At 44.1% G+C, this 127,495-nt stretch overlaps 4 protein-coding genes and 1 pseudogene across 10 annotated transcripts; 4 read left to right on the plus strand and 1 right to left on the minus strand.

The window, feature by feature from the left end:
• The first annotated feature begins 4,516 nt into the window (after nt 1-4,516).
• On the plus strand, nt 4,517-55,593 carry sfmbt1 (Scm like with four mbt domains 1). Of its 6 annotated transcripts, XM_089009810.1 has the most exons (24): nt 4,517-4,623; nt 7,276-7,492; nt 8,548-8,720; nt 8,782-8,863; nt 15,051-15,112; nt 15,195-15,289; nt 15,411-15,654; nt 15,719-15,807; nt 18,616-18,868; nt 21,046-21,143; nt 24,805-24,906; nt 25,009-25,168; nt 25,594-25,676; nt 27,855-27,981; nt 28,146-28,259; nt 34,114-34,156; nt 35,233-35,297; nt 35,384-35,523; nt 41,090-41,199; nt 41,299-41,474; nt 43,414-43,595; nt 47,909-48,136; nt 49,588-49,716; nt 49,784-55,593. In XM_089009810.1, exons 5-24 carry the CDS (start codon nt 15,088-15,090, stop codon nt 49,922-49,924), a joined length of 2,604 nt encoding a protein of 867 aa, XP_088865936.1. In that variant the 5' UTR covers nt 4,517-4,623; nt 7,276-7,492; nt 8,548-8,720; nt 8,782-8,863; nt 15,051-15,087; the 3' UTR covers nt 49,925-55,593. The 6 variants fall into 6 exon arrangements, with proteins under 6 accessions (XP_088865936.1, XP_088865932.1, XP_088865933.1 ...); XM_089009806.1 differs by lacking the exons at nt 8,548-8,720; nt 8,782-8,863; XM_089009807.1 differs by lacking the exons at nt 8,548-8,720; nt 8,782-8,863 and having other exon boundaries at nt 43,417-43,595.
• A 1,356-nt stretch (nt 55,594-56,949) lies between these two features.
• On the plus strand, nt 56,950-65,797 carry stimate (STIM activating enhance). Its single transcript, XM_089010471.1, has 8 exons — nt 56,950-57,745; nt 57,825-57,873; nt 59,486-59,581; nt 59,650-59,771; nt 59,864-59,976; nt 60,637-60,714; nt 60,790-60,933; nt 64,137-65,797. Exons 1-8 carry the CDS (start codon nt 57,577-57,579, stop codon nt 64,239-64,241), a joined length of 876 nt encoding a protein of 291 aa, XP_088866597.1. The 5' UTR covers nt 56,950-57,576; the 3' UTR covers nt 64,242-65,797.
• A 1,385-nt stretch (nt 65,798-67,182) lies between these two features.
• Nucleotides 67,183-74,811, plus strand: mustn1b (musculoskeletal, embryonic nuclear protein 1b). The gene is made up of 3 exons (XM_089010472.1): nt 67,183-67,336; nt 67,421-67,544; nt 73,417-74,811. Exons 1-3 carry the CDS (start codon nt 67,328-67,330, stop codon nt 73,530-73,532), a joined length of 249 nt encoding a protein of 82 aa, XP_088866598.1. The 5' UTR covers nt 67,183-67,327; the 3' UTR covers nt 73,533-74,811.
• A 2,016-nt stretch (nt 74,812-76,827) lies between these two features.
• itih3a.1 (inter-alpha-trypsin inhibitor heavy chain 3a, tandem duplicate 1) lies at nt 76,828-105,555 on the plus strand. 2 transcript variants are annotated; one of them, XM_089009630.1, is made up of 22 exons: nt 76,828-76,979; nt 77,071-77,100; nt 81,514-81,537; nt 85,640-85,794; nt 87,619-87,723; nt 87,797-87,959; nt 88,039-88,149; nt 90,093-90,221; nt 90,319-90,435; nt 91,758-91,926; nt 91,998-92,123; nt 92,219-92,400; nt 98,017-98,202; nt 98,322-98,461; nt 98,607-98,767; nt 100,920-100,946; nt 101,094-101,150; nt 101,225-101,338; nt 101,439-101,640; nt 102,306-102,478; nt 102,592-102,703; nt 105,379-105,555. In XM_089009630.1, exons 1-22 carry the CDS (start codon nt 76,863-76,865, stop codon nt 105,515-105,517), a joined length of 2,739 nt encoding a protein of 912 aa, XP_088865756.1. In that variant the 5' UTR covers nt 76,828-76,862; the 3' UTR covers nt 105,518-105,555. The 2 variants fall into 2 exon arrangements, with proteins under 2 accessions (XP_088865756.1, XP_088865757.1); XM_089009631.1 differs by lacking the exons at nt 76,828-76,979; nt 77,071-77,100; nt 81,514-81,537 and adding an exon at nt 82,787-82,930.
• Nucleotides 96,067-97,151, minus strand: LOC148890859 (uncharacterized; annotated as a pseudogene).
• Nucleotides 105,556-127,495: the final 21,940 nt, after the last annotated feature.

Here is a 127,495-nt window from a genome sequence, read left to right on the forward strand (position 1 = left end):
ACCCTCTACCCCTAATGGATTCAGCCTTCACGCTTCTTCAATCGGCGACCATTTTTACCAAATTGGATTTATGAAGTGCATATCATCTGGTTCGCATCAGAGAGGGGGATGAGTGGAAAACCACATTCAAAACGCCCTAGGGGCATTTTGAATATCTGGTGATGCCGTTCGGACTCAGCAACGCTCCCGCCATATTCCAAAACCTCATTAACGATGTGCTCAGGGACTTTATCAACATTTTTGTGTTTGTATACTTAGATGACATCCTCAATTTTTCCAAATATCCAGAAGAACACCGGCAGCACGTCCGACGGGTCCTGGCGCGGCTCCTGCAAAACCGGCTCTACGTGAAGGCAGAGAAGTGCGAGTTCCACGTCCGCTCTCTGTCTTTTCTGGGGTTCGTCGTGGAGCAGGGGCAGCTCCGGGCCGATCCCGCCAACCCCGAAGACGTGCAAACAACTCCAACGATTGTTGGGGTTTACCAATTTCTACCGCCGCTTTATCTGCAGTTATAGTCAGAAGGCACTTCCCTTACGAACCTCACTTGCACCAAGCTCCCATTCAGGTGGACACCCGACGCAGAGGGGACGTTTAACCGCCTCCGTCAAGCCTTCTCCAACGCTCCGGTCTTACGTCACCCTGACTTGGACCTCGTGTTCGCGGTCGAGGTTGACGTATCTGAGTCCGAAGTGGGGGCGGTCCTATCCCAGTGCTCCTCGATCGACCAGAAGCTCCACCCATGCGCCTTCTTCTCCCACCGGCTCAGCCCCGCAGAAGCCAACTCTGACGTGGGGAACCGGGAACTATTGGCGGTCATCCTGGCGCTGCATGAATGGAGACACTGGCTTGAGGGGGCCAAACATCCCTTCACCGTATTCACAGACCACAAGAAACTGGCCGCCATTCGGTCCGCCAAGAGACTCAACTCGCGGCAGTCCCGATGGGCGCTGTTCCTCACGCGATTCAACTTTACTCTCACCTACTGCCCAGGGTCGCAAAACACCAAGCCTGACGCCCTATCGCGTATCCACGAGCCGGCAGAGAAGGAGGAGGTTATCGCCAACATCCTGCCGGCGCAACACATCCTGGGCGCCCTGCGGTGGGAGGTTGAGAGGAAAGTCCAGGAGGCCCTGGGGTGTAACCCTATCCCCAAGGGCTGCACGGTGGATCGCCTGTTCGTCCCCCCTGCGCTACGCACCGAGGTGCTACTCTGGGGACACACCTCCAGGGTCACCTGTCACCCGCGGGTTACCAGGACGATCCAGCTCATCGCCCAACGGTTCTGGTGGCCGGAGTACAGGAGGGACGTCACGGCATTCGTGAAGGGGTGCCCAGCCTGCGCTCGTGGGAAGGCCTCCCACCAACCCCCGGCGGGACTTCTCCAGCCACTACCGGTTCCCTCCCGACCCTGGTCCCATATCTCCGTCGACTTCGTTACAGGTCTCCCCCCGTCCCGTGGCAAGACGGTCGTTCTCACCGTTGTGGACCGCTTCTCCAAGTCGGCCCACTTCATCCCGTTAACCAGGTTGCCGTCCGCCATCGAGACGGCTCAACTCCTGGTTAACCACGTCGTCCGTCTCCACGGGATTTCGGCAGATATCGTGTCGGACCGGGGACCGCAGTCTCCAAGGTATAGAAACGTTTCTGTCGGTACCTACGGGCGTCGGCGAGCCTGTCGTCTGGCTACCATCCCCAGACCAACGGCCAGACGGAGAGAAAGAACCAGGACCTGGAGGCGGCTCTCTGGTGTGTGTGCCTTCACAGTCCCGCGTCATGGGCCCTCCACTTGCCCTGGGTGGAGTACGCCCACAACACCCTGGTCTCCACAGCCACAGGTCGGTCCCCCTTCATGTCCGCCTGTGGTTATCAGCCGCCTCAATGACATTGTTATATAAGTGTTCCCCACCCAGGAGGGCCAGGTGGAGTTCCCGTCCATCGAACCACCTGAGACGGGCTTATCCAGTGTGGAAGGAGACCAGGGCCGCCTTGTCGCGCATGGCCTCCCGGAACCAACTGGTCGCGGATCGTCGTCGCCGCCCGGCACCCAATTACCAGGTCGGGCAGGAGGTGCGGCTGTCCACAAGGGACCTCCGGTTGGCTGGACTTCGGCCAAACTGGGCCCACGTTTCACTGGTCCCTTCCCCATCGAGGCCATCCTCAGCCCGGTCTCGGTGAAGCTCTGCCTGCCACCTACGATGAGGATCCACCCGGTCTTCCACGTCTCCCTCCTCAAGCCAGTGGAGACCAGCACCCTAGCTCCTACACCCCCCCCCACCCCGGATGTTGAACGATGGTCCAGTCTACAACCTGCGGGAGATACTGGACTCTAGGCGCATGGGCAGGGGAGTGCAGTACCTGGTCGATTGGGAGGGCTATGGGCCAGAGGAACGTCAGTGGGTTCCCAGTTTCTAAATCCTCGACCCATCTCTCACTCGGGCATTCCATTTGGCTCACCCCTCCAAACCGGGTGGGCCGCCAAGAGGCATCCGTTGAGAGGGGGGCACTGTCACATCCTCGTTGAAGCCAGGAGCGTGCCCCTCCCCTCCTGTCTCTTCCTCCTCTGCTCCTGGAGCAGGCCCCTCCCTTCCTGGCTCTCCGGACTCACGCACCTGTTCCCCATTTCCTTAATTGTGCCTTCTGGCTATAAAAGCCACCCTTATCGTTCTGTTGTTGTCGGTGTATTCCAGGAAGTTCCCCGTCACCCATCCGCACGCAGGTCTGTTTTGTCATTGCTCTCTACCTTGCCTGATTTTCTGTTTTTTTTTTTGCCACGTGTCTCAGTAAACACTCTTTTTGGAATCACTGTCTCCACCGTGTATTTTGGATCCGACCTTAATAACCTTCCGTCGTCCCTCGAGTCCTGTCGCCACTCCTTGAGCGGACGTGACAATTTTGTGTCTTCTTGGGCTGAACACGACCCTGTGGTGTTTTTTTTCGGCCCTATCATCGTATAATTATCAGCAAAAAGCTCCAAGTAGGCGACGTGTGCATTCAATGAGAGGGGGTGTGGAAAGTAGCGCCGGCTGGAGCGCTGTTCGGTCGTGTGCTTCCGCCAAAGATCACTCCGCCAGATGGTGTGTATTATGAAAATAGTGCTTATTATAAGGTTTAATTTTCATAAATTTGACGTTCCTAAGATGAAAAGTTCGTAAGATAAGGTGTTCGTAAGTTGAGGTCTCACTGTAAAATACAAACGTCTTATTTTGTTGTATTTATCCGCCGGTCCGCGAAAGTATTGTCTGACATTAAACCGGTCCGTGGCGCAAAAAAAGGTAGGAGACCACTATTCTATATGACTTCATCAAAGTGCAACCAAAATTTCTCACATCCTACTTGTGGGCATACCCACTAACAAAATTTAACATCAGACCTTCAATTTTTAGCTTCAGACTCATGATTCTATCTGATACTCTTTTTACTACTAAGACATTCCTCACAAACTCATCTTTTAAGATAACCCCAACTCAATTTCTCTTTAGGGCTTCACCATGATAGAACAACTTGAACCCTGACCTTGAGCTTCGAGCCTTGCTCCTTTTCCACCTGGTCTCCTGGACAGGTATTTTCTACCTTCCTTCTCTGCATCATGTTAACCAGCTCTCTACCTTATAATAATACATTTTATTTCAAGCGCCTTTCAAAACACCCAAGGACACTTTACAATAAAAACAATAAAACAAAGCACATAACAATAAAACCATAAGTAAAATGATACATAATAAAATAGCAGATAGAACTATATTTTTTGAAAGCATTTTTAAACAAGGGGGTTTTAAGGTGAGCCTTGAAAATAGGGAGGGAGTCAATATTGCGGATGTTGGGTGGAAGAGAATTCCAGAGTTTGGGAGCAGAGCGGCTGAAAGCTCTGCATCCCATCGTGGTGAGACGGGCAGAGGGCACATAGAGGTGAAGGGAGGACGAGGATCTGAGGGACCGAGAGGCAACAGAGATTTGAAGCAGGTCAGAAAGATAGGGAGGGGCAAGGTTATGGATGGCTTTGAATGTAAACAAAAGTATTTTGAATTCGATACGATGTTTAACAGGTAGCCAGTAGAATTGCTGGAGGACAGGGGTGATGTGGTGAAAGGAGGGGGTTCTAGTGATGATCCGGGCTGAAGAATTTTGGACGAGTTGGAGTTTATGGAGAAATTTCTGGTTGATACCGAAGAGAAGTGCGTTGCAATAATCGATGCGGGAGGTGACGAGACTGTGGATAAGGATAGCAGTGGTCTGAGGGGTGAGCGAGGGACGGAGACGGTTACTATTACGGAGGTGGAAATAAGCAGACCGAGTTATGTTATTTATATGGGACTGAAAAGATCGTGAGCTATCGAGGATGACACCCAGGCTCTTGACCTGAGGGGAGGGGGACACGGTTGAACTGTCAATGGTGAGAGAGAAACTGTTAGTTTTGTGGAAGGTGGATTTATCTGTCATATTTCCTACATTCAAAGTTCCTTCTCTTGGTTCAATCTATACTCTCGGCGTTCCATTTCTGTCTTTTCCTACAGGGACACCTCGCTCCTGTCTTTCTTCGACCAACAGTAGTCCATTTTCCACCAGCACCCTGAAAGTCAACAATGCCAATGGCGCTCGTTGTTAACCCAGGCCTCGATCGATCCGGTATGGGATTCAGAGGTTTGATTCCCATCTCTATTTTGGCTAGAATTTTACGGCGGATGCCCTTCCTGACACAACCCTCTGTATTTATCCAGGCTTGGGACCGGCACAATAAGACACTGGCTTGTGTCCCCTTGTGGCTACATTTTGAAGGCAAAAGAACAAAAACAACTAAATAACAAATACAGTGACACCTCGGTTTACAAACCCCTTGGCTTACGAACTTTTCGGTTTACGAACGTTAAATTTATGAAAATTTTACCTTGGCAACTTTTTTTCGGGATACACACGGAGCTGCCTCAATGAGCGATGTGTCGTTCGCGAACGGGCCTGTTCTTCTAACAACATAATGGCAGCCGACTGTTTTTGCCCAGTCTTCGGTTAAAGCCATGTGATTGGTCAAGAACGCAGCACGCAGCAGTGAGAAGGGGGTGGGGTTTACAGATAGAGAGTGAAGCCGTTCTCAAAAAAGAAAATGGCTGCCAACTTTTTTTCTCCTCTATTCCCCACCCCCAGTCTTCGGTTAAAGCCATGTGATTGGTCAAGAATGCAGCAGTGAGGGGACATGGTTTAAACATTAAAGACACAGGCAGACGACAGTGAGAGTTTTTTAACTTTGATAGTTCAAAGGCAGAGTGTAGACGTTAAGGTTAAAATATCCCATCAATCAGGCTCCATAAATATTATCCATAGATATATTTTGTGTAGTTTTAAGGCTTAGAAAAATAGAAAGTAGAAAAGTATGTTTTATGTGGACATGGGAAGGGATTATTCTCATTTTAATGGTTTCCTTTGGGAAATTAGGTTTTGGGATACACACTTTTCACCTTATACAATATGTCTGGGAACCAATTAAGTTCGTAAGCCAAGGTATCACTGTAATACAGAGGTCTCAAACTCACGGCCCGTGGGCCAACTGCGGCCCCCGAGAGAATATATTGCGGACCACCTTGATATGAAAGATTCATGTTAGTGCAGCCCGCATGATTGATATGAATGAAACTTGTGTGTGGAGCTGAACAAACCACGGTGGGGTAAAAAGGCTCTGAAGGGTGTAACATCGGTCAGGCTGTCCAGTGCTTCGCTCACTCATTCATTAATTCCTCCAGTCAGCTGGGCGGAGGAGAAGCCGTGAAGCCGCCGACTCCATTCAGCTCCTATAGTCCTCCACTGCTCTCAGCTCAGAAATGAAGAAGGCACTGTGATTTATGATCCGGCCTGTGTCCTGTCAGTAGCCATGTCCATCCTGGCCGATCGCGCTAATAGAGCTGCTGTGTGTTTGTTGTTATCGGCACATCGCGAGTAAAACTGAAACTTAACAGTAAGTGCGTTTACCCGGCACTTGAGAAATTCGGATAACTGTCATTATCCGATACGATTAGAGAAAAAGAACTGTGTTAGCATCCGGATCTTTCTGCCATGTACATGCCTTTTTAATAATCCGATTTTTAATAACATCATAGATTGAAAGTGCGCATGCGCCACAGCCCCGCGAACTGAACGTTTAAGTTTAACTCGAGACTCTCACCGAGTGGAATCACATATTACAGAGCCCCAAAGATTTCCCCCAGACAATTTCTGGAAAAGTGGGGAGTGCAATACAACTCGGCATGCTGAGGAGTACGAAAAACACCAGGGAGATGAGAGAGCCAACCAGGTTGCCAATCTTAAAACACGTCCACTGAGGCAACAAGGTTACTCCAAGAAATCCACCAAAGAGAATTTAGCAGCAGTCGAAGCTAGCTACGTCGTCAGATGATTGCTAAAGCGGGAAAGCCATTCACAGAAGGTGAATTTGTCAAAAAGTGCATATTACAGGTGCAGAAATTGTCTGTCCAGAAAAGAAAGGCCAGTTTAACAACATCAGCCTTTCTGGCAACACCGTGGCAGAGCACATTTCTGATTTATCAAATGACATTTATGATCAACTGTGTGAGAAAGCAAAATGTTTCAGTGTATATTCAGTGGCTCTTGATGACATCACAGACACTGCCCAGCTCGCAATATATGTCCGTGGTGTTGATGACAATTTTGAAGTGATGGAGGAGTTGCTCACAGTAATTGCAATGCACGGTCAGACCACCGCTAAGGACATATTTCAACAACTGTGTGATGCTATTGAAAATACCGGTTTGTCACGGAAGAACTTTGTTGGAATAACAACCGATGGTGCCCCATCAATGACAGGGAGGATGAATGGACTGGTATCACTTGTTCAAAAAAACTGGGAGAGGAGGGTGTGGAGGAGGCCATAGTACTGCACTGCATTATTCATCAGCAGGCCCTTTGCAGCAGATGCCTGAAGTTTGACAATGTGTGTCTGTCATTGAAATGCATCAACCAAATCAGATCCAGGGGCTTAAAGCACAGAAGGTTCCGTGTTTTTTAGATGAAATGGAGTCAGAATATGGGGATGTGCTCTACTTCACTGAGGTACGTTGGCTCAGCTGGGGAAACATATTGAAGAGATTTTTAATTTTTTGAGTTGAGAGAAGAAATAAAAGAATTCATGAAGGTGGTTTTTCCTGTGCCAAGTAATCCCGAATGGCTCATTGACTTAGCTTTTCTTATTGATTGATCTTGTTCATTTTTTATGTTAAAAATAAAGATTTTGAGAACATTGGAATCTTTTATCTGTGCTTTTCTTGTGGAAAGACACAAAGAGCCCTTCGCCGGATTCCGAGGGCAATTCAGCAACGAGTTTGACCGCGTTGCCTTGAGGAGCTCTGCTGCGACTTTGTGGTTGGACGCTGTAACCGCACTGCTCAACCTGAAGTCAGTGACGGGCGAGCAGACATTCCTGTGTTGACCCGTCCTCCATCCTCGGGAACCGTCCTCTGGCTTGCAGGTGGAAATGAAAAGATATGACCACGTGAGTGAACGGCCAAACTCGAGTTCATCCATCCGTGTCTGCGCGCGTACATCTTTCTTGATTTCTTGATTGGAAATGAAAGTGACCACCACGAACAAACGACAGGTGACCACCCCCACCCATCCTGAAAAAAAAACTATACAGTATCCACTCGGTGACTTGCTTTGCGTTAAAATGGCAGTTGACATCACCGCCCCTCGTAGTGTTTTTTTTTTTCGCAAAAATTATAGCAGTGAATTGGGAAATCTTTTGTGTGAGATGGCATCGTTTTTTTTTTCTTCGTTAAGCTTGAGTTTATGACTATGTTGCTATTCCATCTCAGGGCGCGATAAAAACGATCATCTTGTTTGTCATGGGCATCATTGGAGGTTTTTCCTTGGGGGCGGGGGGTTGCAGTGCCGCCGTCCTTGCGTGGTCCAAGTGTGCAACAAACCCGTTTCGGCGGTAAACATCAATAAATTAAATGAATCATTTTTCGTGTATTTCGCGGACAAAATGAATTTCGTCACGCATAACTTGTAACGTTGCATTGGCGGTGGCCGTGCACATTTCCAGCAGTTTTTCCTTCCCGCACGACTGTTCTCCCCCCATCCCTCCTACCCCGACCCGAGTCGCGATCTTTGTGCAGCACAAGTGCAACATTTTCCATTTAAACGAGCTACTTTAGGATTCATTCCCACGCGATTGTCACGTGCAGCTTTCTTAAGCGCGACATTCGGCTGTTTCGTCAGTGTCGGAAATAGAAACTCGTGACGAGAAACACAAACGGAATGATTCGGGGCCACGTTACGAACCGAAGCGAAAATCTTTGAAACAAGCTCGTCTTGTTTCCGAAAGTAGGTCGATTGTATGGCTATTTTTTTTACACCAAAATCATTCCGCTGGGGAATAAAGACAATCGTGGTTGACGTGAGGACTTGTCTCGGCTCGAGAAATAACACAAAGCCTCCCTCGGTCGCGGCTTTATTTAGTTTTGTTTTTTCGATTTTATTGTTGCGCGTGCCCCAGATGTTGCCGGGGATTGCGGTTGTGCGATCATTTTATTGTGTGTGAAGATGGAAGGCGGCGAGATGGAGCCGGGCTCACGGGCGTGATCGTAGTGCGCATGCTCACCGGCCGCTCGTGCCATATTGGAATGAGGTCGCGCAGCAGAAGTACGTCAAGAGAGCGGGAAGTCACGCTATGGATCCTGGAAGTATCCCCGAGAGCAAAGCCGCGGTTTGACTAAGTACTTGCTTTGGTTTTATTTTGACAGTCACAAACCGGATGCATATTCATAACTCGCGTAGGTATCACATAACTGCAAGCGAGCTGGTAGCCTGCGAGAGGATCGGAGGACCTAAAAGAGCGACTTGGAAAAACTACTTAACGGTAAGCGACCAATTCGGCGACCGAATATTCACGTGGCACGCACGGTTTGTTGCGTTTTGCCGGCGATGTTTAGCGCCGTGATGCGGCAGTCGTCTTTTTTCCTGCCTCTCAAAAAGACGAGTCCGGCCGGCTCGGTCGTTGAAAGCGCCTCCTGATTACTTGCTCGTCGGCCAGCGGGAGCCCGTGACGTGTGGGAAGTCGACTCGCTACTTCCCCGCGTCCGCGGAGTGTGCACGTGGAAACGCTCGCGGTTCAGTGCACTCGTCTCCTCATCACCCCGGGGCGAGGTCGTAGCCCCCCGCCCCCCGTGAGCGACCACGCGTCGTTCACGCACCGGTGGGAAAGTTACGGCAGCGCAAATTGGGAACCGTGCTCTCCGCAGGCAACGAAAAGGGCATTTGATTCGGTTCTCACACGTCACGTCGGCGCTTGTAAAGTTGCGGATGGTGTTCGGGTTGCGTTGTTGACTCGACTGCGTGGAATCCGCCTTGCGGCCTCCAACCTCCGCACGGCGCCACCTGACTGAAGGGCAAAGTGGGGAAAATGCAGTCAACTGAAACTTTTCGCGATGCGTTCAAGTACGAGTGTAACGGGCTTTTTTTTGCCAACGGACTGTTTGATTATATTCCTATCGACACTCGGGAGCGTGTGCCGCTCGTGTACGTCTATTTTTTCCCTCAAATGTATGCAAACGCAACTCATCGCCACTATTGTTGTATCTTTGGTCAATACTGTACATTAGTGATGGCTCACTAAAAAGATCCGGCTCTTATGGCTTCCAAATGGCTCCTCAGTTTGTTTGTTTTTTGTTGCTTAAATTAACTAACTACCGAAAATCATGTAAACTTATGTGAAAAACGAATTACGCTTGTAAAAAATATTTTTATTTATATGGCTTGATTTATATGTGCACAGAGAGCATCCACTAACTTTTACTTTACCTGTGGTTACTGTGGTCTGATGATCAGCTGTCACTCATTTGCTTTTCATATTAATAATGCTATCATACCAACTAGTAAAAAATATATAATAATTGAATAGTAACAGCATAATGTGAGAACATTTGTCCACCTGTCTACCCTAACATCCCCTCCCCCTTCACCTCACTGCTGCGTGTGTCTGTAATTCTCCCCTCCCTCCTCTACCACGGATATCTACGAAAGTGCGGCTTTAACCGAAGACTGGGGCAAAAAAAGTTGGCTACCATTTCCGGCTCCTTGTTAGGAAGCGGCTCTCTTCGTTCACTTCAGAGTTGCAGCTCTCAGAACCGGCTCGTTCGCGAACAACACATCACTACAATACAGTGATACCTCGGTTTACGAACCCTTTGGCTTACGAACTTTTCAATTTACGAACGTTAAATTTATGAAAAATTTCCCTTGGCATACAAACTTTTTTGTGATACACACGGATCTGCCTCAATGAGTGATGTCGTTCGCGAACGAGCCCTTTCTTCTAACAACAAAATGGCAGCTGGCTTGTTTTGGTCCTCTATTCCCCGCCCCCAGTCTTCGGTTAAAGCCACGTGATTGGTCAAGAACGCAGCAATGAGGGGAGGTGGTTTAAACATTAAAGAGACAGGCAGACAACAGTGAGAGAGTTTCAACTTTGATAGTTCAAAGGCTGGGTGTAGACTTCAAGGTTAAAATATCCCATCAATCAGGCTCCACGAACAACCCGCACAAGCCATCTACACTTGATGCAAAAAGCTATTAACCCAGCTAAACAGAACACAATTGATGAGGAACTAGGTAAAATTATCCCAAAGAAAGCACCTACAAGGGATCATTCCTCAAGATGGTGAAAGAAGAAGTGTTTAATCAGTGTTTGAAATAGCGTCTGCCCGGTGGCCCGGGGCGTACAACTTTTACGTCGGGCGTACAACTTTCAAAACATCCCGGCCCGGATGGCCGACAACTTTGTCAAGAAAAAAAGCGATATTTTTTTCTAATCAAACCTTTGTTTTATTCAATAAACCAGAAGCCACAAACAAAATGCTACAAGCCGCGTGAACTCCAGTTTCCCAGCTTCTTTCAAAACTCTGAAGTACACTATTCAGTCTGGGTGTAGTCCGAACGAGGCTTCTGATTGGCTGACGGTGCCGAGTATGCAAATTGCCAAACGAACGTTCGATGGATGAGAGCATAATGCAAACATTTTTCTGTTTTGGAGATAATGGCAGTATCATGTGTGTGGACGTGTCTTTTCTTGCTTCCTGAGATCAGGCTCGGTCACCAGAATGGCTGTCTGTCAATTTAAATTCTGTTCCCTTGCTCCCCCCCAGCCTTACGTTGGAGAGTGTGACCCCAAAGACAATGACGTCCTCCGGTGTGTATGCATGTGCCGCTGGAGGGGCTGGAAAGATATAGGGCGGGGTCGAGGGCAAGAGCCGGCCCGGATCCCAGAACGAGGGTCACCGTGGTGGTGGGGGAGGGGGTGATGAGGGGCCCCTGGTTTTAATAGAGATGTCCCCGTGTGACAAAGACGAGGCTGACGGGCCGCCTGAATGGAGCTGCTCTGACACGCTGTCATCTAGTGTGTGTGTGTGTGTGTGTGTGTGTGTGTGTGTGTGTGTGTGTGTGTGTGTGTGTGTGTGTGTGTGTGTGTGTGTGTGTGCGCGCGCGTGCTTGTGTGTGTGTGTGTGTGTGTGTGTGTGTGTGTGTGTGTGTGTGTGTGTGTGTGTGTGTGTGTGTGTGTGTGTGCGCGCGCGTGCGTGCATGTGTCAGGGATGAGAATTTTCCACCGATCGGCGGATTACCCACTTTTTCAGACCAAATGACCAGATAAAACTAAATATGTATTCTCGCTTTTTCGCTGTTCATTTCCTGTTTCGGCTTGTGTTGGCAGAAAGCGCAATTTTAATTGGATGATCTTGACTTAGGTGCCGTTGATGTCGAAACAGCTAGACACCCCCTTTTGAATAAGCAAATGAGTAAAAAAAATTGATTCACCTTTGTGGAGAAAAAAAGGTTATCTATCTATCTATCTATCTATCTATCTATCTATCTATCTATCTATCTATCTATCTATCTATCTATCTATCTATCTATCTATCTATCTATCTATCTAGCTAGCTACCTACCTACCTACCTACCTACCTACCTCTATCTATCTATCTATCTATCTATCTATCTATCTATCTATCTATCTATCTATCTATCTATCTATCTATCTATCTATCCACCCACCCACTGATCTATCTATCTATCTATCTATCTATCTATCTATCTATCTATCTATCTATCTATCTATCTATCTATCTATCTATCTATCTATCTATCTATCTATCTATCTATCTATCTATCTATCTATCTATCTACAGTGAGACCTCAACTTACACCTTATCTTACGAACTTTTCGTCTTACGAACGTCAAATTTCAGAACATTTTTCTAATACACACCCACCACGGCTGGTGGAGTAATCTTAGGCGGAAGAACACCAATGCACACGACCGTCGGATCTGGCCGAGTGATCTTCGGCAGAAGCACACGACCGAACAGCGCTCCAGCCGGCGCTACTTTCCACACCGCCTCTCATTGGATGCACACGTCGATCGCCTACTTGGAGCTTTTTGCTGATAATTTCACTACGATGGGACCAAAAAAAAACCCGCCACAGGCTCGTGTTCAGCCCAAGAAGACACAAAATAAAATCACTGTCGCTGAGACGAAGGAGATAATTGAAAAACACAAACGAGGTGTGCGTTTGTGTGATTTAGTGGCCGAGCACGGCTATGCTAAGTGAATCATTCCTACCATTCTCCAGAACAGAGAAGCCATCAAAGGTGCGTCTGTTGCAAAAGGTGTTTCCGTGCTCTCAAAGCAACGGTCTCGGGCAATCGAAGAAGTTGAAAAACTTTGTTAATTTGGATTAACGAAAAGCAGCTATCCGGCGACAGCGTGAGTAAAGCTATTTTAAGCGAGAAACCACGGCTAATTCACGCCGATATCGCCATGCGCCAACCTGGAAGTTCGGCGCTTATTGAGGATTTTAAAGCCAGCAACGGATGGTTCGAGAACATCTGAGGGCGAGGAGGAGATGGCTGCAGCATCAAGTGAGCTCATGCAATGTTGCCAAAGTGGAATGATGTGCAGGCTTTTACTGAACAGTTCCATCCAGAAAAGACTGGCTATGACAATCATCAACATGATGAACGATAATGTGATGCCTCAACCTCGTAAGACCTTACAAGTCAGAAAGCAACAGGTGTCAATTAAGAGGTTTTTAATCAGCAAAAATAATGAGGAGTCTCCAAAGAAAAAAGAAGAGAAGTCACACCAGGGGTTATGTTACCAACAGTCCTTCTGTAACTCTCCTTCCATAAGCCATCAACGACCATCAAAAAGGTAAATAAAACTTTATTTTACAGCACAGTTTATTTCTTTAATTACAGTCCTCATGTAATGTGCCTCTCTTTCCAAACAGCAATTCCCTTTGACCTTCGACCTCCAACACCATTCCATCAAGCCATCAATGACCATCACAAATGTAAATAAAGTGACTTTATGATACAATGCAGTGTATTTCTTTCATTACAATACGATAGTTGGGCGGCCTGGTAGCCGAGTGGTTAACACACCGGCTTCACAGTGCAGAGGTCGCCGGTTCGCGTCCCGGTCCGGGCCTCCCTGTGTAGAGTTTGTGTGGGAGTGACTGTTGTATGTCTTTGTGTGCCCTGCGATTGACTGGCAACCAATTCAGGGTGTCCCCCGCCTCACGCCCGAAGACAGCTGATATAGGCTCCAGCAACCCCCGCGACCCTAATGAGGAATAAGCGGTACGGAAAATGATATGAGATTAGATTATTTGTTATTATTTATTTTATTTTTTTTTGCTTCGGGGTTAGGTGAATGCTGGCGCGTGTGGCTGCTGCTGCTCACAGGCAGAAAAAATATCATGTGACTGTAAAGTGTCCTTGAGAGTTTTGAAAGGCACTTATAAATGAAATTTATTATTATTACAGTGGGGCCTTGCCTTACACACTTAATTGGTTCCCAGACAGAGTATGTAAGGCGAAAAGTGTGTATTCCAAAAATTAATTTACCATCGGAAACCATTAAAATGAGAATAATCCGTTCCCATGTCTCCATAAAATATAATTTTCAACTAAATAAGCCTTAAAACTACAAACAATATACCTTTTCTGTGTATAATAAATGTGCTATTGTATTGTAATGAAATAAATACAATGCACTGTACAATAAAGTTGTTTTATTTACCTTTGTGATGGTCGTTGATGGCTTGATGGAATGAGGTTCAGACTTCTCTTCCTGTGTCATGAAAGTCCGGTTAGGCATCTTTTTCCAAAGAAGGCCGGTCTCCTCTGCATAAAATACTTGCTGAGGTACGTAGCATTCTTCTTTCACCATTTCAAGGAATTATCCCTTGTAGGCTTCGGCAGCTTTACAGAACTGGCTGTCTCACCATGATGAGGAATGATGCGTTGCTCGCTTTAAAATCATCAATAAACGGCGAACTTCCAGGTTGCCGCATGACGATATCAGGGTGAATTTGCTGTGCAACACATGCACCATTAATAGCTTCCCTGTTGGAAAGATAGTAGAAATGGTGGACTTAGCATATCCGTACTGGGCCGCTAAATCAGACAAACGCACACCTCATTCGTGTTTTTCAATGATCTCCTTCTTCTCCTCGACTGTAATTTTCTTTTGTGTCTTCTTCGGCTGAACACGAGTGGTGGCGTCTTTTTCAGTCCCATAACAGCAAAAGTATCATTAAAAAATCCTTGGAGACGATTGACGTGTGCACTCAAGAGAAAGGGGGTGTGGAAAGGTAGGCCGGCGCTGTTCGGTCGTGTGCTTTTCCGGGTGTTCTTCCGCCAAAGATTACTCCGCCAGCCGTGGTGGGGCGGCGCTCCGTGTGTATCCCGAAAGGTAGGGCTTAATCCAAGGTTTAATTTTCATGAATTTAACGTTCGTAAACTGAAAATTTTGTAAGGCAAGGTGGTCGTAAACCGAGGCCCCCCATCAGTGTCTGAAACTCATGACAAAAAGTTACCGGACACCAGGGCAGACAACTCTGAAAAGTTGCCTTCCCTGCCATAAAGTTGCCTGCCCCATTTTTCACAACTCTAAACAAAATAAGACGACTAATCACAAAAAAACATAGTTGCAAATATTTAAGGATTCAATCATTTGACGGCCGGCGATTCTATTCTTTTCCAGGGAGCCTCGTCTCGGCGCACGAGGACATCACACCAGCATGAACCGGGAGTCACCCGAGTCCGGTAAGATTTGGAGGTTTTCTCTGGTAAAAAAACAGCAGAATAAAAAAAAAGCAAGATAATCATTGAGCACGTTTGAGTCCAGATGGAGACTGCGGGCGGGATGCGTCCGACTTCAGCTGGGATGACTATTTGGAGGAGACTGGCGCCACGTCTGTGCCTCATCACGCCTTTAAACACGTGAGCTCTCACTTGCTTCCTCTCAAACTCATGATGAACCGCGCGAGTGGTGCGCTTGTGTTGCGCTTGTGTTGCGCTTGTGTTGCGGTGTTGCCTACGCTTGTCCCCGCCGTCGTCTCAGGTGGACCAGAGTCGGCAGACGGGCTTGACGCCGGGTATGAAGTTGGAAATGCGCGTGCGCCCGGAGGCCGACGGCGCTTACTGGGTGGCCGGCATCGTTGCCACGTGCGGCCAGCTGCTGTTGCTCCGCTACGAAGGCTACGGGGACAACCGCAGCGCCGACTTTTGGTGCGACACAGCGACGGCCAACCTGCACCCGCTGGGCTGGAGCCGGCGCCATGGAAAGACCATGAGAGCCCCTGACGGTGAGGCCCGCTTGCAACCGTTGTCCCTCTGTTACTTGACGCCTCTTTGCTTTTGACCCCGCAGGTGTGCGCGAGAGACGCCAAGACTGCAAGGCTTTACTTGACAAGGTTTTGGCCGAGGCGTGCGCCGCTCCCTCCCACCTGCTGGAATTGGTAATAATAATAATAATACATTTAATTTATAAGCGCCTTTCAAAACTCTCAAGGTCACTTTACAGTCACAGCCACACGCACCGGCATTCACTCTCCCCGAAAGTAACTCAAATAGATAGAAAGCTAGCTCACTAATAGATAGCTCATAGATAGCCAGCCTTAAAATAATAATAATAATAATACATTTCATTTATAAACGCCTTTCAAAACTCATAAAACATTACATTTTAAGTACATTTCAAAGTTCTCAAGGACACTTTACAGTCACGGACAAGCATAGGTACTATAATAAATAAAATACAATCACAAATAGAATGCAATAAATAAAATACAATTATAAATAGAAACAAGAGAGAGAGCTCCACAGAAAATGCAATTTTAAAGGTCACTTTACAGTCACAGGATAGGTTTTTTTTGTGTGAGCAGTGGTAGCCACACGCGCCAGCGTTCACTCAACCAGGAAGTAACTCGGCTAGAACGCTAGCTAATAGATAGCTAACAGATAGCTAGCTAGGCCTTCACTCAACCCGGAAGTAACTCAGATAGAAAGCGAGCTAGCTAATAAACAGCTAATTTTATAACTAAGTAACTCAGATAAAAAGCTAGCTAGCTAATAGATAGTTAACCATCTACAAATGGTCAATTGATTCTTGCTTGAGTCGAAAAACGGTGGTCATAGATAGCTAATAGATACTAATATAGAGCAAATAGATAGCTAGGTAGGTATCTGGATAGCTAGCTAATAGATAGTTAGCTAGATAGCTAGCCAGCCAGACCACTATTATGTATATAATAGGTATTAACATCTAGCAAATAGATAGGTAGGTAGGGAGGTAGCTTGATTGCTAGCTAATAGCTAGATAGCTAGCCAGCCAGCTAGACCACTAATAGATAGCTAATAGATACTAACATATCGCAAATAGATAGCTAGGTCGGTAGTTCAAAAAATGATGTGTAGGCTAAAACTCTGTAAAACTCGGAGGACAAAAGTCGTAGAAAAAATTCACGGATGAGACTTTTACTCATACTCTGGAGTTGTTCTATTAGCGCACTTCATGCTACGGTCCTTATAGTGCTTGACCAAAAGCGTCGTTCAGCGTTCACTCAACCCGGAAGTAACCCAAATAGTATAGTAAGACAAAGAGATAGGAAACTAGCTACCAAACCAATAGATAGCTAATAGCTAGCTAGCCCGCCAAATAGCGATTGAGTGGTATTGTACGGTATTGCTATTTGAGTTACTTCCGGGTTGAGTGAACGCTTGCGTGTGTGGCTGCCGCTGCTCACCCACAGAAAAACCTATCCTGTGACTGTAAAGTGACCTTGAGAGTTTTGAAAGGCGCTTAGAAATGAAATGTCCAATTATTATTTTTGTACGGTATTACATTATTACGGCATTACGGTCAAAGTCACCTCATTTTCAAGATTCCCACCGCTGCCATCATTTTGTCATTTTGTTATGCAAAAAATTTGCCTTTTATTAATTTAGCCTTTATTAGTGCCGCAGTGAAGAAATTGACCTTTCACAGCAGCAAATTAATGAAAGTACAGTGATATCTCGGTTTACGAACCCCAATGGCTGACGAACTTTTCGGTTTACGAACGATAAATTTATGAAAATTTTACCTTGGCATAGAAACGTCTGTGTAAGCTCTCAGTCGTACAGGAGTGGTCCATCGATGAGAAGGTTTCTTCAGCCGTCATCTGTACAAAAGTGAAGGTTTCGGACGTTTCGCCTCCTATCCAAGAGGCTTGGATAAAGACTTCCGGAATATTCAGCGCTATCCAAGCCAAGAGGCTTGGATAGGAGGCGAAACGTCCGAAACCTTCACTTTTGTACAGATGACGGCTGAAGAAACCTTCTCATCCTTGGCATAGAAACTATTTTTCGGGATACACACAGAGCTGCCACAATGAGTGATGTGTCGTTCGCGAACAAGCCTGTTCTCCTAACAAGAAAATGGCAGCCGCTTGTTTTGGTCCTCTATTCCCCCGCTCCCAGTCTTCGGTTAAAGCCATGTGATTGGTCAAGAATGCAGCAGTGAGGGGAGGTGGTTTAAACATTAAACATTAACGAGATAGACAGACGACAGTGAGAGACTTTCAACTTTCATAGTTCAAAGGCAGAGTGTAGACTGCAAGGTTAAAATATCCCATCATTCCGGCTCCACAAACAACCCGCACATGCCATCTGTACACTTGATGCAAAAAGCTATCAACCCAGCTAAACAGAACACAATTGATGAGGAATTAGATAAAATTATCGCAGAGAAATCACCTACAAGGGATCATTCCTCAAGATGGTGAAAGAAGGTTACGTTCCTCACAAAGTGTTTAATGCTGATGAAACGTAAATAAAAGGACTTTATTATATAGTACAGTTTATTTCTTTAATTATAATACCGTAGCACATTTATTATCCATAAAATAAGGTTTTTGTGTATTTTTTAGGCGTAGAAAATTAGAAAGTAGAAAATTATGTTTTATAGGGACCTGGGAACGGATTATTCTAATTTTAATAGTATCCTATGGGAAATTTTTGGGATACACACTTCGCCTTACACACTCTGTCTGGGGACCAATTAAGTTCGTAAGCCAAGGTATCTCTGTAATGGGAAAGGAAGAAGTAGAAAAACTAAATACAGTAGCTGCTGTGGAGGCAGCTACTCTCGCGGCGCCATCTTGAAGTCAAAACAACAAAATAACAGTGACACAACACAAAAGACACAGATAGTAAGAAGGTGAGGAAAGCGTGGCAAATGCTCTTGAGCTGGGTGGAGCCTCAGCTTTGATGCTCCGCCCCTCCAGCCTCAACGCGGTCGAGACCCATTGGAGCTACTGAGTGCTGGCCGCTACGTGGAGCTGCAGGACGCCGTCGACCCGGGTCTGGCCTGGGCCGCCGAGGTGAAGGAGAACGTCGGCGGGAGGCTGAAACTGCGGCTGGCCGGCACCGAAGGCCTCCCGGACATGCTCACCACCCTCTGGCTTTTCTACCTCCACCCGCGCCTCCACCCGCCCGGCTGGGCCCGAGAACACGGCCGCGCCCTCGGGCCTCCTTCTGGTCAGTTCTGGTCAATTGTTTTTTTTTTTTTTTTTAAGGACAACCGACGCCACAAGTTGTGTCCATAATTTGTAAAATCGCTTCAAATGACTTCTACTGAGCGTATTTACAAAGATTCCAACGCATATCACTATATTTTACGTTTGAAGACTCGCGCTGAATATTCCGGAAGTCTTGTTTTTGAATTGGTGACGGAGTCCAGACGGCTCGAATTGATACGGAAGGACTTCTTTAATTGATTGAAAACATTTATGCTTTCCTCTTCAGAACTATTTGAATCATATTCATAACTGGATGAATAACAAGAAAGCATCTTCTCCGAATCTGAACTCTCTGAAGCAATTGTTTTGATTCTGGAGCAAGGCAGTCTGTGAAGGAGTATCCTGGCGTGACATCGTCAACAAGGGGCGGGACTTTATGAATCTCGCCATTTCTGAGCTCATTTTATTGCAGTTTTAGCACACTTTAAGTCATTTTATTGGTGTTTTGCATTTGATTAAAAACATCAGCCTGCGTGTTTTGGGTATTTTAGATTCTATAAAACGTTTTTCTGATGTCAGTTCGGAAAAAAAAAATGGTGTCGGTTGTCCATTAAAGGGGGGTGGGACCATAGTAATGCTTACAAGAAGGGCGGTGGGCGGGTTGTTTGGGCTTTGCTGCTTTTCCAAAAACACAGAGACTTTTGGGGCAGAAAGTCAAGTGCTTTCTGTACATTGTGGCGACCGAGCATGCTCTTCTTAGGTACCAAATGTCGAATAACACAAAATGACATGTCAAACAACAAAGAAATGGACCAATTCAGATTACAAAAACTCGATCCCTAATAGCAGTGTCTGAAACTCATGACCAGGGCAGACAACTCTGAAAAGTTGCCTGCCCGGCCATAAAGTTGCCTGCCTCATTTTTCACAACTTGGAACACAATAAGACGACTAATCAAAAAAAAAACATTGTTGAAAAGTATTCAGGATTTTTTTAATTAAGGATGTACCTACCACAAATGCTCCCTTGCTTAATTTATCGTAAATATACCTTGCTGAAGCTTTTGCTCAAGTTGTCGTTTGTCCATATACTGTGCAATGTTTGCGTCATCTACTACAAGCCATGTGAACTCCTCTTCCCACGATGCTTTTAATAATAATAATAATAATAATAATAATAATAATATTATTATTATTATTATTATTATTATTATTATTATTATTATTAAATGTGTCCGAAAGAACGAGATCCCGGATGCAAGCGGCCGAAATGAGCTTTCTCCGTCGGGTGTCCGGGCTCTCCCTTAGAGATAAGGTGAGAAGCTCGGTCATCCGGGAGGGGCTCAAAGTCGAGCCGCTTCTCCTCCACATCGAGAGGAGCCAGATGAGGTGGCTCGGGCATCTGATTAGGATGCCCCCGGGACGTCTCCCTCGTGAGGTGTTCCGGGCATGCCCCACTGGCAGGAGACCCAGAACGAGCTGGAAGAAGTGGCTGGGGAGAGGGAAGTCTGGGCTTCCCTACTGAAGCTGCTGCCCCCGCGACCCGACCCCGGATAAGCGGCAGAAGATGGATGGATGGATGGAATAATAATAATAATACATTTAATTTCTTAGCACCTTTCAAAACTCTCAAGGACACTTTACAGTCACGAGATAATGTATGTTTACGTTTTGTAGCGTCATAAATTTTGTTAGCTTCCTTTGAATCTTTCTTCTGGGGCTGCGGTTCTGTGTGTCTACTTTGGAAAATGATTTGCAAATGCATGACCTTATAACGCTGGGGAAAGTCCGGAAGCACAAAGCAGGCTTCTGATTGGCTTCTGTGCCGAGTATGCAAATTACCAAACAAACCGAAATTCCGAAATTTCCAAACTAAAGGAAGATTTCGAAATCAGAATAATTAAATCCGATTTTGAAATCTTCGTTCAAACGTTTGCTGTATTGAAAAAAGCAAACGTTTGATTTGAAAAAAAAACCAAAACTTCCGTTTTTTTTTTTTTTTTTTTTTTTTTTTTCAAAAAAAAGTTGGCGGCCACCCAGACGGAAACGTTTTGTAAATTGTATGACCGACATAAAAGTTTCATGCCCCGGGCGTCCGGGCACACATTATTTCAGACACTGCTAATGCTACTGTTTGGAATGAACTAAACAGGAAGCGCTTTGCTCTCTGGAACCGAATTATGTGTGCCTATTTCAGACCTGTTGACCCTGCGAACAGAAGAAGAATGGGAGGAGGTGAGGCGCAGGATCGGCGCACTTCCTCCAGATGAAGCTCTGAGCTCAGAACTCAACAAGGTGCTGATGCCGTCAACCTCTCACTGCTTTTCTGAAAAGAGTTTGGAGAAAAGAATTTGCAAGTGATCCCTTCATATAAATCACATAGAAAGCTCCTATCGACCACTGGGTGCGCTCATAAAATAGACATGTCAGTCTACTATGGCACATCTTCATTTTTTTAGATTAATAATACTAATAATAATATTTAATTATTTTTATATTGATATATAAATATAATTTATATTATTTTATAGTATTTTATTTTATTTATAATTATTTTATATTTTATAATTATTATTATAACATTTAATTTCTAAGCACCTTTGAAAACTCTCAAGGTCACTTTACAGTCACAGGATCTGTTTTTCTGTGTGTGAGCAGCAGCGGCCACACGCGCCAGCCAGGAAGTAACTCAAACAGATAGAAAGCTAGCTAGCTAACAGCTATCTTATAGCTATGTAGCGAAATAGATAGCTATTAGACAGATAACCAGCCAGACAGCAAATAGGTAGCCAGCCATATAGCCGGCTAGATAGCCAGCCAGATAGCCAGATAGCTAGATAGCCAGCCAGCCCGCCAGATAGTTAATAGTCAGCAAATAGATAGCAAATAGCTAGTTCGATATGTAGCCAGCTAGCTAGGCAGTCAGAAAGCTAGATACCCAGCCAGCCTGCCAGATAGCTAATAGACAGCAAATAGCTAGCTAGATAGGTAGCCAGCTAGATAGCCAGCGAGATAGTCAGTCAGACACCGAGATAGCCAGCAATAACATCATATTTCTTGGGATTGGGGTGGTTTATTTTTCAGAATAAAAGAATACAGATGTAATTTTGATATTTACTCTGTGAAACTATGATTTTCTCCCCCTGTTCAGTTTGGCCTTTAAAATAAGGAAAATCCAGACGTGAAAAAAATATGACTTTGTTCTTGTGAGGCGGCAAACTTTTTGTCTCAAAGAAAATGCACTTTGGCCCTTGTGAGTGTCAAGCGACTGCTAGAGAGTCACAAAAATAGGACACTTAACTTGGCAATTAGAGCGCCGCACATGGTGCAGGAGGTAGTTTTTCTTAGTTTTTTCGTTTGGCTTGAGAACGCCGAGGGACTGTCCTTGGAAAAATCTCTTGAGTGAAAACAATACAGTGATACCTTGGCTTACGAACTTAATTGGTTCCCAGACAGAGTGTATAAACCAAAAAGTGTCCATCCCAAAATATAATTTCTCATAGGAAACCATTAAAATTAGAATAATCCGTTCCTAGGTCCCCATAAAACATAATTTTCGACTTTCTAATTTTCTAAGCCTTAAAACTACACAAAATATACTGTACCTTATTTTATGTATAATAAATGTGCTATGGTATTATAATTAAAGAAATAAACTGTACTGTATAATAAAGTGGTTTTATTTACCTTTGTGATGGTCGTTGATGGCTTGATGAGGAACGTAGCCTTCTTCTTTCACCATCTTGTGGAATGATCCCTTGTAAGTCCTTTCTGTGCGATAATTTTACCTTGTTCCTCATCAATTGTGTTCTGTTTAGCTGGGTTGATAGGGTTTTTTAGGGTTATTTGTGGAGCCTGGTTGATGGGAATTTTTGCCTTGCGGTCTACACTCTGCCTTTGAACTATCAAAGTTGAAACCAGTCCAAATTTCACTGTTTTCTATCCATTTTGTCACTCTCTCACAGTCGTCTGCCTGTCTCTTTAATGTTTAAACCACTGTTTTTCAACCTTTATCAAGCCAAGGCACATTTCTTCCGTTGAAATTATCTCGGGGCACACCCCCAGCTGAAAATGTGGGGAAAAAAGTATTAACTGTTAATGTATGCTTTTTTTCACATTTTTATTATATTATTAATAATTAACAATATACCAGCCACATCATACACAAAACACATAATGTGCAACACAATATGACATGTCATAACATATTGTTAACAATTAAATTTAAAAAAATATATATATAACATTATGTTATATTGGTAATACGTATAAGCTTTTTTTTAAAAGGTTGAAGAATGATGTTATATTATAACATAGCATTTAACTAAACACAAAGAAAAAAGTATTTTATAATCTTTCATATTTATATTTACTCAGTGTGAAACCTGGGCCTGTTTGGATGAACAGAGAGCTGATATCCAGTCAGACTTAAAAAGCTCACCTCACACAGATATGTTGTGGAAAATGGGAGCGATGTCAAAATAGCTTTGTTAGCCAGCATGGAGAACTCCTTGGCAGCTGCCAACCAAAAACTGTCCAAAGGTAGATCAGCAAAGGTTAGCTTGAGGCCACGATCTTGTCTCAGTTCAGTTAGTTCCTCCTGCTCCTGTCATGTTTATTCCAACAGTTGATGCTGAGCTGAATGGGTCCCTAACCCAGCCAAGGTGCTCCGTGGAGGCTGAAGAGAAATAAAATGTCATCTTCTCCTCAACAGTTTTCAGATGTTTCACTATTAACTCACACAGTGCAGTAGTATTGACATCTTGCCATTTATTGGTGAGTGGGAACATTTCAAGATTGCCCCTTTCCACATGCTGCTGCCAGAGGTGCACCTTTGAACGAAAACCATTTATTTTATCTGAACTTGTAAGCAGATTTTCATTTCGACCTTGCATTCGTGTGTTCAGTTCATTGAGATGATGAAAAATATCTGTCAGGTATGCCAGCCTTGCACACCACTCATCACTTGCAAGCAGCTTTGCGTAATCAGACCCCTCATTCGTCAGAAACACTTGTTCCTCTCGCAGCTCATACACACGGGCCAGCACCTTACCGCGTGACAACCATCGGACCTCTGTATGGAAAAGCGGATCCGGGTTTTGTCCAGGATCCACTTCTGAGTCAGCATTTTTCCTCTTCAAAAACCTCTCAATCACTTTCACTTGCCGCACTATCCATGCGTCACTAATTCGCTCGTCACTAATTCGCTCGTCTCAAAGCGAATTAGTGACACACAACTACCCGCTGTTGCCACCTGCTGGTAAGGAAGAGTACGACATGATTACTCTGCCAGGCGCTAGACTGCCCAGGCACACAAATCGGATAATTTCCCGCGGAACAACTGACAATATCTCGCGGCACAGTGGTGTGCCGCGGCACACTGGTTGAAAAACACTGGTTTAAACCACCTCCCCTCACTGCTGCGTTCTTGACCAATCACATGGCTTTAACCGAAGACTGGGGGTGGAGAATCAGAATCAGAATCATCTTTATTGCCAAGTATGTAGAACACACAAGGAATTTAGAGGACAAAAAAAAAAAAAAAAGTTGGCTGCCATTTTCTTTTTGGGAGAACGTGCTCACTCTCTGTCTGTCTGTAAACCCCCTCACTGCTGCATTCTTGACCAATCACGTGGCTTTAACCAAAGACTGGGGGTGGGGAATAGAGGACAAAAAGTCGGCTACCATTTTCTTGTTAGGTGAAGGGGCTCGTTCACGAACGACACATCACTCATTGAGGCAGGTCCGTGTGTATCCCGAAAAATAGTTTGTATGCCAAGGTAAAATGTTCATAAATTTAACGTTCGTAAACCGAAAAGTTTGTAAGCCAAGGGGTTCGTCAACCGAGGTATCACTGTACAATAGATATTGATTTATTTAGCAATTTAACAACAGCAGCTGCTTAACAACTGAAAATGTGACAAAAAAAAATGCGCTTGTGTGGTTTGGTTGTCAGGAGGAGGCTGGCATTGCTCATCATTGTTTCAAAGAAGGGATGAAATTGGAAGCCATTGACCCCGCCGCGCCCATCTCCATCAGGCCGGCCACCGTCGCCAAGGTAGCGGACTTGACTCCCGTCTCATATTTGTCGTTTAGCTCGATGTAGACTTTAGCCAGACCGCAAAAGCTTTTCAAAGTACATTATTTGGGCCCCCTCCAGGTGTTTGATGAGCACTACTTCCTGGTGGCGATTGACGACCTTTGCGAAGTGGAGGAGTCGGACACCTCGGGGCGCTCCTTCCTGTGCCACAGAGACAGTCCCGGCATCTTTCCCGCTCAATGGAGTCTGAAGAACGGACTCCCTCTCAGCCCGCCGCCAGGTTAGTTTCCTCCCGTTAACTCGTCCTACGGTTGTGTGTTTCTCCGTCCCTTCTGACAATCTGTTTGATTGTTTTTTTTTTTATAATCATAATAATAATACATTTCATTTTTAGGCGCCTTTCAAAACTCTCACGGTCACTTTATAGTCACTGGATAAGTTTTTCTGTGGTGGAGCAGCGGCAGCCACACGCACCAGCGTTCACTCAACCCGGAAGTAACTCTGATAGAATAGTAACACAAATAGATAGTAAGCTAGCTAGCAAACCAATAGATTTCTAATAGCTAGCCAGCTAGACAGCTAGCCAGTCAACCAGATAGCTATTGTACTATTGAGAATTGACTTATCACAATATTTCTTACTAATGTCTACATGAACAAAACTCAAAAGAAAAAGAAATATCACCTTCTTTTCTGCGGTGTGCAGGGTACAGGGGTCCGGACTTTGACTGGGCCGATTACCTCAAACGGTGTGACGCTGCAGCGGCTCCTCAGCATTGCTTCCCCATCGTAAGTGCAAATCCACTCGAGCATGTTCCAATCCTGAGCAAGGGCGGCGCCTGGTGCTAACCGCCACGGCCGAATGAGATGTTTGCAGAAACGAAACAACCTTCCTTACCTTCACGCGTTTCACAACGGTATCAAAATGGAGGCTGTGAGCGGTTCCTCTCCCGCAAGCGATTATGCAGCCGTTGAACGAGGTCTATGAATTTGTTGATTTTAGGGCAAATCCCTATACGAACACATTCATAACTATATATCTATTGTCATTCTAAATCTACACTTTTGTATACTTATTCAGGTTTGATTGTAAACTCACTTATAGTTTGTAGCTGATAGACACTTTAAAACAATATCACCAGAAGCTGATAGGCTTGTTTGAAATGATGTCACACATAGAGAAGTCTCTCTCTCTCTCCCACTTTTTTGAGAGAAGTTTCTCTCTCCCTCTCCCACTTTTTTTGTCCTCTATTCCCCGCCCCCTGTCTTTGGTGAAAGCCACACGTGATTGGTCAAGAAAGCAGCAGTGGTGGGGAGGGGGGGTTACATAAACACAGAGCCGCAAATTAAAGAAAGATAGACAGACAACAGACAGTGAGAAAATTGATAGAAAACTCAGTGAAATTTGGACTTATTTCAACGTTATTGATAGTTCAAAGGCAGACTGTAGACTGCAACGTTAAAATATCCCATCAATCAGGCTCCACAAATAACCCGCACAACCCATCTGTACACTTGATGCAAAAAGCTATAAAACCCAGCTAAACAAAACACAATTGATGAGGAACTAGGTAAAATTATCACAAAGAAAGCACGTCAACTTCACTCGGATATCATCAAGAGGCAACCTGGAAGTTTGTCATCCATTGATGATTTCAAGGCTAGCCACGGATGGTTCGAGAACTTTAAGCGGCGTACAGGGATTCATAGTGTCATTCGTCATGGTGAGGCAGCCAGTTGTGACGATAAAGCTGACAAAGCTTACAAGGAATCATTAGGAAAATTAGAAAATAGAAAATTGTGTTTTATGGGGACCTGGGAACGAATTATTCTCATTTTAATGGTTTCCTATGGAAAATTAATGTTTGGGATACACACTTTTTGCCTTACACACTGTCTGCGAACCAATTAAGTTCGTAAACCAAGGTATCACTTTATTATCATTGCGTGTGGTTGCTTCACAATCATGGATGCCATTCAGAAATATTACATCCCACTGACAATTTAATCAAATCTGCAATGTCATTCGTGGCAACCCGATGGTGTTTTGGCCAGCGCGCGAGTGACTTTTTAAGGACAACTGACGCCTCCGGACAAGTTGTGTCCATAATTTGTAAAATCACTTCAAATGACTTCTACGGAGCGTATTTTACAAAGATTCCACCGCATATACCTACATTTTACGTTTTAAGACTAGCGCTGAATATTCAGGAAGTCTTCTTTTTCCTGACGTCACGTCAGGAACGCCCCTGACCGAGAAAGCGACACACAATGCATTTTGGGTACTGTGTTTGGTCTGAAAACTTCGTGTTTATCCGTGTTGATGGCGAAATTAGAAGGAAAACTACATAAATAACATTATGGTGAATCGTTGTGTGTTGCACCAAGACTACTATTTGATTCTAGTTGTCACAAATTCCCAGCAGACAAATCAGCCAATTTCCAAAGGAGCTTGGGCGCCATCTCTGCATTTTGTGGGACGCTACATGGGAGTCCTGACAGCTCGAATTGATACGGGAGGACTTCTTTGATCGATTGCAAACATTTATGCTTTCCTCTTCAGAACTATTTGAATCATATTCATAACTGGATGAGTAAGAAGAAAGCATCTTCTCCGAATCTGAAGCCATTGTTTTGATTCTCGAGCAAGGCAAGACGTCTTGGCGTGACGTCACGAACAAGGGGGCGGGACCTTCTGAAACTAAAACTTTCTCAGATCATTTTGAAATATTTTTGGGAGACTTTAAGTCATTTTTATTGGTGTTTTTCATTTGACTCAAAATATCAGCCTGCGTTTTTTTGGGTATTTTAGATGCTATAAAACGTTTTTTCTGATGTCAGTTAGGAAACAAAAAAAATGTGTCGGTTGTCCTTTAAGGGTGGATCTCTGGTCACTTTTTGCCGTTGGTTTGCCCTTTGTGGATTTGCCTCAACAAGCTTTTGGATTTCTTTCACTATATATACCAGGAGACGTGCGAGCACGGCTTTAAGGAGTCCATGAAACTGGAGGCCGTCAACCCGCTGTCGCCGGAGAACATTCACGTCGCGACCATCACCAGGGTTAAAGGTCAATACATCTGGCTCAGCCTGGAAGGTGAGCGCGAGGATCCAAAGAAGGCTTTCCCAATCCCTTCCTGCACGAGTCTGCATGAACTGAAACGATCGATGAGCTTTGAAACGGAACAGAGGCTCAAAAGCGTTGATCACCTCGCCACTTGACAAATGACGTTTTCAACCCTTTTGGTGTCGTTTCTTCAGGTCTGAAGCATCCCATGCCCGAGCTGATGGTTCATGTGGACTCTCTGGACATCTTCCCCGTCAGCTGGTGTGAGACAAACGGCTATCCGCTCGTGCACCCCATCAAGCCATCAGGTGGGCATCCCCTCACCAGCCTACGTGCGGCTGCGCTTTTGATGGGATAAATGATGGATCTCTTTCTGGTTCTGGACTTTACAGAGTTTTATGATGAAACATCAGCAGGGACCAAACTGGTGAACAAAAAAAGATTACTTTATTCTTGTAGACAACAGAGAGACATGTCTGGTCAAAGTGGGAAAGCCAAAAGAGATAAAGCCGTCCCTTTCACCTGGTTTTATACATACAGCAGTGATGACATCTGATAGAACTATTTTATATGCACATCCTTCAAGGACAACCGACACCATTTTTTTTTGTTTCCTAACTGACATCAGAAAAACGTTTTATAGCATCTTTAAATACCCAAAACACGCAGGCTGATATTTTTTGGTCAAATGCAAAACCAATAAAAATGACTTAAAGTGTCCCAAAACTGCCATGTGAGCTTGAAAACTGGGCAGCTTCAGAAAGTCCCGCCACCTTGTTTGTGACGTCACAATGGGTCACACACTGCCTTGCTCCAGAATCGAAACAATGGCTTCAGAGAATTCAGATTTGGAGAAGATGCTTTCTTGTTACTCAACCAGTTATGAATATGATTTAAATAGTTCTGAAGAGGAAAGCATAAATGTTTGCAATCGATTGAAGAAGTCCTTCCGTATCACTTCCAGCCGTCTGGACTCCAATGTAGCGTCACAGAAAATGCACAAGATGGCGCACAAGCTCCGTTGGAAATGTGCTGATTTGTCGCTGGGAATTTGTGTAAACTTACACATTCTTCATGCGTGTGACACACAATTGGCTGCGACACGCAACGATTCACCATCGCGTTATTTATGTAGTTTTCCTTCTAATTTTGCGATCAACACGGTATTTTCAGACGAAAAAAAGTACCCAAAATGCATTGTGTGTTGCTTTCTCCGTCAGGGGCGTTCCCTCCATGACGTCACGTAGGGGATTGTCATCAACTCGAAAACAAGACTTCCTGAATATTCAGCGCAATTCTTAAAACGTAAAATATAGCTATATGCAGTGGAATCTTTGTAAAATGCGCTCAGTCGAAGTCATTTGAAGTGATTTTACAAATTATAGACACAACTTGTCCGGAAGTGTCGGTTGTCCTTTAAACAGCCAATTTTACTTATTTTCTACTCATTTATATTTGTCTAAGTTTAGTCTATGTTGTTACTACATACAGGTAATATCCGACTTACGACCGAGTTCCGTTACGACCAAACGGCCGTAAGTCGAAATCCATTCAAACTGGTGAATAGAGGGTAAATGACATGGGTATGTGTTGGGTTATTTTTTATCGTTCGCCCTTGGTTCATTGCTTCGACGGGTGTAGATGGAGATCGATGGTTAAATCATCAGGGAGCCAGGTCTTGAACAGAAAGTTGATTTAATTGGGAGAGCACGGGACATCGTGGTATCGGCGGCGGAGGGTGCAGGAGAGAGAGAGACGAACGGGCTGCAGGAGTATTTATGCGGCGCATAGTAATGACGCGACAGGATGTGACGTAATGAAAATGTGACATCGTGTAGGCAAGATATGACGTATGAGGAAGTTCAAGATGTAAACAAAGACTACAGAGCGATGTTTAGAGATGTTTGTATGGCGAATTACCCTAACAGTATGCATGGGTCTGGAGGTCATAGTCGTAAGTACGGGTGGTCGTAAGTCGAGTTGGTCGTAAGTTGAGCTGGTCATAAGTCGGATGTTACCTCTATATAAATGCATAGTTTACCTTATAACCTTACATAATTGTAGTGTGTACCGTTACTCAACCATTCTTATTTCAGTCTAATATCATATTTCTATCTCGTAGCTGATAGGCCCCTTTTGAAATGATGTCATTCCCACCCTCTGTATAAATAACATCTCGGGTGGGGGGAGAGCAGAAGTTTCTCCCTTAATGGCCTTCCTACTTCGACCTTACAATGTCTCTGCTGTCCAAGATTAAAATAATCTTTTTGTTCATCACTTTGATTCCTGCTGATTTTACTACCACTTACCTAACACCGTGAAAAGCCATGAACCAGAGAAAAAGATCCATCAACATCATTTCGAATGGGCCTATCAGCTACGAGAAGGGTGTAATATGATATCAGACTGAAAATAAAGTTTATTTTGTTTAATAACGGTACACCCTACAGATATGCAAAGTTAGCAAATAAACCACAGCGATACCTCGGTTTACGAACCCCTTGGCTTAGGAACTTTTCGGTTTACGAACATTAAATTTATGGAAATTTTACCTTGGCATCCAAACTATTTTTCGGTATACACACGGAGCTGCCACAATATGTGATGTGTCGTTCACGAACGAGCCCGTTGTCCTAACCAGAAAATGGCAGCCGGCTTCTTTTTGTCCTCTATTCCACGCCCCCAGTCGTCGGTTAAAGCCACGTGATTGGTCAAGATCGCAACAGTGATGGGGGGGGGGGGTTACAGACAAAGAGAGTGAAGCCATTCTCCAAAAAAGAAAATGGCAGCCGACATTATTTTTTTGTCCTGTATTCCCCGCCCCCAGTCTTTGGTTAAAGCCACGTGATTGGTCAAGAACGCAGCAGTGAGGGGAGGTGGTTTATGTCATGATCTGGTTGGCGCCAAACGGGGGGCGCTTTTTTCCATTCAGATGATTTTGATGTTTTACATTTTGTTCCTGCTGACTTTATTTTAATACAATTTGTCAAACAACCTCCTGCCTGCTTTTTGGGATCCGAACCCGCCATCACCACCTCGCAAACCGTGACTGAATGAACCGGCCTATCATCGGATCCCGCAGGTACATCGGACCCGTCTCATTTCCACCCTGTGCCTGGCAATGCTACGTCCACGTTAGCGCAAGCCTCGTCGAGTTTGAATTGCGTCACCCGACGAGCCGCAACGTCCACGTAAACGTCCGGCCGAGACCTCCTTCCAGGTGGCCGTCCAGGGTGACACTGGATGACTGGCATTGCACGCCCACGTCCAGCCACGCTGTCGTCGTGCATGACGAATTGAGTCTCATCCACGACGAGCCGTGCAACGTCCGCGTCAACGTCAGTCCGAGACCCCACTCACCGCTGGATCCCGGAGCGGCTCTGGACTGGTCTCGTTCCCCCGGAGCCGGGCAGTTCACGCCCACGTCGGCGTCCGGCCGAGACCTGGTCCCATACGGCCGTACGGGGTGCCATTCTTTGCCTGGCAGTTCGACGTCCACGCAGAGCCATGCGCCGTCGCGTGAACGTGCGAGAGGGATCGCACTCACGCCCACGACGATCCGTGCCGCGTCTTCGTCCACCCCAGGCCGAGTCCCGTTCCCATCAGGCCGCTGCCCGTCGTGTGCTGGAGAGGCAGCGGTTGCCCTCTCCACCGACCGTTCCCTGGCGAGTGGACCTTTTGGGAGACTGTTGGGACTTCTGGAAGCAGCCCCTTGAAGGGGGGGTACTATCATGATCTGGTTGGCGACCAACGGGGGGCGCTGTCGGCCCCGCCTACACCTGCACAGGTGCTGGTCGTCCCGATCAGATTGGCGACCAGCGGGTAGCGACGTCAGCCCTGCCTGCAGCCTCGCAGGTGCTGGTCGTTTAATCATTGACACTTAAAAGGACACCCGGCGTGACCATCCGGTGCCGGTTCATTGTTTCTTTGCTGCTTGGTTGCTGCATGCATTGTGTATGTGTTTGTTTAACCTTGGCGGACTTTTACTTTTGGTCTTCTTTTGCTACTTTGTATTTTTTCCATTCAGATGATTTTGATGTTTTACATTTTGTTCCTGCTGATCTTTATTTTAATACAATTTGTCAAACAACCTCCTGCTCCCTCCTGCCTGCTTTTTGGGATCCGAACCCGCCATCACCACCTCGCAAACCGTGACAGTTTAAACATGAAAGAGATGGGCAGACGACAGACTGAGAGTGACAAAATGAATAGAAAACAGTGAAATTTGGACTTGTTTCAATTTTGATAGTTCAAAGACAGAGTGTACACTGCAAGGTTAAAATTCCCATCAATCAGGCTCCACAAATAACCCGCACAAGCCACCTGTACACTTGATGAAAAAACCATCAACCTAGCTAAACAGAACACAATTGATGAGGAACTAGGTAAAATTATCGCAGAGAAAGCACCTACAAGGGATCATTCCTCAAGATGGTGAAAGAAGAAGGCTAGGTTCCTCATCAAGTGTTTAATGCTGAGGAAACCGGCCACTACTCAATCAAGCCATCAACGACCATCACAAAGGTAAATAAAATGACTTTATTATATAGTACAGTTTATTTCTTTAAAAATAATACAATTGCACATTTATTATACATAAAATGAGGTATATTTTGTGTAGTTTTAAGGCTTAGAAAGTACAAAATGATCAGTTATTTCAGACAATAATTGACAAAATAACAACAACAAAAACATTTTCGTTCACGTAATAAAATGGGAAGGAGAGTGCTTTAAAAAAAGAACTAACAAAAAAAATGTTTCATCTTTGTCAATTAATTTACAATGAAAGCTATACTTTGATTGTGTTTATTTTGATATTACTCTTTGGGTGTGCAGAGGTTGGAAGGTTAAACAGAAATGAGAGAATTGGGCTGTGACCCTCGTGAGGATAAGGAGATCAAATTAATTCATTGATAGTTATTTTATTACATGGTACTGGCTGTGATCTCTCTGTTGCTCTTATTGTTGCACTTACAAAATAATCCATGTACAAAAAACATAAATAAATACAATTAAAATTAACAAAAATGTCTGACAGTTTTGAAGAAGATGCTTGCAGATACTAAAATATTAAAAGTGTCTTTTGTTTCGACAGTGTCAGCGCTTTAGGGGTTTAACAATACAAACATTTGGAACCACCCTCCAAAGTGGAAAAAGTCAAATATGTACTGTCATTTCGTTCTCCTATCCATGGCCTAAAAGTCCACTCTGATCTTGCTCACAGCACGTACGCATTCACATAAATGTGTGTGTGTGTGTGTGTACAGTACAGTATATGCTGTATATGTATATACTGTATGTATATATGTATAGTGGGAACTCGGCTTACACACTTAATTGGTTCCCCAAGCATTACGGTTACAACACAGTCCTAACAGGGCTGGTTAAAAAAAAACATGTCTGTAAAGTCACAGAGACAGGTACGAAAAGCAGCAACACGTTAGCACTGGCTACAAGGTCTGTGTACAAAAACATACCAAGTCACTGAGACACAGAAGAAATACATTCACACTCACTAAGAGGGCTGGTTACAAAAACATAGCAAGTTGTTAAGAGCCGTCCTCATCCCCGATTACCATTTTGTGTTTGGGCTTTTACTGGGCGAGTTGCTTGTTCTGTAGCCACAAAGGGACATATGTCTTCTTGTGCCGGTCCCAAGCCCGGATAAATACAGAGGATTGTGTCAGGACGGGCATCCGACGTAAAAGCTTGGCCAAAACAAACATGCAGATCAAACCTCTCAAGATGGAGGACACTGATTTGCTGTGGCGACCCCTTGACGGGAAAAGAAGAAGAGAAAATGATGTTTTATGTGGACCTGGGAATGGATTATTCTCATTTTAATGGTTTCCTATGGGAAATTATTTTTTGGGATACACACTTTTCATCTTACACACTGTCTGGGAACCAATTAGGTTCCTAAGCCAAGGTATCACTGTACATACATCTATATATAGACTAAACTAACATCTACAAATGAGTTGAAATGAACATTTCGGATGTGTATGTAAAAACATTTTATCAGCTTCTACCTTCACTTGACGCAAATTCCCTTCATGACTGACCTTGAGGTACCTTTGACCTTGAACGCATACGTGTATATCGTGCAAGTGACGCCGTGGCGTTTGACGTCTTTTGACTCAAGATCTGCTTGTCTTTTAGTCGAAAACGAGAGAAAGATTGCTGTGGTGCAGCCAGAGAAACAGTGAGTATTTATTTATTATATCTTTTTTTTATTATATAGATTATCTATTTAGGGCGGCCCGGTAGTCGAGTGGTTAGCACACCGGCTTCACAGTGCAGAGGTCGCCGGTTCGCGTCCCGGTCCGGCCTCCCTGTGTGGAGTTTGCATGTTCTCCCCGGACCCGCGTGGGTTTTCTCCGGGTCCTCCGGTTTCCTCCCACACTCCAAAAACATGCATGGCAGGCAGATTGACCACTCCAAATTGTCCCTAGGTGTGAGTGTGAGAGTGACTGTTGTATGTCTTTGTGTGCCCTGCGATTGGCTGGCAACCAATTCAGGGTGTCCCCCGCCTTGTGCCCGAAGACTGCTGAGATAGGCTCCAGCAACCCCCGTGACCCTAATGAGGAATAAGCGGCACGGAAAATGAGATGAGATGAGAGATGAGATTATCTATTTATTATAGTACCTATGCTTGTCTGTGACTGTGAAGTGTCCTTGAGAGCTTTGAAAGGTGCTTCAAATGTAATGTATTATTATTATTATTATTATTATTATTATTATTATTATTATTATTATTATTATTATTATTATTATTATTATTATTATTATTATTATTATTATTATTATTATTATTATGACGGCCACACGTTAAAGTCAGCTTTATTGTTCAATATGCTAATATGCATGACATCGAGCACAGATGAAATTACTGTCCTCTCGGACCCAGCGTGCAAGGCACTTATAATGGCTTTAACAAACATGAAAACGCCAATTTGCCAGGAGAGGACCCGCTGCGTGTTCACGCGCCGCCATCTTGGGAAAAAACAAAAATAACAAAAAATATGACAACACAGAGAGTCATTCATTCTTCAGCGCTTGCTATACCCTCTTTGTGATATGAAGCAGTTCGAGATGAAAGAGGAGAGCATCAAAGCATCCTTTTCAGCAGTGGATCAGGGACGTCACAGTGGAATGTGCATGTCTACTACAAGCTAAATGTTGAAAGCAAACACGAAGCTGTAGCATCCATTGACGAAAAGAGATTGTCACACGGTGATATGTCCCGTTTGAAGCCATTTTTGCTTGACTTTCCGGCAGAGGCCCGCCAACGTCGTCGTCGCCCGACACGCTGAGGCCGCAAATGGCAAATCATCCGGAGGCTGGTCAGTGAATGCGCTTGGCGAGGGTCGCCCGCCTTCTTGGAGCCCCATTCACGCACGCATTGTGTCCATCCTTCTTCTCGTTACAGGCAAGGGAAACGGGAAATACTGCTGCCCCAAGATCTACTTTAACCATCGCTGTTTCTCCGGCCCGTACCTGAATAAGGGACGCATCGCCGAGCTGCCTCAGTTTATCGGGCCCGGAAACTGCATCCTTGTCATCAAAGAGGTCCTTCGTCCTTTTCACCCATACATTTTAACCCCAGTCGCCGACATATTTCACACTCTCATCTTTGCCATTTTTCGGACAACAGCCGATATGCAGCAGGAAGGAAAGCAGAGAAATTGTCTCAGATTGGCAGACTTCTGACTTTTTCAGACCAAATGGCCAGATAAAACTAAATATGTATTCTCGCTTTTTTGCTGTTCATTTCCTGTTTTGGCTTGTGTTGGCGGAAAGCGCAAATTTGATTGGATGATACTGACGCCGGTTGGCGGAAAGCGCCATTTTGATTGGCTGACTATTTTAAGGAGTGGTTTCTTCTGGTGAGAGCCTTCCTGATTTCTGAATGGCTTTCAGCTGCTGGCACACCTGCCTTCATTCCAGCTCTCTCCTCTGGGGGAAAAATGGTGCCACTCATCTTTGGACTACAGCTTCGACCATATCTGTAGTTTGCCAAGACACTCATCTTTGGAAAAGTGAAATGTTTTGAGGTCTCCACTTTGAGATGCACGACCAAGAAGGAGGCTTTTTTTCCCAGAGATGGCTCCTTTGGAGGAGACTGCCTCCCACTTTGGGCCGTCCAAGGCTTGAACTTGTTGAGAGAACCTTTTTGCCACCTTCCAAACCATTGCAACTGTTTTAACCAGTCTAATGATAGGACCCTGGTCTGTGGTCCATTTCAGGTACATCACTGCGCCATAAGCATGCTCACTTCCATCAGAGAATGTGACCGCAGAGGGTGGTTCAGTAATGAAGCATTTGGGAGTTAGAGCCCTAGTGAACATGATCGTACTGAGTTGCTGGGACTCCTCGAATAGATCGATTGCATCATCTCTGAGTCCATCTGAGAGTGCAAGGTAAACACCCCCTTTTGAATAAGTGGACGAATAACAAAAACTCAGGTTGATTCGCCTTTGGAGAGGATTTGATAGATTCTAATTTGCAATGAAACAATACCATCTATGAAACAGTCGGCTGTCAGTGGCACTACGGCATGCCCCATGCTAACGTTAGCATCGATATACTTATGTGGGAGACAGCAGAAAGCAAGCTCAAGAGCAGTGTGCAGGCCAGATAGCAGTAACTTTGTGCAAGTACCCGGCAAATTGACTTTTATTCCGATAGTTTGGCTGGATTTTTACCAATCATGAAAAACAGAAAGCCATTCATATTCATGCTGGGTATTATCACAAAGTTATTTTATATCATACATTATGACATTTTGTGTACACGCACATATACAGTAAAGCCTCGTTATATCGATAGTACTGCTTATTACGATACTATTTCTATGAACGCAAGGAGAAAATTTACATGCCGCAGGATCGGATATATCGATAGTCCGGTTATATCAATATTTTTTCCGACTCCCGAGAATATCGATATAACGAGACTTTACTGTAGCTTTATATACAGGTAACATCCGATTTACGACCGGGGCGAGTTATGGCCACCCATACTTACGACCACGTCCGCCAGCCCTTTTTTTTTTCTGCGGCTGCCACCGCTACAGCCAGCAACGCGACAGAGACAGAGATCCGTGCAGGATTTATTGAGCTAGAACACAAAGCACTGGTCCCAAAAAGAGGACCAGGGATGTAATCAAAAATAATGAATACCAAAAACGACGAGTGGGGGGAGCAATGGAACGAGCACCGAAGACAAAGTCCAGGGTAATACAAAGTACAATACGGGTTGACAGTGTCCCGTTTTCGTACCCGCCGTCCTGAAAAAAGAAGTGGTGGAAAGCGGGGAGGCGTGGCATATATATATATATACACACACTCAGTTGATAAGGCATCGGTTGGGCATACGGGAGACGGGGGTTCGAATCCCCGGATATGGTCCACACCTACTGGCTAAAGAAACTCACAGCTCTCCACGAGCGCCTAGCAGCACAAATGAACCAGTTGCTGATGGATGGGACTCATCCAGGATGGCTAACCGAAGGGCGAACAATCCTGATCATGAAGGATTCCTCAAAGGGTGCAGTTCCTTCCAACTATCGACCAATAACCTGTCTCTCCTCATGTCAGGCATCATTGTGGCTAAGATAAGTGGACACATGGATCAATACATGAGGAAAGCACAGAAAGGCATTGGTAGAGATACTAGAGGTGCCAAACATCAGCTGCTGGTTGACAGAACAGTCGCACTTGACTGCAGGTCACGACATACCAACCTGTGCACAGCCTGGATTGATTACAAGAAACCATATGACTCGATGCCACACACATGGATGACTGAATGCTTGGAGCAGCCAGATAATCGCCAAGACAGGCTATGGATACTGCCTCAGAAATGGAGCTATGATCAGTCACCTCCACTACATGGATGACATAAAGCTGTATGCTAAGAGCGAAAGGGACATAGACTCCCTGATCCACACAACCAGGATCTACAGCAGTGATATCCAGATGTCATTCGGGCTGGAGAAATGTAGTCGGATGGTGACTAAGAGGGTCAAGGTAGTCCACACTGAAGGGGTCTCACTCCCTGAAGGAACAATAGCAGACATTGAAAACAGCTACACGTACCTTGATATACCACAGGCCAATGGCAACCTCGAACTAGCAACAAGGAAAGCGGCTACGACCAAATACCTCCAGCGGGTGAGGCAAGTCCTCAGAAGCAAGCTCAATGGCAAGAACAAGCCCAGCTACAAGTACCTTGGTATACCACAGGCCAATGGTAACCTCGAACTAGCAACAAGGAAAGCGGCTACGACCAAATACCTGCAGCGGATGTGGCAAGTCCTCAGAAGCCACGGATGTTAAGACCCGAAAACTCCTCACCATGCATGGAGGGTTCCATCCCAAGTCCAGCACTCTGAGACTGTACACAAGCCGTAAGGAAGGAGGCCGGCGAGTAGTGAGTGTGAGAGCCACTGTCCAGGATTAAACATCCAAGCTCCATGAATACATCAAAGGGAAGGCTCCAACGGATTATGTACTCAGAGAATGTCTCAGACAATGGTGAACAGAGGATGAGGTGCTGGAAGATGGACAATCATGGGAGGAAAAGCCCCTACACGGGATGTACCACCGAACCATAACAGAAGTGGCTGATCTCAAGAAGTCCTATCAGTGGCTAGAGAGGGCTGGCCTAAAGGACAGCACAGAGGCACTCATCCTGGCTGCTCAAGAGCAGGCCCTGAACACCAGAGCCATAGAGGCAGGGATATACCACACCAGGCAGGTGTAGGTTGTGCAAAGAGGCACCTGAGACAATCAACACATAACTGCAGGGTGTAAGATGCTGGCAGGGAAAGCCTACATGGAGCGCCATAACCAGGTGGCTGGCATAGTCTACCGAAACATCTGTGCGGAGTATGGACTAGAAACCCCAAGGTCAAAATGGGAAACACCTCCAAAGGTAGTAGAGAATGACCAAGCAGAGATCCTGTGGGACTTCCAGATACCAACCAGATATCGTGGTCATAGATAAAGGGGAAAGGAAAGCCGTTGTCGTGGATGTCGCGGTCCCGAGTGATGGAAACATCAGAAAGAAGGAACATGAGAAAATCGAGAAATACCAAGGGCTCAGAGCTGGAGAGAGCCTGGAAGGTAAAGGTGACAGTCGTGCCTGTGGTGGTCGGAGCACTCGGGACAGTGACCCCCAAACTCGGCGAGTGGTTCCAACAGATCCTGGCAACAACATCGGATATCTCGGTCCAGAAAAGTGCAGTGCTGGGACCAGCACGGATCCTGCGCAGAACCCTCAAGCTTCCTGGCCTCTGGTAGAGGATCCGAGCTAAAATGGGGACAGACACCACCCATAAGGGGTGAAACGAGGATATATATATTTATATATATATATATATATATAGAGCGGCCCGGTAGTCGAGTGGTTAGCACACCGGCTTCACATTGCAGAGGTCGCCGGTTCGCATCCCGGTCCGGCCTCCCTGTGTGGAGTTTGCATGTTCTCCCCGGACCCGCGTGGGTTTTCTCCGGGTCCTCCAGTTTCCTCCCACACTCCAAAAACATGCATGGCAGGCAGATTGACCACTCCAAATTGTCCCTAGGTGTGAGTGTGAGAGTGACTGTTGTATGTCTTTGTGTGCCCTGCGATTGGCTGGCAACCAATTCAGGGTGTCCCCCGCCTCGTGCCCGAAGACAGCTGAGATAGGCTCCAGCAACCCCCGCGACCCTATTGAGGAATAAGCGGCACATATAAATATGATATATATATATATATATATATATATATATATATATATATATATATATATATATATATATATATATATATATATATATATATATAGTAAAGTCTCGTTATATCGATATCGTTTATATTGATAATACTGCTTATTACGACACTATTTTCATTTCCCGTGCACATTTCTAGTCTTTTTATGTATAATTAGTTCCGTTTAGTACGATTCGTGGTTACTACGGTGCTCTTTTTCATCTCCCGCCGGCCATTTTGCTATGTTTATATCGATACAAAAGATATTTAAGGTGAATCGATATTTGCTTAGGGGTTTCTACACAGAACCACTATTATCGAAATCTGTATCGGTCGCGCCATTGGTCGACTTGGTCAAGTGACTTGGCCACGTGAGTTTGTTACATGACCAGCTCCCGTGTAGCAGACGCCATATTCATTTTCAAGCGCCAGCTCGTGTGTAGCAGATGACATTTTCTACCGTCTTCAACAATGGCGACAACAATGGCATACATGTTTGCAATCGATTAAATAATTATATGTGCCAATATGAGGCAACATCTCTCACCCAAAAAAAAGACGCAAAAGGCCACCTCCGTTTCTTATATGGCGCTTGGATGCCCTCTAATGGCGGCTTTTGGACGCAACACGGTTCTCAGACCAAACATACTTCATCAACGTAAGTAATGTAAACGTTGCAGTTTTGGTTTGTCATGCATGTACTGTATTTAATTGTGCAGCATTCAGATATGCATGCAACAATCACTGTTTTTTTTTCGTGGTTTCGTGTGAATAGAACGTGTGGATTTTGCATTGGTGGCATTTTTGAAAGGAAATAGTCATTAAAAAAGTGTAAAGACGTTTTTATTTTATGCACAAATTTATTTTTCACTTCACTACTGTACAAAAAGCATGTTAGATACGCAATCCATGAACCCAATGATAAAATGACATGCCATATCAAAGCTCCCTCGTTTACGCCCCCCCCCCTTTAATACAGTTCGGCGCAGGACGGATATATCGACAGTACGGTTATATCGACAATTTTTCTAACTCCCGAGAATATCGATATAACGAGACTTTACTGTATGTATATACAGTAAAGTCTCGTTATATCGATATCGGATATATCGATAGTCCCGGTTATATCGATACTATTTCTATGCACGCACGGAGAAAATTACATGCAAACAGGGTCGGATATATCGATAGTCCCGGTTATATCGATATTTTTTCGGACTCCCTTGAATATCGATATAACGAGACTTTACTGTATATATATATATATATATATATATATATATATGCGTGTGCGCCCCCGCCATTTTTCTCATTTGTCATTCTCACCCCTGAGAAATCGATTGAGTCAAGCATTTTGTCGTCTTGACCTTGTGCGCAGGTTTTGACTCTTCTCATCAACTCGGCGTATAAGCCGAGCCGCGTTCTGAAGGAACTGCAGCTGGAGCAGGAGAGTCGCTGGCAAGGCAACGGGGAGACTCTCAAAGCCAAGTGAGAGTACACGCTGTGTCCCTCAGAAGGAAGTGGCGTGGGGATCTCTTTTACCCAAAGAATGGGTTCCAGACAACCCGCGCTTGTCCTCTCTTTCAGATATAAGGGAAAGAGCTACCGCGCCACGGTGGAAATTGTGCGCACGGCAGATCGCGTGGCTGAATTCTGCCGGAAGACCTGCATCAAGTTGGAGTGCTGCCCCAACCTCTTCGGACCTCGCATGGTTCTAGAGCACTGCTCGGAAAATTGCTCCGTCCTCACCAAGACCAAATACAGTAAGCGGATTGGCCATGTGGCCGTCGGCCGGGTCGCCATTTCCACCGTGGCGTTGAGCTCCCTGCGTGGAAAATTGCATTTAAAGGACAACCGACAAGTTGCGTCCATAATTTGTAAAATCACTTCAAATGATGTCTACTGACCGCATCTTACAATGATTCCACCACATATAGCTAAGTCTTGTTTTCGAGTTGATGACGAACCCCGAAGTGACGTAACGGAGGGAACGCCCCTGACCGAGAAAGCGACACACAATGCATTTCGGGTACTTTGTTTCATCTGAAAACAATGTGTTGATCGCGAAATTAAAAGGAAAACTACATACATAACGCGATGGTGAATCGTGTGGCAGCCAATTGCGGTTACCCGCATAAAGAAGGTGTAAGTTTACACAAATTCCCAGCGGACAAACCATGCAGCATTTCCAACTGAGCCAGAGCAGTATAGTGCCAGCTGAGGAGCTACCTAGAGTACTCGAATCCCCGCTTGGATAACCGCTATCATCCCCTCAGCTTGACAATGGGTCAAAAGTTGCTTCCAGCCCAAGAGAGCAATCGTCATTATAGTGGAGCAAACCTATCTGACAAATTTTCAGCTGCTGGAACGAGGAGCTAGCCCGAGTTAGCGATAGAGAACCACTGTCATTCATACGCAAGTTCGTAACTCTTCATCTTGAAAGTTTAAACAACGTTTAGCACACACACCAGTCAACAATCTGCATTGATGTTGACATCTTGTAGCTTATTATTTGTTATTCCTGTTCTTATATGCCACATATCACCCAATTGTTGCTATATTGCTTATTCACGGACCTTCATATGTCGTGTCCTTCACCAGTTTTGTCGCTTACGGCTCGCATTGACACGGAAGGACTTCTTTAATCGATCGCAAACACTTATGCTTTCCTCTTCAGAACTATTTGAATAATATTCATAACTGGATGAGTAACAACAAAGGATCTTTTTCCGAATCTAACTCTCTGAAGCCATTTTTTAAATTCTGGAGCAAGGCAGTTTTGAAAGAGTTTCTTGACATAACGTCACGAACTAGGGGCGGGACTTTCTGAATCTCTCCAGTTTTGAGCTCATTAGTGGCAGTTTTGGGCAACTTTAAGTCATTTTTATTGGTGTTTTGCGATTGACTAAAAATATCAGCCTGTGTGTTTTAGGTATTTTAGATGCTATAAAACGTTTTTCTGATGTCAGTTAGGAAACAAAAAAATGGTGTCGGTTGTCCTTTAACCCTAGAATGTGTGACGTGGTGACAGACATCGGCGTGCCGTACGAGAGTTTACCTCGGGGAGCATTCAAAAGCAAAATTTGTTTCTGGTCGGTTCAGCAAACGCGAAATAATAATAATGATACATTTCATTTATAAGTGCCTTTCAAAACTCTCAAGGTCACTTAACAGTCAGGATAAGCTTTTTTTTGTGAGTGAGCAGCGGCAGCCACACGCGCCAGCGTTCACTCAACCCGGAAGTAACTCAAATAGATAGAAAGCTAGCTATCTAGCTAATACATAGCTAATAGATCGCTAGCTAGCTGGAAATATAGCTAATTAAATGTATTATTATTATTATTAATATAAAGCCAACTAGCTAGCTAGCTAATAGATAGCTAATAGACAGCCAGCTAACTAGCTACATAGCTAATAGATAGCTGGCTGGAGAGATAGGTAATAGATAGCCAGATAGCTAGCCAGATAGCTAATAGCTAGCAAATTATGATATTAATAATAGTACATTTCATTTCTAAGTGCCTTTCAAAACTCTCAAAGTCACTTTACAGTCACAGGATAAGTTTTTCTGTGGGTGAGCAGCGGCAGCGACACGTGAAATCGGGCATTCTCAACTTCACCAGAGGTCCCCAACGCAAGCGGTTCGGTTTGTCTTGCACTTTCATCATTTCAATCAGCAACGGTGGTCCGCTGTCTCCCCAGCAGCGTATTACTACGGGAAGAAGAAGAGCAAGCGCGTGGGCCGCCCGCCCGGAGGCCACACCAACCTGGAGGCCGCTGCCAAAAGGAGAGGGAGGAGGAGGAAGAGAAGGAAACAGCTCTTTGTCCATAAAAAGAGACGCTCTTCCACGTCAGTCGACAACACCCCCGCCGGCTCCCCGCAGGTAATTTTTCTTAGCCCGGGCCCGCCCAAGAAAATCTCCATTTCCAGAGCGGCGAAAGTCAAGGTCAAAAGTCAAAGTCAGCTTTATTGTCAAATATGCTAATATGCATGACATACAGCACAGATGAAATTAATGTCCTCTCGGACCCAGCGTGCAAGGCACTTATAATGACTTTAACAAACATAATAAACACGAAAATGCCAATTTGCCGGGAGAGAGAGGGAGCCGCTGTGCGTTCACGCGCCGCCATCTTGGGGAGAAAAAAAAACAAATAGGTTATACAGGCTAAGTAAATATGGTGGAAGACACACATCATGACATTATTGAAGATGCACATCATTACATCGTTGAAGATGCAAATCATGACATTATTTAAGTCGCACATCATGACATTATTTTCATGGCATATCATTGAGAAAAGCAAAATACCATGGCAAACTAAACAAATTATAATTTGAAATAAAATAAATAATAAATAATAAATAATAAAATGTATTAAATAATCCTTCAGCATCTGTTGTGAATGCTTGTCAATTTGTGAGACTCAAAATGTAAATGAAGTGCTCAGGACAAACCGATGATTATTGATATTGGATTGGATTGGATGTACCTTTATTCGTGGAGAAATTTACATTTCACAGCAGCAAAGTTATGAAAGGAAGAGGAAAGGAAAGGAAAAAAAAGTAGAAAAACAAAATACAGGAGCTGCTGGAAAGGCAGCCACTCTCGCAGCGGCATCTTGAAGTCGAAAAAACAAAAGAAAACTAAATAATATGACAACACAAAGAGTCATTCCTTCTTCAGGACTTGCTGTACCCTCTTTGAGATGACATGAAGCCGTTCTAGATGAAAGAGGAGAGGATTAAAGCATCCTTTTCAGCAGTGGATCAAGGACGTCATGGTGGAATGTGCACGTCGAGTACAAGCTAAATGTTGAAACCAAACACGAAGCTGTAGCATCCATTGATGAAAACAGATTGTCTCACATCTCCTGCCCTACATTAATCCGCTTCAATTCCAAGCCGCGACAGTTCCACATACGCATCAGCGCTCTGGGTTGACACCAGTGACGTGCAGTCAGTGGAGGCAGGGGAGGCAGTGCCTCACCTGTCATCATGGAAAGCTCTCATGGAAATATCAAATGAGAAAATAAATGAAACAGTTGTATGTATTTAGTGATTTGTACTTTAAAGTTCTTGTCCATTTAACTTCACCGTTTTAGGGTTTTTTTTCAAAATCGCTGAATTTTCACATTTACCGTTCAAATACTAAGTTGAGGCGAGCGGTGAGGCAGCAGCCGGCTGAGCCTCACCATGGATTGCGCAATCACTATGCTTACTGTGCTGGCTTGCTCTGCAATGAGATCGCATTGCTGTCCTTCTGCATATCGCTATTAAAGCGTTCAAACACGTTTAGTATATGAACTAAATTTCTACAGTTTAGCTGGTGTATATAATGTAGAGTCATTGTACATTATAAACACTGTACTACAGTGTTTATTTTGTTTTATTTTTATCAAAACGCTGTGCGTAGGTGAGGCACACAGTTCTCCCGCCTCATGACAGGCAGGGGGCGCTTGTGATTCCAGAGATACTTCTTACTCCATGTCTGCAGAATAATACAATTAGAGACAGAAAGCTACAGTAAACAGTTAGCAAGTAAAGTGCAACCCTGCAGTCATTTTTTCGTGTTGCTTGGCCTCACTTTCAGAATGGAGGATTACATCTCTAAATTGAAAGAATTTTCTAAACTGGACTTTCAATCGAAGCAGGAGGTAATAATTAAAGGAAGACCAACACCGGAGCTAAAAGGTTTGCTTCAGACAACGGGACACAATACTCGCTCTTTTCAGACGGACTGGTACACACGAAAAGGCTGGCTGTGTGGATGTCCAGCAAGACACCAGAGCTAAAAGGTTTGCTTCAGACAACGGCACACAATACGCGCTCTTTTCAGGCGGACTGGTACACACGAAAAGGCTGGCTGTGCGGATGTCCAGCAAGAAACCGCCTTTTCTGCTTTTCCTGCCTTCTGTTCTCAACTTGTGACAATGTCTGGACTCAAATGGGATATTGCGACCTGAAAAATTTACAACGGAGCCTCATCAAAAATGAGCGGAGACTCAACATCAGCATCCACAATGCTAAGGTAAAGGAGAACCGGGAGATTTTAAAAGATCTCATCAATCCCACCTGCTTCCTTGCCAAACAACAGCTGGCATTTCGTGGAAATGATGAAAGTAAATGCTCTGCTCATCGTGGCAACTATGTTGAACTATTACATGCTTTCGCTCAGAAAGATGACCGGCTAGCGAGTCATTTTGGGACATCCACTGTATTTTGTGGCCTGTGAAACAGAATACAGAACGTTTTAATTGAAGCAGTTGGTGATGTCATTAGAAATGACATTAAAAAGGAGATCGGTGCAGCCCCATTTGTTGCTGTAGAAGTAGACGAGATTGTCATTCTCAGCACTGAAAACATACAGTCGGAACAGGACTGATCAAGGACGACTTTCTTCACTGGCAGTGATCTCCGTTGAGACGGAGAGACTTTTAAAACTGAAGAAAGATAAGGAAGGCTTCTACAAAGAATTTATCGATGCCTTTCTTCAGAAGGAGCGGCGCATGGACTAAAGGTAACTCGATAAAAACTTTTTTTTTTTTTTTTTTTTTTTCTATGCTACAGTTTGTATATATAAAGAATGCTGACATGAAATTTTAAACAAAATACGTTAACTGTTGCCCATCAAATGGTGAATAAACTACTCTGTAGAGTTCATATGTTTGTAAATCTGACTATGATGACGTCAGTGCCTCACCAGCCATGAACCTCACCGCACGTCACTGGTTGACACTCCTTTCTTCTTATCGTGGGCTCCTCAAGACATGCATCCATCCAGCCGCAGACTGTCCAACAGCACCGACCTCTCCGCTGAACAAACCGGGGCTGTTAAGATGTTGCCCATGACAGGCGCAAAAAAAAAGCACAATGGCCCCAGAGTTGTCCAGCCATGACAGTCAAATGGCACCGACATTCCTCCCATTCAAAAACAGTACTGGCATGTTCATGCTGCCGAACCGCTCAGCACAGTCTCCTCCTTGATGAATGTCATGGCCAAAAATGCTGAAAAACAATCCGTATCCGTTCCTCACGATACACAACAACACAAAGTGACAAAAGAAAACCCAAAAACAAGACAAGAACAACAAAGCGCAAATCATCAATTCCGCCGCTTCAAATCACAGTGAAAGCATCAAACAGTTGACTCCCCGCACGTGACCGGGTTCTTCTTCAGATCCTCTTGTGCCTTTTCAAATGTTGAAACAGCCTGGCTCCACTTTATAATAATAATAATATTAATAGTAAAAATACATGTCATTCATAAATGCCTTTCAAGACTCTCAGGGACACTTTACAGTCACAGGATATTTTTTCTGCGGGTGAGCAGCGGAAGCCACACGCGCCAGCGTTCACTCAACCCGGAAGTAATTCTGATAGAATAGTAACAAAAAATAAATAAAAAATCAAGACTGATGTTAACTCATTCGCCGTCATTCCCGAATTTTTCAATTTCCGATTTTATTCGGATTTTGTTCAGGTTTTGATAAAGTGCTGGGCAGACCTCTGGCTGTTTTTTCCCTTCCACGAGAGGGCAGCATTTGCCTTTTCGTTCATGTTAGCGCTTTGTGACAGTTTCAGCTGTTGTTAAAGCGCGATATAAACCAATATGTATGTATTGCATTGTATTTTGGACACACGCCCTCATTTCAAGCTAATCTAACTGCAGACACATATAATGAACTCTTTTTCTGATGAAGAAAGAGAGCCAAAGGTTTCTAGCGCTGTGTTCAATGCATAAATTATGACAGTCGCACTAGCTATCAAGCTACCTCCATAGCTATCTATTTTCTATATGTTAGGTATCTATTAGCTAGCTATTAGATAGCTTTTAGCTATTAGCTATCTATTAGCGGTCTAGCTGGCTGGCTAGCAACCTAGCTAACTATCTATATGCTATCTATTAGCTAGCTATCTAGCTTTCCATCTATTTGACTTACTCTGGGTTGAGTGAACGCTGGCGCGTGTGGCTGCCGCTGCTCACCCGCAGAAAAAAGAATGTTCTTATCCAGTGACTGTAAAGTGTCCTTGAGAGTTTTGAAAGGCGCTTATAAATGAAATTTATTATTATTGTTATTGTTATTATGTAGTCCTAAAACTCAATATTCTGTGGCTCCTGCAATTTGAGTGAAAATGACAAAAACCCTGGCTGACTTTCCCTTGCCGAACTTCTTTTTTGTTCACGGCTCCCAGGGCAGCGGGGAGGAGGAAGACCTGGACGAAGACGACGACTCCCTGAGTGAAGACTCTGGCTCCGAGGTGCAAGATGATCTCCAAGATGATTCGGAACAGTCGGCGGAGAAGTCTCAGCCCCCCTCGCCCACTCCGTCGCCGCCCGTCACGCCTCGCTCCACCCGGCGCCGACGGAAGCCTTGCTCGCCCTCTTTCTCCGACGACGAGAACCACCCTCCGTCGCCAAAGGTCGACTTGAAAAAAAAATGTGCTTTTGGTCATAATTAATAATAATATTACAGTGATGCCTTGGTTTACAAACCCCTTGGCTCGGTTTGCGAACATTAGATTTATGAACATTTTACCTTGGCATACGAACTATTTTTCGGGATACACTCGGAGTGCCACAATGAGTGATGTGTCGTTGGCGAACGAGCCTGTTCTCCGACCAAGAAAATGGCAGCCGGTTTGTTTTGGTCCTTTATTCCCCGCCCCCAGTCGTCGGTTAAAGCCACATGATTGGTCAAGAACGCAGCAATCAGTTACAGACAGAGAGAGTAGGGCCATTCTCCAAAAAAAGAAAATGGCACCGACTTTTTTTTGTCCTCTATTTCCCGCCCCCAGTCTTCGGTTAAAGCCACGTGATGGGTCAAGAACGCAGCAGTGGGGGGGGGGGGGTTAAACATTAAAGAGACAGGCAGACGACAGAGAACGAGGCATAAAATAGATAGAAAACAGTGAAATTTGGACTCGTTTCAACTTTGATAGTTCAAAAGCAGAGTGTACACTGCAAGGTTAAAGTATCCCATCAATCAGGCGCCACAAATAACCCACACAAGCCATCTGTACACATGATGCAAAAAGCTATCAACCCAGCTAAACAGAACACAATTGTGGAGGAACAAGGTAAAATTATCGCAGAGAAGGCACCTACAAGGGATCATTCCTCAAGATGGTGAATGAAGGTTACGTTCCTCATACCTTGTTTAATGCTGATGAAACCGGCCACTCCATTCCATCAAGCCATGAACAACCATCACAAAGGTAAATAAAACGACTTTATTATAAAGTACAGTTTATTCATTTAATTATAATACAATAGCACATTTATTATACGTAAAATAAGGTATATTTTGTGTAGTTTTAAGGCTTATAAAAATTTGAAAGTATAACGGATGGGAACGGATTATTCTCATTTTAATGGTTTCCTATGGGAAATTATTTTTTGTGATACACACTTTTCGCCTGACACACTATGGGAACCAATTAAGTTCATAAGCCAAGGTATCACAGCAATACATTTTATTTCAAGCGCCTTTCAAAGCTCTCAAGGACACTTTACAGTCACAGACAAGCATAGAAACAATAATAAATACAATACAATTATAAATGGACTACAATAAATAAAATACAATTATAAATCGATGAGAAGGTTTCTTCAGCCGTCATCTGTACAAATTATATATTATATATACAAAATATATAGTAATTATATATTAATAATTTGTACAGATGGCGGCTGAAGAAACCTTCTCATCGATGGACCACTCCTGTACGACTGAGAGCTTACACAGACGTACAATTATAAATACAAACAAGATATAGAGCTACACAGAAAATTGCCACGTTTCTCCTTTGCCTCCCCAAGTTTGTTGTGTCATGGGAAAAAGGGATCGCTTGTGGTCTTTCTTCCTCTGCAGATATCAAAGGCAGAAGCTCCTTCAAAGTTGCACCTGGACAGCAGCCCCCTTGAGTGGAGTGTGACCGATGTGGTTCGTTTCATCAGGACGACTGACTGTGCGCCTCTTGCCCGCATTTTCATGGATCAAGTAAGAGATAGACGGTCGGCCATGAATCCCATCCGCCGTATAACAAAGCTCCGACTTGTGCCCGTAGGAGATCGACGGGCAGGCTCTTCTCCTGCTCAATCTGCCGACGGTGCAGGAGTGCATGGACCTGAAGTTGGGGCCGGCCATCAAGCTGTGCCACCACATTGAGAGGCTCAAACTGGCGTTTTATCAACAGTTTGCCACGTAGCGGAAGAACACGAGGCAAACAGAGACGGGGACTATTTATTATGACCCCTTCCCCACCCTCCCAAGAAAAAAAAACACACTGTCATGACACATTTTGATCTTGCTTACACTGGACAGACAGCACCTTAAAGTACAACCGACGTCACTTTTTTGTTTCTTAACTGACATCAGAAAAACGTTTTATAGCATCTAAAATACCCAAAACGCGCAGTATGATATTTTTATTCAAATGCACAACACCAATAAAAATGACTTAAAGTGTCCAAAATCTGCAAACAATTGAGCTGCGAATTGGGCATTTTCAGAAAGTCCCGCCCCAAGTTCTTGACGTCACGCCAAGACGTCTTGCATTTCTGGAAAATCAAAATAATGGCTTCAAATTCTGAGAATATGCTCTCTTGTTTCACCTCCAGTTATTGTATTGGATTGGATGGGATTGGATTGGATTGGATATGCCTTTATTAGTCTCACAGTGGAGAAATTTACATTTATGAATATGATTCAAATAGTTCTGAAGAGGAAAACATACATGTTTGCAAACGATTAAAGAATTTATTCCATGCCATTTTGACGCAACATTGGGGAGAAACGGATCACCAGAAAAGAGGCACAAAATGGGGACCTCCTGTGGCCACCTCCGTTTCCACAGGCTGATAAATTCCTTATATGGAGCTTGGACACCCTCTTCTGGTGGCTTTTGGGTGCAACACAAGGTTTTCAGACCAAACAATACCGCAAAATACATTGACGTGATGGAAGGACTGCTACAATGTGTCTTTTTTTCGGTGTGCGGCGTTCCTTTAGTGACGTCATGTACTGACTCGTCACCAACTCATAAATATTGAACTAAACAAGACTTCCTGAATATTCAGGAAGTCTTGTTTTCGAGTTGGTGACGATGCCCTAAGTGACGTCACAGAGGGAACGCATTTGATCGAGAAAGCGATACACAATGCATTTTGGGTACTTTTTTCGTCTGAAAACACTGTGTTGATCGTGAAATTAGAAGGAAAACGACATAAATAACGTGATGGTGAATCGTTGTGTGTCGCAGCCAATTGCGGTAACACGCATAAAGAAGGTGTAAGTTGACATAAATTCCCAGCGGACAAATCGGCCCATTTCTAATGGTGCTTGTGCGCCCTCTTGTGCAATTTTTGCACGCTACATTGGAGTCCAGACGGCTCGAATTGATACGGAAGGACTTCTTTAATCGATTGCTAACATTTATGCTTTCCTCTTCAGAACTATTTGAATCATATTCATAACTGGATGAGTAACAAGAAACCATCTTCTCCGAATCTGAACACTCTGAAGCCATTGTTTTGATTCCCGAGCAGGGCATTTTGTGAATGAGTATCCTGGCGTGACATCACGAACAAGGGGGCGGGACTTTCTGAATCTCGCCATTTCTGAGCTCATTTTGTGGCTGTTTTGGGACACTTTAAGTCAGACCTTATTGGTGTTTGGAATTTGTCTAAAAATATCAGCCTGCGTGTTTTGGGTATTTTCGATGCTATCAAAGGTTTTTCTGATGTCAGTTAGGAAACAAAAAAATGGTGTCGGTTGTCCTTTAACAACTGACCACAATTGAAGAGCAACGGAAAGAGCAACATCCACCAAGAGACTTCTGCGTGTTTAAAAAAAGAGGGTTGGTCAATCGCACAAATGATTCTCTTTGCCCCAAAGCATTGAATGAATTAACAGTGTCTGAAACCCATGCGGAAAAGTTAGCGGACACCAGGGCAGACAAATCTGAAAAGTTGCCTCCCGGCCATAAAGTTGCCCGCCCCATTTTTTACAACTTGAAACACAATAAGATGACTAATCGCAAAAAAAACATTGTAGTATAAATGATTTTTTTGAATTAAGGAAGTACGCAACACAAGAGGCTCCCTTGTTTAATTTATGGTAAATATCCCTTCTGGAAGATTTTGCTCCAGTGTCTTTAGTCGTCACGGTGCACAATGCAATGTTTGCCCAGCGTTGTCTGCTAAAAGCCACGTGAACTACTCTTTCTAAGCGCCTTCCAAAACTCTCAATTACACTTTACAGTCGCGGTATAATGTACGTTTACGTTTTGTAGCGTCATAAATTTTCTTCACTTCTTTTGAAGCTTTCGTCTGGGGCTGAAGTTCTGTCAATCTACTTTGGAAAATGATATTCAAATGTGCGACCTTATAACACTCGGAACAGTCCGAAGCACGAAGCAGGCTTCTGGTTGGTTGCCGTGCTGAGTATGCAAATTGCAAAACGAACATTCGTTGCCAAACGTTCGACACTGCTTCCTGCTACCGGACTATACTGTGACTGTAAAGTGCACTTGAGAGTTTTGAAAGGCGCTTAGAAAGAGGAATTCACATGGCTTTTAGCGGTTTGCTTGTAGCGTTTGCTTTATTGAATCAAGCAAAAGTTTCGTTTGAATTATTATTTTTTTTTTCCATGAAGAAGTCGTCGGGCACCCAGGCCGAGATGTTTTGAAAGTTGTACGCCCGACGTAAAAGTTGTACGTTATTTAAAACACTGAAATTAAGAGTGTTTTCAATAGAAGATCGTTTTTAGAAACTTGATTTTACTTTTGAAGTTTCAGACAAGGCTTTTTCATGTGTTTTTTGTCTTTCAAGTGCTCCAAATCCTGTGCTCGCCTGTGCGCTCTCAAGTGTTTGTAAATACAGTGATACCTCGGTTTACAAACCTTTCGGTTTACAAACGTTAAATTTATGAAAAATGTACCTCGGCATACAAACTATTTTTCCGTGACACAATGAGTGATGTGTCGTTCGCGAACGATCCCGTTCTCCTAGCAAGAAAATGGCAGCCGGCTTGTTTTGGTCCTCTATTCCCCGCCCCCAGTTGTTGGTTAAAGCCACGTGATTGGTCAAGAACGCAGCAGTTAGGGGAAGTGGTTTAAACATTAAAGAGACAGGCAGACGACAGAGAGAGAGTGACACCATGGGTAGAAAACAGTGACATTTGGACTTGTTTCAACTTTGATAGTTCAAAGGCAGTGTCGACTGCAAAGTTAAAATTCACATCAATCAGGCTCCACAAATAATACGCACAAGCCATCTGTACACTTGATGCAAAAATCTAACAACCCAGCTAAACAGAACACCATTGATGAGGAACTAGGTCAAATTATGGCAGGGAAAGCACCTACAAGCTTCCTCAAGATGGTGAAAGAAGAAGGCTGCGTTCCTCATCAAGTGTTTAATCAGTGTTTGAAATAGCATCTGCCCGGTGGCCTGGGCAGATGCTGTACAGTACTGTACAGCTCATTTTTCTAATTATAATACCATAGCAGTTTTATTATACATAAAATAAGGTATATTTTGTGTAGTTTTAAGGTTTACAAAATTGGAAAGTAGAAAATTATGTTTTATGGTGACCTGGGAACGGATTATTCTCATTTTAATAGTTTCCTATGGGAAATACATTTTTGGGATACACACTTTTCTCCTTACACACTCTGTCTGGGAACCAATTAAGTTCGTAAGACAAGGTATCACTGTAGTATTTTGGTCTTGTGTCATGGCAGATGACACCAGTCCAATTCATCAGTCAAACTTGAAGAATGTCAGTTCTGCATTTGGCTGCAAGTTCTTGAAAATGGCAAATATGCTTGCTCTGAAGACACTTTGACGCTAAAATTGTATTCTGTCATGGTGACGAAACAAAATGTATCCATACAAAGCTTTCGGTTAGGTCCTGTACATTTGGCCTCATAATGTAAAAATCATTGCGGTAAGGAATTGTTTTCTGCACTGATATGATTTGACTTGATGTTTGCGGGGAAAGAGCAAATTGTTTTCTCGTTGCTTTCTGAAACGGGGCCACAAATCGACAAATACAGTCAAACCTCGGTTTACGAACCCCTTGGCTTACAAACTTTTCGGTTTACGAACGTTATATTTATGAAAATTTTACTTTGGCATGCAAACTTTTTTCGTACATGGAGCTGCCTCAATGAGTGATGTGTTGTTCTCCAAAAAGAAAATGACAGCCCACTATTTTTGTCCTCTATTCCCCGCCCCCAGTCTTCGGTTAAAGCAATGTGATTGGTCAAGAACGCAGCAGTGAGGGAAGGAGGTTTAAACATTAAAGAGACAGGCAGACGACAGTGAGAGAGTTTCAACTTTGATAGTTCAAAGGCAGTGTGTAGACTGGAAGGTTAAAATATTCCATCAATCAGGCTCCACAAACAACCCGCACAAGCCATCTGTACACTTGATGCAAAAAGCTATCAGCCCAGCTTAACAGAACACAATTGATGAGGAACTAGATAAAAGTATCACTGAGAAAGCACCTACAAGGGATCATTCCTCAAGATGGTGAAAGCAGAAGGTTACGTTCCTCATCAAGTGTTTACTGCTGATGAAACAGGCAACTCCATTCCATCAAGTCGTCAACGACCATCACAAAGGTAAATAAAATGACTTTATGATACAGTACCGTTTATTTCTTTAATTATAATGCCATAGCGGCAGCCCGGTAGTCGAGTGCACGCCGGCATCACAGTGCAGAGGTCGCCGGTTCGCGTCCCAGTCCGGCCTCCCTGTGTGGAGTTAGCATGTTCTCCCAGGTCCTCCGGTTTCCTCCTACATTCCAAAAACATGCATGGCAGGCAGATTGAACCCTCCAAATTGTCCCTTGGTGTGAGTGTGAGATTGACTGTTTGTCTTTGTGTGCCCTGCGATTGGCTGGCAACCAATTCAGGGTGTTCCCCACCTCGTGCCCGAAGACAACTGGGATAGGCTCCGGCACCCCCCGTGACCCTACTGAGGAATAAGCGGTTTGGAAAATGGATGGATGGATAATACCATAGCACATTTATTCTACATAAAATAAGGTATATTTTGTGTAGTTTTAAGGCTTACAAAATTAAAAAGTAGAAAATTATGTTTTAAGGGGAGCTGGGAACGGATGATACTCATTTTAATAGTTTCCCATAGAAAATTATTTTTTGGGATACAAACTTTTCGCCTTACACACTCTGTCCGGGAACCAATTAAGTTTGAAAGCCAAGGTATCACTGTACAGTCAAACCTCGGTTCTCGTCGACCAAAAATGTTGTTTTTTTAATACCTCGTTTTCCAAGCGACAATGGGTTCTCGACCAAACTGAGTGCATCTGAATGCGCCACTCGACTCCCCTCCCATCCGCTTCCTTAAATGTCACTTCCCCATGTCTTGACTCCTTGTAACATGGCTGTGTGTTTGTTGATAGCGTCCACAAATATCTGGAGGTGACAGGGTAGTTGAATGAGAAATGATTGAGATAAATATTCCAGATGTGGAAATGCTCTTACCATATTTGTACCAGTAACAATATTTTAGTCTTTGAAAAAAGGTCCCAAGCCCGGATAAATAAAGTAAAAGCTTGGCCAAAACAAACATGCAGAGCAAACCTCTCAAGATGGAGGCCACTGATTTGCTGTGGCGACCCCTTGAAGGGAAAAGAAGAAGAAAACAGGTTATTCTGAGCGCTATTTCGGTGACCATTTCGGGCTTTACAGACCCCCATTTTTAACCAATAAACTCATTGCAAGCAGCAAATAAACAGCCAGAGCAATGCGATGCGTTGTAGCAAGAAAAAAAACAAAAAACCTTAAAGGACAACCAACACCATTTTTTTGTTTCACTACTGACATCAGAAAAAGGTTTTATAGCATCTAAAATGCCCAAAACATTCAGGTTGATATTTTTAGTCAAATGCAAAACACCAATAAAAATGACTAAAGTGTCCCAAAACTGCCACAAAATGAGCTCGGAACTGGGCCGATTCAGATGTCTTGTTCGTGATGTCACTATTGGTCACACACTGCCTTGCTCCAGAATCAAAACAATGGCTTCAGAGAGTTCAGATTTGGAGAAGACGCTTTCTTGTTACTCATCCAGTTATGAATATGATTCAAATAGTTCTGAAGAGCAAAGCATAAATGTTTGCAATCGATTAGTCCTTCCATATCAATTTGAGCCGTCTGGACTCCAATGTAGCACCCAGAAAATACACAAGATGGTGCACAAGCTCCATTGGAAATGGGCTGATTTGTCCACTGTGAATTTGTGTAAACTTACATCTTTATTCGTGTTACCGCAATTGGCTGCGACACACAACGATTCACCATCGCGTTATTTATCACTAAACCGATATGGTGGGGTGAGGTTCAATTTGGATCGTTCATACAACAGCCTATTTAGGGAATATAGGATTAGTAATACGGATGAGGTGATACCGGAGGAAGTGGGGCAATCAGGCCAGTCGTTAGTCAGAACAATAGGAATAGGAACAATCAGTGTAGCAGCAGGGAGTAGTCCTCTGCTCCCCCCAACCTGAGAGCAGGGACCTATCATAGCAGAGTCCGGCACCGCCATGTCTGGACAGTAGGGATATATATATAGGGCCTAAACTACCAGTAAGAATTTAGTTTGCTGACAAGGTTTCTTGGATAAGAAGCGAAACGTCCGACACCTTCATAGAAGTACAGATGACGACTGAAGAAACCTTTTCATCGATGGACCACTCCTGTACAACTGAGAGCTTACACAGACGATATTTATGTAGTTTTCCTTCCAAATTTCGCGATCAACACTGTGCTTTCAGACGCAAAAAAGTGCCCAAAATGCATCGGGTGTCGCTTTGTCTGTCATTGGAGTTCCGAATGTGACGTCACGTCTGACATTGTCATCCACTCGAGAACAAGACTTCCTGAATATTCAGCGCGAGTCTTAAAACGTAAAATCTAGCTATAAACGGTAGAGTCTTTGTAAAATGCCCTCGGTCGAAGTCATTTGAAGTGATTTTACAAATTATGGACGCAACACCTCTATATACAAAAATAAAAAAAACTGTCTGTCGATTCTTATGTTCTCGCGCATCCATTTTTGCAATCAATTCCTGGCATTTTGAACATAAACATTTTAAAAATGCATTCAAAGAGTGTGCAGCTCAGCTCATTTCGCTGTTTCCGCACTCCATTTCCCACGGTACATTTCGTGAAGGCGCGTCACGTGACTGGCGCTTCTGTCAACACGAGTGGGCACGGAAAGACGAGCGAGGAAACTGCGAGAGACAAGCAAGTCATCACCGGCATTTTTTTTTAATCTCAGTTGGGTTTCAGAAGACACGGGAGGATCACTTTAGCCGATGTTGAGACGGTGGCGTGGACGGTCAAATGCTTTCGGCGTCTCCAGCCGCAAAAGGGCCTTTTTTCTCGTCGCTTGTCGGCGACGAAGAGTTAGCTCGCAAGCTAAGTGCTTAAGCTAGCACAGCAGCATCGTTCGTTTTTCTTGTTTGTTGATGTCGTGCGTGACGCTCTTTCAACGAATGGCCTTTTCGGCCAAACCAAATCATGCTTTTCACATGCAAATGAGGAGAGTCGGGTTCGGCGCGTTCACTCGGTTAACGCGCTGACCCGAGTCCGGGGCTCGTTCTTGGTCACCCGCCGAATCTTCTCAAGTTGGCGTCGAATCCAAAGCGGCTCCTCCCCTCCTGGTCTTCGAGGTCCTTGACACAAGTGCGGAGGGGCAGAGTCAGCATGAGAGTTCTCCATCCCTTACGCAAGGCCGTGGCGCTCTCTCGATCAATTAGCTGACCAACATCTGCTGCAGGACGGAGCAACCCTCCGAGCCGCCGCTCCATATTTTTCGCACCATGGCCGACAGTGGGCTGTCCCAGCCTGCTTGGTCCCTGGGCAATGCGTCCTTGGGCCCGACGACCCCTGCCACCGAGAGCGGGGGATGCGAGAATGGCGCTCTGATGGACTCATTCGGCATCTTCCTTCAAGGCCTCCTGGCTGTGATGGCCTTCAGCATCCTCATGTGTGAGTATGTCCCGTTCACTTCAGGCTCTCGTGAATCAGATCTGTTGCGCCGTCACGCTAACGTCTCATCCCCGTGCAGTGAAACGCTTCAGGGAGCCCAAACACGAAAGGAGACCCTGGAGGATCTGGTAAATCATCATTCCACGCAGCCTCATTGCGAAGGGCACGACAGGTCGGGGCAGGACGATCCTTTTGTGGTTGTGGCCAAAACCCCCATTGCGGAAACACTTTTCTGGCCTCTTGAAAATAGAGGGTTGAGAAAATCGCAACCGACACCATCTTTTGTTTCCCAACTGACATCAGAAAAACGTTTTATAGCATCTAAAATACCCAAAACACACAGGCTGATATTTGTGGTCAAATGCAAAACATCAATAAAAATTAGTTAAAGTGTCCCAAAACTACTTCAAAATGACCTCGGAGATGGCGAGTTTCAGAAGGTCCAGCCCCCTTGTTCGTGATGTCATGCCAGGACGTCTTGCCTTGCTCTAGAATCAAAACAATGGCTTCAGATTAGGAGAATATGCTTTCTTGTTACTCATCCAGTTATGAATATGATTCAAATAGTTCTGAAGAGGAAAGCATAAATGTTTGCAATCGATTAAAGAAGTCCTCCCGTATCAATTCGAGCCATCAGGACTCCAATGTACTAGTATCAAATAGTAGTCTTGGTGCAACACACAACAATTAACCATCGTGTTATTTATGTGTTTTCCTTCTAATTTCGCCATCAACATGAAGTTTTCAGACCAAACAAAGTACCCAAAATGCATTGTGTGTCACTTTCTCGTCAGGGGTGTTCACGTCAGGAATCGTCCCCAACTCAATTGTTTTTTTTTACGTTTTAAGACTCGCGCTGAATATTCATGAAGTCTTGTTTTCGAGTTGATGACGATGCCCTAAGTGACGTCACATTTGGAACGCCCCTGACCGACAAAGCGACACCCAATGCATTTTGGGCACTTTTGTCATCTGAAAACAGCGTGTTGATCGCGAAATTAGAAGGAAAACTACATAAATAATGCGATGGTGAATCGTGTGTCCCACCAAGACTACCGATTGCGGTAAAACGCATAAAGAAAGTGTATTTTTACACAAATTCCCAGCAGACAAATCAGCCCATTTCCAAAGGAGCTTGTGCGCCATCTTGTGCATTTTCTGGGACGCTACATTGGAGTCCAGAATGCTCAAATTAATATGGAAGGACTTCTTTAATCGATTGCAAACATTTATGCTTTCCTCTTCAGAACTATTTGAATCATATTCATAACTGGATGAGTAACAAGAAAGCATCTTCTCCGAATATAAACTCTATGAAGCCATTGTTTTGATTCCGGAGCAAGTCAGTATGTGACCAATTGTGACGTCACGAACAAGGGGGCGGGACTTTCTGAATCTGCCCAGTTCCGAGCTCATTTTGTGGCGGTTTTGGGACATTCTTATTGGTGTTTTGCATTTGACTAAAAATATCAGCCTGCTTGTTTTGGGTATTTTAAATGCTATAAAACATTTTTCTGATGTCAGTTAGGAAACAAAAAAATGCTGTCGGTTGTTCTTTAAATATGGGCGGTGGGTTGCAGGACAGGCAACCGATCAGCACGTCCGCTTCAAAATGCGGAAGTCTTGGCCTTTTAGTCTGGCTTTGATACGAGGGGGCGCGTCCTGCCTCGAACACCCGTGGAGTCCATCATGGTGTGCTTCGAACCGAGAATTAGATGTTGGATTGTTTTTCCTGGGCAGGTTCCTGGATACTTCCAAACAGGCTATCGGGATGCTCTTCATCCACTTTGCTAACGTTTACCTGTCGGACCTGACTGAGGAGGATCCCTGCTCGCTGTGAGTCGCCCATCTTCCGTTGACCCACCGAGCTGACGGGCGGGTGGCTGCTCATTCTCCTTTCCTAGATACCTCATTAACTTCCTATTGGATGCCTCGCTGGGCATGCTGATCATCTATGCCGGCGTGCGAGCCGTCAGCGCGGTAGTGGAGTGGAGGCAATGGGAGTCTCTCCGCTTTGGAGAATATGGTGAGCCCCCCCCCCGTCGGCCCTTGTAGAAAGCGCTTTCGGGCGAGCAACTCGGCCTTGACGCTTGCGATGTCCTGCCGTGTGGCGCACAGGAGAGCCTGCGCGGTGCACGGCCTGGTTGGGCCAGTGTATTCTCTACATCCTCATCATGATGTTTGAAAAAGTCCTCATCATGCTGGTCCTCCTCATTCCCCAGTGGAAGAAGGTCAGTCCGGATCGTGCGGCAAATACAGGTAACATCCGACTTACGACCAACTCGACTTACGACCACCCGTATTTATGACCATGACCTCCAGACCCTATTATTAAAATGTTAATTCTCCGACTGGCACCGCAACGCACTAGCAGGCCGGCAACGCGGACAACAATTTTGGCCGGCCATCCAGCATCTCACTCTCGCACAGCAATCGTCCGTGTGATGGTAACAAAGGGGTGGGGAGTTTGCGAGTCATTTAGCCTTCGAGTCTCTATTCTACATTTTGAATGAATTTCGACTTACCACCATTTTGACTTACGACTGTTTGGTCGGAACGGAACTCGGTCGTAAGTCGGATGTTACCTGTATAACATCAATATAGAAAAGTTGTCAAAAGTGTAATACAGAAATCAATGCGTTTTCCAAATACAGGTAACATCCGACTTATGTCCGGCTCGACTTCGACCATTTTGACTTACGGCCGTTTGGTCGGAACGGAGCTCGGTCGTAAGTCGGATGTTACCTGTAGTTGAGAGTTGCGATTCCGCGTTAGTCCGTCATTGGCTGTTTGCCGCTGTGCCAACTGTGTCAACTCTGCCTGCGGTTGATGAGTTGTTGATGTGGAGAACTGCCGTAATTCCCTTTTCAAGTGCGAAACGTGTCTTGCAGCTGGCGCTCCTCAACCCCATCGAGAATCCTGACCTGGAACTGGCCATCGTCATGCTGATCGTTCCCTTTTTCGTCAACGTAAGTGTGGCGCCGCACTCGTTCTGGCTGCAAAGGGAGCGAGCGCCCGCTGAAGCGCCGCCTCCTTGCCCGCAGGCCCTCATGTTCTGGGTGGTGGACAATTTCCTCATGAAAAAGCACCGCACCAAGGCCAAGCTGGAGGAGACGGAAGAGGACTCGCGGTGTCACGCCAAGGTGCACTACCGGCGGGCCCTGTCGCACGACGACTCCGAGTCGGAGGTGAGTGTCCAATCCCCTAGCCACCTCGCCATGTCGTTGTACATGCTTGGGCTTGGATACCCAATGGACACGGCTGGCGGCAGACCCTTTTTCGGGGATCGGGGGAGGGGAGAGCGTCTGCCTTCTTTGATAATAATAACAATAATACATTTCATTTACAAGCACCTTTCAAAACTCTCAAGGTCACTTTACAGTCACAAGATGAAGTTTTTCTGTGGGTGAGCAGCGGGAGCCACATGTGCCAGCGTTCACTCAACCCGGAAGTAACTCAAATAGTTAGAAAGCTAGCCAGCTATAGATAGCTTTATAGCTATTAGATTAATAAATCTAGTTAGTTAGCTAACTAACAAACTTACTAACTAGCTAACTTCACATAGATTCCAAATTTGATGTGTGTGAAAAGTTATTTTTTTATGTTTTCAGAACTATTCAAGAATATCAAAATCAGCATTTTTTGGGGGGGGGGGGGGGCAAAATTTCTGTCAAGATAAAAAGCTTTGCATTTAGGGTCTAATTTGAATAACAAGAAACATATATGGTTTTGAGACAATCACATGAAATTCCTCTGAATTTTTTCAGAATGTTTATCTCTATAAGAGGCCAAACTCGCACAAAGCAAAAACATCTGGCTTGGCTTTTCAATGATGGGAATTGGCGGCCTCTAAAGGTGACCATAAGCACCAGAAAAAAAGGTGCTTGTACAGTATTTGTTTTTTTTTTCCCTCACACGTGCAACAGAACCATAAAATAATGCTTTTGTCTATGCAGTGTTAAGCGTAACCATCCCTGTTTAAAATAAAACCAAGAGACAAATAGCTTTATAGGCCTTAAAGGACAACCGACACCTCAGCACAAGTTACGTCCATAATTTGTAAAATCACTTCAAATGACTTCTACTGACCGCATTTTACAAAGATTCCACCGCACATAGCTATATTTTACTTTTTAAAAGTCACGCTGAATATTCATGAAGTCTTGTTTTCGAGCGATCCTGATGGCTCTGCGGGTGAGGCGGGTGTTATAAATGTCCTGAAGGGGGGGGGGGGGACACCAATGATCTTCTCAGCTGTCCTCACGATGCGCTGCAGAGTCTTACGGCAGGACACGGGGCAGGCTCCGTACCACACAGTGATACAGCTGGTCAGGATGCTCTCGATGGTACCGTGGTAGAAGGAGGTCGTGATGGTGTAACACAAAGGTGGTCCAGAACTGTGAGGCGCTAAGGTTGTCACCGGTTGTTCGTGGCCCTTTTGTCAGTGTCTGAAATCACGTCTGCCTGGACGCCCGGGGCGTGCAACTTTTCCGTCGGGCGTACAACTTACGCAACGTCTCCGCCCGGGTGGCCAACAACTTCTTCAAGGAAAAAAAACTAAAGATTTTTTTTCAAATCAAACGTTTGCTTTATTTAATAAAGCAAACGTTTGAGCGAAGATTTCAAAACCAGAATAAATCATTCTGATTTTGAAATCTTCATTCAGTTCGGGAATTTCTGAATTTCGGTTTGTTTGGCAAATTGCATACTCAGCACGGCAGCCAATCAGAAGCCTGCTTCGCGCATCCGTCTTTCCCGAGTGTTATAAGGTCGTGCATTTGCATATCATTTTCCAAAGTAGATGCACAGATGCTTGTTCTGTAGCCACAAAAGGACATAAGTCTTCTTGTGCCGGTCCCAAGCCCGGATAAATAAAGAGGGTTGTGTCAGGAAGGGCATCCGACGTAAAAGCTTGGCCAAAACAAACATGCGAATCAAACCTCTAAAGATGGAGGACACTGATTTGCTGTGGCGACCCCTTGAAGGGAAAAGCCGAAAGGAAAAAAGAAGAAGATGCACAGAACCTCAGCCCCAGAAGATTCAAAAGAAGCTAACAAAATTCATGACGCTACAAAACGTAATCATACATTATCCCCTGTCTGTAAAGTGTACTTGAGAGTTTTGAAAGGTGCTTAGAAATTAAACGTACATTAAAAGCATTGTGGTAAGAGGAGTTCACGTGCCTAATAGCAGACGACGCAATGTGTGCAAAATGACGAACAGTGTATAGACAAACGACCAGCTGGAGCAAAATTATCAGCAAGGGATATTTACCATAAATTAAGCAAGGGAGCATTTGTGGTAGGTACATCCTTAATAAAAACAATCCTGACAGGACAACCGACGTCTCTGGACAAGTTGTGTCCATAATTTGTAAAATGGCTTCAAATGACTTCTACTGAGTGTATTTTACAAAGATTCCACCGCATATAGCTATATTTTACGTTTTAAGAATCGCGCTGAATATTCAGGAAGTCTTGTTTTTGAGTTGGTGACAAGTCCGTACGTGACGTCAGTAAAGGACTGCCCCTGACCATAAAAAAGACGCATTGCAGCGGTCCTTCCATCACGTCAATGTATTTTGCTGTACTTGTTTGGTCTGGGGACCTCGTGTTGCACCCAAAAGCCACCAGAAGGCCAGGAGAGGGCGTCCAAGCACCATATGAGGAATTTATCAGCCTGTGGAAACGGAGGTGGCCACAGGAGGTCGCCATTTTGTGCCTCTTTTTTTGGGTGATTTTTTGGGAGATTTCCCCCGAATGTTGCCTAAAACTGGCACAAATAAATTCTTTAATCGATTGCAAACATGTATGCTTTCCTCTTCAGAACTATTTTAATCATATTCATTCATCACTGGATGTGTAACAAGAAAGCATATTCTCCGAATCTGAAGCCATTGTTTTGATTCACTATCAATGCTAGACGTCTTGGCGTGACGTCACGAACTGGGGGCGGGACTTTTTGAAAATGCCCAATTCACAGCTCAATTTTGTGCAGATTTTGGACACTTTAAGTCATTTTAATTGTTGTTTTGCATTTGACTAAAAATATACTGCGTGTTTTGGGTATTTTAGATGTTATAAAATGTTTTTCTGAAACAAAAAAGTGACATCGGTTGTCCTTTAATTCTTTGCAACAATGTTTTTTTTGCAATTAGTCGTTATTATTTTTGTATAGTATATATAGTATAGTATTGTATATAGTTATTGTGTTTCAAGTTGTGGAAAATGGGGCAGGCAACTTTTCAGAGTTGTCTGCCCTGGTGTCTGCGAACATTTTGTCATGAGTTTCAGACACTGCTTTTGTGCTCAAAACACGTCCCGTGTGAGTTGACAAACGACTCGTTTTCAAATTAAAACTCATTCGATTTTTTTTTTTTTTTTTTTTTAAGATCCTTTTCTCGGCAGACGACGAGATGGATGAGTCGGACGAGGACGATGTTCGTCGCCTCAAGGCGGTCAAGAAGAAGAAGCTGCGCATGGGGATCCCTGTGTGACTGAGCGCCTCGGCCAAAGCGCATCGGTGGGCTAACTCCAAGAGCCTTCTGAGCATCGGAACCTCTTTAATGGCCGAACGGACGGCTGCCGGAATTGTCTTGCCTTCCGACGTTGACCTGCGCACATGTTGGGGGAGGGGGGGACACAAGTGAGATTTGTCATCTCCTTCTCATTGCTATGTTTCTCTCGTTGGCTCACCCGTGTGCCTGAGCAACATGGGCAGCAGCTGTTTAGCTCATCTGATGGGACTTTGGATGCCAGTCGAGCTGCGGATGTTCGGGTGTGACGAGCTGCTATGATTTGCACGTGACATGCGCGGGCCACCAAACTGTTTGCTGACTGTGGACCAAACCGTCATGATGGAACAAGGGCTGTTTGAATCCGATACAGTGATACCTCGGTTTACGAACGTTTCGGTTTACGAACGTTAAATTTATGAAAATGTTACTTTAGCATACGAACTATTTTTCGGGATACACACGGCTGCCACAATGAGTGATGTGTTGTTCGCGAACGAGCCCGTTCTCCTAAAAGAAAATAGTAGCCGGCTTGTTTTGGTGTATTCCCCGCCCCCAGTCGTCGGATAAAACCACGTGATTGGTCAAGAACGCAGAAGTATGGGGGGGGTTACAGACAGACAGAGAGAGAGTGAAGCCATTCTCCATAAAAGAAAATGGCGGCCAACATTTTTTTTGTCCTCTATTCTCCGCCTCCAGTCTTCGGTCAAAGCCACGTGATTGGTCAAGTCCGCAGCAGTGAGGGGAGGTGGTTTAAACATTACAGAGACAGGCAGACGACAGAGAGATAGTGACAAAATGGATAGAAAACAGTGAAATTTAGACTCGTTTCAACTTTGATAGTTCAAAGGCAGAGTGTAGACTGCAAGGTTAAAATTCCCATCAGTCAGGTTCCACAAATAACCAGCACTAGCCATCAGTTCAATTTGAAATGAAAAGACAAGCAAGGGAACTAGCTATTAATGATGTTTCTATTGTGTATGCTTGCATCTGTTGCTGTTGCAAGATCACAACTTCCAAGATGTAAAACCCAGAGCTCCTTGAGACACTTTATGCAAAAAGCTATCCATTCCATCAACGACCATCACAAAGGTAAATAAAACGACTTTATGATACAGTACAGTTTATTTCTTTAATAATAATACCATAGCACATTATTATTATTATTTAAAATATAATATAACATCTATTTTTTTATTAAACATAAAATAAGGTATATTTTGTGTAGTTTTAAGGCTTAGAAAATTATGTCAATGGTTTCCTATGGGAAATTAATTTTGGGATACACAATTTTCGCCTTACACTGTCTGGGAACCAATTTCGTAAGCTAACGTATCACTGTATTTGCATCGGTGCGGGTGCGCGCGGGCAAATGTTTGCGCTCGGTGTGAGTGACGCAACCCTTGGAATCAAAACGGGATTGGACTTCAACAACGGAGGTAAATGAGCGTTGAACCGAATGGAGGCAAAATGGATTCAAGCGGGGGACCATTTTCCAATAAAGAATGTGATCTGGGGAAACCCCCAGTGCCATCCAAGCTAGGTGTTTTTCACGCCCCTACTACCAAGATCGCAAAAGTCTGCCTGCCGGACCAGTCCCCTTTCAAAAGGCTTTGCCGTCCAATATGGAGACCGCACAACCCCTGGAGCTATCCAAGAAAGGTGGGGAGGGTCTTCCCCACCAGCTAGTACAGCATTGGTAATAATGCCGTTCCTGAAGGTTTATTAATAATCTTCTTTTCCTTTCGGCTTTTCCCTTCAAAGGGTCGCCACAGCAAATCAGTGTCCTCCATCTTTAGATGTTTGATCCACGTTTGTTTTGGCCAAGCTTTTACGTTGGATGCCCTTCCTGACGCAACCCTCTGTATTTATCCGGGCTTGGGACCGGCACAAGAAGACTTATGTCCCTTTGTGCCTACAGAACAAGCAACGCGCTCAGTAAATGGCTCCCAAACACAAACTGGTCATTGGTACAGCAACATTCAAAAAAGCAAAAACTATCCTCCCCATTTTATGACAATGCTCTGATCTTACTGTGAAATGGGCATCTCTAATACATTTAATTTCTAGGTTAGCCAGCTAGATAGCAAATAGCTAGCTAAGTAGCTACCTAGCTTGTTAGATAGCAAATAGATAGCTGGCTAGGTAGCCAGCTAGCTAGTTAGACAGCAAATAGATAGCTAGCTAGTTAGATGGCAAATAGCTAGGTAGCCAGCTAGCTAGTTAGACCGCCGGCTAGCTAAATAGATAGCAAATAGATAACAAATAGATAGCTAGATAGCAAATAGCCAGCTAGGGAGCCACCTAGCTAGTTAGATAGCAAATAGCTAGCTAGGTAGCCAGCTAGCCGGTTAGGTAGCAAATAGATAGCTAGCTAGTTAGATCGTAAATAGATAGCAAATAGCTAGGTAGCCAGGTAGCTAGTTAGATAGTGAATAGACAGCAAATATATAGCTAGCTAGGTAGCCAGCTAGCTAGTTAGATAGCAAATAGATGGCCGGCTCGCTAGTTAAATAGCAAATAGATATCTAGGTAGCCAGCTAGTTAGATAGCGAATATATGGTAAATAGATACCCAGTTAGCTAGTTAGATAGCAAATAGATGGCTCGATTTATTGAACGCTGTGAAAGGAGAAGGTAACGCCGCATGGCCCTGTGCCATCTTCCTGGGGGAGGTGCCAATTCCGAGTTGATGAGGACTGTCTCTCAAAGCGGCTGAGCTCGAGCGCTTTTCAAACCAGGGGGCCAATGATCCACTGTCGACCGAATTGATTGACAGCCGGCCAGATTTTAGTCACCTTGGGCCATTGACACAAATCAAACCTGAAATAATCAAAGACGTGACAGTTCATGTTGAAGAGAAGAGCGGCTTTTAGTTTAGCTGTTTTGGCCCTGGCCTCACGGCTAATAATAGATCCCGGCGGGCAGAGGCTCACCCGAATCCCCGGGCGAGGCTGTCAGCGGACCCAAAATAGAGCGCCGCTATATAGACCGTGCGTGACTGGGGGGGAGCAGACACGCCCAAGGCGCATCCCAGAGAACTCGACTGGGCGAGGGGGAGCGAGCAACATGTCACAGGTAAAGTGGCGTCAATGGCACTCTTTCATCTTTCGCTAGCTTGCAAGCGAGTGAGCGAAGCGTTCTCTCTTGTGTGTCTCCAAGCCGGGCGAGGTGAAGAAGAAGAAGCGCCCCCCCATGAAGGAGGAGGACCTGAAAGGAGCCCGCAGCAAACTGGGCTTGAAGGGCCAAGTCAAGAGTAAAACCTACGAGGTTATGGCCGAATGCGGTTAGTGAGTTGTTCGCGAACGAGCCGGTTCCTAACATTCCGAGCCGATTTTTTTTGGATGTACAGTGTCTATTCGTCTTGCACTGGAGAAATTTACATTTCACAGCAGCAAAGTTATGAAAGGAAGAGGAAAGGAAAGAAAGAAGTAGAAAAACAAAATACAGGAGCTGCTGGAAAGGCAGCCACTCTCACGCCGCAATCTTGAAGTAAAGAATAAATAAAAAAACTAAATAACAAATAACATGACAACACAAATCGATGAGAAGGTTTCTTCAGCCGTCATCTGTACAAAAGTGAAGGTTTCGGACGTTTCGCCTCCTATCCAAGAGGCTTCGTCAGCGAACTAAAGTCTGACTGGTCGTATCGGCCCCATTTATATATCCCTAATGTCCAGACCTGGTGGCGGCGGACACAGCTATGATAGGTCCCTACTCTCAGGTTGGGGGGGGGGGGGGGCGCGGGACCCCCCCTGTGGCCCCACTGATTGTTCCTACATTCCTGACTAACGATTGGCCTATTACACCCACTCCCCCCGGTATCACCTCATCAGCATAACGACCCTCATCAGCATTGCGAAAGTTGCCTAACCTGTTTTGCCTGAGCAGGCTATTGTATGAACGATCCAAATTGAACCTCACACCACCAGACCGGTTTAATGAAGGATTTTGTTGTTTTATAAGAATCGCCTCTTTTACCCCCTTTCAAACCATCTATGTTCTTTCGCTAAGATTTTAACCTCATTGTCGTCAAATGAGTGGTTAGTAGCTTTTAGGTGCAAATGTACTGCCGATTGAGGCCCACTAGTATTATCCCTGCGATGTTGATAAAGTCTTTTTTTGAGAATTTGTTGAGTCTCCCCAATGTACTGCTCTTTACAATTTTCATTCTTACAATGTATGGAATAAACTACATTACTTTGTTTTTCATTTGGTAGCCTATCTTTTGGATGCACTAATTTTTGCCTTAACGTGTTTATCGGTTTGAAATAAGTAGGATGAGTTATAGATAAGTTATGCTGATGAGGTGATACCGGGGGGAGTGGGTGTAATAGGCCAATCGTTAGTCAGGAATGTAGGAACAATCAGTGGGGCCACAGGGGGGGGTCCCGCGCCCCCCCCCCAACCTGAGAGTAGGGACCTATCATAGCTGTGTCCGCCGCCACCAGGTCTGGACATTAGGGATATATAAATGGGGCCGATACGACCAGTCAGACTTTAGTTCGCTGACGAAGCCTCTTGGATAGGAGGCGAAACGTCCGAAACCTTCACTTTTGTACAGATGACGGCTGAAGAAACCTTCTCATCGATGGACCACTCCTGTACGACTGAGAGCTTACACAGACGTATGACAACACAAAGACACAGAGTGTCATTTATTAGCTATCTAGCTATCTATTAGCGATATAGCTATCTAACTGGCTAGCTATCTAGCTAGCTATCTATTAGCTATGTTCTTGAGAGATTTGAAAGGTGCTTATACATACAATAAGTTATTATTATTATTAATATTATTATTATTATTATTATTATGGGAAATTATTCCGAAAGTAGAAAATTATGGGGGTTTTATGGGGACCTGGGAACGGATTATTCTCATTTTGGTTTCCTATTGGAAATTAATTTGTGGGATACACAATTTTCGCTTCACACACTTTGTCTGGGAACCAGTTAAGTTTGCAAGTCAAGTTATCACTGTATTCAGAATGCTTCACATTTCCCGCGTTTTACACAGGTAACATCCGAGTTATGATCGGGTTCCGTTCCGACAAAATGTTCGTAAATTAAGCGGTCGTAAGTCGGAATCCATTCAACATACATAAAATAAGGTATATTTTGTGTAGTTTTAAGTTAAGACAAAATTAGAAAGTAGAAAATTATGTTTTATGGGGACCTGAGAACGGATTATTCTCATTTTAATGGTTTCCTATGGGAAATTAATTTTTGTGATACACACTTTTCGCCTTACACACTGTCTGGGAACCAATTAAGTTTGTAAGTCAAGGTATCACTGTATTCAGAATGCTTCACTTTTCCTGCGTTGTACACAGGTAACATCCGAATTATGATCGGGTTCCGTTCTGACAAAATGGTCGTAAATTAAATGGTCGTAAGTCGAAATCCATTCAAAATGGCAGTTGTGACGTTTACACGACAGGATAGTATACGATGTCAATCTGTTGTTTTTTAAGCAATGTTTTCTTTTGAATACTATTATCTACCAAACTGTTTACAGTTCATTTATAAATGTTATAACTTTTTGTGTCGTTTTTTTATCCTTTTATATTTCATATTGTCGATTTTATAATAATAATAACAATAATAATAATAATAATAATAATAATACATTTAATTTCTAAGCGCCTTTCAAAACTCTCAAGGACACTTTACCGTCACGGGACAAGAACTTTTTTTGTGCGGGTGAGCAGTGGCAGCAATTCGCGCCAGCTTTCACTCTATCCGGAAGTAACACAGCAGCAAAGTTTAGAAAGGAAGAGTAAAGGAAAGAAAAAATACAAAAAAAACAAAATACAGGAGCTACTGGAAAGGCAGCCACTCTTGCAGCGCCATCTCTAAGTAAAAAAAATACTTCTTCCTTTCCTTTCCTCTTTAATCACTTTGCTGCTATGAAATGTAAATCTCTCCACAGCAAGACTAATAAAGGCTAATCCAATCCATTTAGCGTTTTGAATGTTGCTGTGACGATGACCATTTTGTGTTTGGGAGCCTTTTTCTGAGCATCTTCATCTTTATTAAGTTCATAGAGTTGCTTGTTCAGTAGCCACAAGGGGACATAAGCCAGTGTCTTCTTGTGCCGGTCCCAAGCCCGGATAAATACAGAGGGTTGTGTCAGGAAGGGCATCCGACGTAAATGCTTGGCCAAAACAAACATGCCAATCCAACCTCTGAAGATGGAGGACACTGATTCTCTGTGGCGACACCTGAAGGGAAAAGCCGAAAGAAGAAGACTTCCATTAAATGCCCTGAGAAACACTGGAGGACAACCTGAACCAGTTGTGGGCGCAGGGCAACAAGATCCAATCAAAATTCTAATGAATGGCACTTCCGACTTGTGTAAGTCACGCTTTCCTGTTTTGCGTTTCAGTGTCAGCTGTGGGTCTGTGTAAAACAAATTCTCAAAAAAAAGACTTCACAGGGATAATACTAGTGGTAGTAGAAGTCTGGTGGTAGTAGAAGTCTGGAGCGACGGAAAAGTATGTCAGAGCAGTGCAAGACATCATGACTGTAAGACAGTTGTGAGGTGTGCTGTCGGTATGACTGAGGAATTCAAGATGGAGGTGGGACTCCACCAGGGGTCAGCTCTGAGCCCCTTCTTGTTTGCTATGGTGATGGACAGGCTGACAGACGATGTTAGACAAGAATCTCCTTGGACCATGATGTTTGCAGATGACATTGTGATCTGTAGCGAGAACAGGGAACAGGTGGCGGAGAAACTAGAAATGTGGAGATATGCCCTGGAAAGGAGAGGAATGAAGATCAGTCGCAGCAAGACGGAATATATGTGTGAATAAGAGGGATCCAAGTGCAAGCGTGATGCTACAGGGGGAAGAGATAAAGAAGGTGGAGGATTTTAAGTACTTGGGGTCAACTGTCCAGAGCAATGGAGAGTGTGGAAAAGAGGTGAAGAAGCGTGTCCAGGCAGGCTGGAGCGGCTGGAGAAAAATGTCAGGTGTGATGTGCGATAGAAGGGTTTCAGCTAGGATGAAAGGAAAAGTGTATAAAACAGTGGTCAGACCAGCCATGATGTTTGGACTGGAGAAGGTGCCACTGAAGAAAAGACGGGAAGCAGAGCTGGAGGTAGCAGAGCTGAACATGTTGAGGTTTTCTTTGGGAGTGACCAGGTTGGCTAGGATCCGGAATGAGTACATTAGAGGGACATATTAGAGGCTTTGCAGAGAAAGTCAGCGAGGCCAGACTGAGATGGTTTGGACATGTCCAGAGGAGAGAGAGTGACTATATCGGGAGAAGGATGCTGAGTCTTGAACTGCCAGGCAGGAGACCGAGAGGAAGACCGAAGAGGAGGTTTATGGATGTGGTCAAAGAGGACATGAAGGTAGCTGGTGTGAGAGAAGAGGATGCACAAAACCAGGATAGATGGAGGACACTAATTCGCTGTGGCGACCCCTGAGGGTAAAAGCCGAAAGGAAAAGAAGAAGACAGGGATAATACTAGTGGGCCTTAATCTGCAGTACATATGCACCTAAAAGCTAGCAACCACTCATTTGACGACAATGAGGTTAAAATTTTAGCGAAGGAAAATAGATTTTATACAGAGGGTTATGTCAGGAAGGGCATCCGATGTAAAAGCTTGGCCAAAACAAACATGTGAATCAAACCTGTGAAGATGGAGGACTGATTCGCTGCTTTCGCCGAAAGGAGAAGAAGAGAAAGAGGAGTAAAATACGCTATTTTCATAAAACAGCAAAACCCTTCACTAAATCACCATGATGGGGTGAGGTTCGAGTTCCTACAACCGACTTCTTAGGCAACGTAGGCTTAGTTATGCTGATGAGGTGATACCAGAGCAAATTGGGCAATCAGGCCAGTCGTAGAACCCATTATCAGGCAGGACAATATAAGTAATCAGTCAGGACAATAGAAGTAATCAGTGTAGCCGCAGGGAGTAGTCCTCTGCTCACCCCACCAACCTTGGAGCAGGGACCACTCATAGCGGAATCTGGCACCGTGACGTCTGGATAGTAGGGATATATATAGGGCCAGACTACCAGCAAAAGATTTTAATTCGCTGGCGAAGCCTCTTGGATAAGAAGCGAAAGTCCGACACCTTCAAAGAAGTACAGATAACGGCTGATGAAATCTTCTCATCGAGTGTCAGCTGCAGGTGATTTTGAGCAAAATGAGCAACTGGTGGGCAGGCAGGCTGGTTGGCATCGATTGCAGCGCCTCAAAATGGAGACGGTGTGCCTGAAAATCAACCAAGTCCTGCATCGTGGGCGGTTCGATTGGCCCTCGGGCGCAACGTCGTGGGTCCGATGAATGGACCCACAACCTGGTCGTCCGGAGGGAGGGGGCGAGGTGTAGAAGAGGTCTCCGAGTTCAGTGACAGGAACGCTGCGGGTACGCAAACAATCGGCGCGGCCGGATGCCCGAGTGCCCTCCCGCGCGGAGGTCGTTCGATCGAAAAGGGAAACCCGTCGGTCCCCGCGGCAAAACGTCAAGCGGGGAGACTAACCGCTAGTGATGGGAATTCCGTCTCTTTTCAGAGAGCCGGGTCTTTTGGCTCGGCTCACTAATAAGATCCGACTCTTATGGCTGCCAAATGTCTCCTCAGTTTGTTTGTTTGTTTGTTTTTTTGTTGCTTAAATTAATTAACTACCAAAAAATCATGTAAAATTATGTGAAAAACGAATTACTTATGTATAAAATACACTATATCAATTGTTTTTTTTTATATGGCTTGATCTATATGTGCACAGAGAGCATCCACAAACTTTCACTTTCCCTCTGGTTACTCTGGTCTGCTGATCAGCTGTCACTAATTTGATTTTCATATTAATAATGCTATCATACCAACTAGTAAAAATATAATAAATGAATAATAATAAGAGCAGAATGTAATAACGTGTCCACCTGTCTACCCTACCCCCCCAACCCCTTCTCATCACTGCTGCGTGTGTCTGTAATTCTCCCTTCCCTCCTCTACCACGGATATTGACCAATCACGTGCTGCTTTAACCGAAGACCGGGGGCGGGGAATAGAGGACAAAAAAATGTCAGCAGCCATTTTCTTTTTTGGAGAATGGCTTCACTCTCTCTCTGTCTGTCTGTCCCCTTCCGACTTTTGCTCCACTCTGTCCCGCCGACTGATGCCAGTCACTCTATTCTTGTTTCAGAGCGCATGGGCAAAGTGGCGCCATCGGTGTTTAGCAACGTCAGGACGGGGGCCGAGACGTCCCTGGACAAGCCTGCTGCCAAAGGCCCACCTGGAGCGAGCGTGTTTGACAAGTAGCGCCTCGTTTCCTTTCGAAAAATGCGGTGTGTGGTCACGTGGCCGCTTTTGTATAGGTTTTCAAAATTGCCCCTCCCACGCTCATTTCCCAGAACCCGTTGGCCTGAAAAGGAGTCAGTGTTGCCAGAGAATTGTACTTTGCAATTTGCACAAGGTCTCAAACTTTAGAACGAGTTGAATGCCCGTGGCCTTCCGGAGAGAATACTCCGATAAGTTACGCAATGGCGGCCCGACCCGGCGACCCATCCGAATCTGCCTGCCTTGAAATCGGCGGCCCTTAAAGGACAACCAACACCATTTTTTTGTTTCCTAACTAACAGCAGAAAAACATTTTATAGCATCTAAAATACCCAAAACACGCAGGCTGATATTTTTAGTCAAATGCAAAACACTAATAGAAATGACTTAAAGTGTCCCAAAACTGCCACAAAATGAGCTCAAAACTGGGGAGATTCAGAAAGTTCAGCCCCCTTGTTCGTGACGTCATGCCAGGATACTCCTTCACAAACTGCCTTGCTCCAGAATCAAAACAATGGCTTCAGGGAGTTCAGATTTGGAGAAGATACTTTCTTGTTACTCATCCGGTTATGAATATGATTCAAATAGTTCTGAAGAGGAAAGCATAAATGTTTGCAATCGATTAAAGAAGTCCTTCCGTATCAATTCGAGCCGTCTGCAAGCAATGAAACCGGTGAAGATCTGGTCTCCAATTTAGCGCCCATAAAATGCACAAGCTCTGTTGGAAATGGTCTGATTTGTCCACTGGGAATTTGTGTAAACTTACACCTTCTTTATGCATGTTACCACAATTGGCTGTGACACACAACGATTCACCATTGCGTTATTTGTAAGGTTTTCCTTCTAATTTCGCGATCAACACGGTATTTTCAGACGAAAAAAGTACCCAAAATGCATTGTGTGTTGCTTTCTCGGTCAGGGGTGTTCCCTCCGTGATGTCACTTAGGGCATCGTCATCAACTCGAAAACAAGACTTCCTGAATATTCAGCGTCAGTCTTAAAAGGTAAAATATAGCTATGTGTGGTGGAATCTTTGTAAAATGCGCTCACTAGAAGTCATTTGAAGTGATTTTACAAATTATGGACGCAACTTGTCCGGGGGTGTCAGTTGTCCTTTAACAATCACCCCAATCTAGGACGAGACACGGGGAAAATAAAGCGCAGAGTGTTGCGTATCCATTCGTGGTTGAGAAGTGCCAAATTGTTTTCTGTTCATGCTTTTTTTTGGGTGACTCAATAAAAATGTTTTTTTTAAAAACTGAAAAAAATGGTTGTTCTTTTCTCTCTCATAAACTCAAGATACAGTGATACCTTGGTTTACGAATCTCTTGGCTTTCAAACTTTTCGGTTTACGAACGTTAAATTTTTGAACATTTTACCTTGGCATATGAACTTTTTTCGGGATACACACGGAGCTGCCTCAATGAGTGATGTGTCGTTCGCGAACGAGCCCATTCTTCTAACCACAAAATGGCAGCCGACTGTCTTTGTCCTCTATTCCCCGCCCCCAGTCTTCGGTTAAAGCCATGTGATTATCAAGAACGCAGCAGTGAGGCGGGGTGGTTACAGATGGAGAAAGAGTGAAGCCATTCTCCAAAAAGAAAATGTCTGTTACCTTTTTTGTTCCTCTATTCCCTGACCCAGTCTTCGGTTAAAGCCATGTGAATGGTCAAGAACGTAGCAGTGAGTGGAGGTTGTTTAAACATTAAAGAGACAGGCAGACGACAGTAAGAGAGTTTCAACTTTGATAGTTCAAAGGCAGAGTGTAGACTGCAAGGTCCCTTCAATCAGGTTGCACAAACAACCCGCACAAGCCATCTGTACACTTGATGCAAAAAGTTATCAACCCAGCTAAACAGAACACAATTGATGAGGAACTAGATAAAATTATCGCAGAGAAAGCACCTACAAGGGATTATTCCTCAATATGGTGAAAGAAGAAGGCTACGTTCCTCATCAAGTGTTTAATGCTGATGAAACTGGCCACTCCATTCCATCAAATCATCAACGAACATCACATAGGTAAATAAACGACTTTATGATATAGTACAGTTTATTCCTTTAAATATAATACCATATCACATTTATTATACATAAAATAAGGTATATTTTGTGTAGTTTCAAGGCTTAGAAAATTAGAAAGTAGTAAATTATGTTTTATGGGGAAATGGGAACGGATTATTCTCATTTTAATGGTTTCATTTGGAAAATTACTTTTGGGATACACACTTTTCGCCTAACACACTCTGTCTGGGAACCAATTAAATTCGTAAGCCAAGGTATTACTGTATTCTCAAATTGTCGCGTAGATGGGTGGAACCTTCCGCCGGATACAAAGTCCATTTTTTTTCTCTCTCTCTCTGGGGAACACATTTGGTTGCATCCGTCGCCCTTCAAAAATGACGTTTGTCTCCAATAAGAAGGAGGCAAAGGCCAAGAGGTCGAGAATGCCGAGGTCGTTTCTCGCATTTTGCATTAGGCTCAGCCTGAGACTCCGTTAATAAGTCTGCCTCAACTGATTGCCCTGTTCAATTGTCTGTTCACATTCTAGCGTTTTTGTTTATATACATATATATAGGAAGCCTGGTGGTCCTGAGCTGCGATACAAAGACCAACTTAAACAGACTCTAAAGAACTGCAACATCAAGCCCAGCGATCTGGAGTCTGCTGCAGCTGACAGACCACTCTGGCGTTCCTTATGCCTCGAAGGGGTGACACACCTTGAAGACAAACGCACCCAGAGGAGGATCGTGCGGCACCAGCAAAGACACCTTTGTGCTGCTCCAGTACCGCCCCGGCAGCCTGGTCCGGGCCTCACATGTCCTGAATGTGGCAGGATTTGTGGCTTCAGAATCGGGCTTCATAGTCACCTACAGTGACATCGCCGCCAGCAACAATAACCACTGTCCAATACCCCACATAAGAATGGAAGCTATGTCATCTTCAACTTCAATGGACTGCCAAGAGAGAGAGACATATTATTATTATTATTATTATTATTATTATTATTATTATTATTATTATTATTATTATTATTCCATGGCATCATGCCCCATTCATGTCCTCTCTAGGTACACCTTACATGATTTGTTTCAGACACGCTGCTGGGTGACAGTTGGTGTTGATCGGTGGAGTCCAGTAAACGGCCTGCAGTTGCACAAGATCTCTCTTTTTTTTCCAGACACCGTTATGTCCATATTCCGTCCTCCCGTGCCACGGGTGTGAGTTGGTTGGTCAGCGCTGCGTCCCTCCCCTTGGCCAGAGCCCTGATTTCACTGATGAAGCGCTCCAGTGTTCAGTTGAGCTTTGGTCATGTCTGGAACACGGACGGTTGGACTGCTGCTGCTGCTATGGGGCAACGCCTGCTTGTGGATACCTGGGCCGTCTCTAGGAGCTTTGGTCATCCCCGGGCCAGATGTTGGCACAGAGGTAACTTCTGACCCATCAGGGCCATTTTGCCGCCTTGCTCGTTTCAACTCTAATGTTTTCTGATTTCTATCCCCTACGTCTGTTTTTGTAGGAGGCAAGACATTCTGTCAGGTCGCTGCAGGTATTTGCCATAAATTAATGCATACTAGTAAATTGACTATAGTTTGACCAAACTTAAAGTGAGTATAAGTGACTGTGTCACATTTTTTTTCGCAGGAGGCATCAGTGGGCGAAAACATTTCAAATAAACAAAACCATCGATGAAAAGGTTTCTTCAGCCGTCATCTGTACTTCTTTGAAGGTGTCGGACGTTTCGCTTCTTATCCAAGAGGCTTCGTCTTTTTAGCTCCACAAACAACCCGCACAAGCCATCTGTACACTTGATTCAAAAAGTTATGAACCCAGCTAAGCAGAACACAATTGATGAGGAACTAGATAAAAGTATCGCAGCGAACCTTTTAGTTCTCTGACGAAGCCTCTTGGTTAAGAAGTGAAACGCCCGACACCTTCAAAGATGTACAGATGACGGCTGAAGAAACCTTTTCATCAATGGACCACTCCTGTACGTTTGAGAGCTTACATAGACTTAAATAAAACCCTTTCAACGGTTTACGTCATAGAGACGTTTCTAAAGCAAGTACGGAAAAAAAGCAGGTTGACTAACGTTACTACAAGAACATACACAGAGGGCAGGAAAACAAATTTATTTTAAAAAGAGCTCTGTCACACTTCAATAATAATAATAATCATAATAATAATAATAATGATAATGATGATCATGATCATGATCATGATAATAATAATAATAATAATAATAATACAGTAAAGTCTCGTTATATCGATATTCAAGGGAGTCCGAAAAAATATCGATATAACCGGGACTATCGATATATCCGACCGTGTTTGCATGTAATTTTCTCCGTGCGTGCATAGAAATAGTATCGATATAACCGGGACTATCGATATATCCGATATCGATATAACGAGACTTTACTGTAATAATAATAATAAATTTCATTCTAAGCACCTTTCAAAGCTTTCAAGGACACTTTACAGTCTCAGACAAGCATATATGAAGCTCGGTGGACGTCTTCTCTTTTTACAAGTAGCGATATTTGTGATAATTAACATTTCTTCTAATATTTGGAGAAATGGAATCGAAAATATCTCAAAATTATATTTAACCATTTTTGTGTTTCCTGTACAAACTTTTTTGTATGACGTACGCTTCTAAAATCTGTATAATCGTACAGAATACGGCAAAATCTGTCTAGCTGGCTATATATTGGCTGTCTAGTTAGCTATTAGCTATCTATCTGGCTAGCAATTTGGCTAGCTAGCTATTTGCTATATATTACCTAGCGTTCTATGTATTTGAGTTACTTCTGGGTTGAGTGAATGCTGGCGCGTGTGGCTACCGTTGCTCACCCACAGAAACTTATCCTGTGACTGTAAAGTGACCTTGAGTTTTGAAAGGCGCTTAGAAATGAAATATATTATTATTATTATTATTATTATTATTATTATTATTATTATTATTTTAACTTAACCCATAATAGACAAGCATCAGTGACGTGCGGTGGGGTTCATGGCTGGTGAGGCACTGATGTCATCACAGTCAGATTTACAAACATGAACTCTACAGAGTAGCTTATTCACTATTTGATTGGCAACAGTGTTTTGTTTAAAATGTCATGTCAGCATTCTTTAGATAAACTGTAGCATAGAAAAAAATAATTTAAAAAAACTTTATTATCGTTGGTGGCGCCGGACACAGCTATGATAGGTCCCTACTCTCAGGTTGGGGGGGGGCGCGGGACCCCTCCCTGTGGCCCCACTGATTGTTCCTACATTCCTGACTAACGATTGGCCTATTACACCCACTCCCCCCGGTATCACCTCATCAGCATAACGACCCTCATCAGCATTGCGAAAGTTGCCTAACCTGTTTTGCCTGAGCAGGCTATTGTATGAACGATCCAAATTGAACCTCACACCACCAGACCGGTTTAATGAAGGATTTTGTTGTTTTATAAGAATCGCCTCTTTTACCCCCCTTTCAAACCATCTATGTTCTTTCGCTAAGATTTTAGGACTCTTTGTAATTTTTCAGAAACTCCTGCAATGTACGGTACTGCTACTCCTCTCCTTTTAGAATCTTGAGAATTATTGGTTTAATCCTTCACAGATCATCTCAACTCTGTAGACTTCAACATTAAATTTACTCGTGAGGACATTCAAGAGAACCAACTAGCCTTCTTGGATTGTAAAGTAATTATAAAAGAGGACAGAGCGCTAAAAACAGAAGTCTTTAGGAAGGCTACGCACACTGACCAATACTTACTTTTTGACTCTAACCACCCTTTACAACATAAACTAGGAGTTATCAAAACCCTCCAGCATAGGGCTAAACTAATACCAACTAGCACTGAAGGTAGAGAAAAGGAGTCAAAACATATCAGGAGAGCACTCACTAACTGTGGGTACCCTCAGTGGTCATTCAACAAATGTCAGAAAGAAAGAATAGCGAACGAAACCAATAATTCTCAAGATTCTAAAAGGAGAGGAGTAGCAGTACCGTACATTGCAGGAGTTTCTGAAAAATTACAAAGAGTCCTTTGGCAACATAAAATTCCTACTTATTTCAAACCGATAAACACGTTAAGGCAAAAATTAGTGCATCCAAAAGATAGGCTACCAAATGAAAAACAAAGTAATGTAGTTTATTCCATACATTGTAAGAATGAAAATTGTAAAGAGCAGTACATTGGGGAGACTCAACAAATTCTCAAAAAAAGACTTTATCAACATCGCAGGGATAATACTAGTGGGCCTCAATCGGCAGTACATTTGCACCTAAAAGCTAGCAACCACTCATTTGACGACAATGAGGTTAAAATCTTAGCGAAAGAACATAGATGGTTTGAAAGGGGGGTAAAAGAGGCGATTCTTATAAAACAACAAAATCCTTCATTAAACCGGTCTGGTGGTGTGAGGTTCAATTTGGATCGTTCATACAATAGCCTGCTCAGGCAAAACAGGTTAGGCAACTTTCGCAATGCTGATGAGGGTCGTTATGCTGATGAGGTGATACCGGGGGGAGTGGGTGTAATAGGCCAATCGTTAGTCAGGAATGTAGGAACAATCAGTGGGGCCACAGGGAGGGGTCCCGCGCCCCCCCCCAACCTGAGAGTAGGGACCTATCATAGCTGTGTCCGGCGCCACCAGGTCTGGACATTAGGGATATATAAATGGGGCCGATACGACCAGTCAGACTTTAGTTCGCTGACGAAGCCTCTTGGATAGGAGGCGAAACGTCCGAAACCTTCACTTTGTACAGATGACGGCTGAAGAAACCTTCTCATCGTTACCTTTACTTGTAAAAAAAGAAAAAAAAAAGTCCATGCACTGCTTCTTCTGAAGAAAGGCATCTATACCTTCTTTGTAGAAGCCTTCCTTATCTTTCTTCAGGTTTAAGTATCACTATTTCTTTCAATTTATATATGTAATCCTCCATTCTGAAAATGAAAATAAGGCCAAGCAACACGAAAAAATGACTGGATGGTTGCACTTAACTTGCGAACTGTTTACTGTAGTATGGTTGCACTTAACTTGCGAACTGTTTACTGTAGTTTGCTCTCACTAATTCTATTATTCTGCAGCCGAGGAGGCGCAAGAATCTCTGTATTCACCAGCGCCCCCTGTAATGCGGCAGGAGAACTGTTGCCTCACCTATGCACACAGTTTTGATAAAAATAAAATAAAATAAAATAAACACTGTTGTACAGTGTTTATAATGTACATTGTACAGTGACTGTACATTGTATACACCAGCTAAAGTGGAGAAATTTAGTTCATATACTAAAAGTGTTTGAACACTTTAATCGCGATATGCAGAGGGACAGCAATGCGGTCTCACTGCAGAGCAAGCCAGCACAGTTAGCATAGTCATTGCGCAATCCATGGTGAGGCTTGCCTCACCGCTCTTCTCCACTTAGTATTTGAACGGTAAATGTGAAAATTCAGCGATTTTGAAAAAAATCCAAAAATGGCGAAGTTAAATGGAAAAGAACGTTAAAGTACAAATCACTAAATAAATATAACTGTTTAATTTATTTTGTCATTTGATATTTCCATGATTTCCTCCCTGACTGCACGTCACTGACAAGCATAGTTACTATAATAAATAAAATACAATCACAAATAAAACACAATGAATAAAATACAGATATAAATAGAAGCAAGAGAAAGAGCTACACATAAAATGAGAGAAAAGGAAATGGGATTTGAAGGTGGGAAGAGAATCGATGTTACGAATGTTGGGAGGAAGTGAGTTCCAGAGTTTGGGGACAGAGCAGCTGAAAGCTCTGGTGGTTTTAACTATTTCCACCACTAGGGGCACTGTGCTGCATTGTAATGCAATTACTATAGGCAGAATAGAATATGTTCCAAATGTTCGTTTTCTCTCCAAAAATGAGCCCCAATAAATCAGTGATGGCATGTTTCTTGAAATGGCTTTTTTTGTTTCTTCCAGAAAAGAAGTATGCCGGTTAAAATGGTGAGCAAAACATCTGCTTGGATTCTTTCTCTGTATTGTCTTGCTGCATATCGATCTCATTAAACGGGCATTTCTGTAATGACGCGATCAATTCTGGCAAACGAAGAGCAGCCAAAAGGAGAGGAGTAGCAGTACCGTACATTGCAGGAGTTTCTGAAAAATTACAAAGAGTCCTTTGGCAACATAAAATTCCTACTTATTGTTACCTTTACTTGTAAAAAAAGAAAAAAAAAGTCCATGCACTGCTTCTTCTGAAGAAAGGCATCTATACCTTCTTTGTAGAAGCCTTCCTTATCTTTCTTCAGGTTTAAGTATCACTATTTCTTTCAATTTATATATGTAGTCCTCCATTCTGAAAATGAAAATAAGGCCAAGCAACACGAAAAAATGACTGGATGGTTGCACTTAACTTGCGAACTGTTTACTGTAGTATGGTTGCACTTAACTTGCGAACTGTTTACTGTAGCTTGCTCTCACTAATTATATTATTCTGCAGCCGAGGAGGCGCAAGAATCTCTGTATTCACCAGCGCCCCCTGTCATGCGGCAGGAGAACTGTTGCCTCACCTATGCACACAGTTTTGATAAAAATAAAATAAAATAAAATAAACACTGTTGTACAGTGTTTATAATGTACATTGTACAGTGACTGTACATTGTATACACCAGCTAAAGTGGAGAAATTTAGTTCATATACTAAAAGTGTTTGAACACTTTAATCGCGATATGCAGAGGGACAGCAATGCGGTCTCACTGCAGAGCAAGCCAGCACAGTTAGCATAGTCATTGCGCAATCCATGGTGAGGCTTGCCTCACCGCTCTTCTCCACTTAGTATTTGAACGGTAAATGTGAAAATTCAGCGATTTTGAAAAAAAATCCAAAAATGGCGAAGTTAAATGGAAAAGAACGTTAAAGTACAAATCACTAAATAAATATAACTGTTTAATTTATTTTGTCATTTGATATTTCCATGATTTCCTCCCTGACTGCACGTCACTGACAAGCATAGTTACTATAATAAATAAAATACAATCACAAATAAAACACAATAAATAAAATACAGATATAAATAGAAGCAAGAGAAAGAGCTACACAGAAAATGAGAGAAAAGGAAATGGGATTTGAAGGTGGGAAGAGAATCGATGTTACGAATGTTGGGAGGAAGTGAGTTCCAGAGTTTGGGGACAGAGCAGCTGAAAGCTCTGGTGGTTTTAACTATTTCCACCACTAGGGGCACTGTGCTGCATTGTAATGCAATTACTATAGGCAGAATAGAATATGTTCCAAATGTTCGTTTTCTCTCCAAAAATGACCCCCAATAAATCAGTGATGGCATGTTTCTTGAAATGGCTTTTTTTGTTTCTTCCAGAAAAGAAGTATGCCGGTTAAAATGGTGAGCAAAACATCTGCTTGGATTCTTTCTCTGTATTGTCTTGCTGCATATCGATCTCATTAAACGGGCATTTCTGTAATGACGCGATCAATTCTGGCAAACGAAGAGCAGCCAACGGCGTCAAATGCCAACGTAACCGCAATTTTGTCGGTGGTTAAGCTGGGCCGCGTATTTTTGACACGCCTCGCGGCCTCATCCGCTAGGCCAGGGGTGGGCAAACGTTTTGACTCCTGGGCCACAATGGGTTCTAAAATTTGACAGAGGTGGCCAGGAGCATTTGGAGGGCGTGTAATACTAAAAAATTAAATGTGTGTGCAAACCTCATAACACAGTAAGAACACTACAACCCAATTTATACTGTCTTTCAAATGTGAAAAATAGCCCTTATCAGTTAATAAATTTGTCTCAAGGAATATGCAATATTTACATACAATTTCGCAGATACTGGGAGGAGGAAATGTAAATAGATTAAAATAACATACGCACTGTGATTTATCAAGATTGCGTCTGTTTTTAATAAGTTTCATTCGAAGGTGCAAAATTAAAGAAATCAATATTTATTGAAAAATGGAATTGTTTTCAACATTCAAAACATATTATTACACAATGAAATACTCAAGGTTAATAATATGTACTTGTGTTAAACTCCATAAAATCCTGGATGGATTATCCTGACCGACCGCTCTACAAACTCGCCACGGACACCCTTTCCTTCACGCGCAGAGTTCACGTGCATCGTTGCCAAGCACACAGACATAGGCTACCAGCAGTTGAAATTTGCATACTCGGCACGGCAGCCAATCAGAAGCCTGCTTCGTGCTTCGGAGTATCCCCAGTTTTATAAGGTCGTGCATTTGCATATCATTTTCCAAAGTAAATGCACAGAACCTCAGCCACAGAAGATTCAAAAGAAGCTAACAAAATTTATGACGCTACAAAACATAAACGTACATTATACCGTGACTGTAAAGTGTACTTCAGAGTTTTGAAAGGCGCTTAGCATCTTTAGTTAAAAAAATCCTTTATACAACGGTTTTTTTGTGATTAAATAGCTTATTGTGTTTCAAGTTGTGAAAAAATGGGGCAGGCAACTTTTCAGAGTAGTCTTCCCTGGTGTCCGCTAACTTTTTGTCATGAGTTTTAGACACTGTTTTACTATAATTTGGACAAGTTCGGCGGGCCGGATTAAAAAGCCTAACGTGTGTGGCCCGCGGGCCGTAGTTAGCCCATGTCTGCGCTAGACCTTCGGTAACCCCAAAGTCCCTCGTCGGCTCATTGCCGTTGTGTTGTTGCTTGAATCCAGCAGAGTGAATTTGTCGGGGGGACTGCGTCAACAGTGCTGTGGTATGACACCCCCTCAAAATGAAATTTGTGGGCGGCAAATAAAATACCCAAAACACGCAGGCTGATATTTTTAGTCAAATGAAAAACACCAATAAAAATGACGTATAGTCTCCCAAAACTACTTCAAAATGATCTGAGAAAGTTTCATTTTCAGAAGGTCCCGCCCCCTTGTTTGTGACATCACGCCAAGACGTCTTGCCTTGCTCGAGAATCAAAACAATGGCTTCAGATTCGGAGAAGATGCTTTCTTGTTACTCATCCAGTTATGAATATGATTCAAATAGTTCTGAAGAGGAAAGCATAAACGTTTGCAATCGATTAAAGAAGTCTTTTCAGGCCATTTTGAGGCGTCAGTACTGATGTGTAGCACCCACTCGATGTGTAGCAAGACTCGAGAACCGCAAAACATTTTTTTAATCGTATAAAAGTTGTTATACGACATACACAATTCAAAATGATGTAAAAAAAACGTATACGTTGACAGGTATGCCATACAGCAGTGGTGTCAAACATACGGCCCGCGGGCCGGAACCGGCCCCCAAGGACGTTTGATATGGCCCACAGGATAACTTACAAGTGGAAAAATGCACGAACGACACAGAATTCATATTTTTAATGAGGTGCAATTCAAGGATTGTCCACTAGGTGTAGAATGGTGCTTTTTCAACCGCGGTTTCAACATCCTCATTAGCCAAAATGTCATTATCCAAACGGAGAAAAGTGGACAAGGAGTGTAGAATTTTCAATGAAAAATGGACCACGTCATATTTTTTTACAGACATGCGTGGGAAACCTTTGTGCTTGGTGTGTTTTCAACAAGTTTCGGTATTTTGGTTATTTATAGAAGAGAATGCACAAAACCAGGTTAGATGGAGGACATTGATTTGCTGTGGTGATTCCTGAAGGGAAAAGCCGAAAGGAAAAGAAGAAGATAGCATATATGGTATAATTTTAACGGGCGGCCCACGTGACATCTACCGAGGCCATATGTGGCCCACGATGTGAAAAGAGTTTGACACCCTTTCCATACAGGCTTTGAATGGTGGCTGTCCCAATAGCTTGCAGGGGTTTGCTCGGGAGTCTTGGCAGAATCTAAAACATTTTAGGTTGGTTGAAAAGTCTCGTCCGTCAGCGTCAAGCTGTACGATTCACCCGTTTTGGTATCAGAGGCTAATAAACGACTCGTGAAAACCCCGTTGGCTCGACTAGGTGCGCCACCTTGTGTGGTCCTGATACGAGCAGGATGATCATTGCGCCAGAGGGTCCGGTAAGTCCTACGAGGGCGATTTTGAGTGAGAGCAAAACCCGGAAGGAGTCCTGATCTGAAAAGGGGTTTGAAGTGATGCCTCCTTCTCTCTATCTCAGGTGGAGGTGCAGAGCGTGAAAGTGGACTGCACGGTGACGTCTCGTTTTGCCCACACCGTCATGACCTCCACGGCTCTGAACAAAGCCAACATCTCGCAGGAAATCTTCTTTGAAGTGGATCTCCCCAAAACGGCCTTCATCACCAACTTTACCATGTAAGGTCCTTGCGACGTTATCTCAGAAGAGCCGTGTCAAACATCACGCCGTACAGGTGACACCCTCACGGGTGATGTGATCGACCAGGGAAAACGTTTGATTGCTCGGGGTGTCTAAAATCAGGGTGCGGTGTGGAGACTAGTAGTGTGTCGTTCGCGAACGAGCCGGTTCTTGGAGCCGGATCTCTGAAGTGAACGAAGAGAGCCATCTCCAAACAAGGAGCCGGAAATGGGAGCTGATTTTTTCCCCCCTCTATTTCCCGCCCCCAGTCTTCGGTTAAAGTCACACGTGATTGGTCAAGATCCGTGGTAGAGGAGGGAGGGGAGAATTACAGACACCTACAGCAGTGAGGAGAAGGGGGAGGGGAGAAACTATTGAAAATTTTAAAGTGGGGACCTGTCTGCTGGATTGTTTTGAATTCAATGAAAGACACATTTCTGAGAATTTTGCTGGGGAGTTACTGCAGGATGCATGCACTGTTTTGGAGCCATTTGAGCAGGTCACTAGATATCAGTGTAGACAGGTACAATGGACAAATGTTATCACATTATGCTGTTATTATTATTCAATTATTATCATTTTTACCCGTTGGTATGATAGCATTACTTATATGAAAAGCAAATTATTGACAGCTGATCATCAGACCAGAGTAACCACAGTGAACGTGAAACTTAGTGGATGCTCTCTGTGCACATATAAATGAAGCCATACAATTAAAAATATTTGATATTGTGTATTTTTTACATGAGTAATTCGTTTTTCACATAATTTTTTTTGTTTCCTAACTGACATCAGAAAAACGTTTGATATAGCATCTAAAATACCCAAAACACGCAGGCTGATATTTTTAGTCAAATGAAAAACACCAATAAAAATGACTTAAAGTCTCCCAAAACTACTTCAAAATGATCTGAGAAAGTTTCATTTTCAGAAGGTCCCACCCCCTTGTTTGTGACATCACGCCAAGACGTTTATTGTGTATATTTTACATGAGTAATTCGTTTTTCACATAATTTTACATGATTTTTGGTAGTTAATTAATTACATGCCACATGATTGCAGGGTTACATGCGCGCAGGGTCGGATATATCGATAGTCCCGGTTATATCGATATTTTTCGAACTCCCGGGAATATCGATATAACGAGACTTTACTGTATATATATATATATATATATATATATATCATCTCATCTCATTTTCCGTACCGCTTATTCCTCATCAGGGTCGCGGGGGGTGCTGGAGCCTATCTCAGCTGTCTTCGGGGACGAGGCGGGGGACACCCTGAATTGGTTGCCAGCCAATCGCAGGGCACACAAAGACGAAGAACAGTCACTCTCACACTCACACCTAGGGACAAATTGGAGTTGTCAATCTCCCTACCGTGCATGTTTTTGGAGTGTGGGAGGAAACCGGAGGACCTGGAGAAAACCCACGCGGGTCCGGGGAGAACATGCAAACTCCACACAGGGAGGCCATACCGGGATGCGAACCGGCGACCTCTGCACTGTGAAGCCGTTGTGCTAACCACTCAACTACCGGGCCGCCCGAGTTAATTAATTAATTTAAGCAAAAAAACAAACAAACTGAGGAGCCATTTGGGAGCCGAAAGAGCCAGATTTTTTTAGTGAGCCAAGCCAAAATAACCAGGTCTCTTAAAGGAGCCGGAATTCCCATCACTAGTGGACACTGGTTTGGAGGTCACGGTTCGGCACATGATGAGAAAACCCCTAAGCCTGCTCTCCTCTTGTGTGAACAGGAACAGGCTTCATGTCCGTTGAGAGCCACTACACTTCACCCTGACGCTTTTTTCGCCTTTCACAGGGAAATTAATGGCCAGGTGTATGTAGGAGAGGTGAAGGAGAAAGAGAAAGCCAAGAAACAGTATGAAAAGGCGGCTTCCTCAGGACAGACCGCCGGGCTGGTCAAGTAAGTCGGCGAGAGCAAAGCCAAGGTTTTCCCGGATCACGTTGCCCAGGACTGATGCGGTGCTCCGATGCAGGGTTTCCGGCAGGAAAATGGAGAAATTTTCGGTGTCTGTCAACATCGCAGCCCATAGTAACGTGACTTTCGTTTTGACCCACGAGGAGCTGCTCCAGCGGAAACTGGGCCAATATGAGATCCTGACCCGGGTGAAACCCAAACAACTTGTCCAGCAGTTTGAGGTCAGCCCATCTTCATTGAGCAATTCGTACAACTGCCGCCGAATCTGCCGTGACAATTGCTTCACGTTTTTTGAATCAGATTGTTGCAAACATATTCGAGCCTCAAGGCCTCGCTTACGTTGAGACCCATGCCTCGTTCCTCTCCAATGACCTGCTCCCCTTGGTGGAGAAAATCGTCACAGAGAACAAGGTACGTTTTCTGATTCTCAAAATTGGAAAAAAATATTTCCTTTTTTTTGTCTTGACCTCAGCCAGTTGCCGAATATAAAAAAGGGGGGCTCTCACAACAACGCCAATCTGCCCATACAGCATCAAATAACAGTCCAATTTATATATAGTCCAAGTTGTACAAGGACAACCGGGACCAAACATCAGGACTTTCAAAACGTTCAGCGTTCTTCTAGATAGAACCAAAGCGCCCTGAAGGGGAAAGTGCCCTTTTTGATTGAAACAGCAGGGGCCCTGACATGGAACCTTGTGGAATTTCATATACCCATGGGGCAGTTCTGATTCATATTAGTTGCTATTAAGGTGTGTGTGTTTGTGTTGTGGTGGTGACAGGTGTATGTAGCTGTTAAGAGTACAGTGATACCACAGTTTACAAACCCCTTGGCGTACGAACTCTTCGGTTTATGAACGTTACATTTATGAAAATTTAACCTTGGCATACGAACTATTTTTTGGGATACACACGGAGCTGCCACAATGAGTGATGTGTCGTTCGCGAACGAGTCCGTTCTCCTGACAAGAAAATGGCAGGCGAAGTTTGTGGAATTTGGACTTGTTTCAACTTTGATAGTTCAAAAGGAGAGTGTAGACTGGAAGGTTAAAATATCCCATCAATCAGGCTCCACAAATAACCCACACAAGCCATCTGTATACTTGATGCAAAAAGCTATCAACCCAGCTAAACAGAACACAATTGATGAGGAACTAGGTAAAATTATCGCAGAGAAAGCACCTCCAAGGGATCATTCCTCAAGATGGTGAAAGAAGAAGGCTTCGTTTCTCATCAAGTATTTAATGCTGATGCAACCGGCCACTCCATTCCATCAAGCCATCAACGACCATCACAAAGGTAAATAAAACCACTTTATTATACTGTAGTTTATTTCTTTAATTATAATACCATAGCACATTTATTATACATAAAACAAAGTGTATTTTGTGTAGTTTTAAGGCTTAGAAAATTAGACAGTAGAAAATTATGTTTTATGGGGACCTGGGAACTGATTATTCTCATTTTAATGGTTTCCTATGGGAAAGTTAATTTTTGGGAGACACACTTTTTGCCTTACACACTGTCTGGGAACCAATTAAGTTCGTAAGCCAAGGTATCACTGTATTTGTAAGACGTCAATATTGCCTCAACGTGGTGTGTATGTCATTGTACCGGCCTCACTGCTCCATATCAGATTGGCATCCACATTTGGATGCCAATTTCGATTTCGATTAGACACTATCCAATTCCATGTGTCAGCTCTTAAATAGGCCCTTTATGTCACGTTTCGGCAATGACAGTGGCAGCCAATGAGTGGGAACGTAGGGAGTGGTAGTGGATTGCCAAGCAGGTGACAGAGGCGTTGGTGCAGGCAGAAGATTTATTAACAGAAAGCGCGGGTCCAAGATGACACGGACCCGGTAAAAGGTTTGCAAAACAAAAGTAACAAAAACAGCAAGGCTAGTGGGTGGGCGGCGGCAATCCACCCAACCACACTAACTAACAAAATAAAAGGCACACAAGGGTGCAAAACAGCATACGATGCGGTGCATACAAACCGACGCGATCGTGGCTAGACAATTCTCGGGGGAAGCAACTCACGTACTGAATTAAAGTTCAAGGTACGGGCGAGGCGCGAGACGACGTATCTTCCGACGCTGGGTAAGTGCCAGCGTCGGGTTTAAATGTCCAACAGTCGGTAATGAAGGAATTGACAGCAGCTGGCGGCCGTCAGAAGTGGAGGCCGCGCCCCGCTGTCAACTCGCTCATGACACTTTAAGCTTTCAGTGTAGCACAGCCTCGGTGACGATCAATATGGCAAAGTCACAATGGGAGCCTCGATGTGACTCACTCGTTCCTCACTGCTCATCATTTTGCAGGTGCTTGATCACTAACTTTGATCCTACCTTTAGGCACACATTGCCTTCTCGCCCAGTTTGGATCAGCAAAGACAATGTCCAGGCTGCGGTGAAACACTGATCGATGGAGATTTCATCATCAAGTATGACGTGAAACGTAGCACCCGCCTCGGGGAGATTCAGGTCAGTCGTCAGCTTATTGTGAAAGGATTGTTTGCCTTGCTGCGGCATGCTTTTCATTGGACTTACGGACGGACCTCTTCTGCCTGCCTCCGTCCAGGTTGTCAATGGATACTTTGTGCACTTCTTTGCGCCGCCCGGCTTGCCAAGAGTCCCCACAAATGTTGTTTTTGTGATCGATAGGAGCGGCTCAATGTATGGAAATAAAATGCGCCAGGTAAGAGATTGTGGGAACATTTGTGTCTCTTTGTGTGTTGTGACAGTTTCAGGAAATTGTTGCCATGTGTACGTAAATTACAGGTAACGGCCGAGTTACGACCGGGTTCCGTCCCGACAAAACGGTCGTAAGTCAAACGGTCGTAAATCGAAAAGCATTCAAAACGGCTGACGCGAGGATCATGTGATCATGACAAATGACGACACGCTGGCATCTCCTATACGACAGCATAGTATACGATGTCAATCTGTTATTTGTAAGCAACGTTTTCTATTGAATACTATTATACACCAAAATGTTGACAATTCATTTATAAATCTTATAATTGTTCATGTCATTTTAATCATTTTATATTTCGTATTATCGATTTTCATTCCTGTGTCGGCGAACACGCTTTCTGCTGACCCAAATCCGCACGGCTTCCCACGCATGCGAGCTTTCCAAAAATGGCTCTCCATGCTAAAGGAGAAGCCACAAGAGGTCACCTGTCTCAAAGAGGCGGTGGCGCCGACCGTGAGCCCGACGCGGCGTTTGCGTCGTGGCGATCCCACCCGCTCCGCCTTGGCGTCAGTGGACACCCCTCCCCTCCCCCCGATTGCTGTGCTGTCATGCTGGAGAAAATTGTCGTACGCGTTTGTTACAAAATGGTTATTTTGTATCATCATTTTCAGAATCAGAATCATCTTTATTGCCAAGTATGTAGAACACACAAGGAATTTGTTTCCGATAGAACACGCTGCACTAGTATCGTCGTCAAAAAAACTGCTAAGTGGCACTATACAGTTCCATTTTGGCCATTTTGTGCAATGCTGCTCCGGCAAATAAACGATATTGTCACGTTCGGATTGACAGCTGGGCGGGGCCATGCCTCTCCGCGTCCACACTACCTTCTTCAGGACAGCGGGTACGAAAACGGGACGCTATCAACTTGTATTTGTACTTTGTATTACCCTGGACTTTGTCTTCAGTGCTCGGTCCAAGCCTCCCCCCCCACCTCATCCCGTAATCCTTTTGGCATTGTTGCGTTTCTGCGCCACCATGTGCGAGTTTTTGTGCGTTTTTGGCATTGTTTATTTTTGATTATACACCTGGTCCTCTTTTAGGGACCAGTGCTTTGTGTTGTAGCTTCATAAATCATCCTGCTGTCTCTGTCGCTGTGGAAGCCGCAGATAAAAAAAAAAAGGTCTGGTTACCTGTACAAGGAGGAAAGATTCAAATGAGGGAGACCGCAGACAACGCAGGGTACAGGGGTGGGGTGGAGATAAATGGATCGAAGAGGTTGTGCTTTCTGCATGTGATGTACAAATGTTTGTTTTTTCCAGACCCGTGAGGCAATAATGGCCATACTTCAAGATCTGAACCAGGACGACTATTTTGCCATCGTCCCATTTGAAAGCCGAGTCATTTACTGGAAGGAAACACTGAGCAAAGCGACAAAGGAGAACGTGACTCAGGCAATGAGCTACGTCAAGGGGTTGGAAGCCGGAGGGGGTACGCAACTCAAGAGCCGCAACAGACGGTGGACCCGTAATGGCTTCTCTGATTGTCTGCGCTATTTCTAGGAACCAACATCAATGACGCATTACTAAAAGGTGTGAACATCCTGCTGGCAGACACAGCGAAGAAGAGGGTCCCGGAGAGGAACGTCAATATGATGATTTTACTCACTGATGGAATGCCCAATGGTGGTGAGCGTGGGTCGCAGTCCTTCTCCCAGTGGGCGGACCTTCTTGATGTCGTTTCCAGCTTCAATAAAGTCTGGGCGCGCTTGTGTCTTCCGCAGGTGAGGGCAATCCGAGAAAGATCCAGCAGAACGTGGCCTCCGCCATCGGTGGAAACATGACACTTTTCTCTCTTGGATTTGGAAACGATGTGGACTTTGGCTTCTTGAATCTGCTGAGTCAAAATAACAAGGGACTGGCTCGCAGAATCTTTGAGGCCTCCGATGCAGCTCTTCAGCTGAAGGTGACTACCCTATCATATCGTGCAACTTCATCTTTCCATCCTTATGCACAGATGAACGCAGAAAGATCCGTGTCGGTCTCACATGGGGTCGGAAGCCAATGAACAAAGGGGTGTCTTCAAACAACTTTGAAAAATGCACTTGCCTCACATTTAACGATAGGTCATTCCAGAGGGTAGGAGAAGCCAAAGAAAAGGCTCCATCCCTTGCGCCTCAGAAGGGTTCTCACCACTTCTCATAGTGGTCGGCAGACGTGAGTATGGGCCAAGGAGCTCAGAGACCTTAGCCGTTGCGAGGAAAACGGAGTTTTCTTAAAATGGACTCTAAAATCGGAGGAGTGGGAGAGCAAAAGAAAAGCTAGAATCAGGGCCATGTGCTCCCTCTTCAGCCCCAAACGCCAAAACTTGTGTTTCTTTTTCAGAATCAGAATCAGAATCATCTTCACTGGTCAAGTGTGGAGAACAAGGAATTTGTCTCGGTACAACACGCTGCACTAGTATCATCATAAAAAAGACATAATAATAATAATAATAATAATAATAATAATAATAATACATTGAAAGCACCTTTCGAAGGTCTCAAGGACACTTTACAATCACAGACAAGCATACGTACTATAATAAATAAAATACAATTACAAATAGAATACAATAAATAAAATACAATTATAAATAGAAACAAGAGAGAGCGCGACACATAAAATGCAATTTTAAATAGGTGGGTTTTGAGATGGGACTTGAAGATGGGAAGAGAATCCATGTTCCGAATGTTAGGAGGAAGTGAGTTCCAGAGTTTGGGGCAGAGCAGCTGAAGGCTTTGTCACCCATCGTGCTGAGACGGGCCGGGGGGGCACACAGAGGTGGAGAGAGGAAGACTATCTGAGGGAACGAGAGGGAATAGAAATTTGAAGAATGTCAGATAGGTATGGAGGGGGGGGGGGCAAGGTTATGAATAGCTTTAAATGCACAAAGAAGAATTTTAAAGTTGATTCTATATTTGACCGGGAGCCAGTGGAGCTCTTGGAGGACAGGGGTGATGTGGTGAAAGGATGAGGTTTTGGTGATGATCCGGGCTGAAGAATTCTGGACGAGTTGAAGTTTGTGGAGAAGTTTCTGAGGGACCCCAAACAGAAGTGAATTGCAATAGTCAATCTGGGAGGTGACAAGACTATGAACGAGGATAGCAATGGTGTGAGGAGTGAGAGACAGGCAAAGACGTTTGATATTGCGTAGGTGGAAGTACGCAGATCGGCTTAAGTTATTTATATGGGAGTGGAAAGATAGTGTGCTGTCAAGGATGACACCTAAGCTTTGATCTGAGGGGTGGGAGACACGGTTGAATTGTCAATAGTGAGAGAGAAACTGTTAGCTTTGCTCAAGGTGGATTTGGTACCAACGAGGAGAATTTCAGTTTTTTCATTGTTAAGTTTGAGGAAGTTATGGGCAAACCAGGATTTAATTTCAGAGAGGCAGAGTGAAAGGGAAGAAGGTGGAAGAGAGGTTTGCTGAAGAGATAGAGCAGGGTGTCATCCGCAAAGCAATGAAATTGTATACCAAATTTACAGAGAATATTGCCAAGGGGAAGAAGGTAGGTGATAAAGACGAGCGGTCCCAGGACGGAGACTTGGGCCACACCAGATGATACAGGAGAGGAAGTGAAGGAGTTAATTTGGATGAACTGAGAAATAAGTATGGGGGACACTAATAAAGACTAATCTAATCTAAACGGATTCTTCAATTTAAATGGTACCTCTCAGGAACAACTGAAACAATGGACAAGGTATCAAGCAGAGCTTAAGTGATCAGTGGTCGAATAAAATCAGATAACAGTTGTACAGTTTGGTGCAGAATATAGGTGAACCATTTTTAAGTGCACTGTCGCCGTATTTGTAGTAAAACAAGTTGTCAATTTTGCAAATGTCCTTGAGCGCTCAAAGTGTCTGGTGCTCGAGATAGGTGAGAAACAGTGGTTCAAGTGAGTACAGAGCGACAGCTACTGGGTTGTGCAAAATTGCAAAGAGGCACTATACAGTTTTATTTGGGTTACTGTTTAGAGAGTTAATGGCTCGGGGGAAGAAGCTGTTTAATTATCTGCTGGATTTGGTGCGCATGGATAGCTAGCACCTGCCTGAGGGAAGTAGTTAAAAAAGGTTGTGGGCACGGTGCAAAGGGTCCAGTAGAATTTTCCGTGCCATTGTCTTGGTTCTTGGAGTGTGCAAGTCCTTGAGAGTGGGAAGGTTGAATGATTTTTTCCACGTCCTAACTGTCTGTTGAAGTCGGATTTTGTCCGTTTTTGTGGCTGCCCCGAACCAAACTGTGATGGATGAACACAGGATAGATGTGATGACTGTCGTGTAGAACTGTCGCAGCACCTTCTGTGACAGGCCATGCTTCGTCAACAGCCTCAGGAAGTACATCCTCTGTTGTGCCTTTCTCAGGCTGGAGTAAGTGTTGATCTCCTACTTCATGTCCTGGGAGACTATGATTCCCAGGAACTTGAAGGTCTCGACGGTTGACACGTGGCAGTTGGATACTGTGAGGGGTAGGTGTGGTGATGGATGTTTCCTGAAGTCCACGGTCATCTGTACCATCTTGAGTGTGTTCAGCTCTAGGTTGTGTCGGCAGAACCAGCTCCAGCTGCTCCACTTGTAGGTACACAGACTCGTTGCCGTCTTTGATGAGACCGATGGCCGTGGTGTCGAACTTTATGAATTTGACAGCTGGGTGTGTTGAGGTGCAATCATTCGGGTAGAGGTATAAGAGGAATGGAGAGAGGATGCATCCCTGTGGGGCTCCAGGTCTAGTGGTGCATGTTGATATTTTTACCAGTCTCACCTGTTGTGTTCGTCCCGTCAGGAAGCAGAGGATCCACTGGTTCAAAGGACCTCATGACCACAGACGTCAGAGCGACAGGCTTATAGTTGTTCAATCCCGGTTTCTTGCGAACTGCAATTATGAAAGACTGTTTTAAGCAGGATGGGACCTCACACTGCTCCAGCGTTGTGTTGAAGATTTGTGTAAAGACCGCAGCCAATTGGTCAGTGCAGATTTTCAGACTTCAGACTTGTTAAGTCCTGCAGCTTTCTTGGTCTTCTGCTGCTTGAAGAGTCGTCTCACGTCCAGTTCATGGATCTGTTGGGGAGAGGGCGTAGATATGGTAGTTTCTGGTACTAGTGGGCAGATATGGGAGATGGGGTGTCTTTTTCAAATCGCCAAAAACATGTTTAGCTCAAAGGCCAGACCCTTATTGTTCTGAAAGTGACTGATAGTTTCTGACTGGTTTTCTGGCCATTCTACATTGATGCAGAGTCCTTAGTCGAGAAATGTTTTTAAGCCTCACCGCATAGCTTTTCTTTGCAATACTAATTTACTTTGTCAGTTGGTTACGGCTGTGTTTGGAAAGTGCTCGATCTCCAATTCTAAATGCGGCCTCTTTTATCCTTCTGAGGCTGTATAGGTTTTTGGGTCAACCATGGCTTGTTATTTTAGAAGGAGTGAAAGGACTTTGTTGATACACACATGTCCTCACAGAAACTAATGCATGTTGTTACAGTGTCTGGGTCTTCATGCAGTGTGCCCGTTGAAGTGTCTGGGTCTTCATGCAGTGTGCCCGTTGACGTTTCAAAGAAGCGTCAATCACGGTAGTCGAAGCATTCACGTAGAGCTAACTTTGCCTCATCTGTCCATTTTTTTACAGCTAAACATTTGGTTTTACACATTTGCGTTTCTGTCTGTATGTAGGAATTAGGTGTATTAAGTAGTGGTCAGAAAGACCCTGCTGCGTGGGCAACCGATCGGTATACACCTTTGAGTGGTGTGTAGCAGTGATTGAGAATATTGCCTTCCCTGGTGAAACAGTCAATGTGCTGCTTATACTTGGGAAGTACATGGTTAAGATATGCTCTATTAAAACCACTCAAAATAATAAGGGGTGACTGGATATTTTAGTTTGAGTTTGTGTACATGGTCTGCTCGCGTCTGTATCGATGTGTTACTGTTAACTTGTGGTACAATGTACATGGCGACGAGAATAAAAGAGGCGAACTCTGGTGGCGAGTAGAATGACTTGCAGTTGAGAGACAGCAATTCCAAGTCCGGGCTGCAGGGTGCGTCGAGCTTTGTGACATCAGTGCATCATTCTTCGTTCATATAGAAGCATATTTCACTACCTTTGGATTTCCCTGATTGCTCTGTGTCGCGGTAGGTGTAGCATAGAATCTGGGTGGCGGTCACTGAGCCAGTTTTCAGTGCAGCAGAGTGAAGCAGAACATGCAAATGTTTTATTGGTCTTTATGAGAAGAAGAAGTTCATCCATCTTGCTTGGCAAAGAACATAGGTTCGCAAGGTGAATCGATGGAAGTGACATTCAAAACCCACGCTGCTATAATCAATGAATGCCCCTCCTCCGACAGCGTCTCAAAGGTCCGTATAGAGCTGCTGCGCCGCTCGCGATGAGCCCTGAAAAACCTTATGGATTTTGTTGTGTTGGTGAAAAGAAACCAAACGTGGATTCCCCAATGCTAAGCAACTATTCCCTCGTGTAAGTAGGCCTCGTAGGTTACCGAAAACAAATGAAAATGACAAAAACAAGAACAATGCTCAGGAGCAAATAACAGAGGCTGTGACTCTCGTCAGCGAAATCTTGAATTTGTGGATGTTTCAGAATATCTGTTGCATCCACGCTTTTATTTCCCAAAGCGGTCTGAACGAGAACCATCCCTTCCTCCTCAGCAGGACAGAGATCTGACTGTCATCTGCACAGCAGAGAATGGACATATGAGGATTAGACAGATGATTCTGATTCTGATTTCGTAAAATGGGGCCGGAAACAAAAATAAATAAATCTAGTGAAACCAACAGGAGTCCGAAATACCACCCTGCGGAACACTGTAGGGCAGGGTGGCGGAGAGGGGCTAAGAGCAACCAAGGCAAACACGAAATGCGGCATCTCATCTCTAGGGCTCTCACAACTACAAGGGTGGTGGACACACGTCCGCATTCACATCTCATTTGGTGGTGTGGAAATAATGGCAGACAGTCTGTCAGAGATGTCCAATCAGACACTGTGGACGAAGGCGCGGACCCAGAAGATTGTCTTTTACTGCCCTGCAGGAGACGCAGCCAGTCATGACAGACATCTCAATTCTGCAGCCCTCTGCCAAGCTATTCATTGAGAGTATATGCAAATTTAAATGATACATTAGTAAAACATAGTTTTCTTGATTAGAATAACATGCCCCTGGAACGTTCTGAGTCACAACAGCTGTAAGTAGTAAAACATAGGTATTTTGTCTTTTTCCATGAGCTGATGAATTTGTAACCTGGCTAATGAGCTCTTCCTGTGAAGGATGTTCAAGTTGTTTAACACAGCAAGTTAAACTGTCAGCTTCATCTACGACCTAGATGAAGCTGACAGTTTAACTTGCTGTGTCTGTTGACTTGATTGACCCCAGGTTGTCTGTGCTTCAATTGCGTATTCGAATCACACGTTGACGAAGCATATAACAACATGAAACTTTTAAATATGATAACTTCTTATTCCGGCTAATCTTTATCACAGTTACAGGCACCAGCTGCCCGAGGAGCGCACACATAAATTTGTGAATGAATTCTTTGCAGGGTTTCTACGAGGAGGTGTCCAGCCCGCTGCTTTCCGAAGTGGAGTTACGTTACCCTGACAAGGCAGTGGACTTCCTGACCACCAACCACTTCAGCCAGTTGTTTAACGGCTCTGAGATTGTCGTGGCTGGTCGGCTGGTGGACAACAATATGGACAACTTCCTGGTGGAAGTGGTGGGCCACGGGGTGAGACCTCGTCAAACACTGTCGTCGCACACCGGCCGAGGCCTCGCTGCCCCCTACTCCGTATTTCAAGGTAGTCCGTGGCAGGGTGCGCTTCCTCTCATTGTTTTCCCTCTTTTCAGTTTGAGGACAACTTCCAAGTGCAGGGCGAGAGCGCCGCTCTGGATTGGGGCGCCGTCTACCCCAATGAGGGGTACATTTTTGGGGATTTCACCGAGCGTCTGTGGGCGTACCTGACCATCCAGCAGCTACTAGAGAAGAGGTCAGTCAATCCATTTTGCTCCAAGTTGACAAAGTCCACATTTCCCTCAGAGAGTCCAGCCTCACCAAGAGAAGAGTATTGGAGAAAGGCACGGCAAGCGGGCAGAGACGGTCCGTGCGCTCCCTTGACGTCTTCTTTCTTATAGCAAGAGCGGCAGCCCAGATGAGAAAGTCAATGCCACTGCTGAAGCCTTGGACATGTCCCTGCGCTACAGTTTCGTCACCCCTCTCACCTCCATGGTGGTCACCAAGCCTGAGACTGAGAAGGAATCAGACAGCCCCCTCATCGCTGACAAACTGACCGAGGGTAAAATCTCTGGACAGTGATGCCTCGGTTTACGAACCCCTTGGCTTACGAACTTTTCGGTTTACAAACGTTAAATTTATTACAATTTTACCTTGGCATAGGAACTTTTTTTCGGGATAGACACGAAGGGCCACAATGAGTGATGTGTCGTTCACGAACGAGCCCGTTCTCCTAACAACAAAATGGCAGCCAACTGTTTTTGTCTCTATTCCCCGGCCCCAGTCTTTGGTTAAAGCCACGTGATTGGTCAAGAACGCAGCAGTGAGGGGGTGGAGGTTACAGACAGAGACAGAGTGAGGCCGTTAAACATTAAAGAGACAGGCAGACGACAGAGAGAGAATGATAAAATTGATAGAAAACAGTGACATTTGGACTCGTTTCAACTTTGATAGTTCAAAGGCAGAGGGTTGACTGCAAGGTTAAAATATCCCATCAATCAGGCTCCACAAATAACCCGCACAAGCCATCTGTACACTTGATGCAAAAAGCTATCGACTTTATTATATAGTACCGTTTATTTCTTTAATTATAATACCATAGCACATTTATTATACATAAAATATGGTATATTTTGTGTAGTTTTCAGGCTTAGTCAAAGTCAGCTTTATTGTCAAATATGCTAATATGCATGACATACAGCAGACATGAAATGACTCTCCTGTCGGACCCAGCGTGCAAGGCACTTATAATGTGGCTAAAAAAGACATACAATTGACAAGACAATACATGTAATTTCTGAATGTAAAGTGAGATAGTGTTGTATGTAAAGTGAGGTAGTGTCGTATGTAAAGTGACGTAATGTAGTAATGCATAAACAAACAACAAAAAAGGTTGAAGTGAGGTCTTGCAGAAAAAAACAAGAAAGAACAAAAAATAGAGTTCAGGATGATAGTACAGCGTGTAGTGTGTACTCAGAGTTCGGTGAGTGTGGAAGTGTGAAGGGACAGAGGGGGCAGGGCTAGGAGGGAGTTGAGTCTCTGGACTGCCTGGTGGCAGAAACTGTCCTTGAGCCTGCTGGTCTTGGCTCGGAGACTCCGCAGTCTCCTACCCGATGGCAGCAGGCTGAAGAGGCTGTGGGAGGGGTGGGTGGGATCACCAGCGATCCTGACGGCTCTGCGGGTGAGGTGGGTGTTGTAAATATCCTGAATGGGGGGAGAGAGACACCGATGATCTTCTCAGCTGTCCTCACGATGTGCTGCAGAGTCTTGCAACACATCGAGAGAGTGCAGGCGCCGTACCACACGGCGATACAGCTGGTCAGGATGCTCTCGATTGTACCGCGGTAGAAGGAGGTTGTGATGGGGGTCGGGGCTCCAACTCTTTTGAGGTTGCGGAGGAAGTGCAGGTGCTGGTGGGATCACTTGGCAAGTCATGCCGTGTTGTGGCTCCAGGACAGGTCTTTGAATATGTGCACTCCCAGGAACTTGGTGCTGCTAACTCTTTCAACTGCAACACCTTCGACGGTTATTGGAGCATGCTGGGGGTGCACTCTCCCTACAACAATCTCCTTCATCTTCTCCACATTCAGACGGAGATTGTTGTCCTTGCACAAAGTGGCCAGGCGGCTGACCTCGTCCCTGTATGCTGTCTCCTCATCGTTGTTGATGAGGCCCACCACAGGCGTGTCATCCGCAAACTTTATGAAGAGGTTGGAGCTGGTTGATGATGGTGAGCAGTCATGTGTGTGCAGAGTGAAGAGGAGGGGGCTCAGCACACACCCCTGGGAGTCCCCTGTGTTTTGCGTGATGGTGCTGGAGGTGTTGTTTCCAACTCTGACTGCCTGTGGTCTCCCCGTCAGAAAGTCCAGCAGCTAGTTGCACAGGCAGGTGCTGATCCCCAGTTTGCTCAGTTTGTCGGTGAGCTGCTGGGGGATGATGGTGTTGAATGCTGAGCTGAAGTCGATGAACAGCATTCTGATGTAATTAGAAAATTAGAAAGTAGAAAAGAATGTTTTATGGGGATCTGGGAACGGATTATTCTCATTTTAATGGTTTCCTATGGGAAATTAATTTTTGGGATACACACTTTTCACCTTAAACATTCTGTCTGGGAACCAATTAAGTTCGTAAGCTAAGGTATCACTGTACTTTATGAAAGGAGGTTTCAGTTGTGAGATTTCCACAATTCATTTTCCCCCCTTTGATCCCCATAGAGGAAAGACAACAAGCGGAACGAAACTGTAAGACTTTTGATTTTCTGTTCCTCCTTTCCCAAATTGCAAACGTCCACCCAAACTTGTGTATTTCCAAAGAGAATGAAAATGGACGCAAGTGAGCGGTGTACCATTTTTCTTTTGTTTTTTTTTTCTTCCCGGGTCGCACCGTAGCGCGTTATCACTACGCCAACCCGCCCCACAGTGCCTATGTTCCACCCTCATATTTCGGTAAGCTCCGCCCATTTTTGCACAACGGAATTCTGTTTGAATGACACTGTGAGATTTTGTGCCTCTTCTTGCAGTGGACGGAGATCCTCATTTCATGATCGAGCTCCCGGACAGAGATGTCGCCCTGTGCTTCAACATCAACGACAAGCCGGGCACCATTTTCAACCTAGTGAAAGACAGCAAGTCAGGTCCGAATGAGCGCGGATTAATCCAGTCGGCCAATTCCGCTGCAGGTCACCATTGTCGCCCCCTCACATTGCCCTTTCTGTCTCCGCTGGCTGGCGTCAGGTATTTTGGTGAATGGCCAGATCCGAGGAGACAAGCAAATCCCCGCTGATGGTCACAAGTACACCTACTTTTGGCGCTTTGGCATCATTCACCGAAACTTAGGGGTGAAAATGGAAGTGAGCACCAACGGCATCTCCATCTTGCGGGATGGCGATCGGCTCAAGCTGCGCTGGTCCAATGCCACTTCCCTCAAAGGAGACACGTGAGTGCTTGCGAGCATCTCCTTCCTATGAAAATCGATGGTCCCTGCTCTCAGGTTGGGGGTGCAGATGACTATTCCCTGAGGCTATACTGATTACTTCTATTGTCCTGACTGACAATAGAAGTGAAGCTAGCAACCACTCATTTGACGACAATGATATTAAAATCTTAGCGAAAGAAAATAGATGGTTTGAAAGAGGAGTAAACTAAGCTATTTTCATAAAACAGGAAAATCCTCACTAAATCCCAATGGTGGGGTGAAGTTCAATTTGGATCATTCCTACAACAGACTTCTTAGGCAAAATAGGCTTAGTTATGCTGATGAGGTGATACCAGCACAAATAGGACTATTAGGCCAGTTGTAGACTCCATACTCAGGCAGGACAATAGAAGTAATCTGTCAGGACAATTGAAGTAATCAGTGTAGCCTAAGGGAATCATCCTCCACTGCCCCCAACCTGAGAGCAGGGACCAATCATAGCAGAGTCTGGACAGTAGGGCTATATATACATAGGACCAAAACTACAGGCAAATTTTAGTTCGCTGACGAAGCCTCTTGTATAAGAAGCGAAACGTCCGACACCTTCAAAGAAGTACAGATGACAGCTGAAGAAACCTTCTCATAGACACACATGCATCTGTCACCGTCTCTGCTCTCCTCCCCAGGATGGATATTCTCCTGACCAAAGACCGCAGCCTGACAGTTACTCTCAAAAATTCTGTCAAGTTTGTGATCCTGCTGCACAAAGTGTGGAAGAAGCACCCGTACCAACAGGATTATTTGGGCTTCTACACACTGGACACCCACCTGCTGGCGCCTTCTGTGCACGGTCTGCTAGGTAGAGCGCCGCATACACCCAGCATGCCCGTCCGCCAACTCGATGGAAAGGGGGCCAAGGCCCGCCCAGTCCAAAGACACAACCCTCAAAATGACCCGTGGTTACCTTTCCAGGTCAATTCTACCATGGGATTGATTACGAGATCTCAAACTTGCGTCCAGGCGAAGTGCCGGAGAAACCCGATGCCACCATGCATGTGAAGGGACGAGATCTCAACGTGACCAGGTGAGACTCGGCCATTGGGACCGAAACGGAGCGCTGGCGGCTTTTATTAAAAAAATATATAATAATACATTTAATTTCTAAGCGCCTTTCAAAACAAAAAAGTTTGTCTGTGGGTGAGCAGCGGTAGCCACACACGCCAGAGTTCACTCACCCCAGAAGTAACTAAAATAGATATAAAGCTAGCTAGCTAGCTAATAGATAGCTAATAGCTAGCTGGCTAGAGAGCTAGCCATCTATATAGCTAATAGATAGCTAATAGCTAGCTAGCTAGACAGCTAGCCAGTTGTATAACTAATAGATATACAGGTAGATAGCTTGCTAGCCAGCTAGAAAGCTAGCGATCCAGCTATATAGCTAGCTAGCCAGCTACATAGATAGCTAGCCAGCTAATAAATAGCCAATAGATAGCAAATAACATACATTATCAACAGCCATTTTTTATATTCTCAAAATAACTCCAAATGTACAATTACAGTAAAGTCTCGTTATATCGATATTCAAGGGAGTCCGAAAAAATATCGATATAACCGGGACTATCGATATATCCGACCCTGTTTGCATGTAATTTTCTCTGTGCGTGCTTAGAAATAGTATCGATATAACCGGGACTATCGATATATCCGATATCGATATAACGAGACTTTACTGTATATTCCTTCCTGTTTATGATTCTTAGCACATCCACTGTAAGGCTAATAAAGGCTAATCCAATCCAATTCAATGTTACTACACATTCTGGGCTGAACGTATTTAAAAAAGGCGAAACTTCACCATGACTCAAAGCTCATTTAACTCATTTACTGCCATTCACAATTTTTTTCGGGAATTGAAAATTGAACGTAGAGCGCCATTGACTTCATATTTATGTTATATTACTGTATCTATTAGCTAGCTAGCTAGTTTTCTATCTATTTAAGTTACTTCTGGGTTGAGTGAACGCTGGCGCATGTGGCTGCCGCTGCTCACCCGCGGAAAAAAATATCCTGTGACTCTAAATAATAATAATAATAATAATAATAATAATAATAATAATAATAATAATAATAAATACATTTCATTTCTAAGTGCCTAAAGTGTTCTTGAGAGTTTTGAAAGGCGCTTATAAATGAAATGCATTATTATTATTATTACTGTATCTATTAGCTAGCTAGCTTTCTATCTACAGTAAAGTCTCGTTATATCGATATTCAAGGGAGTCCGAAAAAATATCGATATAACCGGGACTATCGATATATCCGATCCTGCGCCGAACTGCATTAAACAAAAGCCGCCAAAAGAGGGCAGCCAAGCGCCATATAAGAAACGGAGCTGGCCATTAGCTCCCTTTTTTTTGGGTGAGAGATGTTCCCCCAATGTTGCCTCAAAATGGCATATAATTCTTTAATGATTGTAAACATGTATGCTTTAATCTTCAGAACTACAGTGTATTTGAAACATATTCATAACTGGATGTGTAACAAGAAAGCATATTATCCGAATCTGAAGCCATTGTTTGGATTCACAAGCAATGCAAGACGTCTTGGCGTGAAGTCATTTTTATTTGCATTTGAATAAAAAGTGACATCGGCTGTCCTTTAATACACAGTATGGAATGTTAATAATTTTCAAAATCATCGCGCTTCAGCAGACAAAACAAGAAACATTGTTGCAAAAAACGATTGCATTCATATACAGTACAGTGGGCATGTATATAACACAACAGGGAAACTGCAACGCTTACATCTTACTGTATTATGTATACAATTTAAAAAAGTCATCAATCTTCTTCTGCTTCCCATTTTTACCTTTTAACACAAACACTTCAATCTCGTCTGCTACACACGAGCTAGCGTCTGAAAATGAAAATGGCTCTGCTACACGGGTGCTGGGCACGTAACCAAGTCACCTGACCAAGTCGACCAATGGCGCGACTGATGGCGTGACACGTAACCAAGACACGTGACCAAGTTGACCAATGGCGCGACCGATGGCGTGTCACGTGACAAAGTCACACGGCCAAGTCGACCAATAGCGCGACCGATGGCGGCTCATGTGACCAAGTCGACCAATGGCGCGACCGATGGCGGCTCACGTAACAAGACACGTGACCAAGTTGACCAATGGCGCGACGTATATATCGATATAAACAACAAAAATGGCCGGCGGGGGATGAAAAGGAGCACCGTAATAACCGGATTATCGTAATAACCGGGTATCGTACTAAACGGTACTAATTATACATAAAAAGACTAGAAATGTGCAAGGGAAATGAAAATAGTATCGTAATAAGCGGTACTATCGATATAACCGATATCGATATAACGAGACTTTACTGTATTTGAGTTACTTCCTGGTTGAGTGAACGCTGCTGCGTGTGGCTGCCGCTGCTCACCCGCATGAAAAATATCCTGTGACTGTAAAGTGTCCTTGAGAGTGTTGAAAGGCGCTTATAAATAAAATGTATTATTATTATTATTATTATTATTATTATTATTATTATTATTATTATATTTTTTAGATTTTTTTTTTTTAAGTCAAAAATAATGTTATTGTGGTTTCCATGGGACAATTTGAAATTTTGGTTCGGACTTTCATGGAACTTGACACGCTTGGCTTGGTTTGGCGGGCCGAATAAAATGATGTGGCGGGCCAGATTTGTCTTTTTCTGCTCATGGTCATTGTCCCGCTCCTTGCAGGGGCTGGCAACGAGACTTCCGAAGCGGCGGGAAGAACGGCAACAACGTGCCCTGCTGGTTCATCCATCGTAACGGGACGGGCCTCATTGACGGCGAGGCCTCAGACTACATTGTTTCTGGCCTCTTTAAAAGTGTTTAGACAAGCAAAAGGTTTTCGTGGCGTTTGAGATATATGTATTTATATATATATATATATATATAAATAAAATTTGCAACAGTTGTTTTTTTGTTTTTTTTGGGGGCGGGAGTTGCAATTCATCAAGCAAACAACTACACGACCGAACCGAATGAAGCCATTGTAGCTCACTTGCACCAGGGACGAGAAAAAAGTCTGAAAAAAAATGGCAAGGGGGGGGGGCACATGCACATGCACACACACACACACACGCACACACACACACACACACACACACACACACACACACACACACACACACACACACACACACATATATATATATATATATATATATATATATATATATATATATATATATATATATATAGATATATATATATAGATATATATATATATATATATATATACAGTAAAGTCTTGTTATATCGATATTCAAGGGAGTCCGAAAAAATATCGATATAACCGGGACTATCGATATATCCGACCCTGTTTGCATGTAATTTTCTCCGTGCGTGCATAGAAATAGTATCGATATATCCGATATCGATATAACGAGACTTTACTATATATATATATATATATATATATATATATATATATATATATATATATATATATATATATATATATATAGAGAGAGAGAGAGAGAGAGAGAGAGAGAGAGAGAGAGAGAGAGAGAGAGAGAGAGAGAGAGAGAGAGAGAGAGAACCTCTTTCTCTGTATATATTTCTGCAGAATCAGAATAATCTTTATTGCCAAGTATGTAGAACACACAAGGAATTTGTTTCCGGTAGAACACGCTGCACTAGTATCGTCGTCAAAAAAACTGCTAAGTGGCACTATACAGTTCGAACTGGCTACTGTTCGAACAAATCGCTTTTCGAACAGGGTCCTGGAACGAATTATGGTCGAGAACCGAGTTTTCACTGTACAGTGGTACCTCGGTTCTCGAACGCCTCACAGTTCGAACAAATCGGAGTTCAAACAAAATATTCTAGATATTCTTGCTTCGTAGTTTGAACGCCAATACGCCGCGTGAGTGCGTACGCGAGGGTGGGGTGCTGAGCGGTGTATGGGTGTATCGCTCTCTCCGTGACCAACTGTTGTCGCTTGCGGACGTGCTGCGTTTTGCTCTAGTGTTTAAAATTGTTCGGTTCAAATTCTTGTTTCTCATCTGGTTCGGTGTTCAACGAAGTTCTGTGATAAAAATATCAGCGAGGACGATAGATGGTGAACAAAAAGCTACTTTATTCTAGTGAAACAAAAAGAAGCTCATCTGTCGTTGGAGCGAGGAGCTAAGAGCACGAACAAAAGCACAAAAAGAGAGCGAGCCCTCCCGCTCAGACTAGTTTTAAACGTACACAGTAGCGATCTGTTGTCCAATCAGCTACGGACAAGTTAGCTGGGAGAACATTTAGACTGAAACTTGATACTTGTTACATTCTGCTTTCACAACTATTCAACTAATAAGTTTAACAAATCCATGTAGACCAGGGGTGCTCATTACGTCGATCGCGATCTACTGGTCGATCGCGATCTACTGGTCGATCGCGGAGGTAGTACTGGTCGATCGCAGCGTGACAGTAAAATAAACATTTGTCAGCCTATCAAACGTCCTGTCACTTAATTGACATACAGGGCAACCATTCAGAACTGAATTTTTACCTTTAGGTCGCCGTGCATGCGTAAACAACGGCGCTAAACGCAGCAAAATTTACAAGCTAGTCAGCGAATTACCTCAGATTTTAAGCCTTTGCTAAAACATATGATGATCAAAATGAGTGAGAAAGCGGGACCAAGTAAGGGGGCAAAACATATTACTTTCATACGGAATGGGAAAATGTGGAGCGGCATTTTCGGACTGTTCATGGAAAATACGACATTGACTTCCCGCCGAAAAGCCAGCTGTGAAAGAGAACGGTGGACGAACTAAAATCCCAGTTGTCCGGACAGCAGTCATTTTTCACTCAACATACTTCAAAAGCGAAAGCCGGCACCGAAACATCGTTCCGCCATCGTAAAAACAATAAGTCCTTCCAAGACGGAGAGATTTACCATCTCTCAGCTGGTAAAAGAAGCATTCGTTGAAGCAGCTGACTCCTTATTCAGAGATATTATCTTCAATCAAAGCTCTGCAGCTGTCAAAACATACAGTTACACGGCGCTGTGAAGGCATGGCTGAGGATTTAACCCAGCAAATGTGGAAAGACATCAGAGATTGTGATTGTTCTCACTGCTGAAGTCCAGGGCTCATGGACAGTTCTGTAAATTACTCACACAGGAAAAGTACCCCAACATGAGGAAATGTGCTATCTCCTTGACTGCATTATTCGGCTCCACTTATTTATGTGAGTCAGCCTTTTCCTACATGAAGATCATTAAGTCCAAATACTGTTCCACCATGAATGATGAACATTTGGAAATGTGCTTGAGGCTGGCTGTCAGCAGCTACTGTCCGGACTATGCATCCCTGGCTGATTCAATTCAGTGCAAGTCATCAAAGTAAACTCAGGTAATTACAAAAAATGTTAATAGTTATTTTTTATGTTATGTATATGTAGTTATTATGTGTGTTGTGGAATATTGGCTTATTCAGTTATGCAAGGTACATCAACATACATTGTGCATACAAAGAATCCTTAAAACTGGCAGTTCAAGGCTCAGCATCCTTCTTCCTATATAGTCACTCTCTCTCCTCTGGACATGTCCAAACCATCTCAGTCTAGCCTCTCTGACTTTCTCTGCAAAGCCTCTAACATGAGTTGTCCCTCTAATGTGCTCATTCCTGATCCTATCCAACCTGGTCACTCTGAAAGAAAACCTCAACATCTTCAGCTCTGCTACCTCCAGCTCTGCTTCCTGTCTGACCACGGTTTTATACACTTTTCCTTTCATCCTAGCTGAAACCCTTCTATCACACATCACACCTGACATTTTTCTCCAGCCGCTCCAGCCTGCCCGGACACGCTTCTTCACCTTTTTTCCACACTCTCCATTGCTCTGGACAGTTGACCCCAAGTATTTAAAATCCTCCACCTTCTTTATCTCTTCCCCCTGTAGCATCACGCTTGCACTTGTATCCCTCTCATTCACACACATATATTCCGTCTTGCTGCGACTGATCTTCATTCCTCTCCTTTCCAGGGCATATCTCCACATCTCTAGTTTCTCCGCAACCTGTTCCATGTTCTCGCTACAGATCACAATGTCATCTGCAAACATCATGGTCCAAGGAGATTCTTGTCTAACATCGTCTGTCAGCCAGTCCATCACCATAGCAAACAAGAAGGGGCTCAGAGCTGACCCCTGGTGGAGTTCCACCTCCACCTTGAATTCCTCAGTCACACCGACAGCGCAGCTCACAACTGTCTTACAGTCATGATACATGTCTTGCACCGCTCTGACATACTTTCCGTCACTCCAGACTTCCTCATGTAATACCACAGCTCTTCTCTGGGCACCCTGTCATACGCTTTCTCCAGATCTACAAAGACACAATGCAATTCCTTCTGATCTTCTCTGTACTTCTCTATCAGCATTCTTAAAGCAAACACTGCATCTGTCGTACTCTTTTTGGGCATGAAGCCATACTGCTGCTCACAAATGTTCACTTCTGCTCTTAGTCTAGCTTCAACTACTCTTTCCCAGAGTTTCATTGTATGGCTCATCAACTTTATTCCTCTGTAATTAGTACAACTCTGCACATCTCCTTTGTTCCTAAAAATGGGCACGAGTACACTTCGTCTCCATTCTTCAGGCATCTATTCACCATCTAAGATCTTGTTGAATAACCCAGTCAGGAACACCACCGCCACCTCTCCAAGACACTTCCATACCTCGATTGGTAAATTATCTGGCCCAAGTGCCTTTCCCCCCTTCATCTTCTTCAGCGCCCTCCTCACTTCATCCTTGCTAATGCTTGCTACGTCTTGTTCCACAACAGTCACGTCCTCTACTCTTTGTTCCTTCTTATTTTCGTCATTCATCAATTCTTCAAAGTACTCTTTCAATCTTGCCATCACACTACTGGCACCTGTTAATACATTGCCATCTCTATCCTTAATTACCCGAACCTGTTGCAGGTCCTTACCATCTTTGTCTCTCTGTCTCGCCAGCCTGTAAAGATCAGTCTCACCTTCCTTGCTGTCCAGCCGAGCATACAAGTCATCATAGGCCTCTTGTTTGGCCTTTGCCACCTTTACTTTAACCGTGCGCTGCATCTCCTTGTACTGCTGTCTACTCTCGTCCGTCCTCTCAGTGTCCCACTTCTTCTTTGCTAACTTCTTTCTCTGTATATATTTCTGCACCTCCCCATTCCACCACCAAGTCTCCTTATCTACCTTTCTTCCACTCGATACACCAAGTACTTTCCGACCCGTGTCTCTGATTATGTTCGCTGTAGTTTGCCAGTCATCTGGAGGACCTCTTGCCCACCCAGTGCTTGTCTTACCTCCTTCCTAAATGTCATGCAACATTCTTCCTTTTTCAACATCCACCATTTTGTCCTCACTTCAGCCTTTGGTTTCTTCATCTTCCTCACTGCCAGCGTCATCCTACACACCACCAACCTATGCTGTCTGGCTACACTCTCACCAACCACTACTTTGCAGTCATTTATTTCCTTTCGATGGTGCCGTTGACACAAAATGTAGTCTACCGGTGTACTTCTGCCTCCACTCTTATAGGTCACCCTATGTTCCTGTCTCTTCTGAAAGAAAGTATTCACAATAGCCATTTCCATTCTCTTAGCAAAGTCAACCACCATCTGTCCTTCAGCATTCCTCATCTGGAGTCCAAACCTGCCCTTCACCTCCTCATCATCTTTGTTTCCTGCGCCAACATGTCCATTGAAGTCTCCACCAATTACAACCCTCTCACTTCTCGGGATGTTCTGTACGACTTCATCAAAGTCCAACCAAAATTGCTCCTTCTCCGCCAGCTCGCATCCTACTTGTGGGGCATACCCACAAACAACATTCAACATCACGCCTTCAATTTCTAGCTTCAGACTCATCATTCTATCTGATACTCTTTTTACTTCTAAGACATTCCTAACAAACTCCTCTTTTAAGATAACCCCAACTCCATTTCTCTTTCTGTCTTCACCATGATAGAACAACTTAAACCCTGACCCTAAGCATCTAGCCTTGCTCCCTTTCCACCTGGTCTTCTGGCCACACAGTATGTCTACCTTCCTTCTCTGCATCATGTCAACCAGCTCTCTACCTTTACCTGTCATTGTTCCTACATTCAAAGTTCCTACTCTTAGTTGTATACTCTTGGCGTTCCATTTCTCTCTTTTCCTCCGGGCACACCTCCCTCCTCTCCTTCTTCGACCAACAGTAGTCCGTTTTCCACTGGCACCCTGAAGGTCAACAGTACCAATGGCGGCCGTTGTTAATCCGGCCCTCGACCGATCCGGTATGGGATTCATAGGTTTGATTGGCATATTTGTTTTGGCCAAAAAAATACGTCGGATGCCCTTCCTGACACAACCCTCTGTATTTATCCGGGCTTGGGACCGGCACAATAAGACACTGGCTTGTGCCTCCTTGTGGCTACATTACAAATAATCCTTAAAACATTTGAAAATAATTATGTTTTGCATTTTTGTCGTGGGTAGATCATTTTGACTTGGTAGTCTTTATAAGTAGCTCGTGTGAAAAAGTGTGAGCACCCCTGATGTAGAGTAAACTAAACATGCAATAACATAATATGTACTAAGCTAAACATGGAATAACATAATATGTTTACTAATCTAAGCATGAAATAACGTAATATGTTTACTAATGTGCATAAGCACTCTATCATTCCCTCCTGTTGCACATTTAAACATCAGTACATACATTTCCCAAACGGTTTTCATGCATGCACGTCATACTAACTGCACAGGGAACCATTCTTTATATTTTACTTTACTTTACTTTATCTTATCTTATCTAATCTATCTAACCTTATCTAATATTATCTAACCTCATCTAACACCATGGAGAAGGCGAAAAACCTCTGTCACAACTTTACTGCTGTGATTTGCAACCTCTCTATTTGTGAGAGTTTTGAATTTTGATGAGGAAAACTCCTTCTCGGCTCTCCGTTTCTTTTTTTGTTGGAGCAACCACACTCTGGCCATGGTGTACCATTCCGAGCTACAACACCGGGTCCCATTCACGCATTTGTTGATACAAAACCTTTGCGTAATTCACCTGACAATTAGTTATCATATTTATTAGCGTTGCTCTTAAGCATGGAATAATACAACCAATGACTAAGAAAATAAGTACAATCACGATCGCGATAGGGATAAACATTCTGAGCAAAGTCGTATAACAAGGGCCCCCAAAGAGCCTGTCAAAACTCCACGGGTGATCAAGCCGTTGATCTTTGGCCATGGCATCTCTGAGATCCCTGATAACAGACAAAGCATCAGTCATGTTTATGGAATTCGCTTCTTCGGGTATGTACGTACAACAAGTGTCACCCACCATAGCACAGACGCCCCCTTGTGGGGCTGTCAAAAGGTCCAAAACCATTCTATTTTGCAGCACCATTTGTCTAATTGCTGCAATTTCGGTGTTTTGCATTTCATCTACTTCCAAGCTGGCATTTACAAACACTTAAAATCTGTAGTCAATTGGTTCAATTCGTAGCATGTTTTTAGTCACTCCAATTTGTGGAAAAAGAGAACATTACCTTCCTACCCGTGCTATGGTGTTTGAATTGTTCTGGAACATCAGTTCTCCAGATCGAATCATGGGGCTTAAACGACACGCTTCTTTTCACACGATGGTGCGCTAGACGACTGGTAACGATGAAAGTATTGTCAGTTACAGTAACAGGTGCGCACAAACCGTAGGCTCGCGGAGGAATAAAATAATATACTTTCCAACCGCATAACCACCAAAGATTGGATTGGATTGGATTTGATATGCCTTTATTAGTCTCACAGTGGAGAAATTTACATTTAATCCCTTCTGCCATACTGTGTTGCAGAAATAAAAGAAATAAAAAGACACATTCAGGCGTCTGGTCTCATTAAGACGGCAGCATCGTGGAGATGAAGACAGTCACTGTTGTGACACCCGTCACATTGGCAAATGGCAAAGATGTGAAGATACAGGTAAAATGGTGACGTTAGTGTTTAACGGTAGCACATATAGACATCTATCCTCATCTATAAAACCTAAGTTTTGACCCGTACCGTACATTGCGACGCATACTGGTAATCGCAACCCGCTCTAGGTCATAACCTGATTTTCAGTTTCCAAAATGGTATCTAAACTTGGAACAATCTCTCCTCTCGAAGCATTGCGAAGAACCGGAAAATGTTGATCAGGTTTATGCGAAGATATTAACATATACGCAGCTCGAGCCATTTTATCGCAAAATACCTTTGAATGCACGCGTTGTTGCATCACTGAATGAGGCATATACGAGCACACGAAACAATTACTTTTCCTATTTTGTTTAGCAATTAGTGTAGCATAACGATACCACGTGTTTGATAACAACGGATTCCAGTCATGCTTTTCTCCTGCAAACGGTTGATATAATGCGTCCATGACACCTGAATTTTGGGCTTTTTTGCCAGGTGTTTCCATCCAGGCTGTAAATTTGATATGTGGTTTATGCTGGAAAGGCGATGTTGCGACTGGTGACATCACTAAACGTCACTAAACATCACTAAAGGACCGCCCCTGACCTTAAAAAAGATGCATTGTAGCGGTCCTTCCATTACGTCAATGTATTTTGCTGTACTTGTTTGGTCTGGGGACCTCGTGTTGCACCCAGAAGCCGCCAGAAGGCCAGAAGAGGGCGTCCAAGCGCCATATAAGGAATTTATCAGCCTGTGGAAACGGAGGTGGCCACAGGAGGTCGTCATTTTGTGCCTCTTTTTTTTGGTGAGAGATTTCCCCCCAATGTTGCCTCAAAATGGCATAAATACATTCTTTAATCGATTGCAAACATGTATGCTTTCCTCCTCAGAACTATTTGAATCATATTCATAACTGGAGGTGTAACAAGAAAGCATACTCTCAGAATCTCAAGCAATTGTTTTGATTCTCCAGAAATGCAAGACGTCTTGGCGTGACGTCACGAACTGGGGGCGGGACTCTCTGAAAATGCCCAATTCGCAGCTCAATTTTTTTGCAGATTTTGGACACTTTAAGTCATTTTTGTTTGTGTTTTGCATTTGAATAAAAATATCAAACTGCGTGTTTTGGGTATTTTAGATGCTATAAAAGTTTTTCTGATGTCCTTTAAAGTAAAGGTGATAAAGGCCAAATAAGAGGCCTATGATGACTTGTATGCTCGGCTGGAAAGCAAGGAAGGCGAAACTGATCTTTACAGGCTGGCGAGACAGAGAGACAAAGATGGTAAGGACCTGCAGCAGGTTCGGGTGATTAAGGATAGAGATGGCAATGTATTAACAGGTGCCAGTAGTGTGATGGAAAGATGGAAAGAGTACTTTGAATAATTGATGAATGAGGAAAATGAGAAGGAACAAAGAGTAGAAGACGTGACTGTTGTGGACAGAGACGTAGCAAACATTAGCAAGGATGAAGTGAGGGGGGCGCTGAAGAGGATGAAGGGGAGAAAGGCACTCGGGCCTGATGATTTACCAATCGAGGTATGGAAGTGTCTTGGAGAGGTGGCGGTGGTGTTCCTAACTGGGTTATTCAACAAGATCTTAGATGGTGAACAAATGCCTGAAGAATGGAGACGAAGTGTACTCGTGCCCATTTTTAAGAACAAAGGAGATGTGCAGAGTTGTACTAACTACAGAGGAATAAAGTTGATGAGCCATACAATGAAACTCTGGGAAAGAGTAGTTGAAGTTAGACTAAGAGCAGAGTGAACATTTGTGAGCAGCAGTATGGCTTCATGCCAAAAATGAGTACGACAGATGCAGTGTTTGCTTTAAGAATGCTGATAGAGAAGTACAGAGAAGGCCATAAGGAATTGCATTGGGTCTTTGTAGATCTGGACAAAGCGTACGACAGGGTGCCCAGAGAAGAGCTGTGGTATTGCATGAGGAAGTCTGGAGTGACAAAAAAGTATGTCAGAGCGGTGCAAGGCATGTATCATTACTGTAAGTAAGACAGTTGTGAGGTGTGCTGTCGGTGTGACTGAGGTGGAGGTGGGACTCCACCAGGGGTCAGCTATGAGCCCCTTCTTATTTGCTATGGTGATGGACAGGCTGACAGACGATGTTAAACAAGAATCTCCTCGGACCATGATGTTTGCAGATGACATTGTGATCTGTATAGCGAGAACAGGGAACAGGTGGCGGAGAAACTAGAGATGTGGAGATATGCTCTGGAAAGGAGAGGAATGAAGATCAGTCGCAGCAAGACGGAATATATGTGTGTGAATGAGAGGGATCCAAGTGCAAGAGTGACGCTACAGGGAGAAGAGACAAAGAAGGTGGAGGATTTTAAGTACTTGGGGTCAACTGTCCAGAGCAATGGAGAGTGTGGAAAAGAGGTGAAGAAGCGTGTCCAGGCAGGCTGGAGCGGCCGGAGAAAAATGTCAGGTGTGATGTGTGATAGAAGGGTTTCAGCAAGGATGAGAGGAAAAGTGTATAAAACAGTGGTATGACCAGCCATGATGTTTGGACTGGAGACAGTACAACTGAAGTAAAGACAGGAAGCAGAGCTGGAGGTAGCAGAGCTGAAGATGCTGAGGTCTTCTTTGGGAGTGACCAGGTTGGATAGGATCAGGAATGAGCACATTAGAGGGACAACTCATATTAGAGGCTTTGGAGAGAAAGTCAGAGAGGCCAGACTGAGATGGTTTGGACATGTCCAGAGGAGAGAGAACGACTATATCGGGAGAAGGATGCTGAATCTTGAACTGCCAGGCAGGAGACCAAGAGGAAGACCGAAGAGGAGGTTTATGGATGTGGTCAAAGAGGACATGAAGGTAGCTGGTGTGAGAGAAGAGGATGCACAAAACCGGGATAGATGGAGGACATTGATTCGCTGTGGCGACCCCTGAAGGGAAAAGCCAAAAGGAAAAGAAGAAGAAGAATGTGATTTCAACAAAATGTCAAAATGTATTATTCAAAATAACTTTGTGATATTGCTCACCATTAATATAATTGGTTTTCTGTCCCTCATGATTGGTAAAAAAAAATCCAGCCAAACGATTAGAATGAAAGTCAACTTGCCGGGTCCATATGCAGGGCTACTTTTAGCTAGCCTGCACACTGCTCATTCGCTTGCACGCTTGCTTTCTGCTGCCTCTCACAGTCGTCTATTAATGCTAACATTAGCATGGGGTTTGTCATAGTGCCACTGACATTTGACTGTTTCATCGATTGTATTGTTTCCTTGCAAATTACAATCTATCAAATTAGAACCAAAGGATAATCATTAGGTCCGTTAAATCAGTTGTTTTTTTTTTAACTTACGCTTATTCAAAAGGATGCATTTACCTGTTTCGACATCAACAGCACCTAAATAAAGACCATCCAATCAAAATGGTGTTTTCTGCCAAACGGCGTCACTATCATCCAATCAAAATGCCGCTTTCCGCCAACACAAGCCAAAACAGGAAATAAACAGCGAAAAGGCGAGAATACATATTTTGTTTTATCTGCTCATTTTCATCTGAAAAAGTCAGAAATCCACTAATGGGCGGAAAATTCTCATCCCTGCTTACACGGAGGACGAGACGCCAGGCTGACCAAAGTTCTGCAAATCCAGGAAAGGATACTCGTCAGCCGCACCGTCATTGGGACGCTAAGCGGAGGCTGCCTTTCTTCTCCAGTTCTTCTGTGAAAGGTCCCCCTCCTCGCCCTGGCCAATGCCACGGGTCAAACGAGGCTTCCTTCTCATGTTGCGTGCCCACGAGAATGGTCGGAACGTGTGCAGGTTGGACTAAAGCAGGTGTCAGAAACCTATGGCTCGCGAGCCATATAAGGCTCTTTTGATGATTGCATCTGGCTCGCTGATTAAACTAAATACATATTCTCGCTTTTTCGCTGTTCATTTCTTGTTTGGGCGGCAGTTGGCAGAAAGCACAATTTTGATTGGATGATACTGATCTACGGCCATTAATGTCGAAACAGGTAAACTCCATCTTTTAAATAAGCCAGACTAGTAAAAAAACTACGAGTATCGTCACTTCAGGTTGAATGGGCGGAAGGATTCCCCTTTAGAAAAAACTTCTGCCGTGATTCTAATTTGCAATGAAACCATAACATCAATGAAACAGTTGAATATGAGTGGAACTTTGACAAGCCCGATGCTAACGTTAGCATCAATATACATCTGTGAGAGACAGTAGAAAGCAAGACTGGCAAGTTGACTTTTCATCTCAATGGTGAGTATTACCACAAAGTTATTTTAATTAATATATTCTGATATTTGGTTGAAATCACGTGCGTGTGTGTTTGCGTGCATGTGTATGTGTGTGTGTGTGTGTGTGTGTGTATGGCTCTGTCAGAGATGTTCGGTCGGACACTGTGAACAAAGGCTCGAACACAGGAAGATTGTATTTTACTGCCGGCATGGGACGTAGTAATTCACGACAGACGCCCGAATTCTGCAGCCCTCTGCCAAGCTATTTATTGAGAGTATATGCAAAATCAAGTGATACATTAGTAAAACATAGCTTTCTTGATTAGAATACCACACCCCTGGACATTCTAAGCACCAACAGCTGTAAGCAATAAACATCGATATTTTTAATTCTTTTCCATGAACTGATAGATTTGTAAACTGGCTAATGAGCACTTCCTGTGAGGGAGTTTCAAGTCCTAAATTCTGTCTAAGGACGGAGTTAACTAAGTACGACTAAATTATGTCCAAGGCTCGATCTCCTAGATGAAGATGACAGGCTATGTCTATTCAATTCAGATTGACCCATGTTAGATGCTCATGGTTGGACTTCGCATCGACATCGGGGCTTAGCAAGGAAAAAGGAGGCTGTGAGAACACAGATGAGCCACCAACCCGGAAACAACAATTGTTTTTCAATGCATCGTTACCAGGGAACTCGGAAAATGCTACTCCATAAATAAATTGCAGGGGCCTGGCTGGATCGGGGAGACGTGTGTTTCTGTCGGCAGTAACACCCCCCAAGCGGCCTACCTGCAGCCTGAGAAACAGCAAGTGGCAGATGGGCCAACTCCATCAATGCTGACCGGTATGTTCTTATTCCGGGAGATAACAGGCTCGCTTGCGCCAAACCTACCATGGTTTGGTCATGGTTCATAATCTGAGCTTCACCTCAATTTTTATGTTGTTTCTATTAATTCTATTGTTTCTTGTATTTTCTCTCCCATTGCACTTACACACTCGCAACTGTTGCAAGCTCGCAGCTCTGACGACTTTGCTGTGGTGTGACGAGATCCATTGCACTTGTGCTGACCCTTGTCAAGTTTTAAGTTCAGGAGTTGAGAGGGATTTTCTGAAGGGGATCTTTGCACAAGTGTTGGCCTGTGTGTGTGTGTGTGTGTGTGTGTGTGTGTGTGTGTGTGTGTGTGTGTGTGTGTGTGTGTGTGTGTGTGTGTGTGTGTGTGTGTGTGTGTGTGTGTTGGTGATTAACACCAGATGTGTGAGGCTCAAGGTGTCTGCAGTACTTTGAGAGGGCCCCACTGTATTTGCTAAAAATGCTCGAGCAACTTCTTCACACATGGCTGACATTAACATCTCCGCTGTTCATCCCCCTGATTCCATGGGTTAGAAAGAAACAAAGGTCACTGGTTGGAGGAAGCGTTATAAAAAAGAGAGATGTGATCCGTTGCAGGAGGTGTGGAGCGAAGGTCTCCTCACCTTCCAGCAGAGGGAGACCGAGAGCCGCGTAAATTCTTTCTCGGAGGACTCGACTGCAAAACGATTTGAGACTTTGGGCGGCCTGAGTGAAACAAATCACGCCAAAATTGCTGAGCTCGAGCCATGAATGTAAATTTCTCCACTGTGAGACTAATAAAGGCATATCCAATCCAATCCAATCCAATGACGCGGATCGTGGGGAGAATTTCATCCACAGCTCTTCAAATCATCAGTTCAAATCAAAGCGGACTGGACGTCAACGATCATCTGCGTTGAGAGCCATGCCGAGGTTTGCTTGGTGTTGTTTTCAGGGCCCATGGCGATTGCCAATCTTCAAGGTGGCTGGCAGCCATATTTGGAGCCGCTCTCCATTTGCGATTAATAATATGGGTCAATATTTGATTTGTACAAACTTGATGTAAATTTCAGTGTTTGTCATGTTTTTTTTCTTGCTGTTTGGCTTTGTCAAGTACGGAAGAGCAATAGGGCCATGTTGAAATATATATATATTTTTAGAGATGGGGAACAGTGGGCAAAAAAGTCATACATTTGCAAATTTCAAACTCGCAAATTTGCTAGATTTAAAGTCACAAATTTGCTAGATTTAAAGTCACAAATTTGCTAGATTCAAACTTGCAAATTAGCTCGATTTAAAGTCACAAATTTGCTAGATTTAAAGCCCCAGATTTGCTAGTATAAAAGTCACAAATTTGCGAGATTCAAACTCGCAAATTTTCGAGATTTATCGTGACAAATTTGCTAGCTTTAAAGCCCCAAATTTGCTAGATTTGAAGTCACAAATTTGCTATATTCAACCTCTCAAACTTGCTACGTTTAAAGTCACAAATTTGCAAGATTTGAAAGTCTCAAATTTGCTAGATTTAAAGTCACAAATTTGATAGATTTAAAGTCACAAATTTGCTACATTTCAAGTCACAATTTTGCTAGATTTAAAGTCACAAATTTGCCAGATTTAAAGTCACAAATTTTCTACATTAAAAGTCACAAATTTGCCAGATTTAAAGTCACAAATTTACTAGATTTGAAGTCACAAACTTGCTAGATTTGAAGTCACAAATTTGCGAGATTTAAAGTCACAAATCTGCTAGATTTAAAGTCACAAATTTGCTAGATTCAAACTCGCAAATTTGCTGTTTAAAGTCACAAATTTGCGAGATTTAAAGTCACAAATTTGCTAGATTTAAAGTCACAAACTAGCTAGATTTAAAGGACAACCGACACCACTTTTTTGTTACCTAACTGACATCAGAAAAACATTTTATAGCATCTAAAATACCCAAAACACACCGGATGATATTTTTAGTCAAATGCAAAACACCAATAAAAATGACTTAGTGTCCAAAAACTACTTCAAATTGAAACAGGAAGTGGCCAGTTTCAGAAGGTACGGCCCCCTTGTTCGTGATGTCACGCCAAGACGTCTTGCTTTGCTCGAGAATCAAAACAATGGCTTCAGATTGGGAGAAGATGCTTCACTCATCCAGTTATGAATATGATTCACATAGTTCTGAAGAGGAAAGCATAAATGTTTGCAATCGATTAAAGAAGTCTTTCCGGGTCATTTTGAGGCGTCAGGACTCATGTGTAGCACCCAGAACATGCGTTATTTATGTTTTCCTTCTAATTTCGCCATCAACACGAAGTTTTCAGACCAAACAAAGTACCGCAAAATGCATTGTGTGTCCTTTCTTGGTCAGGGGCGTTCTTTCCGTGACGTGACGTCAGAAATTGTCACCAACTCAAAAACAAGACTTCCTGAATATTCACCGCGAGTCTTAAAACATAAAATATAGCTATATGCGGTGGAATCTTTCTAAAATACGCTCAGTAGAAGTCATTTGAAGCGATTTTACAAATTATGGACACAACTTGTCCGGTGGCGTTGGTTGTCCTTTAAAGTCACAAATTTGCTAGATTCAAGCTCGCAAATTTTCTAGATTCAAACTCGCAAATTTGCTACGTTTAAAGTCACAAATTTGCTAGATTTAAAGTCACACATTTTCTAGATTTAATGTCACAAATTTGCTAGATTAGACGATTAAAAAAACTTTCAAAGTTCGAGATACATCATCCGGTCGTGCGGTGGGTTAGCGTTAGCAGCTTTGTGAGATGAGATAATTTGCAGAACAGAAGTGGGTATCTGATGAGTTGCAGTTATGGCGTAATTCATTTATTTTATAAGGTTTTCATGGCCTAACTACGTACAAAATGTCAATACTTTTGGCCGCGACCGAGTTCACGACACCGCCTCTTCAAACTCCGGATAGAAATCACAATATTATGATTGTGTGCCAAGCTTGAAGGATCTCTTTGTTACTAAACCCGATCTCAAAGTAACAACTGATGAACTCGTCCATTTCAACAAGACCGTATCCGTCAGCGAAGCAAGAGCATTAGGCTGCTAAACTACCGCACAACCGAATGATGTATCTCAAACGTTGAATTTTTTTTTAACGTTTAAATGGAGCAAATTTGTGACTTTAAATCAAATAATAATAAATAATAATACATTTAATTTCTAAGCACCTTTCAAAACTCTCTAGGTCACTATACAGTCACAGGATCAGTTTTTATGCAGATGAGCAGCGGCAGCCACATGCGCTACCGATAACTCAAATAGATAGAACGTTAGCTAGCTAGCTAATAGATAACTAATAGATAGCTAGTTAGCTCGTTAGATATCAAATAGATTGCAAATAGATAACTGGCTAGGTATCCAGTTAGCTAGTTAGATAGCGAATAGATAGCAAATAGATAGCCAGCTAGGTAGCCAGCCTTTCAAAACTCTCCAGGGCACTTAACAGTCACAGGATCCGTTTTTCTGCGGGTGAGCAGCAACAGCCACATGCGACAGCGTTCACTCAACCCGGAATAAATCAAATAGAAAGTTAGCCAGCTAGCTAATAGATAACTAATAAATTGCTAGCTAGGTAGTTAGATAGTGAATAGAAAGTAAATAGATAGCTAATAGCTAATATCTAATAGCTAGCTAGCTAGGTAGCTAGCTAGGTAGCCAGCTAGATAGCGAGCCAGATAACCAGCTCGATAGCTCAAGTGAGAAACATGGTGTCAACAGACTCTCCTACTAAATGAACTTTTTTTACACTGTTGAAACTGATGAAAAGAATGCTCTTACTTTACTCTTACTTTACTCTTTGTACCGTACTCATGCATGAGCTATACCAATAATCTCATCTCATCAATACATTTTATTTTGTGACTTTTAATCTCGCAAATGTGTGAGTTTGAAATTCGCAAATTTGCAACTTTGTTTCTCTGAATAATACCCCATCTCTAAAAAAATATATTTCAACCTCAAGAGATAACTTTGCTTTAAAAATGTGAAAACGTAAACCCTGACATCCCGATGGTTGCCTAAAAATTTGTGCAGTAAATACGGTTGTCCGAAATGTGAGTAGATCTGCAATAGCAATTAAGGCTCACTTTGCTTTGTTTTCATTGTGACCACAGCTTTTCTATCCCGTTGCTCTTTTGCCCTCATTGAAATGTCAATTACGGGCCCAACCGCTAATCTATCCATCCCTAATCCCATTGGTCCAGTACATTAGTCGGTTTGTAATTATTTATCTTTGACGTGGTGTTCAGAGCCAACGTGCAGGGATGACAATTTTTATTTCCGCCTTTTTCAGACCAAAATGACCATATAAAACTAAATATGTATTTGTGCTTTTTTGCTGTTCATTTCCTGTTTCGGTTTGTGTTTGCCGAAAGCGCAATTTTGATTGGATGATAATGACGCCAGTTGGCGGAAAGCGATATTTTGATTGGATGATCTTGACTTCGTTGATGTCAAACAGGTAAACGCCTCCGTTTGAATAAAAAAAAGTCAGTTTGAATGGATATAAGGATTTTGTGGAGAGAACATGTTCTAATTTGATATATTCTAATTTGCAATGAAACAATCCCATCGATGAAACAGTCGAATGTCAATGGCACTCTGACAAGCCCCATGCAAACGTAAGCATCAATATACTACTGTGAGAGGCAGCAGAAAGCAACTGTAAAAGCTAATTAGCAGTGTGCAAGCTAGCTAGCAGTAATCTTGTGTATGTACACAGCAAGTTGACTTTTATTCCGATAGTTTGGCTGGATTTTTACCAATCATGAGGAACAGAAAACAGAAAACCATTCATATTAATGGTGTGTGTATATATATATATATATATATATATATATATATATATATATATATATACACACAGTAAAGTCTCGTTATATCGATATTCCCGGGAGTCCGAAAAATATCGATATAACCGGGACTATTGATATATCCGACCCTGCGCGCATGTAATTTTCTCCTTGCGTTCATAAAAATAGTATCGTAATAAGCGGTACTATCGATATAACCGATATCGATATAACGAGACTTTACTGTATATATATATGGCTAAATGACTCGCAAACCACCCCTTTGGTGCCATCACACAGGTCGATTGCTGTGCGAGAGTGAGATGCTGGCTGGCTGGCCAAAATTGTCCTACGAGTTGCCGGCCTGCAAGCGCGTTGCGGTGCCAGGCGTAGAATTTAAATTTTAAACAATAGGGTCTGGAGTTTGTGGTTGTAAGTCCGGGTGGTCGTAAGTCGAGCCGGTCGTAAATCGGATGTTACCTGTATATAAAACTTTGGCAAAAAAAATCCCTCCCAAATACAGGCACGAGACACGGTTTGCTGCGGCATCGCGAGGGTATCAAGAGCGCCCAAAGGACTGCAGCGGGTGGCTGCGACGTAATCCTGGGTATTTCGTGTCTTCTCTTGTGCGGGTGGGGTGAAAAGTTCAACCGCTTTCACTCTCGAGAGGGCTTAGCTGTGAAGTCAGGCGCGGGCCAAAGGCGCATGCCAGATATTCTCAAGTTCCCATTCCCTTCGCCGGAGTCCTCCCCTCGCCGCCTGACCTTCTCTTCCCTTCCCACACGGAAACAATTATCATCTGCTATCAGACGGCGTTCGAATTTCCAGAATTGCTTACACTCTGTTTGCTCCTCGCTCGCTTTGCTTGTTTTTCCGGCATTGTTGTGCCGACGTTCGTCAACTTGTCATTTTGCTCATTTCGCATGGCTCCTTGCTGGAGTTCGAATGACCTGTAGAGGAGCATGACCCCCCCCACACACACACACACACACACAAGACCAGGCAAGCAGCCAGTCCGGACGGCCAGCGTTGCACTTGACACATTTGCTGGAGCGCCGTTTGTTCTTCTACTACGGGTTCCTTTGCGTCCATTTATGATAATAATAATAATAATAATAATAATAATAATAATAATAATAATAATAATAATATTACATTTTATTTTAAGCACCTTTCAAAGCTCTCAAGGACACTTGACAGACACAGACAAACATAGATACTATAATAAATAAAGTACACTTACAAATAAAATAAAATAAATAAAATACAATGATAAATAGAAACAAGAGATAGAGCTACATAGAAAATGCAATTTTAAATAGGTGGGTTTTGAGAAGCGATTTGAAGGTGGGAAGAGAATCGATGTTACAAATGTTGGGAGGAGGTGAGTTCCAGAGTTTGGGGGCAGAGCAACTAAAAGCTCTGTCCCCCATTGTGCTGAGGGGGTGGGGGGCACACAGAGGTGGAGGGATAAAGAGGATCTGAGGGAACGAGATGGAATAGAAATTTTGGGGCACAACGGACATGGCACATAGGCCATGTGCTCCCGAAAACCATTTGCAAACGGACGAGACCAGACACCCAGGCATTTGGTGCGAAGGGGGGGGGGGGGGGGGGGGGGGGGGGGGGCGATGCTACTCCTTTAGTGGATTATTCGGCGGGTTCTATGATTTGTTTGTGTAATAATCATAATCCATCCATCTTCTGCCGCTTATCCGGGTTCGGGTCGCGGGGGCAGCAGCTTCAGTTGGGAAGCTCAGACATCCCTCTGCCCAGCCACTTCTTCTAGCTCGTTCTGGCGGATCCCCAGGCGTTCCCAGGCCAGGTGGGAGACATAGTCTCTCCAGCGTGTCCTGGGTCGTCCCCGGGGTCTCCTGCCAGTGGGGCATGCTCGGAACACCTCACCAGGGAGGCATCCAGGGGGCATCCTGATCAGATGCCCGAGCCACCTCATCTGGCTCCTCTCTATGTGGAGGAGAAGCGGGTCAACTCTGAGCCCTTCCTGGATGACCGAGCTTCTCACCTTATCTCTAAGGGAGAGCCCAGACACCCTACAGAGAAAGCTCATTTCGGCCGCTTGTATCCAGGATCTCGTTCTTTTGGTCACAACCTATAGCTCGCGACCATAGATGAGGGTTGGGATGTAGATCGACTGGTAAATTGAGAGCTTTGCTTTTTGGCTCAGCTCCTTCTTCACCACGACAGATCGATACAAAGTCTGCAACACAGCAGACGCCGCACCGATCCGCTATGTCGACCTCTCGCTCCCGCACACCCTCATTCGTGAACAAAACTCCCAGATACTTAAACTCCTCCACTTGAGGCAAGATCTCCTCCCCGACCCGGAGAGGGCACTCCACCCTTTACCGACTGAGAACCATTGTCTCAGATTTGGAGGTGCTGATTGCTGCAAAACGCTCAAGGGAGAGTTGGAGAGCTCCGCTTGAATGCCCCAACAGTACCATATTATCTGCAAAAAGCCGAGATGCTATACTGAAGCCACCAAAACGGAAACCTTCAACGCTTCGGCTGCGCCGAGAAATTCTGTCCATAAAGGTTATGAACAGAATCGTGACAAAGGGCAGACTTGGCAGAGCCCAACCCTCACTGGAAACAATTCCGACTTACTGCCGGCAATGCGAACCAGACTCTGACATCGGTCGTATAGGGACCGAACGGCCCGTATCAGGCGCTCCTGTACCCCATACTCCCGAAGCACCCTCCACAGAACTCCACGAGGGACACATTCAAACGCCACAAAGCACATGTAGACTGGTTGGGCGAATTCCCATGCACCCTCGAGGACCCTGCAAAGGGTGTAGAGCTGGTCCACTGTTCCGCGGCCGGGACGAAAACCACACTGCTCCTCCTCAATCTGAGGCACGACGTTGTGATGGACCCGCCCCTCTAGAACCTCTAAATAGACTTTTCCAGGGAGGCTGAGGAGTGTGATCCCTCTGTAGTTGGAACACACCCTCCGGTCCCCCTTTTTAAAAAGGGGACCACCATCTGCCAATCCAGAGGCACTCTCCCGGATGACCACGCAGAGGTGTGTCAGCCAAGACAGCCCCACAACATCCAGAGCCTTTAGGAACTCTGGGCGGATCTCATCAACCCCCGGGGCCTTGCCACCGAGGAGCTTTTTCACCACTTTGGTGACTTCAACCACAGAGTCCCCAGACACTTCTTCCTCCAAGGAAGGCGTGTTAGTGGAGTTGAGGAGGTCTTAGAAGTACTCTGTCTACCGGTTCACGACGTCTCGAGTCGAGGTCAGCATTGCCCCATCCTCACTGTACACAGTGTTTGTGGTCACTGCTTTCCCCTCCTGAGACGTCGGATAGTGGACCAGAATTTCCTCAAAGCGGAAGTCGGCTTCCATGGCCTCACCGAACTCTTCCCATGCCCGTGTTTTTGCCTCGGCAACCACCGAGGCTGCATTCCGCTTGGCTAATCGATACCTGTCAGCTCTCTCAAGGGTTCCCACAGGCCATATAGGCCCGATGGGACTCCTTCAGCTTTACGGCTGTCCACCAGCGAGTATGGGGGTTGCCGCCAGGACAGGCACCAACCACCTTACGGCCACAACTCCGATTTGCCGCCTCAGCAAGGGAGGTACGGAACATGTTCCATTCTGACTCAATGTTCGAACCTCCCCCGGGACATGTGTAAAGTTCTGCCGGAGGTGGGAGTTGAAACGCCTTCTGACAGGGGATTCCGCCAGACATTCCCAACAAACCCTCACAACACATTTGGGTCTGCCAGGTCGGACTGGCATCTTCCCCCACCAACGGAGCCTACTCATCACTCTCATGATCTGGTTGGCGACCAACGGATGACGCTGTCGGCCCTGCCTGCACCTGCACAGGTGCTGGTTGTCCCGAGCCTTGGCGGACTGCCACATTCGGATTGGCGACCACTGGGTAGCGCTGTCAGCCTGCCTGCTGCCTCGCAGGTGCTGGTCGTTACAATCAGTGACACTTAAAAGGACTCCCGGCACGACCATCCGGGGTCGGGTCATTGTTGAATGCTTTGTATGCAATTGTATGCATTGTATGTTCTTCTGTATGTTTGTTTAACCTTGGCAGACGTTTACTCTTGGTCTTCTTTTGATACTTTGTATTTTTTCTGTTCAGATGATTTTGATGTTTTACATTTTGTTCCTGCTGACCTTTATTTTAATACAATTTGTCAAACACAACCTCCTGCTCCCCCCTGCCTGCTTTTTGGGATTCGCACCCGCCATCACCACCTTGCAAAACGTGCCAGAATGACCCGACCAACCATCGGATCCCGCAGGTACAAAGGACCGGTCTCATTTTCACTCTGTGCCTGGCAGTGCAACTTATTTCAAACCGATAAACACGTTAAGGCAAAAATTAGTGCATCCACAAGATAGGCTGCCAAATGAAAAACAAAGTAATGTAGTTTATTCAATACATTGTAAGAATGAAAATTGTAAGGAGCAGTAAATTGGGGAGACTCAACAAATTCTCAAAAAAAGACTTTATCAACATCGCAGGGATAATACGAGTGGGCCTCAATCGGCAGTACATTTGCACCTAAAAGCTAGCAACCACTTATTTGACGACAATGAGGTTAAAATCTTAGGGAACGAACATAGATGGTTTGAAAGGGGAGTAAAAGAAGCGATTCTCATGAAACAACAAAATGCTTCATTAAACCGGTCTGGTGGGGTGAGGTTGAATTTGGATCGTTCATACAATAGCCTGCTTAGGCAAAACAGGTCAGACAACATTCGTAATGCTGATGAGGTGATACCGAAGGGAGGGGGGCAAACAGGCCAGTCGTTAGTCAGGAATGTAGGAAGTGGGGCCACAGGGAGTGGTCCTCTGCTTCCCCCAACCTGAGAGTAGGGACCTATCATAGCTGTGTCCGGCGCCGCCATGTCTGGTCATCAAGGATATATAAATAGGGCGGATACCACCAGTAAGACTTTAGTTCGCTGACGAAGCCTCTTGAATAGGAGGCGAAACATCCGACACCTTCAAAAAAGTACAGATGACGG

This window comes from Hippocampus bargibanti, linkage group LG12, assembly GCF_051943395.1.
Source record: "Hippocampus bargibanti isolate YZ-2025 linkage group LG12, ASM5194339v1, whole genome shotgun sequence".
NCBI lineage: Eukaryota > Metazoa > Chordata > Actinopteri > Syngnathiformes > Syngnathidae > Hippocampus > Hippocampus bargibanti.

Excerpts from the sequence above, each read along its gene's own strand:
- sfmbt1 (XM_089009806.1), top strand. Across the intron at positions 15,290-15,410 it reads CTCATCACGCCTTTAAACAC|GTGGACCAGAGTCGGCAGAC; the intron begins GTGAGCTCTCAC and ends CCGTCGTCTCAG. Across the intron at positions 28,260-34,113 it reads GCACCCCATCAAGCCATCAG|TCGAAAACGAGAGAAAGATT; the intron begins GTGGGCATCCCC and ends CTTGTCTTTTAG.
- stimate (XM_089010471.1), top strand. The coding sequence starts at position 57,577 with ATGGCCGACAGTGGGCTGTCCCAGCCTGCTTGGTCCCTGGGCAATGCG. Across the intron at positions 59,772-59,863 it reads TCTCCGCTTTGGAGAATATG|GAGAGCCTGCGCGGTGCACG; the intron begins GTGAGCCCCCCC and ends TGTGGCGCACAG. Across the intron at positions 59,977-60,636 it reads TCATTCCCCAGTGGAAGAAG|CTGGCGCTCCTCAACCCCAT; the intron begins GTCAGTCCGGAT and ends CGTGTCTTGCAG.
- mustn1b (XM_089010472.1), top strand. Across the intron at positions 67,545-73,416 it reads CGAGGTTATGGCCGAATGCG|AGCGCATGGGCAAAGTGGCG; the intron begins GTTAGTGAGTTG and ends TTCTTGTTTCAG.
- itih3a.1 (XM_089009630.1), top strand. The coding sequence starts at position 76,863 with ATGTCTGGAACACGGACGGTTGGACTGCTGCTGCTGCTATGGGGCAAC. Across the intron at positions 101,151-101,224 it reads TGTTCCACCCTCATATTTCG|TGGACGGAGATCCTCATTTC; the intron begins GTAAGCTCCGCC and ends CTCTTCTTGCAG. Across the intron at positions 102,479-102,591 it reads TTCTGTGCACGGTCTGCTAG|GTCAATTCTACCATGGGATT; the intron begins GTAGAGCGCCGC and ends TTACCTTTCCAG.